Below are 142,682 nucleotides of genomic sequence, written 5' to 3' on the forward strand. Positions count from 1 at the left end.
TTCAAGACGGTTGCTCAGTAATTTCATTCGCACGTTCTCTCTCTCTTAGCCTTTTGATTTTACGATAACGCCTAACTGAAATACAAAATTACAAAGAACCCAACCTAAAAACACGTAAGGTACTTTTTTTTTTCCCTCTATGGGTGAAATTATCTTTTTGAATATGCTTTAGCATTTTCATTCAGAAACAGAAAGCATGTGGCCGCAAATTATTTTGTAAACTTAGCTGGTCATTTGTATTTTTCCAAAATATGAAGTAGTTTTCTGAAAATAAATCAAAGTTAAGCAGCTTTTTGTAAACTTCTCGGAAAATAAAATTAGTTTATAATATATGTAAGATTGAGTAGGGGAGGAACGAGAATGAAGAGATAACTATGGATGATTTCATTTATCATGGCGCAAATAATAAACTTCTCGGACACACCATCACATGTCCACAGTAGTATATATCCTTGATTCCGTTAGGCTGAAGTATTTGAGTCCATCATCAACGAGATCACCTTTTGCTTCCAAGATCTCAGTATTGCAAAGAATTCGATATTATTTGCTGACCGACCCCATGGCCAGCACTCTGTTGGCAGTTTCCACAGCTTTTCTTGAATATCCACATAGGCCAAGCAGGCCTAAAATCAAAGCCTTTCATGACATAATGTCGTCCTGAACCATCTTCACAATTGAAGAATTGTTTTCATTCTGATATGCATCCATGGAGTATTTACATACTGATTAAGGAATTGCCAACAAAGACATTGCTACCCACACAAACGATTCTTAATATCTGTCTGTGAACTTTCATCTCCTCTGTTAGTGGTGCTAAAAGAGACAACAGTCATAACAATATGATCAGTTTCGCTTCAAATATGGTCATGACTGTAACAGACATAAAAGGACAGGAAAGTTCAGTTCCTGGCAAGCTTGAGATCATTATATTTCAGGAATTCACATTCTTCCCCTTCATCTTGGCAAAGACAACAACATTTATGTGCAGGTTCTTCTTCAACCTGTCCAAAACTGAAAACTGTCATGGAAGACCAACATGGTTTTATTAAGGAGGAAGCCTTCCGGCACAGTCTGAAGACCAAGAAGAAGAAATGAAGCAAACACACAAGAACGCAAGAAGTAATACAGAAAGACTAATAGTCTTCCAACACCACGGCCACACCATTATTTAAAGAAGACAAGAGATGCTGACCCTTTTAACATGGAGAATATGACAACATATACCCATCGCTCACAATTTTTTGTATAATAGATGAAGCTTATGAAAATTGGGAACACGCTCCACAGTTTAACAAGTTTGCAGGTTGCAAAAGGAAAGTGCTACGTGAACAAATATTTTGAAAATAAGACGGTGATTCATAATCTATTACATAACAATCTTTCCAAAATAAAATTGTAATTGAATCACATATCTTGGAACTGATGAAGATATATTGACCATTATCCCAGTCTTCTCTTTGTCTCTAAATCTATTTGGATTCCCAACTGAATTTTTGTCCTCATGATGTTGATTTGCCATGTTGCAGGCGAAATGCCACCTGATGTTGCATCATCTCTAGTTGATATTCTATTTAAGACATTATTCGTTTATGATGATCGGACATCGAGAGAGGCTGTAGATTATATTGTTATTAAAGCACTTGGGGAAGAAGCGTTTACGAAAAGCCTTGCTGCATTCTTGTTCAGTTTGTGGAAAAGCAGTTGAAGGCTCGAACCCCTTTTTGTTGTTACAGGCTGCTCAAGTGGTCATTCATGCTTCTGCGATGGAGCCGGTTCACCATTGTCTCAAACAATGGATTTTCAAAAATTGCTACTTTACAAATTACAATCATCTCTGCCTTGTACACTTTATCAGGGCCCTTTCCGTGTGTATAGAGCTAGTAGGAAAGCATTTGTTCAGTTTATAGCTGAGGTACTCCAGCCTGACGACCGTGTTTCTGGTCTCCATGAATTGAACTTTCGCATGGTTTACTGTCAAAATCAATTATCTTGGCCCTAACTTTTTCTGATACCGTTGAATCTTATTTTTTTCGCCTACGGGAAATTTCCAGGCATTCAACCAGGCCATTAAAATGAGGAGGAAGTAGAAACCTAATGAGCAAAATGAATTTTAAAATGAGCATAAAACTGAACGTCGGGTACCTGTCAGCTCTGTTTCTCCCAATGTGGCTGGTGAATGCCAGAACTGCTTAGCCCTACTGTGCTAAGCGTGGCGTCTGAACCCCATTTTTCTCTATCTCCTTCCTTCTTCCTCTCCGGTCTCGCTCTAGATCTCTCTCTCTCTCTCTCTCTCTCTCTCTCCCAACCCCCCCTTAAACGACTCTCTTGATTCTTTGATAACAAGTTCGGACATATACATACATATTGCATTCAGGTGCTAGTCTACATCCTTTCCTTATAACATTTTTCACTTTTATTTCCAATAGTCTACTTCATGGGTGTGATTTTTATGTTCAAAATATTGCATTTATTGAGAAAGTTACATTTATAGGCCCGGCCTTGCCACCAGTGTCCTCCAGCAACAGGCTGACTATCTGTCGTTTATGTTAGTCATTTTTTTTCTCCCTGCGTTTTACAGATAACTTTTTAAAGTGCAGCAGCAATTTATTTTTGTTTAGCTAACGATTTGTCGTTTACGTTAGCCATTCTTTTTCTCCCTATGTTTCAGGGATAACTTTTTAAACTGTAGCAGCAATTTATTTGTGTTTAATTATTACTAACAAAATAATTGAGGAAATTTACCCATTGCATGCAAATTGTCCTTTTCTGCCGAAACTTGTAGCTGAAAGGATTAGATGGGGTGTGTACTAAAAATGGTGGCGCAAGTATGAATCCCTCCTCCGGCCGGCCTCCGAGCAAAACGCCCTTCCATCCTCAGGAATGGTCCGAGGATTCAACCCTACATTTGTTCGCCCATGACTTGTTGGGTGAATAGTCAGGTGAGCGGATTATCTAACGAACCACTTGGAGCACTTGCTGCTCCCTCTTCCCCAGGCCATTTTAAGACTAGAGCAGGGTGAAGGGGATATTTTGTTGCAGACTAGCAGCATAAGTGCGTTGCCTATATTTTCCAATGTTCCTATGCTTGTTAATGTTCCTGAATCTAGTACAGTAAATGGATTCAATTCCTGAAATTTGTAAGCCGACTTACTTACCTGAGCAGCCACAGCTTAATTTCTCGCATAGAAGAGGGTCTCGAAGAACACCGAACGTTGCCTGAAAAGTGTTTACTGTAAGCACTTTTTCTGCTAGAAAGAGGAGGCCGGGTGGTCAGGCTTTTCCATGAAACGAGCTCCGTTGAACCGAAGATTACCCCTTCTCGATCGGCGTCCGTTTGGAGGCATAAAAGCAGGAAGCTTAATTGAAACGAAGACGTTAGTAAAAGAAGTCGGAGTGGGGTCATAAAAGCACTAAGCTTAATTGAAACGAAAACGCTGTAAAAGAAGTCGGAGTCAGGGCTAAGGCAACACGGGGTCGACCTGAACAGGCTCGCCAGAGTGACAGTGTCATCGATCGGAACGCCTCCATAATCTCTGCCTGCGGAAGGACGGGAAGGAGTGAGCTCAAAAGAGTTGGGATCATATGCGCGGAAGCTCGGCCATAATATTCTAATCGTATAGGAAATTAGGAATCACGTTCAAATGCAACTCGTTTAACTCCGGACTGAAATCCAACAGGCATTCAATTTAAACATACAATAACTTGGTCCTGATTTCCTCACTATACCTCCTGACCCATATTTAACTCGACCTGTCCGGTCTTGTTTGAACCCAAGCTAGAGGCCTGCACCTGGTCTGCTGGAGGCCCTGCGAAGGCTAGCCAGGTATTTCTGAAGCTTCCGATGCATAATCAGGGAATTCTGAAGGTTATTTTGGACATTTGAAGCTGTTTACGGAAATTGGGCAGACGCCTCCCTTCAGTAACTGACCACCCTTCCTGACCGCGTCCATTTTCCCGCGCAAATCCGTGGACCCCTATATCCCTTAACTTTGCTAGAAAGGTCAGAAGCAGGAGGACTCCTTAGGATCGTGTCCTTGGAACAATGACCCTGGACGTTGGCCAAGGACATCTTCGTAACAAAAGCAAGGAAAACCACGATGGCGCCAATTTAACGACTTTTGTGTTGAAATTCATTCCAAGAAAGCGCGGTAGAATATTTTTCCATGTCCATCGCAAAAAAAAAAAAAAAAAAATCAACGATTAGCTAGCTAGCAAAAGTTCTTTCGGACAGACGAAAATCAAGAATTAAATCCCAAAACATCAAATATATGTGAACAGATTATCTTGAAACTTTCTCGGTACTTCCGAGAACGATATGGTCCCAAGAATAACTCCATGTATGAGGCACGACAGCCAGATGAGCTTTCAGAATTTCCATGGTTCATAATTGTCCTTCTCATCTTGCAATTCCAAGTTTCTTCTGAAAATTTTCAGAGAACTCTTCTTTTTCCAGACATTTTCGAGTTTCCATTGATCGTTCCCAGAGGATAAACCTCCTTCGAGTTACATTCGCTCACTACCGGAATCAAGACAGTTCGCACTGTGGACGGAAAAAAAAAAACAGAGTGCTCTCTCTCTCTCTCTCTCTCGCTCACCATGGTGACGACTAACGAAGGAACGACATAACTTAGGCTGATGGATCCTGCAGAAGCCGTGCATAGCTACTATCTGAAAAGGAGAAAACAAAGGAGAAAAGCTTCAAAAGTCTACCTATAATGCATCACAATATATGAAAAAATGTCAAGAAAAGAGAAGATAAAACAGAGGAGGTGATCATTACAATCGACTTGATCGTAAGGCGAAGAGAAAAAGTATAACCAAACGTGGATGAACATGCCGAAAACACAAACGTCGCCGAGCTCTTGCCGGGAAAAAAATTGAGGTTTTTGCACGCTAGTTTGGTTTCCCCCTGATCAGCGACGATCAACACTCTAACTTTGCACTAATTTGATCTGATCGACATCTCTCCCATGTTATTAGGGTGCTTTCACGTCTATGCTATAAACGAAGACGCTCATTGATCCAGACAGTCGAAATTTCCTTCAACATCGACGATCGGTTTGTCCTGACGATGAAAATTCTTGGCGACGATAAGCATATGAACGAGAGAGAATAAGAGAGGACCTGATTGAGCAGATCAGCGGTGAGGTTGTGGCCGTCGTCGGGCTTCGCTTGGAATGAACCGTACTCCTCCAACGCGATCTCCTTCGCCGTCCTCCTCTTTCCCATCTCATATGGAAAGTGGCAACGATGAAAGGTTCATAATGCAAAGACCGATCATTGGTACGAAGAAAAAGCATCTCATCAACTACCAAGTGCCAACAACTTGGATGTGGAAATTGGACGAAATACAGATCGACCCTTGCTACTCACAACATGTTTCTCAAATATCAACAAGAAAATGATGATACATCTGAATTTTATGTAAGCTCTTAATCATCACAATGATCAAAAACTAAGAGTTAACTACTCTTTCAAAAAAAAATTGTGGTGATTGAAATTGATGTGAAACTTATTAACAACAATTCTAGTTGTAGTCCTACTTGATTAAGATCACTATATAGATATTTATATGATTAAATATAAGATAATGTTCTTAATTACATTTTTTTGGGTATGGCGTGTCAAATCTACAATTGTCTAATGGACGACATATTATCTCAAAATTAACCAACAACAAGGTACCTTAGAATAGGAACTGATTTTGGAAGACGAAAAACTACATGCAAATTGTGTGATGACCGGAAAAAATGCGGATGTTCCGTGATTGTGAGTTTAATTCCTCTTCCCGTACTGACATTTTTGCGTTCATCTCTGCTATGGATTCAATAATCGGCAACTTTTATTCCACTTTACGAGAAATTTCGAGATATAATATCAAATAAGATCTGCAAGGTTGAACAACTTTGAAAATTTTGCTTTCGCTTTGTCAATTTTGCTGCCAAAAGTAGCATTATCATGTTCACTGGCTGCAAAATTCACCGGGGCTTAGAAGCTGTGAAGCTTTTTGGAAATTGCATTCTGGGGTTCTTCCACATTTGAGGATGCTGCGAACAACGAACAAGATCGTGAACATGTTCACGAACTTGAATGTTTTTTTTTTTAGTCGATCGGACAACCAACAACTCGTAATGAGCATGTTGATGAACTTGGTAGTTTACAGGAATATCACAAAACCAGGTGTTTCTAAGGTGATCGAGAAAGAAATTATTTTTTCCACCATGGGAATTGTGAAATTCACCTTCCAAGAAGATCCTCCTCTAAACACTATCAACTTTCAAAAAGCCTGAGCCTTCCACCGTCTTTTTGAACGCACGCAAACTGTAGTTAGACATTCTACCTTTTAGTGGCCGAGCTAGAAGTATTTGGCTAACAGACATTATAAGGCGAATTTTATATGTGAATATATAAAAATTTGGAGTCAAGCAATAAGTAAATAAGATTTTTTTTTTTGGGGAAATGGGCCGGATCTAGTTTAAGGGTTTTGTGATTTTACATTAAGCCGGACCAAATATATTTAGCTGAGAAACATTCACCATATATTTGAAGAGCATTTTATATTTAAATATATAAAAATTTAGAGTCAACCAATGAGCAAATAAGAAAAATTTCATAGGGCACAGTGAGCAATTGTCCACATGTGTCTCCGCCCCTACAGGTTTCAAATGAGCTGGACCTAGTTTGAGTGTTTTGTGATTTTATATTATGCCGAAACTGCATCAATTTTTCCTTTTTAACTCCTTCAACTTGAAGGTCTTTAGGCGCCTAAACAAAAAGGAATGCAAACTAAGGAAAATATATAGCCACGTCTAACGATACTTTGTATAGCCAATAGGGGCAAAACCTGCAAACACATCCCACCCATTTTCCTCCCTCCTTAGTGGCCACTACAGTACTTGAAAAGCTGGAAGAAGTGTTGATATGAATAAGAGAAAGAGAGAGAAAAAGCCGATATAATGAAAATGCATAACAAAATTTGAGAAGAAGATGTTCTTTAGATACAAGAACAGACTTCAAAAATAAAAGAAAAGAATGAAATATACATTACAACAATACAATAAAACAGAATAAGAGGGGATAGACGGGGCAACATTACAACAATACAATAAAACAGAATAAGAGGGGTAGGAAAAGAGTAGATAGACGGGGCAATAGAGTCACACATTAACAAGAGAGAGAGAAAAAGAGCAAATTGTCTTGGATGAATATGACAATTATAATTAGGTGAAGTTTAAAAATTTTACAATTTAAGAATGAGTTGGAGAATCCAAAGTTGGCACACGGTTAGGGCAAAGGTTGATATGTGGTTAATTTTCATTTGAATATCATGATCATTATGATCCCAATCTTATGTGCTTCAAACAAGAGCAAAGGTAGCATCACAAGAATAAGCATGAACTGAGCTTGAGCATTAAATTTAAAAATATATTTTTAATATAAAACAATACATAAATATAATTAATGATAATAAAATATTATATATATATATATATAAATAAAAAAATTAAAAAAATAAATTACTAGGTCCAAATCGCTAACCCTTTTTCCTCTTTTTTTCTACGAGTACCCGACACCGGACCCAGTTACATATGTCTACATAAGACATAAAAGAAGGTTCGCTTAGACCTTCTTTCATGAGAAAACCGAATCCGGGTTTGGTCTAGATACACACGCCCAACACGGGTCCGGGCACGCCCCAAGATGGGTTCGAGCACGGATCTGATTAAAATTCGACGCTGGCTACACGAGAGGCAGAGGCAGAGGCAGAGGCACGCGTTTTTACTTGTAAGCCTCGGATCGAGCACACAATTAATTTAAACCCGGGAAGGAGCCTGAGCTGATGACCCGAAAGAACCGGAAAGAGGCCTTCTATAAAAGGGTTCCCCCCGCTCTTTTTCTGCAAATTTTTGCCGGGAGCCTCCATGGATCCTTCTCATCAAGCCTCTCCTCCCGCCTTCACCTTCCTCCACCCAAACCGTAACCTTGTCCCTAATTTCGCCTTCACCCATCCAAACCCTAACTCCAATTTGTCCTTCGTCCCTCAAAACCCTAACCCTAGCTTCATCTTTGCCCCTCCCCCTCCCCCTCCCGCCTCTATCCCTCGACAGGCGCCCCCAGACCTCCGGGCAACAGCTTCTCTGCTGAAATCACTGATCGATCATGCGGAGCGTACGGTCAAAGAGGTCTCCGATCTCCTCCATCTGCAGAAACCCCTTGCTCAGGTCCAGTTCTCATCTTGTCCGTACGATTCCCGGCACAGAATGCCGCCGGAGGACCTATTCCTTCACTATCTTCGCTGTCCTTCTGCGCCTGGGAACGTCGACCCGAAGGAGTTGCCCCCGCCGAGCTATCGGAGTTCGCTTAAATCGGAGCCGGACTTACCGTCGGAGAACCACTTCTTCGGTCGCCTGGAAGAGTCAGGGGAAGATCTCTGCTTTTCCCTCGATGAGGAAGCGGGATACAACGCTAATTTCTTTTACAGGGACTGTCCTGGTGTGGTTGGGCCCCCGATTGATGCGGATACGAAGCGCATTTTCACTCTTCCTCCCGTTCTTTCTGCTGAATGCGTTAATTTTGGTAGCAAAGAATTGGACATCAAGAATCATCGGCCGAGATTCCTTCCTTCAGAGTTCTGGGAATTGAAGCGTGAGGTGATGGGATGGATTGATTATCCGGCTAGGTGTTCTTTCACCGTGCATAGGGCCGTTTTGTGTTTGGGTAACCTGAAGAAGGTCGACGTGAAGAGATGGATAGTTTCAAATTCCCCGTTGCATGGGATCGTAATAGACGCTGATATGCGAGATCATTTATTCCTTCTACTGAAACTCTGTTTGAGAGCAGTGTCAAGAAATGCAGACTGTTGTATGGAAGATATCTCCGGGAATTGTTATTCTGACTGTCCGGTTCTTTTCGAGAGCTTGTCATGGTTGGGCTCTCAGTTGACAATTTTATATGGACAGGTAAACGGGAAGCTCTTCGCAATGAACATGGTCAAGCACAGTTTGCTTGGTGCTGCTCGTTCTTCGTTGTTATTCCAAATAGCCGATGAGCTTGAAGTTGAGTGCCATGTCGAAGATGGTCCAGTTGACAGGCCTTCTAGAATTGGAAATTATGGTGATCAAAGATGTCCAGATGGTGGACAAGTACTCGGCGGAGAAGAGGTTTACGTATCACGAGTAGCTGCTGCTGTAGCTGCATTGTTTGAGCGTGCTTCGTTGGAGGAAAGGATAAAGGGTTTGCGTCTGTCTGGAGCACCCTCCAAATTTCAACGGTAAGATCTATATACATAACGTCTGTTGCTTGTTTGAGGTTGGTTCTGTTGTTAAAGCCTATTATCCGTTTGGAAATGTTCTATTTTGTTATTTTGCATCGACTTTTATATACCGTGGTTGTGAATCTTATCCTTGTTCTTGCACTGTTTGGAATCCCAGTAGCTCTTGATAACAAGCATTTTATGTAGTTTCTTTGCATAAATTCTTTGCTAAAGTTGGATTCAGATCATAATTCAGATAAATATTTTCTTGAGTACTGGTGTAAGGCTGTGTAAGACACCAATACTCCTATTTTTCCATCAATTTGTCAGAATCCCTGAAAGTTAGGAAGACTGAGCGTATAAAGTGATCCTTCATGTTACTAAGTATGGGTTTAATGGATAGTGTTTTGAAAAATGGGAATATACACCATTCTGTTGATGTTTGGTTTTTCCTGAACCTCATGCTGTGTCTTGTATTTTTTTTTTTTAAGGAGAACTTAATGGACGTTTAAGAAATCCTTTTGGCTCTAAGGCCAAAAAACTATTAAACGTGTTCCCAGTATCTGGTAGGCACTATGTCCAGCCACTTTGATGACCATCTTGTTAACATTGTGTTTTCCTGCATAATTTCAGGAACATACTTATGCAAATTTAAATGTTCTCACAAATTTCATTATCCAAATTATGTGGACCATTTTGAAGATTTAGAGTTTGTTATGACTCTTTTTTAAATCATGGGACATGTTTCATAGAATGTTGTTATTATGCTAAATTTGTTTCCAGTTTGCAATAATTTTTCTACCTATATTGAGCAATGTTTTCAAACCCACTGACTTGGAACTTGACTCATCCATTCTCAACTCGTGACTTGGCGGGCCAACTCAGTGACTCAGGCTGGGTTTTGTTAACTATTTTTTTAAAGAAAAGACAATCTATACATTGTTTTTAAACATAAAGTAAAAGTGTAATGACCTAATTAGTTATGTGACGAAAAAAGTAAGTCAAGCTAACAGCAATTAAAGTCCTAATTAAGTTATTTGACATGGATGAGGATCACATTGTACATGATGCCACCTAACACCAACTAACAGATACAATCTAAAAGATGGATCATGGATGACACCAGTGGTAGCACCACAGGACACTGATCTTAGAAACCAAACATATTCCATCTCAAATTTTCTTCTCTTCTCTTAATAATTAATATGCATATTCAATGAGGGTAACAGAAAAGAGTGATGTGCATTATAAATTATAGAACTTGAAACCTTAGAAGCCACAAAAGAAACCATATGCATTCAGTCAAATAATACTTATTACAGATTTTGAAACCTCAAACGCTACACAAGAAATTGTATGTATGATTGCATTCAGTCAAAGAATAAAATACTTGTGATTAAGAAAAAAATCAACACTCAACAACACCTGCATGCCACATAGTATATAAATCCTGATTTCAAACTTCAAAGGCCCAAAAGTGTGGATGCTGGAACAGTAAAATTGGTAAAGGAAAGACAAAAGCATCTGTTGGAAAAGGAGAAATCGAGAGGTTCTAGAAAGTGTAAAAGAGAGGGTGGTCTTGGAAAAAGAGAGAGAGGAAGAGATGGCATTAAGAGAGAGAGAGAGAGAGAGAGAGATTGATATGCTGAAAAAAGGGTGAGAGATAAACGATTGGAAATAATGACAGAGAGGGGGATAAAAGGGAGAAGCAACAAAATCAATAGGAAAAAAAGGGTACATTAGATGTTGTCGGCTTCACTATTCCTATTAGTGCACTCGCCAGATATACTGTTCCTGCCAGTGCCAGTGCCCGAAACCAGTCGATAAATCCTGAAGGGTTACAAAATGAAAAGTAAAAACTGCCCCCTAATGTCAGATTTCTTGTTGAGGTTTGATGCTGGTAAAGTTGTTGGAACAACCACCTCCCCCTCCTGCCAGTGTGGTTGCCGGATTGAGGTGGATGGATAAAACAAATGGGACATTTTCATAGGATTAGGATTTTCTTGTTTCATCATCCCTCATCGGTGTCACGCAAAGGTAAAACAGAAACAAAAGCCCATCTGTTGGGTTTCTTATATTTGATGAAAAAAATACCGTAAGGCCTTTAGCTCATCAAGAAAAAATAACTAAAACTCGCCCAAGTCTTGTTTGACTCGTGACTCAGCCAAGTCAAATGAGTTACTACTGAATCACACTGAGTCTTTAATGGAAACGAGACTGCATACTGGGTTGACCCAGTAGGGGGCCGAGCCAAGCCAACGGCAAAATCAACAAGCTGACTCAGCGAGTTTTTTTAACATTGATATTAAGGACCCAGGGGCAAACTGTGGCAGATTCTTTGGCCTAGACATTCATGTTAGCATGATACACCACGATGTTAAGGGTGATCACTAGTATATGTAGCTGAGGCCGAACTAAAGCAAACATGGATAAAATGATTCAGTGTGGTGAAAATCATGGATTCAAACCACTGGTATTTTTAAATCCCATATTTTATGTGAAATCCAATGAGACTCTGGAAGCAGGTCTTGGAGACTACTGATTGACAATGAAATGCTGAAACATGCTACCTGAAAACTGGCTGAGATTAGTATGCTGCCAAAGATCTTCTGTCAGTGTTATCCCCTTTTAAGTGTCGTCGAAGGAAGTTCCTTTGTGGTCTTAGATCCTGGAAAGAATCAAGTTTTATCATTTGAAGCTATAGTTTGCAGAAAAATTATCTAAAGTCGCATGGTTGGCATCCATCAGTTTCTCTTGTTTTTTTCTTCCTTTATATATCTAATTTAGTGTCTGGTGTCCATGATGTTGAATGATGCTCGTTTTTTGCCTGCAAGTCAATTTTCAATGTAGTTAATAATAGCATTCTTTTTATAGGTTAACAGAGCATGCACAGGTTTCTACTAGGGCTGATGAAGTGCGCAGAGGGCGCCTTGAGTATAGACCTATAATTGAACATGACGGACTTCTGTGGCAACGATCTCAAGACCAGGTTCTTTTTTCTGCTTTAGAGTCATTTCTTTATGCATGGAAGAACACTTATTTCACATTTGCTTTCCATATAAGGGCGTAGGTTATACATGGTTATTTTGAGTTTTCTGACAGAGATGCAGTACAGGTGTGGGAGTAGCAGAGCCATGTGCGAGCCAAGGTTGAGTACATGGCCACCCTGACCTGAAAAGTTCAGCACAGAGGTTTGGTCCAGGATGAGCATCTCACCCTAAAACCCTCCCCTAGTAGGCTTGTGCTCCCCATCCTTTTTCCAACCCTTTTCTCTTTTTGAGGAAAAACCTTATCCTACCGGTATCTGAACACCTCTTTCGGTGTTCTCTATGGAGTGTTGTCTCTGGTGCCCTTTACAGTACATATTTCTGCTCCAGCCACTGCATGAGAAGTGTGTAAAAAATTGCATTATGTTTTGAGGAATGTATAAAGAATGAAGTTTGTTTTGTTTTGTTTTTTTCATTTTCCTGATACCTTTTACTCTAAATTGCCACTTGATATATGCTCATTTTCTCTGGTGCTGCCTTTTTCTGGCTCATGTTTTGAATTTTTTGATATTGTTTGAAGGATGATGGAAGAAAGCTCAAGACAAAGGAGGAGCTCTTGGCTGAAGAAAGAGATTATAAACGTCGGCGAATGTCATATCGTGGCAAGAAGGTTAAACGGACACCAGTACAGGTTGTTATCTTATTGTTGGTCAAAGAAATTCCTGAACTGTGAAACTGCATTGGTGACTTGTTCAGTTGCTAATTTATAGTTTTATATTCTCTTCTGTATTTGATAACTAAACTTGGCTCTGTTTTCATTGGGCCAGGTTGTTTGATTACAAATAGTGGGTAATCTATTTAATATAGAAAGCACCAAGAAGTCTGTTTTGTGTCTAAACTTCAATGGTTATGAGTGGCTGGTACCCACTTCGCAACCACAAAACTCAGAAGTGAATTGGAAGATTTAGGGTTTGCTTCTAACATGTTCATTTTCTCTCTCTCCCCTCGTCAACACCCCCTCCCCCCACCAAAAAAATAAACCTAATTTTTATTTGTTTAATAACAAAAATATAATTTTTAGTACTGTCATGTGTGTGTGTGTATATATATATATATATAGGTAGCTATTGTGTGTTGGATGTTGTTAAATGGTTAAAAATAAAAAATCTATCACTAAAACGTTGTTGCATGAGCATTAGCAACAGTTTATGGTGCAGCAATGTTTGATGGTACTTGTACATATATATATATATATATAGGTAGCTATTGTGTGTTGGATGTTGTTAGATGGTTAAAAATAAAAAATCTATCACTAAAAACCGTTGTTGCATGAGCATTAGCAACAGTTTATGGTGCAGCAACGTTTCATGGTACTTATATATATATATATATATATATATATAGGTAGCTATTGTGTGTTGGATGTTGTTAGATGGTTAGAAATAAAAAATCTATCACTAAAAAGTAAAAACCGTTGTTGCTATGTTGTTGCATGAGCATTAGCAACAGTTTATGGTGCAGTAACGTTTCATGGTACTTTTAGCAATGATTCATGCTTTCATGGTACTGTTAACGACAAATTTTTAATTTTTAGCTATCCAGCAACATCGTACATACGACATCATGAAATTCTCCTATATGTATCAACAAAGACAAAAACACATATACAACTAGCTTATTCGATATGTGTCAATGTTGTAAAAGGAATATCGTACATGTATCGGTCGGGCCTACCTATACACTATATGGTAACGTAGTGTAATGTATCGTAAATTAATTTTTAATTCATAACAGTTTTTCAAAAAATTAAAAAACAGAGAAAAATTAGAAAAAATCGGTAGAATCAGGAAAAACAAAAAGAAATCAGAAAAAATGTGTTCTATTCTATGTAAAAAACTCCATCACTTCATTCATATGCCATAATATATTAACAACACATTTAGAAATGACAAATAAGAAATTCATAATAACATAAGAAACATCCATCACAACTTTAAAGTTTAAATTTAAAGCATTTTAGATTACATTACAAGTTTGCAACAAATAATGTATTATGATTATCATCAATCAAGGTCTCCCCACAGGGCCATGAGTAAACCTTCTTATGCACCAGCGACTTTTCCTCTAAATCAACAATTTATCACATAAATGGATGATTTTTGTAGAAAAACTAGTAAAACTTCCCCCTCTCACAACTTTTAGACCTGTTTAGAAAGAGGGAGAGGGAGGTTCTTTTGTCAAAGCTACAAAAAATCATTTTATCCTCGTATCGTATGACACAGAGGTGTATCGGCTGTATTGTATGATATGGCCGATGATACACAAGCTTATCTTTTACGCAAGCGTATCGTGGGATACAAATAACACTGACATATGTATTTCAAAAATATATGAATTTAGATACACATATGCATAGCCTGGGTGATATATACATTGCATACACTATAAATTCATTTTTTATTCAAATATGTTATGTTATCTAATATTGTAATAAATTTATGTTAGCAAAACATACAAAAGCACTTTTATATGCAACTGGTCATTCAGCTTCTTACCTTCTAGCTGGCATCTTAGAAATTGATAAGTGGAGAAGGGTAATAATGTAGCTTAATGGCTGATAATATTGAAAAAAAGGTTGCACCTAAAAATTTATGTTCCTTAGGTTAAATAAAGTTTCCTTTTGATCCTTGTTTGACAGGTTTTGTGAAAAATGTGGCCCTTATTAGGAAAATGCAAAGGATGGGACTTTTTCTGGAATAACAGGAAAATGGTAGGCACAGAAACGGAAAATTCCCTTAACATTATTAGGTATTGTTAGAGAGGTTAAGAGCTTATTACATTATAATCAACATAAAATTTGCTTATAGTAAGGGTATTGTGGTAATTTTATTCATGAACAAAGTTAGTCATAACCTAAGGTTTGCTTCATATAAGATTATTCTTAATTAATGGTCAAAACAGGTGTGAATTGATTAGGGTTGAATATTATTCAACAGTCCAAGCCAAAAATTTGAATTGGATTCAGTGGAATCTGTCCTTGTGAAAAGGATTGCACAACATAAAAGTCAGATTTCTCTTGTTTTGTGAAGTCTTGAAGAAGGGTAAAAAAAAAACTGGGGAGCATAAGGCACCATGAGGATGTTCATTCTGATTTCCTGACCATAAGTTTTAAATCTGTTATGAGAAAGCTGCAAAATTAGAAATAGATGTTAACTGAATTTGCATTTAATGTAGAACGAACCACAAAAGGTTGGCCCTTAACAGGCAGAAATCTGGGCATAGATGCTGCCTGATCTGATTCTGAGTTGATTTAAGTTCAGAAATCTGGGCCGAATCATGTATATTTTTTTCTCACACTCCTAATCTTTATTAATTCTCAACTGGTGGTCAAAAAAATAAAATTATTTGACTTGCTTCTGTCTTGCCGTGTGGTTTTTTTTTTTTCACTTTTGAAAAGCAATTTTATTTTCCTTTTTTGAAGGTGTTAAGGGATATAATTGAAGACCACATGGATGAAATTACACGTGCTGGTGGCATTGGATGCTTTGCAAAAGGTGCAGAAAAAGGAGTTTTGTCTCTTGAAGCTATTTCTGGCAACACTGCGACCGCAGATATTCATGAATCTCAGGGTGTCTCCTATTGTGCATCAGATGACAGACTGTTTGTAAAGAATGATAGAAATGTTTCTTATGTAACAGAAGAGGTCCATTTGCGTGGGGTCCAGACAAGCAAAAGCTATAATTCACAAAGTGTTTCAAACAAGGGAAATTGGGGCGAGTCAATACATTATAATCACCAAAACAGCAGTCAAAAGGCCCTGAGTAAGGATAAACATGATAGAAGTTACAGATCAAGAAGCCCACCTGGTGTGAGAAGTGCCAGGGAATACCTGGATAAGTATGAGCATGGGGAAAGGAAAGATCGTATGGACGTTCGGACGAAAAGTATGCACTCTTCTAGAACAGGGAACCACAGTGAAAGATCACATTCTTCATCAAGACAAAGGGTATCAAATGAAAAAGGTTACACAGGATGGACAATAAAGGAAGATAGATGGAGCAGCGGGATGTATGGAGGAACTTCTTCAGAATCTAATACACTACATATGTTGGAAGATAGATATGATCCTTCTCTGTCATATAATTCAGAAACCTATGGCTGTGATTATTATGGAAGCTAGTGATGGATTGAAGATCAGCATGCATATAGTGGAGATGTGTCCAAGAAATTTCTTCACTGAAGGATCCAAAGAAAAAGTGATGAATGAGTGGCCTTTGTCAGGGGAGAGGAGTAAGTTTCAAATTCTTGATTTTTTGACAATATGTGCCTCCTTTTAAAATTAACAAGGTTCAGTCATATGTTTGTGCAGTAAGAAGTTATTCAGGGTTCGAGAATTTTTTTTCTGCTCCTGTATCCTTCTTTGTATCCTTAACTTATAATTTTGGCATGATCAAGGCATTGAGTGTTCTCAATCTATCACTTAGGTTTTTATTGCTTCATTCCTTCTCCTCCTTGTGAATTGATTCATCCTGCATGTTATATTTGACTATATCCTGTTATAATATCGTTTTGCTACATGCTGGTATGATTTCCTAGATCATCATATTACATCTATTTTCGTCTTAGGCATTTGGCACATACTGGTAATGACTTGTGAAATGCCTTTTATGCAGTATGTTCTTGTTTATTTATGGTGATCCGAACCCTTTGGGATCAATAGATATGGTTGGCTTAAGTAACACTTTGTTGATTTTGTTGAATATTAACCTATGCAGCTATAATTTATTTATCATTTTAGCTTATCCTTGTGATTCACTGGTGTCAAGAATTTATCTTGCCTTTTCTTTTTGTTGTTTCCATTTTATTGGAAAGATAACAATTTCTATTGGAGTTGACAAAGCAATAGGCCTTATAAAGTCATCGAAACTAGCATTAGTCTTGTGTTCTTTTGTGTTGTTTCTGTTTTATTGGAAAGATAACGATTTTAATTGGAGCTAAAATATAGTAGTTGGTCTTATCAGGTCATTGAATATATCATTCCCTAATGTGGTTGGCAACAGACTAGCATAGATCATCCAAAATTTCTCATAGGCTGTTCACAAGCTGTTTCGAATCGAGCTGAGCCAGCTCAAACTCGGCTCGAGCTTGAGTTGAGTTCAATTTCATTAGCTTGAGCTCGACTCCTCTCAAGCTCTTACAACTCGAACTCAGCTCAATTAAGCTCGAGCCTAAGATTGACTTGACTCTAAGCCTGGGCATAGGGTTGGGTACCGGGTACCCAGCCCAAAAAAAAGCACCCGCGGGTAGCCCCGACTAAGCGTGATTCGGCCTGATAATTTTTTAATATTAATTTTATTGATTTTTATATATAAATTATAATATTTTATTACTATTAATTATATATATATATATATATATATATATATATATTATATATATATATATATATATATATATATATTAATTTGAATCGGGCTGGGCCCGGGCTCGGGTTTCAAGTGTTGGGCCAGCCCGATGCGCATGCCTACTTGACTCTTGAGCCAAGCCAAGCATTCATTAAAAAATTATTTTTTTTAAAGCGGCAGCATGTGGAATCTCCCACGTGCTAGTCGCGTATATACCCATTTGAGCAGCCTACCTTTTTTGATAATTTTATGAGACGTATTTTATATATATTTTTTTCGAGCTTAATTAAGTTTAACCGAGCCGAGCCCACTCAACTCGAACTCGACAACTCATTTATGTTGTCGAGTTCATTTCTTAACTCGAACTCGACCCGTTTAATATACGAGTCAAGTTTATCGAGCAAGTTCGGGTTGAGCTTGAGTTAGCTCAACTCGTTGAACAGCCCTATTTGCAGCCTCATCATTTTGTGCATAATTTGTGGAATTCTTCAGAGGAACTTTTTATTGGATAACTTCCATGTTTTGTCATGAAAATTCTGGTATAGGTTTTTGGATTGATGGATGGTAGTTCTGGTATTATGTTCTGGTTGTTTTTATGTTATGTCTATTTTCACTTATGTGTTTCTTCAATTTGGTTACTGGAATTGGAATCAAATTATTAATGTGGATTCAGGTCTTAGTTCTAGGATGGACTGTTTAAACAAGTGCACTATGTTTAGTATTTCATTAGCCTTTAGTTACCATGTATGGACTGTTTAAACAAGTGCACTATGTTTAGTATTTCATTAGCCTTTAGTTACCATGTCTGTCTGAAAGTGGTTGCTGGATCTGGAGAGGAGTATGTTAGTTTGTTTTGCACTCATTTGTAAGGAGATGCCGAACAAGGTGTTCACAATATTCTGAATGCAACCATGGTTTTATATGAAATTGTCTTTTCTAGAAGTTAGGTGAAAGATAAGAGGATTTCTACTATTTGAAAAGTAATTGGAATGATAAGGGCTCCAGCCATGTGCTTAGTGGTTTCATATTGGTGCATCACACAGCATTTGTCTCTGATAGTTATGATTTAGTTTGTGTATTGTTAATTGTGACGACTTAGGATAGAAATTAGTGGTATTCATGTCAATGAAATTGGAGGGACAGTGACAGAACTAGGAGAATGATCAAGTTCGCGATACTGGATGGACAGTCTTGCTTTGTCTGCCATACTAAATGGATGTGAGGATTTGTATAAAGACCAATTATGAAGAATTTTTATCATGAATATGCTTGAGTATGCGTCTCCTTTTATGTGTCTTGCAAATAAACTTGGGTGGTGATGGCTTGGGTATGGTTTTTCTGAGAAACAACATATCCTCATGGTTCTTCATTTAAAGATGGAGTGTTTGTCAGGGGGTTGGCAGCAATGCATAATTAGTGGAACACAGCCCGTATTTGTAATTCAAGCTGATGAAAGGGCAACATGTGTATAAGGTTCTTCTGATTCACTTTGTTTTTGTTTTAAGGAAAACACATCAATGACCACCTCTTAAAGGGACCATGTTGGTCTGTTTGCTATTTTCATCAGTCACTTGCAATTTTAAGCTAATTTAAAATTTTATTTTCCTTGTAGTGGGGGGATTTACGGGAATGAATATCAGTGAAAATTATATACCTTGTAAGCCTACATAACCATATGGTGTAAGCCTACATAACCCTATAATGAGGTTGCATGACATTTTCTTTAATGTGTAAGATCTCTTTTTACATTCTTATGCTTGTTTCCCTCTGTTGTCCTTTCTGGATGTATTTTGGCTCAATGTCTGTAGAGCTTTGGCCTATATGACACCCTATCCCAAAGAAGAACCTTAACAAGAGCTGCTGAAATGTTGCTTTATTTCAAATCTGACCGACTTAAGCCAAACCTATTCGTATAATCTTACTCTTTCAGCCATATGTAGCCCAAAAGGAAACCTGGATCTTCAGGTTGTCTGCCTAAAGGAGAAACACAGGGTATGGGGCAAATTGTGTGGGCAAAAACCTAGGACTAGCATTTTCCTTAGATCTGGTCTAGGCTCTTTAAGTCTAGACTTAGGCCGTTCCATCCGGAAAGAAATGGCTCTTCCACATAAACCAACAAATTCACAATTAATATTGGTTTATGATGACCACTACAATGCATGAAAGTCAAAGAGGACAACACAGTGGACAGAAGAGGCCCCGTGCATACCATGTTCCTTTTTGGTAGTTTTATTAGAAAGGAACAGGAAGTATCACGGCGTAGGTTAGTCCTTTAACAATATATCAGTGCAAAGTTTCTTGAAGATACGAGCCTCTTTGAAGTTTTAGTCTTGGTTGTGTCAGTAAAGCAGGTTGTCAATTGCGGTAGAAAATATTAATGTCTAATTCTTTTGAATGTACGGACTCCTCTTGAATGCTTGATCGAGACCATACAATGGTAACTTCAAATTTCACCGGTAGTATATGATGCAGGTGGATATATCGCATCATATCTACACAAGCCAAAACAGTTGAACATTGTACTTAGTAATTGATGGCCTTCATTGTAGCGCATGATTGTGCTCCATCAAGATCCACAGCTAAACGGAACAATTCACACAGTAGTGTGACATTCACTGCTTGACTTTAATGAGGATTCGAGTGGTGCTATTCGCAAGTCTACTGCTGCTTGTATGCGGTCCAACTTCTGCAAGGAAATATGTTCTTGGGACCAAGGCAAAAAAAAAAAAGGTGCAGGCATGTAAAGTTTATGTGTAATTTATGCCACAGCATGGTGTCAGGATTTTTGTGAGCCATGTGATGTGATGGGGCAATATTTCTGGTACATTAGCATTGCAGACCATGGAGCCCTACCACATTGACTACTATTTCTACAATTTTGTCCCAGCGTCAAGGACTGTGGTAGTTTAATACTCAAGTGGCCCATGCACGTCTATCTTATTGCTTAACAAGTTATTCCACTTTTGCTTCGTTGTAGTTTGGCGTTACCCGACATGCAAGGACCCTTCTGGCAGCGATTTGGAGCTGAAAATGGCTGCCTTTGTTTCGGTGGTGTTGCTGAAGATTTCATTAGAAGTACATGTTTCCTGATGATTATTAATGTTTTGTATTACAGGTATGCCAGCATATGTGCTTTTTAATCCTCATATATTTGATGTTCTTTTTGTCAATCAATTCTTTCATATATGATCTGCTTGTGCTTCTTAATAGAAACGGTCTTGGTCATCTGATTTATAGCCATCTAGGATTGCAGGATCTTGATAAAAAGAAAGTAATTTCTGTACGATGTATAAAGAATCCGTCATTTAAAAAAAAACACATTTTTGCTTCTAAAATCAAAATGTAAACGTGATCCTAATCCATTAGTTACATCGCAACGCATAATGTCTCCGATTCATAAGATGCACACAGTGCTATTCAAGACTCGTGTACTGGATTAGTATGAAGGTGTCAGGTTTTTATAATTTGCGATGAGTGTGAATATGAAAACCTTGCAGAATAATACTTCTATTCTAATATAAAACGAACAGGGCTCAATCGTAAGGGCTTATTCGCGTCATGGTGTAAGTTACAAACTGGGGAAGAATCTTAGTGCCTGGCTGGATTGCAGCAGAACCCAAACTCTCTCTCTCTCTCTCTCTCTTCCCTCCAAAGAAATCTAGTATCTTGCTTTGCCTCAATGGTCTCCTCACCAACGGAATCTACTCTCATACAACGTCACTAAACTGCTTCCTTCAACTTGTCCGCTTTTTATTTCCTTCCTCTTTCATTCTGAAGTGAAGGCGACAGCTTGGATATTCTGCTATTTGAATTCCATTCTGATGATATTATGTATTTCACAAATTGTGCAAAACATGGTTTTCGTATGTATGGAGTTGCAGATGTCACAGGCTGTGAGGAAAACTTCTTTTTATACTTTCAGGTAGCTTTGGTTATTCCAAAAGTGGAACTCTGATTTCCACATTCTATTAGTAGGAAGCACTGAAACAACAAAAAATTGGACTGCCAACCAATTCTTGTGCGAAAGAAAATGACTACCTATTGACGTTGGTTTTGAATTTGCAGCGTCCGATTTGTCTGTAACAAGATGTTTTTGCAGCACTGGTGTTTTTTCAAGACTTCGAGGCGTCGTTGAGACCATTGGTCAGTTTTCATTGCGTGTGCATTATCATGATAGCCTTTGCATGCAATCACGCCCCAAAATCACACACTCCTCTCTCTCTCTCTCTACCATTGGCAACCGCTCTCATTTTCTTCGCGATGATACATCATACGACCGTAACATCCCCTTACCTTCTTCCTTTCCCACCCTGTGTCTGACGCTTCACAGAGTACGGTTCTTCAACCTCTCAACTTTTTTTCCTGGTCCCGTTTCTTTCTAAAAGTTATATGCACTGACGGTAGGGTTTTATGAATAATCTTGTTAAAGCTACGCAGGGTGGTCCCTTGTCTTGAGCTTGGCTAGTCTGTACGACCTAACCTTTGTATGTAGGGATGTCGGTGTTTTTTAGCTTTGGCTAGTCTTTATGCGACTTAACTTTGAAACAGGTACATCGGAGATGTTGGATTAACCCAACTATGAAACAGGGGTGACAGAGATATTCGATTCCCGACCCTAATCCAGATTCGTTTACCAGACCCTGGTGATCAGACGGGCTCAATATGCAAGGTAAAACCTGATTTTAGGGAAAGGTTTGAGATCCACAATGATTGGGCCTGATTGTATGCAAATCTCATTTCTGTTTAGGTCGAGATTCAGTTTTATAGATTCAAGCTCAGATTCTAGATTCATTGATTAATAGGGGTGGGGAGCCATATCTCCCTGCAGTTTGCCGCGGAAGTTCTAGATTCTAGTTCGATCTGATGCATCTGAACTATTTTTTTGAATTTTAATTTTAATTGTTTTAGTGTTTACTGTTTTTGGCATGAAACCCCTAAGGTCCAAGACAAGTATGTTTTAAGAGATGTTTAGTTTAAACAAACTGAATATCTCAATAGCATGGATTTTAAATTCATGCTACATGATTGAACATCAGATGAGGGAGGTATGACCTTTCATGAATATAAGATCCTAGGATTTCAGATCACCGCAAACACAAGCTTAAGGTTGTATTCTTATGCTGCTATGAGATTTACGTAAACCCATAATACACCTTTTAATTTATGCTGCTATGAGATTTACGTAAACCTATAATACACATTTTAATTTGAGTATCAAGCTTGTGTTCATCTACATTTCATCTACAATTTAGAGGTACAACACATTAGAATATGACAGCTACATTTCATAAATGAACAACACATTAGAATATGACAGCGACCACAAGACTGAAATTTCGTCTCAAACCTAAAAGTATGACAAAAACCACGAGATTCTAGGCACCTTGCCACTTGGTAGAGCTACACCCCTTTACTTTAGATTTTACAAAGTTTAAACAGTGCTTGTTTCAAGCGGGCAGACGGGACTACGGTTGAGGTAAAAGATTGACCGTCTGATGGGGGCACTTGCTCCAGATTTTTTCGACTTTGCCTTTTGGGTGTAGGGGTAATGACCATATGCGTTTGGCCCCACCGCGACAGCTGACCGCATTTGAGTTAAGATTAGGCCTGTGTACCTAAAAATGATAAAATCCGACCCATTTGCTTCTCTGGACCACACTAAGGATCGACGCTTTTGTGAAACCTTTGTGCTTATCCTTGGTGGCATTTAATTGCTTATACGGCGTTTGATTCCTTATATGCAGAACGTTTCCGAGGCACTTCTCATTCCACGTATTCAGAAATAAGGAGCTAAAAAGGTCTTCCACCATTTTCTCAATGTGTCTCATCTTTTTTCTGTTATCTGGATAATTGAGTGCAACAAACACCCAGGAATCCAAATTTTACAAAATCTGGGCACTTTATTCAGTCAGCGATTCTTTTTTTCCCCATCTTTTCAGTTGCACTTTCCCTGTCATCTTTACCGAACTTGTGCTTCTTTTCTTTCAGCTGAACTTTTGGCCGCCCAGATCCTCGTAATTTACAAAGGTGCCGTGGAAACCGTACGGCACCCGAGACGGCAACACCACTGCCGCTTCCTTCTCTAGGGTCGCCGAATTGATGATCAGCAACTCGGACCGCCCCTTCACCTCATCATGCACGTACGTCACGAGGTGGCCGTCGTCCTCCCGAGCCGACTCTCCCGAGTCGTGAACGAAGCAAGGTTCGCCCCCGAACCGGCAGTTGCCGTACAGGAACTTCTCTGCACGGCCCGTCTCCATATCGACCTTCGCGATGCCGGAGCACCTTGGCCACGGCTCGACGATCGCAAGGTAGGCGTACCTTGCCTTCCTCCCGAGACGCTTCCGGTTCACCTGACCTGCCTCCAGGTTCATGCCCGGTACGAGACACCTCCGCCTCGACTCGCCGGTATTGATGTCGAGCCGAATCTCCGTTAACTCCGTCCGCAGTGGCTGACTGCAATCGGAGAACATCGCGTCGGCCGGCGACATGCAGGAGCCGATGACGACCACCTCGCCGGAGCCCGGTTCCTCCCATGCGTTCCATATGTGGAAACAGAAGCAGCCTGGTACGTCAATCCACCTCAGTCGTTTTGCGTCGGTATCGTACCTCGGCATGAGCCCAAACCTGGCCACCTTGCGCTTGTCGAGCACGACCGGTGATCCTCCTTGGAGCATCTCTCCTAGTCGGAATACCACCTGGTGGTCCGGTACGACGACGAGCCTCTCCGTCACGGCGAAGTCGTGGATCATCGTCGGTTCTTCGAGAGCTATCGGAACGTCGGAGACCTTTCGGCCCGTAGAGTCGAAGGCGAAGTACCGGAGGTACGGTCGCCGAACGACATCATAACCAAGTCCGAAAAGCTCGCCGGTGGCGGGGTCGACCTTCGGGTGGGCGATCATTGCAGAAGAGAGCTGGCCGGAGAAGTCGAACCGGCCTGCGGTCTCCAGTTCACCGTCTCTACCGATGCGGACGTGGTATGGAACATCATCTTCCGAGAGCGCAAGCAGCCGGCCATCAAAGAAGACGAGCCCCGCGTTCGCGACTCCGGCGCCGCGCCCGGCATCGACGATTCCTGAGGCCGCCCGGGCATAAAAGAGCAACAATCGGGCAACGCCGGAACGGCCGTGAAGCTCGCCGACGGCCTTCGGGAAGAGCGGCCGCCCCGCCTCCCTCTCCCGCTCGAACCTGTTCGTCCTGGTGAACCGGCAGCAGTAGCTCGCCCCACCGTCGGGCCGTATGGTCACAGCGTGGATCATCCCGTCCCCGTCGAAGAGGTGATGGCGGCCTGATGGCGCGAACGCCGGATTGGCGCCGTTCCGCATATAAACTCCCGCCAGACCCTCCGGGATCCGTCCTTCCACCGTCAGCCCGTCTTGCACCGGGCACTCGGCCACGGGTGCGAAGTTTCCAGCGAGCTGCACCGCCGGGTCCGCGCTCTTCGGGATGGCGCTCAACCTCTCCATCGGCTCGATGATCCCGTGCTCGAGAGCATCCAACGCGTACGCTGCCAGACGCTGCAACGGGTTCAATCTCCACGACGAAGAACACGATGGCGTGGTGGCAGTCGACGGCATGGTGCGTCCAGCACTCAATGGAACAGAATATGATGCAGAGATGGAGCGATCCACCGAATTCCCGCATCTCGAAGTACAAACCGCTTCTCTTTTTCCAGTAAAATTCGTCTCCGATCGCCATGAATTGAAGAGAGTTGGAGGGCGGTGGTCATGGTGCTGAATTGTGGGAAAAGCTGCATATGGCGCACTGGCACCCATGAAGAAAAAAATGCCGTCAAACTGCAATTGGGAAATACCCCTCCCACCCTTCCACCCATACGTTACTTCAGCCGGCCTTTCTCCACACCTATATATATATATATACGTCTGAAAAAAATCGGCTTAGTCTCTATGTACATGACCGATGGAGTGGGCACGTGGTAGAGGTGAGGGCTGAGGGTGACGGGGAAGCTTTCGGCACGTGGGAAGGCTGGGAGGGAGCAGGGACGTGGATGGCTCGCATGGTTCGGACGCGTTCGCAGGTGAGCGGGTAAAAATAGGTCGGTGGTTTTTGACCTTTCATCGGCCACCCGGCCGTCCTGGACACGAGTCCCGTCCGTCGCCGGATTAAGGACTCATCGTCACCTGTGGCTCCTGCTGATCTCAGCCAGTCGTCGTGTTTGTTTTTCTCTCTCCATCAACGCATCGCACAACCCGTCCGTCTAATCCCGATCCCTACATCAACCCCTAAAAGCGTCGCAAAAAGTTTTTCCCCCTCTAACCATGACAAAATCGAAAAGTCCAGTCGCGACGCTGCTGCGATACGGAGAAAAGAGTCGCAGTCGCGCTCGTCAGAGATGACATGGGCTTTTCACTGCCCCTGAACTTTAATTTCGTCCCGACTTTCAACATGTGTACGTGCCCCGTACTGGAACTGTTTCTGGCCCTGGGAATGGCACGCCCCTAATTCTATCCAGGCTTTGTGGGGGCCGAACGTTTCTCTCCCCTACAAAAAGGAAGCTCCACTTGCGGAGAAGTCTTTCTTGAGATGCGCTTTAGCGTCGGTTTTACGAGGCGTACAACTACAAGTTGGGTCCGTCCCGCCCACGGAGTGAAAAAATAACTTGGGACTGCTGATACCTAAGATAAATCTGTCAGTAGCGACAGGTATGGGACGAGAACAGATCTTGTAATTGGGAAAACTGAAAAGGTCTTCGAAACGAAGAAAACGATAGATCAGACAAGCTTTACTTTATGAACATACATTCGGGTCTTGCTTTAATTCTCTTTGATCTTTTGAAGGACGTGTTTGGATGACATGCTTAACCGTGACATCCAAACGCAATGCAAGAGATCCCACTAGGATAGAATTAATTCTTAAAAAGGGTTTGCCTTATTACTGGCGGGGTGACCGGAGGTAAACTCACCGACAGCCTGAGGGTTACGGAGTCTATAAAAGATTTCACGGAGGGAGCATCGTTGTCAACTTTCACATGTCCCCTTGCTTTTGCCTTTTCGGAAGGGGCAGCGAGAGGGCTAGGAAAGGACCTGCGGCCTTTGAGTTGAGACCACAACCCCTTTTTTAAGATTCGGAAACATGACATTACGACACCTTATTAATGGTCGAATCTTGAAGACATGGAAGTTGAAAGATAGGAAGATTTTGGTGTCCGGACCTGAAAGATGTAGAGTTAAGCAGCTGGATCTTTCGCCTTCCAAAGCGTTTGCTATCAGTTACGTGGTTGCCAGTTGTTGTAAAAATAGATTCCTGCCAGTTGGTGAGTCGGTCTGGTTCACAAAAACTATTTTTTGAAGGAAAAAAGATATGAAATTCAGTTCATAATACAACAAATTTATTAGACATGTTAGTCTGCTGCTACTGTGCATAGACTTTTCTAACTTCTTGAGAAACAAATGTGCGTTTCAATATTTTCTCTAGATTAACTTATTGTGGTTCAATCTTTTCTCAAAAACAAAGCTCTCTGTGATTTTGATGAAGCCTAGAACAGCTCCTGCAGATGGAACTGAAACACAAGAAAACACTGCGCACACACTTTTCTTCGCCCGCATGACATTACATTAAGAAAAAGAAATGTGGTTCCCAGCATCATCGATGACGCGGTAGGGCATGATGTTAACGCTATTTTGGTGGATTGGAGTCAAAATTACACGAAGTTAAGCACCATTCCAAAAGTTAATAGTATATATTCTTAAGCTACTTTGGAAAAATGTAACCATATTGATGTGGTTTTTGTGGTCCAAAGCTACCAGAAAAGAACATGGGTGCCTTGTTTGAATGGGTATCTTCGTATATATATATATATATATATGTGTGTGTGTGTGTGTGTAAAAGCACAGACACACGCACACACACGCACGCAGGCACACACATCTCAGTTTTTGAAGTCTTTTGGACCATCGAAGTTATAACATTGATCGGTAGAACCATGTGCGCCATTTCTTTGTCTTTTAGACAATCGACGTTACCTTGATCGATCGGCAGAATCAGATTTTGCATGAACTTATATCAATGGATGGTGTCATGAGTTCTGCATGTCTCTCTCATGCCTGCCTGGTGAAGGAAGACTGCTTTCAACCAAAAGCCTCTTTTGCGCAAACGATCCCCATCGTTTCACTATTTCGCAAAAGCGGCCATCGGTTCTTTATAGCAACATCAGTTTAACCTGGCTAGCAGTCATTATGAATCTCGTGTTGTGGTGATTGATGAGTTAAATAACTACAAGTAGTCTCGGCATAGGCTCCCTGACGTACTTTTGTTGTCTTTTTATCAACTTCTTCATATATTTCCAGTGCACCGTTTCAAAGGAATCTCGTGAATATTTGACTTCCTAAAGGAGTTAGGTGTGTCTTTCTACATACAATTAATTGTTTAGGTTAGTTCTTTTTCTTCTGGAATGTTTTTCTAAATAATGTCAAAAAGTTTATGCTTTCTTTCGTCAGTTGTCAGCAGGATATTGTGTACTTTTAACTTTAGCCGCAATCTTGGTGGAAGAAAGCTCGCGGGCGTTATTATATTAACAATGAATAATGGTTAGGTATGTAAGTAACAATATGAAATATATAAGTTGCATAATTTTACATCACGATTTCTCTAATATTCCTCTGATGAAGAGATAAAATCGGTCATGCAGAAGATTGCATTGGTAAAGTATGTTGCTTTGGTGTGATGAGCAATTCGCATGAGCTCATACATGAGCTTATGTTCCTCCATATCTGCTGTTATTGGGAGCATGGAGTTTAATTACACATGGGAGTTATGAACTTGGTTATGCTTTAAGCTTTTTAGTGTGACTAATGTTGCCAATAATTCGTTTTAAAGTTTTGGTTGAATATCAATAATAATTTTGTCTAACTAGTTGTTTACATGTTGAATTAAGTGGATTAATAAAACTATAAAAGATTTCCCTGCAACAAGTGTGAGTACACGAAATTTTTCATTCTTAACGTTTTGAAGGTGGTTTTGCCAACTTTGATAGCGGCAGATTAATTTCAGATCATGCGTGGTCGCTTAGATAAGTGTTGGCCTTGTGAAGATTATATTTCGGTGCAAGTCATGTATGTTTTTTTTTTTTTGTTAATGATTGAAATTTAACAATTTTATGAACATCGAGTCTTGAATTGCTGTGAAATCCAACATATATATTTGGTGATTTAAAGGTTATCTAATTAACCATATAGATTACATCCATGACATGTTAGCAACCATTTCCTATGAGATCAAAATAATTGTATCTTGAATCAACCATAATTACAATGTGAGTCCAGCTTCTCTATTCTTATTGGTGAGAGTTGTATTTCCAGAATGGTGAACCCTAGGTAGGCAACTATGCATGGTTATGAAACTGCTAGATGTTCCTGCACCTTAGTTATTCTCTCTCTCTCTCTCTCTCTCTCTCTGTGTAGGGTTCTTCAGGCCAAGGAAAAATCCTTCTATCACAGAATGCATATTGGATTAGATACCAATATTTTGGTAAAGACCACGAAGCCCTCTATTCCTACCTAGTTATCATTTATTCTAACTACAACTTGGCAACTTTGACCACCCACCTTCTTGTGGGCGCGAGCAAAACATTGCAAAAGTGGCAAATTAATAATCAGAAAAATTGAAGAAAGTAGGCCGGATGCATAGTAGCAACTAGTAGACAGAAGAACAACCATTTAAAGTTGACCAAACTTTTCTTACAAAATCTTTATATATATATAAAGAGAGAAAGAGAGAGAGATTGCATATTCCTTGTGTAGCCAGGAAGGTGCCGAGACATTGCTCATTTGATTCACATACCCCAAATACCTGGAAATTAACAACAATAAAACTGTCTCTCCCGTTCGTGTGTGCCTATGAATCCTCTAGAATCCACAGGGCGTTTCATGCTTGTTTCCCGGAAAGCAAAAGATTGCAATTAAGTTTTGCTGGAAAGCGCCTGGCTTTCATAACTTCCCAACCACCTCCTTTTGATCAATGAATCTCTTAGCGATCGTGGGGATCTCAGTTTCTCACCCAATACTTCGACAAAATAGGACTGTATCACTTGTTGTCCATCAACTGCGTTGCTACGCTTTGCTTCTTGAGGCCATTCTCTATGGCTTTGAACCTAGTTTCTTTATTAATAAAATTCACGTCGTTGGTAGGGTTTTTCTCTTTAAAAAAAATCATTCACTTTTTTCTTCATATAATTGGATATGCCATTAAGAAGATCGGCTTCATCAACCTTGTTAGAAAGTTGGCCTTACCATCTTCAAGGCAAAGGAAATCAACAGTTTGGTACGTCGGATGCTCCTCCTTGGAGCTGGATCAGTAATCTGCTTCAGCCCAGATCAAGTACACAATGAAAAATTGAATGCCATGAACTCTCTGGGGAAAAAGTGTTCGGTAAAATTTATCTGGAATAACTTCCTCAGGACAACTGATAAGCTGTCCCCTCAAAAAGCTGAGCCATGCTTCTAAAGAAACTTTTATACAAGAGAGTACATGTTTCTGAGGAAAAAAACATCCGTATTTGATTCAAGAGTACTCTTCTCAGACATCTGGTCCACCTAACAAGTAACCCCGAAAGAGAGAATGATGAAAGGAAGATGCATGCCTTAATTTTTGGACGCATGAGATCAAAAGATACTAACTTGAAGGGCATTCACAATGCAGCATTGTGGCATCTGCCGCTTCCTGCCTGCCAATCCATCTCAAGGTAATGCTGACGCTGATGAAATGAAACGGCCGCCGAAATGGCGGAGAGCCGTCCAAACCGATGGTCAAGATTTATGGTCCATTTGCTGCTGCGTTTAATTTCTGACATCTTCGTCTTCATTTTGGAACCAGCGTTCACTTGAATCACCGCATTCCCTTGGTCAATGACGCGTCATCAGGATGACAGATGATGTGAGCCAGCACTGATTGAGAGGTGGTGATGAGTGTGTAAGTTGGCCTGCAGTCAAGCGAAGACGGTGCTTTCACGGTAAATGGATTGAGAGCCAAAAGCATTCTTTTCGGTGAAAGTCATTCTCTTCTCTTGCTTTCACTGTTTAGTGATTTTTGGATTTTGTAATTCGTGTGTCGTGCATGCTACAATCTTTTTTTTAAACTTCTCATCTTCTTTGTCCCTGCAGTCTATAACTGCGTTAATGCCTTGGATGAATCCCTCAATACAAGTGATCTGCTAGTATATATAGTAGTCCCATTCATTTATAAAAGGAATTACTGCTCACTTGAAGCATTAATTCAAAATCTAATATTGAAAATCCATTTGCAAAATGAAATTAGGTTTTGTAGAAAGAACTTTCTTTCAAAAGCATTCCGTACTCATTGATAAAAGGACGCATGAAATCAAAAGATACTAACTTGAAGCATTAACTTCCTCTCATGTCCCTTACCTGGGTGATTTTACGTCCATGCTTTTACAAAACCTAATTTCATTTTGCAAATGGATTTTCAATATTAGATCTACCAATTTTAAGGTGGAAAAATGATTGTAAAAAAAATGAGTAAAAAAAAAACAGGCATTGCATAGCATAGCTGATTGGACAAGCATGGACGTAGAAGGCGTGTCGCTTGTTCGATCTCCTTAGTTGTTAGTTTTTTAAATTACAAAAGATGGAATCACGACACTTACGTTGAAAAGTATACCATACCCCACCCAAGTCTAAACATAACATAAAATCAGGGAGATAAGGGACATGAGAGGAAGCCTTTGAGTTTTCTTAGAGCGATGGATTGTTAACCCCTGCTCACCCAAGAGAAAAAGAGAAAAGACTTAAAAAAAGAAAAAGTTGGAAAACCAAATTTCAATTTGCGTTGTAAGGGAGACATCGTAATGTACGTGCTTTTGCAGCGCTCACCATCTGTGAGGGCAAGGATTCGCAACGTCACCCAAAATTAGTGCAAGGAAAGGTCCACTGAGAATCGAATAAGCCAACAGAAAACGACCAGACACCTATATCAAGATCCGATCTCTTTTGACTGTTGTTGGTTTATGAGCACGGCACAGCATGTTAAATACGGATCCGAAAGTCGACGAAGAGAGGAAAAGCCACTAGCTGGTGCGGTGTTCGGTTCACACGATCGATACAGGTCATTCTCAGCTTCTTGATTTTTGTTTTCCACTTGAATCCATGCAGCTCTTCTCTTTTGTATTTTTCAAACCTTCTTGATTCCACATCAGATTTGAGTTTTTTAATTCTTTGTTTATTGTTTAAAGGGATGGACTATCTCTTGAATCGTGTTTGATTCTGGACCAATTGACTTGGGTCCCCCTAAAGTCAGCTGCGTGAGATGATGTTTTTCTATTTGTCTGAAATTCCAATCTTCTGGTGTAATGAAAGGGACACAATTTAAATGTCATAATAGATAGACCACATTAAGTACGTCCATTGGTCAGGTCAAACTTCTGATGCTTAAATGCAGAGAGACAAGTTCCTGCGGTCCATTGAGTGATGTGGGCCATGAAAGGGTTTTTTTCATCATCTTAAAGAGACAAAATGTTATATTTTTCATTCATATATGTCTATTCTCCTGTCGACTTTATAATGAACATTTAATAAGGAGAAAGATCTCACTGTTTCAGTTGCTTTAACAATGAGTTGTCAGTGAAGCGACAAAAACTTCTAATGCATGTATTGAAATCCTATTTCTTTCTGTAAGTAGCATTTCTTTTTAATGATGCATGTACTTGTATATGTCCTCAACTCAAGGAATTTTTTTTTTTTTTTTTTTTTTGAAAAAAACAAAGGCCAATGCCCAGAAAATGAAGTAGGGAAAACTTCTTATGACCCTTTTTTGCCATGTCAAAGGACTGCAACCAAGAACTTTGCAAGTTCTTATGCGCCAGTCAGATTTCGAAAACTCTGATTTTGATTAAAATCTTTTGCTCAATCTGATTTCAGTGGAATTCCTCATCTACATGATCTAGTCAATGTTATGCATGATTCTGATAACTATGAGGAAGGACCTCACTTTCAAATGAATCTTTTCCATGCCAAGTCTATTAAGAATTACATTAGAAAACCAAAATGTCCAATGCCATGACTAAGAGAGAGAAACTATACCCTCTCCTTTCATGCATAAATAATTTAACGCCATGTAAAGTATTAATTCGGGGGTAAGGATGAGCCTCCACTAAGTCAACTGCCTCCATCCATAATAAACCGATCCTCTAAGTCCCAATATTTCTTCCCACTTGGCAACTGGGGTGCCCCAAATTCAGCCCGACCATTAAAGCCGTGCCCTAAGCTAAGGAAAAGGAGATAGATTACTAACTTGCTTTTGTCTGCTTCCACTACTTGGAAGTATCTAATGCTACCAAAGCCATAAAAGAACATTTTACTAAGGGAAAGTTTGTAAGGAAAAGCGCATATTCCAACATAGATTTCAAAGGTCTATCCGAGGGGTGGAGCCAGGTTTTCGTGCCAAGTGGGGATTTTTGAAAATTCTTTAGAGCGGTCAATATGTAACTTTCAAATTTTCTACAGGGATCAAATTCACACTTTTGAAAATTTTAGCATGTAAATTTTAATTTTTTTTTTTAAATGTGGGGGGAGCCAATGACCTGGACAACAGATATTAGAAATATATGACATATTATTAAAGATATGCACCTTTTTTAGCTGTCCTGATCAACTTGATTACTTTGGGTGTTATCAAGATTGGCAGATTGATATGAGGTGGATATGGAACATTGGTTCTTGATGGACTGTTCACCCACATGGAGCTTTAAACTCACGAAGTAGACAGAAAAAGAACAAAGATTGGCAAAACATCAACATGATTAAGGGTGGTTTATCTGTTTGCAGGAGCTGCACTCCTCTGATGGGAGCGACTTGCTTGTTAAACTCATTGGTCAGTAAAGTAATCCTAAAGCTAAAAAATGATGGGTTGGGCTCTTGTTGCAAGTCCAAAGCTGAGAGAGCACATTTGAAGTGTCCAATGAATGCGACTAATTTTTTTCGGGTTAGATGCATGCATGGGACAGTAACATGATGCTACAGCCCCTAACATACAGGGGTGTGTAAGCCACTTTTGTGGTTTCTTGGTGTTTGGCAATAAGAGTATTGGAACACAGTGTTTTATGAATCTGTCTCAAATATCATACTACATTCATAGAACAGTGTGTTCTAGTGTTTCTGTTACCAAATACCCATTAAATTTATCCCAGTAGTGGAGTCAACAATTTGTGGCTGAGGAGACATTAACATAAGTATACATACATATAAATATATATATATATATTAGATTTAAGGGGCACCAATTTGTAACAAACTTAATTATATCGAGTAATCAACATGTAAATAAAATAAATCATGTGGGTCCATGAGGAAAACTACTCACACAAGCCCATACCTGGCTCCGCCACTGCTCTGTCCTATTATTCAACTTGGCTTATTGATTGTTTGTAATGTAGGCGTGGAGAAGCCTGGTTCATTGGTTACAATACACACTTGTTTTGTCACTTTAATGCGACAACCACATGAATGTTTTTGCAGAACTATAAAATGATGCATTTCTTCATCACATTTATGTCATGAAAGCGCGTTTTGTCCTTCGCTTCCCCTTCTCTGTGATGGAGACCCTTGTTCGGATAAACATTGCAATGAAACCAAATTTCAGTACCAACGCACCTACGTAGAATTCACTGCCAATGAAGATTACTTCCATATTTTCATATTGACCTACCATGCTGAACCTGCCTGAGGGACGAACTCTTTTCTTTCTTTCTTTTTTTCACCAGGGGAGGTTAGTGGTGGTAGATTTCCTATCTCCTGCCCAAAAAATCCGGCATAGTATCATGCATGTGAAAGACAGATCACGGAACTATATGGAATTTGGAAACGAAGGAAACAAGTGAAGATTCACACTGGTGGGTGTTGAATGCTCCGGCTGAAATATCGACGAGTATCATGCATGTGAAAGACTGAGATCACGGAACTATATGGAATTTGGAAACGAAGGAAACAAGTGAAGATTCACACTGGTGGGTGTCGAATGCTCCGGCTGAAATATCGACGACTGAAAAAAAGGCACTAAGCAGATTATAGAGGGGGCATCACTACTGGAATAAGTAAATGATTAGAGAGAGTCGAAATGTAAACAAAAGAATTTTGTGGGACGATGTGGGCAGTTGGCTCCAGCACTGGATTGAAGCAGGGACAAAGACAGAATCTTTTTTTCTTTTTGTCGCAGTCGTCAAACTATAGTTTCAAAATTTTAACAAGGACTGAAATAAAAATTTTCAAATTTTTTATTTATATTAAACTAAAATTTTTTAGGTTTACACGTAAATGTATAAAGTTTTTAAAATCTGAGGGAAGGACCAAGGCCTTTCCTCCGCCTCTGGATCGAAGAACCCCGTTTATGCCACTCCAGATGACTATGAGAGAGTGGGAGCAAAACAAAGTGAGGTTTTGATGCAAAGGGCTATCAAGTGGTCGACTTTACAGTTTTTGAAGAAATAAAGGTTGTAAAGCGACCCCATATGAACTGAAACTGGATGATACTTTGAAAAGATATGAGCTTTCCTGGCAATGTTTCAAGTGACGCAGATGGCTCTGATACATGAAACTTGTCCATTCCCAGCGAGTCAACTCCCGCTTCGACACATCTAGTGCAGTGCATCAAGAATTTCAACGCCACAGTCAGGTCATTCCAAATCACATGAAAAATAGGCAGTCAAGATTTGGCCATAAGGTATCGAAAATGGTTGGCATACAGTCTTCAGGAAGAGTTGACAAACCTCTATAACTAATAGCTTAAAAACTGTGGAAATTTCTTAAGAAATCACAGCACTGGAAGCCAGGACTGACTGAATCTAAAATTGGATTTCATAAAACAGGGCGTAAACCTACCAACTGCTGAATATATTTTCGAGATAGGAAGAGGTTGCAGACAGATTAGCCATAGAAATACAGTGGAATTACAAACCAAATCGAAACCAATTGTAAGTCAGTTTTGTAGACCAAAGCATGGCTGCACATACCCACACCAACCTTGATCAGAAGTCCATACCTAACACGGTTGAGTATACGCATTGACTCGATCCCAGTAAACAGGTCACTCCATTTTCCAACCCAGCACGGTTGAGTCGATACAGCCAGCAGGCATTAGATACGACCATGTTCTTCATAGGCCTAAACCTTTTTCAACTCTACGCCTTTCATCGATTCAACCAAGTTCAGCTTTTAAACTCTACATACCAAGCAAACCTCTTCATTTCACAGGCTTCCAGAATAATTCACTATAGTGCATCCAAGAAAGAAGTTGAGCAAGAGTAGAGAGACAAGGTAGCCAGTGAAGGATGAACGCCATAAAGTTGAAGAACATTTCATCGAATAGGTGTAAAAATTTAGTCCTAAATAAATTCAATCCAAGTCAAATATGAAAATGATGCGCTTTCTTTATCTTTTTACCCGCTAAGGAAGTAAATTGACGAGGTTAAGAACAGGGGAAAAGGAAAAACATACAGGAAGAAACACTATAATTTACAACTCTGAAGGACCATCAGGAGTAAGGATTCAACTTATTATATATATATATATATATATATATATATGTGTGTGCATTTTGTTCGACAAACCTAGTTATGAATAGCAACAACCAAGTATCTACTAAATATATTGCATTTTGATATTAATTCATTTGAATACATTAATAAAGCCATACAATATATGGCAGAACAGCAACACACAAGAGAGGAGGAGAAAAACTGATCTGCGTGTCTCCGGAAAACCAAAAGCTGGAACTTTTCCAGTAGGGAAAAGAAGAGAAAATTCAAAGAAGACACCAAACATATTGGCAGACAATATGAACATTAAATATATGGCAAAAAGCTGCAGCTCTACACTTCTTTATACGACGACGTTTTCTTTAAATGCCACTGCGTCCAAATCTAGAAGTGAACCACCCACAGAAAAGCATTTTCATTTGTTAGACCTGGCCTCGAATCTTGCACCTGAAACAAAAAGAACAGACAATCTATTTACTCCACCGCTACCTAGTATTTTTTCATACGTTACAAAGAAATGAAGATCCTCTAATATTTAGAACAATAGGTGGCTAAGAATACCCAACAACTCAGGCGGGCAGACGGGCAGAGATAGGTACAAGTCTCAATGAACGGTTTTTATAATTCTTGGTTTTTAAAGCAGATATTGGTGAATGATAAGTACTTACCAAGGCCATTGACTTCGCATGTTCTCATGATTCTAAGCCTCCTTACAGTGCTCAAGAACATGCTGTACAAAAGAAAGGAAACAGAACTGGGATTAAAGAAAGCGAAGATTGCGATTTAAACAGGGCAATTTAGTGAATATGGGGTTATGATTTACTCACTCCCATGGTACATCTCCAACTAGCATCCAGTCTCCCTCCTTATCTTCATAGGTAAGGACAAACTCTGAGTTGCCGTCTAGGAGTTTTGAAGATTTGCCTTCACCAATCACTCCATGCTCATTCTCCAGAGCGAAAACTGGAACTAACAGAAAAAATACAAGACCCATCAAGAGGTTAGCAAAATATCACAGAGACAGGGATAACACAACGGAGTGTTTCCATCATCCATACAGGAAGATGAACACCAAAAGTCAATGCCAAAAGACTCAAAACTGATGGATTTTTTTCTCATATGCAGCAGTAAGGCATGAAGGGGAATGAAGAAGCACAGAGAAAAAAGTAGATCCACAATACAGAACACAATTAATTTAATTCAGTTGCTACAAGCAGGCAAATGGTTGGAAAAGTATGTTGATTATCAAAAGCAAAAGAGGCCAGACAAGGAAACATCAAAATCATGGAGTGTCCCTTTAGCGTGCAAAAGCAAAGAAAATAAATACAAGATATGACACATAACGGAGGCAGTCACAAAGCTGCGAGCATCATTCAAAGACACATTTAAAGAATATGACCTAAAGCTTCACAGTCAGTCTCGGAAAATTGTCTAATCCATGGTTGTGAAATTTTATTTGTAAAAGCCTTAACGAGTACTACCCCTTCTGAAGTTGATTGTTGATTCAGGTGATGAGACAGAGCAGGCTTAAAAATTCAAGTTGCCAGACCAACAATGGAAATGTTAAAACCAGAGAATCAGAACACAGACAAGTTATCAGGCAAGAGGTAGGTAATACTTAAAACAAGGACACATGCAAGCCTTGAAGAACCTTAACAAAGTGAGATCTATATACAGACGCAGTATTGGCAAGAGCAGGCTCAAAATTGAAGAGGTAACACTAACACTGGAAATGTTAAAACCAGAGAACACAAACAAGTTATCGGGCAAGAGGGTAACATTTCAGAAAAAACACAAATGCAGGCCTCAAAAAGTTGCAGATCAGCTTTCTGAATTTCAGACAAAGTTATTAACAAGCATACTGAATAGCCAAAGAAACAGCTAGAAACTCACGAATGCCATTGGTGGTACGCCTTTTGAACATCTCCTCTAATGCATTAGCCAAGGATTCATAGCAGGAATGTGTGTTCAGATCTACCTTCCTGCCAATGGGAACTCCATCCATGTTAACTTTAACAAACATTGATTTTCCATGCCCTGGTACCACTTTCTCTTGCCTGCCCTTAGTTTTACCCATCCCACCAAAGTTGTTCCGAGACATGTTGCTGTTAGCATCATCTGCAGTTGGAACTCTGCTTTGGTTCACCAGACTGTTCATTCTGTAAGCTCTGATAGGAGGCCAGCCTACCACTTGGTTGTTGCTAAATTTACAGTGAAAATGAGCAAGTGAGTAACGAGAATATATATTTCTTGAAAGAAACATATAAAACCAAAATTGAAAAGGAAAAAACAAGAGAAGTACACAATTTCCAAGACCGAGACACACAAAAAAAGAATACTCAAGAAAAAGTACTGGAAAAACAAAAAGGGAACAGAGGCGGCTATTTGAAGGCTAAGCAGTAAAATGACGAACATTTTGCTAACAAAATCTTAAAAACAAGATATTTAAAAAATCAAGAATAAATCACAAAAGAAAAAGAAAAAATCAAGTGTTGCCCAACGACGAAGAGCATGTAGAAAGAATAATTCTATTGCCACAAGGACACAATCAAAAATCATGAACACGAGGAAAAACCCCAAAACAGGTAACAAAGAAAAAAACAGAGTAGCATGTGAACGACGCATAAGATTGTCTCGCTACTGGTACCGAGTGAAGAAACTATCGTAAAATCAAATATTTACTGAAGAAACTAAATGCGGACGAAAAAACATTGTCAAAACACCATCATCATGAAATCTTGAACAATCATTATCACTAAAATGTAATGAACAAGCCATCCTTAGAGATGACAGAGTATGGCTATTCAATCTTTTGTAAATATAAAAAATACTAGAAAACAAAGGTTAACCCAATGCCCGTGAACATGCAATGACAGCATGACACTAAGAACAATAAAAGAACCGGCAAATAAAAAATGGCACCGTATATTATTATGAGAGGAAAACCAAAAACCACCATGACATCAAATGATGAAACATGCAGCAACGAAGTAGACGCCCGAGAACGAAAACAATTGGTACCATCAAAATAACGAGTGGCCATAAAACTAACAGAAAAAATCAAGATCTAAAGAGAAATACAGTTACGCAGAGAAAAGGCCATACAATAGGGACAAGCCCTAGACAAAGAATAAAACGAAAAGGAAGAAACCACTGGAGGTCATTCCTCCCAAAACATAACAGAAGAGCACGAAATAAATCGTAAAAACCGAGACAACGTAAAAAATCGTTATGGATAAGCAGTATAGTTACTTAAACAGGCTAGAAGAGAAAACAACTAATTGCAAACAACGTAACTAAAAGCACAGAAAAAAACGAAAATGGAAAAAAGCCTGTAAGTGCAGGACCGTAAGTGCAGAAACAAACATGGACTAAAAGGTTTACTTAAACTAGCATACAATGACACATAATAGTGATATACCATTATCGTCTTTCTTCTTCCTCCGTGCATCAAAACCAGAAAAAGCAGAACGAGAATAAAAAAGAAAAAAAACATGACGTCTAAAACCAGCTGCAGTGCAACCCAATACAGTTTCATTCGTCTAAGAAAAGAAAGCGCTAACAACCCAGGCATAACAGGGAAATTTTTTCCGTCCGCTTTTCTTGCATGGAACATATTTCGCAAACGAACAGAAGGAACAAACACATTCATAAAACCAGACCACCATCTTATTTTCACCTTGGAACGGAAAGAGCTAAAACCACAAGTAACGGAAGAAGAAAGAAGAGAGACATTTCCTTCTCGCTAAGGAGCTAAAGCCACGGACAACAAAAGAAAAAAGCAAGAAATTTACTTTTCTTCGGTTTGCCTGCTTTTGTTGTTTCTTTACCTTGGAACAGATGTAACTTCCTGAACTGAATCAGCATCAGCAGATTCCCCATGCATCCTCCTCCCTCTGAAACCCAAGGAAGGAACCATGTTAGGAAGGTCCCTGGCAGTCAATATCCTCCCAGTCCTCTTGCTGCGGCCATTCCTCCTAGACGAGCAATCCTCACCCGCAGGACTCTCGCTCAGGGTGTTCAAACTCAGGCCAAGGTTGAGTTCCGTGTCCCTCAACCCCATGGCGTCCTCTTCCCTCTGGACCATCAAAGCACCACTGGAATAAGAAGAGATCTCAGATATTCCAATGTAGTCTTGCTCTGTTAGACAGCCAACACCATTATTGTCCGCATTTGACGCCGTTGACATTGAGACGTTGGTAGAGCTTCCTATGCACGACCCACCTCCCCTTCCCCTTATAAGGGCATGCTGCATTCTCTCTATCTGGTTTTTGCTTTTTCCTGCTGCTCCACAAATACCCACAAAGGAGAAAAGAAAGAAAGCAAGAGAAAAGTTGGATTCCCGAGACACAGAGAGAGGGGATCAGGGAAAACGGTAATGAGAAGGAGGATTATATATGCTCCCTGGTCTCGCTTTGTCTTTCCAAGCACGAGTAATGAGTGTACAGCGACTGTGACAATGACCAAGACGTCCCCGGCGAGCGTAGCTTGTCAATGACAGAACTGCCATTGTTACAGGATAGAAATGACACCGTTTCCTTTCGCTCACTTTGCAAAGAGTCTTGCGGCTTACACTTTCGAGGAAAACATCTTCAGAAGCTTCAAAATATATATTTGTTTCTATAATTTGTTGGTCGATACGGCCGCTACGATCCGATCCGTTGCTTGGTCAGAACAACCAGCTTGTGGAAAGCTTTTTCGTATCTAGTTTCTTTAACAGCATTTTTTCTGCTAGCTAATTAAATAGACCATGGAAAAAATACGCACATTGAATGTTTAAAAGCATAAGCAATGGGTTTCAGAAAGGAGGTACCATGCATCCCCACTCTCTCAGGGTAGTTTGTTAACCTATATTATTCACATTTATGTTATTTATACACATCGGAGACTTTATACGTACTATATCATGGCATGCATTATATGTGTGCTACATATTGTTTGGACTTTACATGATAGAATGCAATATATCATATAATATATATAATGCATGCTTACACAGTTCATATATCACGCAAGTAATATACATGTATATGAAGATTCCCAAATTGATTGCTATGAATATATTATAACGCATTTATATAGATTATTTATTTACTTGTTGATAATCGAGTCGATGCAATGCGCCTATATTTAAATTTTGAAGCTTCGTTCTTTGATCGAAGGCGTACAATGAGAAAAGGTTCGTTTTCGGGGGACAAGCCATCTGGAGGTCCTGGGCCCCACTTACCTTGGTAAATCGGCCAACGATGAAGCCAAACCGTTATCATCAGGACCCAGCGACCTCATCCATCAACGTCGCTGCAGCTTCACCGTCCGATCGAATCGGCTGATCGACATAAGAATCGGGCACAGGAAACCGAAATAGGCACCGGAAAAGCAGGAGAACATCGGCCCGGCGATTCTGATCGTGTCGGGTTGGAGTTACGTATTTAGATTATCGGAGCCCAAATCATGTACATCCTTTAGCAGTTTTAAGCTCAGGCAATAAACAAGCAAGGTTTAAATAAGAAACCGATCCGAGTTTTAGGGGGGGAGGGATTTTTGTTTTCCGAGACGGAGTGGGAGTCGGTATACACGAACCGGAAGCCGAGTGGAACGGACATTCAAATCCGGCTTTGAGAGAGAGGGGGCGCTGCCCTGGAATCCGATTCCGCCTTGGGCTCCCGTCGCTCTCTCTCAGCCGTACGATCCTGTCTGGATCCACGGAGACAAGGAGGCCGCCGCGTGGTCCCCACCGGATTCGGCCAGTGGAAAAAGACGGAAGATTTCCCTCCTCCCCATCATAATTACTGGATTTTAGATCCTTCAGTAATTATGATTATCCGCGCATGGACTCTAGGCAAATTACGATAACACCCCTAAAATAAAATGCCCTGAGCAGCCCCTTCTTTGGCGTGGCGGGAACTTACACGCGACAATTTTGAGAATTAGGGACAAACTCAGGGCTGATAACGACATTTCACAAATTTCCATTTAACATGATTTTAAAATTCGAAATGCGTAATCCCGTTGCTAGTCACGAGACGGCAAAAGGAAAACTTGTCGTCCTTCTTCTCAGCAACAAAGATCAACGTGTCGCAGCAGACATTTATTGATTTTTTTTTTTTTATTTAGATCCCGGCGATATTTTATCTATTATTCACTCCAGTGGCAGAAAAATAACGTTAATTTAGTTGCTGGCATCCTGGAAATCCGACGGCCAGGAAGCATTCTATCTCTTCCCCCCCACCCGATTTGGCTTCACAATAATTTCTACGGGATAATTACTGGCCCAAAAAAAAAAACAAAAAGAAGGATTCTACATTTATTTTAAAACGAACAGCTCGGCCCCTAACCGAGCTGAGCGCACTTGGAACGAGCCGGGTTCCTTTGTCCAAGTCATAAGTACTGTGAACGAGTCCAGCCCGTGACCCCAACCATGAATTGGTCCAGACAATCACCGTACGACTGCCACCTTGATTCCTGATTCCATGGGAACTTTCCTGTTTGTATGGACATGGATTCCTGTCCGTCCCCTCAGGGCTGCACACACGGTCCGGACTAGGCCGCCCTCTGGGACTCACTCAGTTGAGTTCCTTTCCACGGGCCCAAACAGAAGTTGCCCGCTCCATCCATGTCTATGGTTGGGACTTGGGAGCTAAAGACCATGAAACTTAGTTTCATAAAGTTGCTAAATAAGAGGGAAAGGTGCCAACATGTCCTTTTAAAAAGCATAGTGGATGCCAACATTCCTAACTTTTTCTATGAAGGGCAAAAAAAAAAAAAAGATAGATATTTTTTGAACGTTGGATATCTGAAAGCGAGTCAACTGGACAGCCATTCGAATGCATTGCTTAGGATCTTGTCGAAACTGTATCGGTTTTGCTCATCGATACGTCTCGGCTGGCGTTGCAACCTTTTTTGTTCATTTTATGAAATTTAAAATTAATTTTAAATATTTATAAATTTTAAACATGGAAAATCAAAAACAAAGTAAAGCTGTTCGAATTAAAGACTGGCCCGCCTACCATCCACCTGGGTGAAACCGATACGCAGCCAACTTATGTTTTTTTACTTACTTAAAGGTCTCAAGTCCAACCCCTTGAAACCAACTTATTATGAAAACTTTCTCTTGCCCCGCGCTTTGCTATCAAGGTAAATTTTGAACGAATCTGTTTCAGTAACTAATTCTTCTGATTGAGAAACTGTAAAATATCAAAGCAGCTGTCAAGTATTCATGTCCTGTCCATTCTCCAAACGAAACCAAAGAGGAAAATGAAGCAGTTCTCTCTACAGTCCACATCAACCAGTGCCTTGGGATCAATATCAGTAAACAACACCACACATGCAAGGCATTTCAGCTTTTGGATCTCCTTTTCTGGACCGTTGGATTACTAAACTTTTAAGAGCTCATAAAGAAAAGAAAAGAAAAGAAACAAAAGAAATAAAAAGCCTGGCACGTGTGGGCATAACATTACACTATGGTAAAAAGTGAAGCATAGGGCAAAATTTAAAGCCTTTTTTTTTTTTTCTTGGGTGGAAAGTAAGATTTGGTGGGTTGGTGGGTGGATCGAAGCCCAACAGGATCATGCTTGGAGTTGCAAAAGGATCCCTTAAAAAATGTGCATGTCCCTCCTGTGGGGCAGTTACTTGGGAAGTAGAAAAAGTCAGGGAAAAGCCTTGACCCTAGAGAGGGAACATATGAAACAAGCAAAGCAAGACCATCTTAACAGAACAGCACAGCACAGCCTGCCTTAAAGGCTGCCCCTGTAGGGTTACTGGGAGCATATGTAATAAAACAAAGGCATTGCCTTTGAGTCAAAGCTGTGCTCCCCTTTACTTTTATCCATTGCTGCCTTCAACAAAGAAAAAACAGTAATAAATTATTTAAAGATGGGTTGAACTAGTATACACATCATGGAAATAGTCATAACATTTTTAATATTTTGGATTAGTTTGCTTTCCATATTCCCACTATGGTCTTCCCTTCAGCTTCTTCTTAACGTCTTATTGCGCGTACAACAGTACAAGTTGAAAGCTTTTATTTCATTTCTTTATATTTAACCAGAAACATAATAACCTAAACTAGCTGGTACTTTTTTTTTCCTGTCTTTCTCGATTTTCAGCTACCATTGTTTCTCTTTATGTTATATTAAAGAGAGGAGAGAGGAACATGCTTATAGCGCACCTGTATATGCTCCACATCAAGTGAAAAATGGCTGCCTTTCTTGCAAATATGAAGTGCTTACAATTGTAAATGTGTGCATGTGAGTTAACAGCAACCAGCTTTGGGAAATGGATTCTGTCTTTTTTATAGACAACCATGTTGGCTGCAGTTTATTTAAAACAAGAAGAAGAAGAAGAAAAAAAGACAGCCTTATCACTGTGGCTGATGGATCCAACTTTTAGGTTAACTTTTAGGCATAGATTGGCCAGACGAAGAGAATGTATAATATACATAGGCAAAACTGCTCCATGACTGTATCATACCATATTGTAGTTGTTGTAATTATTAGCATCAGGTTGCATCATTAAGGGCGTAAAACCCTAGTATTCATGATGTTCAATTAAGAACTACCAAATGCATCTAACATAATACTAGTTGCAGGGACTTTGCATACTTAGCTTGTTGGAATGAGTTAAAAGTATTTCGGGTTAAGAGACGTCGATGGTTCAAAACACAAGGCCCGCGTTTTGCGTCCAGAGACGAAGCCACTAAAAGTCATGGTAGAGAATTCAGGAGATTAATCAGCAACCCATCTTGATCGTATTCGATGTGGAGCTTGGTTTCGGAAAGAAAATAGAAAGGAACGGATCATTGACGTAAACAGATCCGATTTAGATCAGCGAATTGGATAAGAGATCAGTTTTTTCACTGCCCAAAAACATTCAAGTGGGCCTTTAGGAGCCCCAGTCCACACATAAGAAGTAAAGAGGTGGGGAGACAAGCTTTTTTATCTTGAAGGCTAAAGGGCTTACACTGATAGGGATCTCCACTAGACTAGAGACCATTTTCCATCCAAAAAGGTTGTTTTGTATAGCACAACTTGAGCAAGAGGTTGAGAAACAAAGTGGAATTGTTTGCTTTCTTGTTTCTTCTCTCTCTAAAATAAGAATTGCCACCACTATCTTGAGCCACTCACCTAGGTGCCCAGAAAAGATCAATCCTAGGGGCTGCCTTTTAACTAAAGAAATATAAAAAATTTTGGAAGGAAAGAAGTTTGGAAATGTCTATATGGGTATTTTCTAACTTGAATGGAAAAACTGAATCTGCCCACACCAAAAATTAGGAAGCAATCTCAGAATAAGAAAAAGAGGCGCTCAAGTACTTTTCTTGGTGACCAAATTTGTAAATGCCTCTGCATTTATCCTTCAATGCATCGTATCGACGACCAACTTTTTGTTGCCAAATAGTTCTCCACGATTTGAACATCAACCAAATCCTTGACTGGTAGGAAGCTCAATAAATTGGTGCAGCCATGGCTTCCGCCAGTCGTTGGGGGAAAATATCGTCAAGTTTTCAGAGGGTCAAGATGCATCACATTGAATTTCTCGTTAACGCAATAAGAATGTAAGGCTCAGCTCATGGATTTATCAATGAGAGACTCTTGGTGACATATGCATCGATAGTTATAAAGTTCATTAATCAACATATATAGTTATATATTTATATATAATAAGGTCGTGATAGGGTACTGGCCCAGGAACCAATTGATTCTTACCCTGTGAGGCGAATCAATGCAGGACTCACAAGCCATACAAGATTTGCCACCTTTTATGAAGTACTTGCAGCAAACAGAATCGACTAGCCACAAGCATCCAACACTGCTTTAGGATCCATGAAATCCTGTGAAAAGATTCAATCTTTTTTGAAACTTTCTTGTTGGTTGAGGAATAAGAAAGGAGGAAGATAGAGACAAAGGAGCATGGAGGATGAAATCATGGCGAAACAGGACTCTGTTACTTGCTTGGAGCCCCAGGTAGCCTTTAAAGAATCTCAACCCGGAGGGGCTTTTACGGATTCTCAGGGTGGTACGCTCTGGTGATCATTATAGAACAAGGGAAAAGAAAGAAGCGTCCTTCCTTCGTTGTGTTTGATGCATCGCAAGGAGGGTAGTACATCAGCTTTATTCAGGGGATGAAAATGGCGTTCTACCAACGGTTACTGTGGCGAACATTAATTTTCTTAGAGAAGCTGCTGGGGTGGAAGATAAAGTGGGGCATAATGCCCCATGATTTCTTCCACCGTCCGTAGAGGCAGGAGATACCGTGCCCGTCACCTGATGCCGTCACATCGTTCGGCCAAAATCTCATGAAACCATCACCCCAACACCCTACCCTCCCTCCCTCCCTCTCTCTCTCTCTCTCTCTCTCTCTCTCTCTCTCTCTCTCTCTCTCTCTCTCTATATATATATATATATATATATATATATATATAGAAGTTGGTGGATATTTAATAAACTTTCTAATGTGTTTATAAATATTAATTTAATATATATCATGCTTTAGTTCAAGTTACTTTTGTAGAAAAATTTGCGGTTCAAGATAAAGAGAGATTGATAGGTATATGACAATGTGGTGCTATCCATAAGTTATGAACTTGGTTCTTAATCTTTACAAGATAAAAGACTCGTACAAAATCAATGAGAGAAAAAAGAGAAGTTTTTTGAGTCATCTGACATTAATTATCAACTTTTCTTCCCTTTTTTTTAACCTTTCATGTTGAAAAGATCAATGACTAAAATGTTTTTTTTTATGAAACTTACACCCAAAGGGTTACACGCACACATATATATATATATATATATATACACCATCACTTTTTTCTTTTGAAAAACTCGAGGAAATAGAAACCTGGCTAATTGGCAGCTGGTGATTGGTTCAAGTTTCATTTTCATCTCTTTTTTTTTTTTTGCAAACCTCAAGGAAATAGAACCCTGGGTAAATTGGCAGTTGGTGATTGGTTCAACTTTCACCTTCATCTTCTGCAGAAAGCCACGTCCTGCTTGCCTTAAAGCAACTTCAGCGAAGAATTTTATACTGTTGGGTGATAAACTTAGGCACCGCCAGTTAAATCGATGCACCAGCCCTCCAACATCCGATGTGGTTTCATTGTTAGCCGGTGTTTGCGAAGCAGTTGAAACACATCCTTGTTGAAAAATCTCTGAGCAGCCAAACTGTTCAAAAAAGTTGGATGTAAGAAAATAGTTGACATTTGACTGAGAAATTGGATGATAATTCGGAGTTAAGACATGACATCAAATCAGGTTTCCATTCATAAGTTTTATAAAAAAAATCAAACAAATTCATATACCGATTCCTTTTTAAATGAATATCTCATATTTAATATTTGTACATTTTGAGAATACGTTCTTAACATATTATCATGCGGTTTCAGTTTTCAGTTGTGTATATATCGGATATAAACTCAAAAGTTAAACCCAAATCTGATTTGGGTTGGAAATTAAAAAGTTAGATTTAAATATAATAAAGACAATCTTTCGTTCGTATTCAAATTTGAATGTGAACATATGATAAATCGGATACGATAAAATACACGTCCATCCAAACCATTGACCTCCCTAACCATGTACAATAAATTTAAAGAGGGAAAAAAAAGAAGCAAAAACTTGAACAAATGATTATCACCATCGGCTCCATCCACGGGGCCAGGCTATTGAAGAATGGGGAAAGAAAAAAAAAAGGCGGCTGCGTCCTGTAACATGTTTTACGCTTCGAATTGCCTTCAATGATCAAAGCTAATTCAATTTCCCAAACAGACCGGTATGGTAAAGCAAACAGACTCCAATCAGTGACCGCATCTGGACTTTGTTTTAAGTTCTTAACAGTGGATATATCAACCAGTAGGAATAGGTAAAATAAGAGCTGAACCAGTACGAGTAGGTGAAATGTCGTTAAAAAGAACAGCCAAAAACAGTAGGATTCTTGGCATTGCATTGCATTGATCATAAACAAAAGAAAAACAGGAAGTTCCATTTATGGCAGTGATCATACCATGTCACTAGCAGAGACAAAAAATTTCTTGTTCCCTCAACCGACTGCTACATTATTCCTCACTCAAACCGATATTAGAAATAGGGCTCCTAGAATCCATCACAACCTACAGAACATCTTTAGAAAGCAAGTTATTGGCTTGCATCTTCCTGGCATTGCAGAGCTGATCAACGCAGTCTCCTCTCTCAAAAACAGCTGCAGCTCCCATGCCGGTCCCTGTTTTAACATTTTCCCATACACCATTCTTGAACTAAACATTAACTGCAATAAATCAATCTATTAACTAAAAGAATTCAATGGCCGACACACTCACCTATGCACATGGATACAACTCCAAACCTGCAGTCTTTGCCTCGACGGTTCATCTCGTGCAACAATGTAGCCACACATCGAGCACCTAAGAAAGCAAAAATAGTCAAGGCCAAGCACATTGTGCAGAATTTTGGCAACGTTGCATATCGAAGTACACATCAAGTACATCCAGAACCACACAAATGGTACTTGACAATATGTCCAAAAGCAGATCAAGAACTCTGATGCATGGAATGAGTTTGTATTTTTCTGAATGTGTGCATCCATGCATGCAGTGCGCACATGAACAGAACTTGAAGATCAAGAAGGGGGCTGCAAATCATTAGCATTAAAACAAGTCCATGTTTAACTTCATGGTCATTTAAGCCGTTGAATGCATGTGTATATACACCCATATTGTCCACATTGATATACGTATTTGAGCTATCAACGTCCCCAATAGTTGTACTCCAAAAAAACCAGCAGTAGCCCAACGAGGCAAAACCACAATCTGTCAAGGCAGGTGTGGCGGTGGCCACCAAATGGGGACCAAGAGTAATTTTAAAGTATTAAACTGAAAATTGCTAATCATCTTAAAGAATTGAAAGTGGTACAATAAATACATGCTTTTGTGTTCTAAAATTAAAAAACAAAGAAAAGAAAAGGACTATATTGGCCACTATCTAACAGTAACCTTGGCTGCAAGGCAGTCCTAGGCACTAGGCTTGGCCCAGATAGCCTAGCGAGTGCCCAACCTAGATAAATAATAAGAGAACTCCAAATGGACCAAACCTGGACTAATGATTAACGTAATTAATAGAAACCACATTGTTACAGGTTTACAGCATGATTGGAGAGCTAAAATCCAAATAAAGATTGCCAATAATATTCGTACAACAAAACTGAAACAAGTTTCATAAGCTTAATTGAAACAAATCAAAAAACACTTCAATTTGTGCTTAGATTGTCTCAACATTCATGACTGAACAAACTGATGTTGATAGGTCAGTATGCCAAACTACTCTTTAGGTTGCATATTCTAGCTGATTAATTGGGCCAAAGTCATAAGCTTACCACATATAGGTGCCTTTTTTAGCAATGGTGTTCTGTAGGATCAAATGTTTGTTGCCATACATAAATATCCTCAAACTGAAATCAGAACATAGTGGTTGGGAAATGAAGTAGTTCAAATCTACAAACTTCACAGTCATTATGGAATTGAAAAAAAGACCTTATGCTAAGACACTATGAACTCCTAGGTCTCAGTACGCAGGTATATGGACAAACTTAGCCCACTATGATGACCAAGTTTATCCAATGAAACAAGCAAGTCTAATAAACGAACCCTGAAACAGATGAGGCAAGACTCGGCTAATGACATCCATAATGATGGAAGTTCTAGTTGACATAAAACAGCTAATGCCTACAATTACAAACTGTCATCACAACTACCAGTACCACCAAAACGACTATACAGATACCACACACATAAATATACAAATGTGAAATCACGTTCCAAATAGACACAATCAAATGCAGAAACAACTATGACAAACTTGAGTTTTTAGAGTACCTGTGGCACCCAGAGGATGCCCGAATGCAATAGCACCTCCATTAACATTCACTTTCTCTGGATCTAACTCCAATTTTTTACAGCAGTACACATATTGAGATGCAAATGCCTACAAATGAACAACAGTCAATTATCTTAAAGAAATTTCGTGAACACTATAAGCACAAGATGACAAATACCACCTCATTTATCTCAAAAAGATCAATATCATTAGCTTCAAGACCAGCCGCTTTGACTGCGGCAGGGATTGCAACTGCAGGTCCGATACCCATGACAGCAGGATCAACTCCAGTAGCTACAAAACTCCTATACAGCATTCAGCAATGAAATGTCAAGAATATACCCAAACTGCCGGATAGGTACTCTGTCAATCAACAAAATCACAACATTTACACATGATCATTTTCCTAAAGATCTTAAAAGTATGATCATTTCCCTAAAGATATTAAAAATATCACTTCATATTGATCAAAGAAATGCCATTAACTACACAGGACTCCAAATCCTCAGACACATACACATACATGATACAACTCAGAGAGCACTATTAATAAAGAATATGCCCTGATGGTTCTCTGACAAATGTACAGTTTCTGTGCATTCACTAATCATGGTGATAATTAATATAAGCACCAAATCAAACTAAATGAAAATGATCGGAAGTGCAATGGTTCAGAAAAAGGTAGCAGAGGAAGAAGATAAAGAAGTAAATTTCACAAGCAGCTACCTGAATACACCAAGGATAGGAAGCCGTTTTTGCAGTGCCAAAGATCTTTTCATAAGCAAGACTCCTCCAGCACCATCGCTCACTTGGCTTGAATTTCCTGTCATTGTGAAAATCAATGGCTTAGGTTACAGTAGTCACTAACCAAGCAGAAATTAAATAAATAATTGTATGACAAGAAGGTGTAGCTTATGGACAAATACCAGCTGTTGTGGTCCCATCCTTCTTAAAAGCAGGTTTCAGCTTAGCTAGGATTGAAAGTGATGTATCTGGCCGGATGCCATCATCCACAGAAATGATCACGCTCTTTTCTTCACCAGTTTTTGGATCGATAATCTTTAAGGACAAGGTATTCAACAATTATGATGCTAAAACCTTTAGCTTATAGGAAAATGTTTATCAAACTTGTCAAACACCTTGGTGTGCACAGGAATGATTTCGTCTTTGAATTTACCCAAAGCTGTTGCTTCAGCTGCTCGTCTATGAGATTCAACCTATGAACAATCACAAATGAAGATAATAGCCTTAATCTAAGTGAATAGCAAGACCAAGACACCTGATAGCCATAGAAGGTAACTCACAGAAGCTTGATCCTGTTCCTGACGTGTAATACCATATCGATGAGCAACATTTTCTGATGTAATGCCCATTGGCAGGAGGCAATCTGCAGCTTGTGTATGACTATTTGCCTAGCCAATTAGATATAAAAGAATCCTGATAAGTTGTAATTGCTAAAGGTAAAAATATGGTACATTCAAACTAAAGTTTTAGTACTAAAAAAAAGTGTGTTAATGAAAAGAAAGACGGAAAGAAAATAAACAAACACATGATGGAACTTTGAAAAACATACTTTAGGATTGATGGGGTCTGTCCAAGCCATGGTGTTTGTTGTCATAGACTCTAAACCGCATCCAATGCCTAATAGATAATGTTAAAACATCCCTCATGAGATAACCGATTTTAATATTCGTATCATAAAAGAAACACATAGTTACCTATGTCATAGAAGCCAGCTTTTATGGCAGCAGCAACATCAGCAACAGCTTGTAAGCCAGAAGAGCACTGCCTATTGACAGTTCTTATTGGGACGGTCTCTGTATGACCAAGTAAAGCATTGAAAGGCCAGGTAGAAACATGAAAAAGCTAATAACTTCTTCTGATGTTGACTCACCAGGAAAACCAGCATAAAAAGCCGCCATCCTGCATTCACTCGCCCTCTGGGTACCTGGAGCCAGAACAGTACCAACAACAATATCACCAACTTCATTTGGATTTATACGAGTTCTGTCCAGTAATTCCTGCATTGAATAACCAAATCTTTAAGTAAAAGAACTGACCACCAGGACACAAAAAAAAGTACCAGGAAATAATTCTTTATATCTGTTTTATCTATCATAAAGTCTAGCTACTCAAAGGTTAAATTACGTAGAAAATAATAAAAAGGATAGTGGGGTAGCATGTTGAGCAGTTTTGCTAACCTTAAGTACAGATGCAAGCAAGTCCTCAGGATGTGTGTCCTTGAAGCCTCCACGTTTGGCCTTGCAAATTGCAGTTCGGTAAGCACTACAAGAAAAGAAAGCAATAACATCAGTAACCAAGAACCAGAGTGCCAATGCAGGCAGCCTGGCCTGAATCGATTGGGGGCTTGACCAGGTCAGGTTTGATGACCCAGGGGACCTAACCGCAAGAGGGGAAGGACATGTGTCATTCAGAATAGGTGAACCATTTAGTACTTACGCAACAACCACAATATCATCCCCAAAGGCAGCAGTTCTATGATATGGAGCGCTATCCCCGGCCAGACAAACTGAAGCCTGCATCAGAGACAAATTAGAGCAACATAACATGGATGAAAAGAAGGGAAAAAAGCTTAACAAAGATAAACGCCTATTTTTCTTCATTTGTTCTACGATAGGCAAACACTGCCTAAATTATGTTGTTGACAAAAAGCAGTAGCTAGTTTCTACTTTCTAGACAAAATTTAACCAAAATATATGAAAATTAATTTGAAAATTGGACTAATCACAGTGTTGAGATCAATGCAAACAAAGCTCTCAACTATTTCAAGAAAACACAGTACTCAGGACTTTGGAGAGGCAAGTGTCTTACTCTCCTTGGTATGCCAGGAGACAAAACAAAGCACCAGAATAATAAAGAGAGGATAATTGAGAAATTGTCCACTATTAAGAAGCACCAGAAAAGATGAATGGGTTCACATCAGAAAACGGCTGAACCAGATCTAATGAAACCATAGCTTAGATCACAGAAATGCCTCAACAATATAGGACATAAAAACAGCCATTTGGAAGAACTTGACATGCAAGGATATCTGTCAAGTCCTACATGGCACACCCACGGGAGCAAATTTTACTAACAGCTAGTTCAACAATTCAATCGTGTATAGCAAAGCACGCTGAGTCTAGTGGAGGTATGGACAAAAGCATGATCTACCTGAAAGCAGCAGACATGCAAATTCTCATTACCTCCACGAATTCAAATAACTCGGAGAAAAATCAGAGTATATCAGTAGAGTATCAAGTCTAATACACTACCAAGAGGCAGAATCTAATGCCACATACACGATCGAGATCAAAAATCGAAAGACTGAACAGATCCTTTTAAGTCACGAAGCAGCGAAAATAACTAAATGTCAAACTAGCAACCACAAAATTCCCTCTGACCATAAAACATGAATTCACAAATCGACGTAAATTGCAAGTTCACCTCAAAGTTCAACCTCCCAAAAATGAGTAAATAAATGAGCAAAAAATTTTCTAAAAGGCAACCAAACCAACTCCATTCGAGAACCCATTATTCCTTAGAAGATAAAAAAAAAATACAAAACTTTACAAAAAAATATAATAAGATCAAGGTCGTGAAGCATATAAAGAAAAAACGACAGAGATAAAATTACTTGAAGAGTTGAATCGTGGAGGCAGGAAGGAAGGGGCCTCAGATGACCCAACAGAACCCTCTGCCTGCTCGCTGCCTTCTCCATTCCTCGTCCCACCGACAGAGATAGGCAGATCGAGAGAGAGAGAGCGCGCGTGAAGGGGAAGCTCCGAAGCGAAGGAGAGTCTACTAAAGAACGTGGTCGGTATCCTTGCGTTATGCGTGTATTTGCCGGTACAAATCGTATCGGCGCTAGAGCGCAACGATTTCTTTGGTGCCGATGATCGATATGTTTATCTTTACTGCCCTCGAATGAAGCCTTAAGGCTTCCATTCCTTGTGCTTCTTCGATTTAGATTTAGAGTTGCGTCGGTCTATGAAAATAGAAAGAGAGACATGCTGTTCCATTAGCGATACTATGTTTCATTGACGGAATTAAAAAATTTTAGCTAAGAAACACTGTTGTAGAAATTTTTATATCTAATACAATATATATATATAAGCAAATAATTGTAAGACAGTTATACAAAATTAAGAAAAATATTTCTGGCCTAGGCAACCGCTTACACCAGTGGTTTTTTTATTGATATATCTTTCTCTTTTCTTCCAAATTTTCCTTTTCCTTCGGCGTCTACAAATTTCTTAATCAAAATTCTCATGTTTGAAGGAATGGGAAATTTTGTTTCCCGAATCAGGGGTTCAGCTGATACGTATCGGTCTGCTGTATCGCCCAGAAAATTCGAGGAAAATGACAGAGAGAGGTTGGCCTTGGCCGCCTCCACTGAGACTGAGACCGAGACCCGTCGCCCGTCGTTTTGGTCAAACACTTAAAAGCCTTAGGACCCGTTTGATGATCTGAAATAAGTTTTCCATCGTTCATTTGATAGCCTGGATTAGTAATTCCCGAAAACATTTTTATTGTTTGACGGAGCAAGACAATATTTCCGGGTTCAAAAACATTACCGTTGGGTTGCTGAAGTAACAGGATTTTAAATACGACGACAAGAACCGGAGGAGGAGAGGCGGTTATCCATGCAGCTACGTGAATCAAATCAGCGTCGGAATAAGATTCACTAAAAAAAGTGTGCCTTGTTTTAAATAGTCAAATAAAACACAGACAGAAAAACAAAAAAATAATGTAAAAAGCACAAACACCTAATAGAAAAAACAAAATGAAACCAACAAACTATGACATGACAGTCGCGATTAACCCATTCATTTCAAATATTCAAACTTAATTCATATTTGGATTTGCATTGTGAAACAAGCCATAGAGAATGACATACAAAGTACAGTCCTGCGGAACAGATGGAAATCACATCATTTTCCTAACAAACAGCATGTTTTACAAATTGGAAAAGGAAGTTCGTTTCCTATGCCTTACTTATTCTAAGGAAAAGGTTTCCAGGCTCCCGAACTGGCCTAAGAAAATTTGGGTATTCGATTTTAGTAAAACTTAAGACAACCCAACTAAAGCCAAACCAGCCTTGTCCGAACCCATTCCCTAGGCCGTATTCGATTTTAGTAAAACTTTTCTAATATAAGTTTCATACGGGAAAACATATTTCTACTCTTCGCATATTAAGCCACGGGAAATCCTTTTTAATTTATTTTCCTATTGGATTAAGATCTACTAAGATGGTGGTTTTCTACCTTCATCAGCAACCTGTTCTTGAATCAAATCACTTGTTTAACCCCACTAACAATTGATATTCAAGTGTGGCACATGTATGTATACATATATATATATACACGAACGGCTTTTCTCAATGTGTTATTTATTGTATTGCACGTACTTTTAACATATTCACATCTTCCCCCCAACAAAGAATAATAATTTAAAGAAAATGATCTGATTTGGTTGAAAAGTTAACTTTCAAATGCATTGTTTTTTTAAACATAAAATTTTAAAAATAATATGTCGGGAAGCACGTGGAGCTTGTTTTGAATGCAATAATTGTTGAATAATTCGCAACAAATATAAAAATAAAATTACTGTATATCTAGCTAAGAGAGTTAGTTAAGACCCTTTTCACGGCAGAGAGGCTCAATTCAACCAAGGTTGTTGGGAGGTAGGGTCTCCACCATTTGTTAAAAAGGAATCATATATACACGACAAAAAAGATGTACAAGAGTAACAGGGATACATGCATCTATCTAAAAAAAACAGCTAACACAACAACCCCTCACAATTAATAAAAAAACCAAGCTAAGCCAAGAAAAGGCATGATAATTGAGCATATAAAAGGATCAACTTGTGGAGTATTTGTCAAAAGAGTCTGAGCATTCTCTTACCAGAGAGCCGATGTTGAAAGGAATTGTATCATTTTTGAGCATCCAGTGGTGGCTGTGGTCAACTAAAAAGCTTCATTTCTCAAGCCAGTTTTTTCTACCATCAACAATAGACTTGAGGCGTCTAATCCATTCTTTGTTGTTGGAATGGATGGCAAGGGGGATGGGGCTGGTGGAGCGCACAATTTCCTCCCAGTTGAGAATGTTAAATTCTGCATCATCGACACCATAGCACGCTTCTAAGGACAAAGCTCAGTCATGAGTTAAATATTTAATGTCTGATTTTCCACCTAACTTGCGACCTGTTTTTCCACCACTTGCAAGGGTATCGGCATTACATCATCCCTGGGATCATTTGGCGATTTGTTTTTATTTTTAATTTTTAACAGAGAAAGTTGAAGTGCAGCGGGGATGGCATCTCGAATCACCAAAACAAGCCTTGTACTTTATGAGATGAAGGGTTGAATGGAGACTTCAACCTCATCGGACGATGGGTCTCTGCTCCTGAATATTGACATATGTTGGGAAAAAGTCCCTGAAAGATATGGAGAAATGAGCTGTATTGAGTGATGGAGGTGGACGGGCTTCTTGGCCTGTTTTTATAAACTGACATTTGAATACCATTTATGAATCAATAATATCATTCCACAATAGCAATAACTTGTATTGCTTTCCCAACAACCTAACTATTATGTGAGGGTATAGCATAGCTAATCAATTCGATGTTACTATCCTTGATTACAAATGGTGGCAGACAATAATGATAGAGAGAAAGAGAGGATCGTGGGGGTCGTAGGTAGTTGTTAGTGGTGAAGACAATGACGGTGGAAGTGATGTGAGATTACAAATGACATCAACATCCTTATTGTGAGTGGTGGAGGTAGGATTTTTTTTTAGGGCGGACCAAACTGTCCGTGGTTGGGCTAAGAAAAGCAACGGGTCGGGCCAAACTAAAAAAGTTTGATTTTTTCAATATATATTTTTTTCCTGTGGTCACCCACTCACCTCATACCACATATATGGCAAAAATTCATAATTTATCATTAAATATGAATCAAATCCTTATTTTACCTTTTTGCATTGAGAAAATATATGATTTAAGACCAAACGAATAAGGGTATGATCCTAAGAATCTTTAGGGTTTTGCATCAAGGACAAAAAAATTCCTTTTATTAGGTTGTGTTTGATCATATCTAAGATTTTGCATAAAAATGTGTGTTTTGAAAGATTCTCAATTTAAATAAATTGAGGATTTTAATAACATGGATTTTAAATTCATACTATATATTAAAAACCACGACTTTAAGATCAAATGGGAGAAAAAGGTCCGACCTTAAATCCATGGAGATTTCATATCGCTACCATCCCTGTGAAACAACACAACCTTAAAAGAATTGATTTGCTTGTTAAAAAAAATAATTTCACATAACGGAGCTCAAAATAATTAAATTGGGTTGGAATGTGAAAGGGGACCCTTTCTTGTAAAGGCAAAGAAAAAATTATTTTTGTTGGAAAATGATGAAAGTATTCATTTTTTGTACGAAAGGGTACCAAAAAAAAATGGCGCTGCTCTCAAAATTCGCTTGTCTTATGTGCCATTTTGTAGTCAAAATTTTCAAAAAGATGCATAATTTTGTAAAAATAACAAAAAACGTGTTTAAATAATTAAATTTGAAGAGCTTTCATTTGATAGCCTCTTCTTCGGATTCCCGTCGTCTCCCGTTGCACATTACTTTATTATCCTAAGGGCTTGAGTTGTGAAACATCATCTTCCCTGTACACGTAACCTTCTCCTGTTAGGGGATTGATTCGGGGAAGAAGCTGTTCAATCGTCTTCATAACTTGATATCATTTGGGTTACATATTCAAAAGAACTGGTCTTATGAAAACTAGTTTTTTAATTAATTTTTAAAAACTTATTTGTGTGTTTAGATAAAGAGGCCAAAACATTTTTTTTTTTTAAACAATGTGGGAGGTGCCAGATTATTCATTCCTTCTTGAAAAATAAGGTTTTCTCAAAATAAGTTTTGACAAACTCATTTTTTGGTATCATGCGAATCTGAGGCAAAATGTTTGAATCTAAGGCAAAATGTTTTTCTTCAAAATTTATGCGCCATTTTTGCAAGATAGTTAACATCAATGGCATTATTCAACTAAATACATTGAGACTAGTAAAATATTAAGATGAAGTACACAAAAAAAAAAAAAAGAAAGGGAAAATCCCTTCCGTTTCCAACCTGTCTACTGAAATTCCATTTATGATAAATTAATTTTATAAGAATGAAGAGAACTGCATTTTCGGTCCAGTAAGATCCAGGCCTGGAATCTGGATATTGTGTTTATGGCTCAATGGATCAAAGTCGGACCGGGTCAAATCCACCTGGGTCCCGCGCAAGGGGGACCCATAGTCAGGCCTGTTTTCAGTAGGACGAGGCATCATCCCTTGCCTCGTTGAACTGATCACAACTGAAGCGGATCTGACAGATCCAGAGCCATCGGGAGCCCTGATTCCGAACCAAATCGGACCCATCTACCCGTACTTTCGAGGTCCATTTTACGGCCGACAGATCTGACCCAACTTTATGCGCATCCAAGATCCAAATCCAACATCCAGGATCCATTTACCAGTTTCGTAATTTGGTTTTAGACGAGCTGCACGGATTCAAGTTCGATCCTTCTTGGCTTGAGCCCGCAGGCCTTGCCCAAGTATAAATGGGAATAACCCACCCGACCCGAAATATCAAACTAAATCCAAAATTGATCCGATCCAACTTGTGGCACTTTTTTTTTGGCACTTTCACTAAAGCGTCTTCGTTCTGTCTTCTCCTCTTTCTCTCTGGCGACGTCGTCCTCTTCGTACTGAACTAGGTACGGATCTTCGTCTTCCCCTCCTTTGAGCGCCATCTTTGATCTCGAAGCCGAGCAGGAACTGCTTGCTTATCATATCGCAATTCTTTGGGGTTTCTAGATTTATTTGTCTGCTTTCTTGCGAGAGAATTCCGGTTTCAGGTCGCTGCACATCATGGCGGGAAAGTTAGGGTTGAAATGGCGGGTGCCTTGGGTTGTCGTTTTCTTGGGTCAGGGTCTTAGTTGCTTCTTGTGGTGTTGATGGCGGCGCATGGATTTTGTTTTTGCAGGCAATGTCGGTCGTCTCGGTTCATCAGTTGGCGTCGTGCATCACTTGCCATGCTTGGAGCCCCGATCACTCAAGTAATGCGATCTTTATCGGAAGTGGCTTGGATTATTTCATGCGTAGTTCGTCTTCTTCGTTTATCCGTTTTTGATCCGTGGATTTGTTTCGAGAAATTAAATCTCGCAATTAGGAGGAAGAACATTGATTTTTCTTGTTTTTTTTTTCTTATATTATCCCCTCGGTTTTTCATTTTTTAGGGAATATTTTGGATGATGGTGAATTTTGTCGTGCGTCGTTCTAGTGAAATGGGATTTTCTTATCTTTTTCCAACATAAATTGCCTTTGTGCGAATTTTATACTGAAAAGTGGGATGGAGTTTCGGGATTACTTGAATGTGTTTTGAGATTCCCGGGAAAATATTATGTAAGTTTATAAGTTCTTCAACCGAAAACCATGTGACACCACATAGAGGAGAAAATAGATGGTATGGAAGATGATGCATGGTAGGAAACTTTGTTGACCGTTCTCTTTTCGTAATTTTGTGATTGTATTCCTAGGCGGAGCTTTAAGATTGGAGGTATTTATTGTCGAAGGCATGAGAAAAGATTGTTATGCTGTCAATACTAAATGAATTCTCAACTATTGAATTTGGACCGGGCCATACACCTCATATGCTCTCTCTCTCTCCCCCCTCCTGAGATTTCCCTCACCATTCAATGCCTTCAATTTATTTGGTTGTGTACTACTGTTTGTTCGTTTTCTCCATGTTCTCTTTTTTCGTTTGTTTATGCAAATAACCGCTTTCTCTGTTTTACAGTGATTGCCTTTTGCCCGAACAATGATGAAGTTCATATATATGTTGTTTCGTCTGACAAGTGGGAGAAATTGCATGTTCTACGGAAGGTATGCCATTTTTTTGTTCAACAAATAAATTAGGAAATCTTTATTACATGAAAGGTCATATAGCACAATAAATTGTTCCTGGAGAATCAGATATGTAATTTTGATATACATGTTCATGGCCATGGATATGTTTACTATTACATTAGATCTTTATACTTTGCTATCTAAGTCGGCACTGACATAAGTCCAATAAGCCAACGAATGAATCTGACCACTCTCAAATGAAGGGTGAACATTGCAAGGGCGAGATGACATATCCAATTCTCTCATACACATTTTATTTTACCATTCTTACAAGCCATCCAGATATTTGACCCAATAAGCAGTGAAACAAGGGCATATTAGTGACTACGGCAGTCTAGTATCAAAAGATGGCCAAAGTATTTAAAACAGAAATAAAAATTCACATTTCCATTGCCTCATTTTTTTTCCCTTCAGTATCCTTTTATGCTTCCCTAGTGCAAATGACAAATAAGATTGCAAAGAAGATATCCGTAAGCAAAGCTGTGTATCCAGGAAAGGGGATGTATTCTGGAGAGAGACCGGTGGATGGATGATGCAGTTACTTTCAGATACCATCCCATTTAGACTGAAGGCTACAAAATTTGTTATAGTGAAAGGTAGATAGGGATCTGGAGATGGGGATATCAGACATGCATCTAGTTCTCATTGGAAAGCAAGAAGCTGAATGTTCCTTCCATTTCTTGCTTGAAGCTGGTACCTGATTGGCTCTAATAGTTAGGCCTCTAGCCCAGCTTGTTTCACCTATAGGTCAATTTATTTCCTTCTCATTGCAACTTGTCCCTTTCTGTAGAATGTCTGGATATTGGGTTCCCTGGTATGAGTGATTTCAGATCCTCATCTATCTAATTTTTTGGTTCTTTGACCACCTCTGGTAGATTATTTCAAACTAACTATCAACAGGATGCTTGCAAAGCAATGAAGAAACCACTTTTTTTCTTTGAGACTTAGTCACCCATCATGTATGATTTATTGTATTGAGTAGTCTTTTAATGCTTTGTTTCCATCTCGCCTCTGATGCCCTAGGCTCCTGTTTTGCTATGAGGGTTGCAATTGTTTTTGCTTCTCATTCCTGGTTTTTTTTTTTTTTTTTTTTTTTGTCTTGTCTTGCTTTGTCAATTCGTTCTTCTTACAGATGGAACCACAACTTTGAATTTCATGAGGTGCATGAGCTGCATCAATTTTGCAGAAATGTGATTTATGTATCTAGTCATTGTTAACGTTTTTAAATGACAACGTTTATTTCCAAAATGACTCTAAATGACAATGTCTGGTTGTGATATTTTCAAAATATTTACAGGAAATAATTTTGCAGCATTAACGTGCTAATATCCAATATTTCTGGTTTCTAGAAAATCTTTATTTATATATTTTATGTGTATATATTTTTATTTTACAATTTTAAATTTTAGGATAGGTCATATGTTTTCATCAATATTTTGTTAGAAAAGTGAAAGACTCATATTTTTTTTTAAATTTTCTTGTTATCTCTAAAAACTCTTGACTTTTCTAGATCTACTCAAGTAAAACAAAACCTAAAGCAAACTATTAAGAAGAGAAATTGCTAAGAACAATATTGGTGACAATGATTTAATCTCAACTTTATTGTAGTCTTTCATTTGCTCCAATACACCTCACAAGGGCATTAGGCGTGAGATGCATATGTTTGTTTTGCATAACACTTGTTCTACCTGTATGGATTCAAAACATTTATGGAACTTAAAATATGAGGTTGATATAAGGAAAGGGTGACAGACTTCAAAGTGGAGGAATGCATGTGACATCAAATTCACTTTGCGCGTAGCTATATAACCATCAGATTATATTGGTTAGTCAAAATGCTATACCGTGTCATGAGCTTGTGATGTTTCTTGACCATGGTATTCTTTTCTCTTTTAATGAGTGGTTCTTTAATGGCTATGTACAACATTTGTTCTATGTCTATGCATTCACAGTAGTTGTGGAATTTAAAATGTGAATTTGATATATAAGGTGAGACAATGATGGGTGTCAAAGTGGGGAATCCATATAATACCAAATTCACATTACGTGCAGCTATGTAGCTATCAAATTATACTGGTTAGTCAAAAAGCTGTTTTCACTTTTCCACTATTAGGTATTGCAACATGTGCCTATGATGTTTCTTGAACCATGGTAGTTTTTCCTTTTCTAATTAGTAGTACTATAATTAAGTGATGTATTTCTTTTTTTTTTACTGCTGAGCATCTCTTCTTAATTGGCTCACAGCACGATCAAATTATTTCTGGCATTGATTGGGGTGTGCTTTCAAATAAAATCGTTACAGTTTCACATGATCGAAATTCGTAAGTTTCCATACAGATTATGGTTGTTGATACTTGTAGCTATTTGTAAATTGCTTGAATGACAAAAATTAACCCAAGAATTGATTGTCTATTTTATTTTTTCTGCAGCTATGTCTGGAGCCAAGATGGGCCTGAATGGGTGCCTACGCTTGTTATTCTTAGACTTAATCGCGCTGCTCTTTGTGTACAGTGGAGTCCCAAAGGTATTTTCTTACCCAATAGCATTTTATTTTTTAATTTTGCTTTGTAAATTATCTGTTTATTGGTGTTTATATTCGTATCACCTTTATTGGTGAATACTTGAAACTATATAAAAATTGTTTTTGAAAGAACTCTAAAGATATGACATGGTTGCAATAATTTGAAAAATCTGCCCGGTCGTTTTATAGTACTTTTGTGGTTCTTTCTCATATTTGGAGGAATCTAAGTCTGGTTTCTATAAGTGGATAGGTAGTTGGCTAGCTAGCTTCTATAAAAGTATAATTAGAAGGGAAACTTCTCAAGCATCCCTCGCAAATAAAAATGATAGGGTGTCTATAAGTTCCTTTCATGCGAAGGGAGATGATGGGGTTTTGCCAGACACTTTTTTGGAAAGAACAAAAAGCATTTAGTGTGCAAATTGTTTCAGTGACAGAGTAGACATGTTTTAGGTTAGGTTGTTTTGGGAAACAAACTCTATAGTTTAGGCCAAAAGAAAAGACAGTTATCCATCTTGGTGGTGAATGTTAGTAGACATTTTTGTCTGTGAAAGGAAAACACACACTACACATTCCATTCCCTTTGTAATATCCCTTTTGATAACTGCAATTCTTGTATCCAAGCCGATTAATCTGTCATTTGAAATGTAACGGTGGTCTTTTCCTTACATGTGTCTTCCAAATCAATGTAGCCTTGACTTTTCAGAATTAATTTTGCATAAAATATAACTCTATTAAAATTTTTCTTCTGACAGTTGTTTGTCACATTGTCTAGAGAACAAATTTGCGGTTGGAAGTGGGGATAAATTTGTTTCTGTGTGCTACTACGAGCAAGAGCACAACTGGTAATTGCTTCTTTCTTTTGTGAAAATTTGGTTTATTTAGCTGTTATGACAGGAGCGTCATTCAAGCTTTGGTTGTATGACCCTATTGGCCCTCCGGTAGTGAAATATTCCATTTTTGTCTCATTGTTAATCATATTTCTTTTTATTGGCCTGTGAACAGTCTTTGCATAGTGTTCTGATTGTTTTGGTCAGGTGCTTGCATTGATTTTTTGCTAGTTCAATCATACATTTTCTAGTTTCTCATACTTTTGCTTTTCCAAGTGTGTGTGTGTGCGTTTTCTTTTTTTAGATTTAAGAGTTGTTGCCTGAAAATTTCTCTTTTTCTTAGAATTTCATTTTTTACCCCTTCCATTTATTGGTGAAGCCATTAAAATATTGCTTCTCAATCTTGATCCTGATGATTGAGATGATTATATAATCTCTTTTATGGGGCTGATTGTGTTAATTTTCAAGTTGGAATCTGACTTAGAAATATGCTGCAGGTGGGTCAGTAAAATTATACGGAAAAAGCACAATTCATCAGTTACTGGTGTAGCATGGCATCCCAACAATGTGAGTTGTTTCTTGCTTTGATCGTATTGTTGTTAATACCTGTGATCCATGCAACAGATGGTTGTCATTTTGACCTTGTTAGTTTTATCCTTTTTTTTAAAAAAATATATTTCACAGACGATTCCTGTAGGCATTCGTAACAACAATGTTTGAGAACTCATAAGAACCATATTCGTGCTAATAGATTTTGAGTACTCATGATAACCATATCATCTGAATTCAATTGATTAGGCAGGTTCACATGTTGCCACTACAACAGTAACCAAGAGGTGGGTGACCAGTTGACAGCTAGTAGTTAACATTATGAAGTTCTTTTATTGTTTATTGTAAATGTTGCAGTTTTGAAGGTTATCCAATAGTTTGATCTGATAGATAATGATGGTTCTCATAGGTTATTTTATTTCATTTCTCTCATGTATGTGTGTGGGTGTGTGCATGTGGATGGATGGATCTACTTGAAATCCTTAAGGCTGTCTGAAGAGCTAGGGCTATTTTTATGGGGCTTCAATTATCCATGTGATTCTCTGTTTCTTAATACTTGTTTTAGGATTTTCTTGCAACAACATCATCTGATGGGAAATGTCGAATTTTCTCTACTTTCATCAAAGGTGTTGACTCAAGGTATGTTAAACTTGTACTGAAATAGTTACAGGTTGTTCTATTGTCATCACTATCTATGTTTCTGTAACTCTACTAAGTCAAAATTCTGCTATGGAACTTCATTTAGGGGTTCGGAAGCAGCATCATCCTCAGAAACAAAGTTTGGAGAGGTATTGCATGAACCAATTTTTTACTTTGCATGGCATAGTAATTTCTTTGTCTTTCCTTTCACGCCTTTGCCCTTTAAATGTAGGATAGAATTGTCACAAGTGATGTTGTGCACATGAGGATATGTGATAAAGATGTGGATGTATGAAGAACCTGGCATTATCTATTGTTGAAGGCATCACAGTTATCTGTCAATTAGTATGTGTTTGCAGATAAACCGGGCTGTCATGGACATGGATGTCGTACTAATTTTTTGTCCATGTTCTTAATAACCTTTGTTGTCAACCTATGGACTGGTCGGTCCAACTAGTCACCTAGTCGTCTTAGGCACTGGTCGACCACCAGTCCTCAGGTATTAGTTGGTTCGGCTGGTGATGGGAACTGTTGATTTGATTGACCAGTCAATGACTATTCACTGATCGATTATTCTCCAAAGTGGGCTTTTAAAAAAAATCTATATCTTTAACCATCAAATGTGTAATTTTACATTCCCTTTCTTTGTAATAGTTTTACTACAATCCCTTCTCTCTCTGTGTAATCCTGCAACTCCTGCATATTTTCTGTACTCCTCATTTCCTTCTCTCTCTCTGTGTACTCCTACAGTCCTACTACTAAAACAACCTTTGCTCAGATGAAAACTTTGGCCTATAACAGAATTTTATGAAATATGGCGGTCATCACTACACTTTTGGTGTTTTGTCTAACATTATGTTTGTTTTTTGAGAGATTTTTCGCGTGTATTACTTAGTACTACCTTATTCTTAAAATATGCTTTCCTGATGGATTTCCTCATTTTTCCCCTGATTGTCTGTTGAATATTTTTTGGATGGCTGATTTATTTTTTCCTTCATATTTAAATTTTATTTTCATTAGTGGATGGTTGTTTGACTATTATTAATTGTGTCTTCTTGTCATATTTTTAACTGGCAAAATTCTTTTCATGTTCAGAAAATTTTGCAGTTGGATCTTTCTTTTAGCTGGGCATTTGGTGTCAAGTGGTCTCCTAGCGGCAATACACTTGGTTATGTAGGTCAGTTATTGATCTCCTTTCCCTATCAGCATGTGGGATATGTTCCTGGTTATTCTAACACGTTCTTGCTAAAATATAAATAGCAGATTTAATGGCACCTATTATTGAGAGAGAATCAAAATAATGCATTCTGATACGTTTATTTGTTCAAATTCATTTTGTTGCGCTAAACTTAAGAACTTTTTCTGTTTACTTATGGGAAGATTTCTGGTCTTCCTCTGTTATTTTACTTGAGAAAGTTCTATCTTTGAAGATGTGAATATGTTTATCTGAAATAGAAATTGTTAGCTGCAACTTAATTCAGGGCGTGAAAACGTGGAATGTGACTTTCACTATTTCCTGTCAATGGTACATTTAAAGTTGATAGAATTTAGTAATGAACAGTATACTGTGTATGTTTTATTGCTCTTGCTGAAATTTCCATCCTTAATCAGCTCAATTGTTCTATGATATGGAAAATATATTACAATGGACAATAACGGTAAAATATCAGTCCTAAGAATAAAATATCAGTCCAAATATCTAAATCGATGCAACTATACCATTTTTTCTTCTGTTTGTTTTTTTGTTTATGCAACTAATGCTTTGTTACAAATTTGGTTTTCGATGATGATCGTATGCAGTTCTGTGTCATTGCAGGTCACAATTCAATGATTTTCTTTATTGAAGATATTGGTCCGGCAGCATCAGCTCAAACTGTCTCTTTCCGTGATTTGCCTCTTCGTGATGTGGGTCAGCATCCTTCCTTTTCTTATGCTGCATATATAACTCCAAAAAACTCTTAACTAAAAGTTCATTCACCTGAGAGTTTGTGCTGTTTGGTCGACATTCCAGGTGCTTTTTATTTCTGAGAGGATTGTTGTTGGTGTGGGATTTGACTGTAACCCGATGATTTTCACAGCAGATAAAAGAGGCATATGGTATGTTACGACGGTGTTTATCAACTTATCCTCAATACCTCTGTATGGTGTATCTAACAAGTATTGTTCTATTGAAATGCAGTTGTTTTCCCCTTTTTTTTTTTCACTGTTGATTTTTTCATGCTACTGTTTAGGAGCTTTATTAGATTCATGGATGAGATAAAGGTTCCAGCATCAAGCTCAAGATATGGTTCACAGGTTTGTGTGGGAAATAATTTGGTAGCTGTTTGATTCTGAAATGAGATTGCTATTTCTGATATTATTCGATATTTCCTGCTTGGTTCTGCTGTATTTTGGTATTTCAGGTGCATGCGTTTCCTTTTTCCTTGATGTGGTTTCTCTATTTCAATTCTTTCATAACGGCATGCAGCTCTTTAACTATCTTATCCACTTTGTTGCATGTCTGGATGTTAATATTCTGGTGGTCAGTTGGCACAAGAAAATTTCTAAGTTGATTGTGAAGTCATGAACCTGTCTTCCAACCTTAGTGGTCAAAAGCTGTAGACAGGGACACGGGGTGTACGGTATAACTTCAGAAATGCCTAGGATGGTGCTAGGTGGCCAAAAACAGCAAATAAAAGAAGAAAACAAGAGGAAGAAGAAAAAGGAGAAGGTAAAGAAAAAAAAAAAGAAAAACAGGAAGAAGAAAAATAAGGAAAACAAAAAAGGGAAAAAGGAATTTCAGAACATTTTTTTTTTTCACTTGGATGCGTAGGTTCCTAGACTAGCAAAAGGCCACTGCTTAGGGCCTAGGTGCTCCTAGGCATTGCACGTAGGCACACTTCTGACTATTAAGCTTCCAACCAGAAAATTTAATGTTTTATATGCATTACATTCTGATTCTCATAGGTGACCTAAGTAATGCCTGCACTGATCCGATGATATTTTACTTGAATATCAACGAATACAAGGTCAGAATGAACTTCCTTGTGCAGAAACAAAAATGGCTAACATTGGAACCATGATGCAAGGTATAAAACACAATGTGGCGGTTCTTTTCTTGATATTTAAGAGGTGAAAATATGGACATGTATTTCAAGGTTGGATGTAATGCAACCTAGCAGATCCTACATTCTTGGATGATTGGATGTAGTGCAATCTAGGAAGTCCCCTAGCGGGTCCTACGTTCTTCAACTTGGACTGTGGCTATTGCAGAAATGAAATATTTGTTGACCTGTGTAATGTTGCTGAGCAAGTTTCAATTTAAACCCTTTGAGGACTCGTAGTTACTGTTATTATATTATTGGCATGACATTTGATAATCTCTCTTGTTGGTTAAAAAATTTGAGTGTCTAGTTAGCAGCAACATCTAAGCCAGGGTCTTAGTAACCTTGATTTCCTGCTTGCTTCTTGTATTGAACAAATTTGCAGATTGTACAGTTTTCCATGTAATTCACTGCGGCACTGTTTGGATGTCATGTTTTCCAGTTTTCTGAAGCTTTTGGGAAGTTGTATGGTCAATCAAAACATGGTGCAAGCAGCGACACAGTTGAACCATCTAGGCCTCGCGGTGGTGCTCATGAAAACTGCATTAAGTACGTGTTTGAATTGTTTTTTCTGCTCCAAATGTGCTTTCTGTTTTTAATTTGTCTGGAAAGACAGATTTTTTTGTTACTAGTACAATAAGTTTATGGGTTTTCTGCTTTTTAGCTGTATTGTGCCACTATGGAAAGATGGAGAGAGCGCTGTCAAACGTTTCAGCACTTCAGGTATTGCACTCATTTGTCATACAACAGAGGCATCTGTTCAAAAATTTGGAACGAACCTGGATAACGTAGAATTTCAGGGTGGACTCCGATAACGCACGATGTTATCCAACAGAAGTGACCCAAAGAGGATCACATGAGCCTCTCTACCGTGGCCACTTTATGTTCTGGTTGAACTCTGAATTCATGCAAGAAACAACTCTCTCTGAATTCGTAATGAATATAACCATGAACAGCAGCTCAAAAAGTCGATTTCCTATATATGTTGTCTCATTTAACTGCTTGCTGTGCTGATGCTTTACAGGTTTGGATGGGAAGATTGTAATATGGCAGTTGAATGAAGAAACCTTTGCTTGACTGGCAGTGATGACAACTACTGGACAGCCATTTCATTGAACCGCGAAAGAATCACAACTGCCACCGAGTAGCATCCGACAGCGTTTCTGCAAGTTAAGAAAATCACACCTTCGGGCTGGCAAGCGTCCAACTCATTCCCCTGGATATCATTAAAAAATAATAGTTGGGCAGTTTTTGGGGGACACGGATGATTTTCATATTATCTGTTGTAATTTTAGTTTCTGGTACCGTTGTGTTGTATGTGTGTCTTAGCGAGCTTTTTGTAGCCAATCCAATGTAGTAGCTTCTTGGCTTGGCTTTGCATAGGAAGGAGAACGAAAGATAACATATTTATACATACATTCATCTGTTTTTATTTATTTTCCCAAATTTAATTTTTTGTTTTTTTCTTTTGTTTTTTGGAAGAGAGAGTTGAGAGAGAAAAAGGGTGGTTCCTACGCTGTCCCAGTTTTCGTCTCTTTCTATGGACTCCCTAGTCAAACCAGATGCCGTCGGTTCAATCACTAGGAACTGTAGCCTATTCCCCCACCCCCACAGCAAAAAAGAAAAAGATGGAGAGGCATCGATTCATTTGAACTATATAGCCGATCGACCGCCAAAAAGAGAGAGAGACAGTGTAACACAAGATACTAATGGTATGTGTCCAGGTAAGATATTCTTGCCAACCCTAGCTCGGTTTGTTCTGGTATGGTAGATGGTTTGGTAAAAAGAGGAGAAAAGGACTTAACCGGGTTGTATTTTAGTTCGGTTTAGCGTACACCGGAAAGTGTTAATCGAGTTTGGCGAATAAGCTGAGGGATTTACTTTTAAGGCCGGCTCGCGTCTTAAACACTAAACTTTAACCAAGGTGCTCCCACAACGATGGGTGCTGACCAGCGCTCCGCCCCTCCGTTGATGCGATATGCATCACAGTTTACTTGCAATCAGAGCATAGCAACACTCACGCTTGACTGAAGTCATCAAGCTGCCTGCATATTTGTTGTCAAGGCAATTCCCAGACGGAGCTGGTAAGCCCACAAGGATCTAAGAGGAAACCAATACTGCTTCTGCAGAAACAAATTCTTGGCAGGTCTATCAATTATAACCAAAGATAAGGATTCAAAAATTCAAGAGAAACAATTTTTTCCATTTTCCCCCCTTTTTTATTGGTCCAAGATTCCTGGCAACCTGAAGCCTGAAGATAAGGGGTGCACTCTCATGCCCCGAGATATAAGGCCTGAAGCACCTCGCCGGATTCGAGTGGTTATAAACTAATAATGACAATGCGATGCCATGGCAACGGTAACGGAGCCACGGTTTGAGCTAAACGTTGTTAACCCAGAAACCGTTCTTCCAGGTTACGCGTGTAATAAATCAGAGAGAAAACTACACTAGCAGTAAACCAACGAACAATAATAAATATATACCCATTCTTTATAGTCCGCAAGTGATGATTGCCACCAGAAATTGATCATTAAAGTTCTGACAAGTTGGGAAGACAACCAATACAAGGCTTAAAAAAATCAAGCAATATATACATTTTTTTAAATATCCCCAGCTCGAATGATTCATCCATCTGCACTGTAAGAATACAATGCCAGATAGTAGGATCTTAGTCTTCTCGCCCAAATTTTGACGCGAGTGTATAGACCTAATTCACCAACCTTTTGTCTTGACGAAACAGGGAGGATGAGGATAAACAATAAGATCTTGTATATGAACAATAAAGTATGAGAATTTTCCTGTTGAAAGTGTGCAATAGTTACTTCAATAAGTGTAAAAATGTCAGTAGATTTGCAGACAAGGCTGTCAGGACGACCTTCAAAACCATCCAAACAGATACAATAGTACATATATCTTGTTTATAGCAATCTATTTTCTTTCGAGGGGTGGGGTGGGTAGAGAGTATGCCATAAAAAGATCATAAAAGCTGGCAATACAAGCAGCATTGGAGGAAGGAATAACAGAACAGTATAGTTCAGCAGAAGACGAATTAACAACGGGTCTAATAGGACAAAAATATCACCAGAGTTGTATCAATTGTCCATCAATGATCGTAGAGTAGCATGTTTCACATAAATGGGTATAATTTTCAAAAGTTTATGATTTTCCTTTTCTAATTTATGGCTTTTATCAGCAGTTACGAGGATATTCACCAGCAAATTCACCACCTTCGATTGTCAGACATTGAGAAGAAATATTTGAGGCCTCTCGAAGACCCCTACCACAACCATTTAGCCCTTTATGCCAGAGACAAATGGATAGACACCACAAACAAATCCACATCAACCCCTTCCCCCTCCACACCACCCCACCCCGCAACCCCCCAACCAAAGTTTTCATGTGCACATGCCTGTGTTACTGTTACTAATTTGTGCCAATGCTGCTCAGTGATCAATCTCAATACTAGTGAGCTACAAAGCGTGTGGAAGAAAATATAAGAGGGCTAATTATGATGCATAATCATTGTTGACAAAAAATAAGAAGCATAGAACTAGTAGTGCCTTTATAGAAGCATTAGTGACAGGGCTTCAATTTTGATACAAACTCCAAGCATGCACCAGAGCTTACACGGCCACATTCTCAAAGATCAGGCATACCCCTTCCGGTTCCAGCATCGTATGTCTTCTCCATGACAAGTTCCAAAGGTGTATCCTTGGGCCCAACTGTACATTTCAAAAAAGAGAAAAGGAGGTTCAATACAAGAAATTGGATAAAGAATGCCATTAATCAGTGTCCCATCAAGGTCATACATCAGAATCTGCTATTTTTTCAAAAATTTGGAAATATGTAGACTGACAAGGCTATTCAACCCATGCAACTGGAATTTCTAATTTCGTGTGGCAAAAAGAGCGTGGTTGAATTGTAGAACAACAAGAAAATACTGATCATATGTAGAGATAGAAGTAAACAAAAATTCTGTCATCTGTGAACTAAAAATATTTAACATTCTGGTCGGAAAAGGAAACCATCACACATCATCACAGTGAAAAAGACAATGCAGAAGTACCAGATGATATTAAGAGTATGTTTGGAAAGAAAAATAATAATTTTCCCTTAAAATTTCAAATGAAGAAAAATTGTTTATCATTATCCAAAATATCATGCACAGAGAATTCCTCTCTAAATGAGTACCTTTAGCAGTCAAAGTCTAAGGAAGCAACAAGACATCTTTTGTATATGAAGGAGAGGCACATGTAAAGTGTAAGCATGCCAGCATCCAGACACATCAAGAATCAACAATTTATCAACAAATGAAGCTCTAAAATCTAACATCTAACACAAACACAACAATTCATAGTGATGGATACACTACCTATATTCGGTCTTGGTGTAGTCCGAACCTTTAAGATTTCAGGACGAGGTATTATCGAACCTGATGTGCCAATACCTCTAGAAATCCTTACTTTGGATCCGTCTTCTAGATATCTGATTCCAATCTTACATGGTTTACTGTACAAAAGAAATACCAAGAAGATCTATGTCACATGGTTATTCAAGTTGAAAAATCCAAGCACAAGAATGCGGCAGAGAATACTTTGTAACTGGGTCCAATATTTGAACGTTTGATACATGAAGTGGGGCTTCTACTGTAAAAATTCCACCTTCATGCCCCTGTCCTTGCTTGACGTGCTTCTTGACCTGTAACATTAAAAAAAAAATTATGCTTTCATTATTCAGACAAAATCAATCATAAATTCCATTTTGGAGAGAATGAATGAGAGTCAGAAGAAGAAAAGCCACTTTTCTGAGTAGCAAAATCTAGATCAAAGATAGATATTGTTGTTGATGCCGAAAGAAAGTTTCATAAAAGACAAAACCATTTTGATGTCGTTTGTTCAGTAGGAATGGTGTCAATATAAATTTTTGTTAACAAATGATCGCCACGTTTTGCCCTTCATCAGAAGGATGTTGATTTGACTGGGTTCAAGTGACATCTGCCACTAACAGTCTCAAATGTTTGTCCAGCAGGGTCCTTGCCATGAGATTTTCTTAAGTGATTTTTCTGAGAAGAATCTTGACATTGTAAAAAGAAAGGAAACAATTCAAGGAGAACAAGGAATAAGCTGTTTTACTTGCCTCTGCATCATAATAAACAAAGAAAAGTTGGGGAGAAAAGTTACAATTGACAAAAGAATCTAAACGGACACAACCAAGCTCCACTTTTCCCATATCCCAATAGAAAAATCACCATGGTGCATGTCCTCATTTCTATATATGGAAAGAATAAATCCATAACGACACTGCCATTATACCCACATGCAAGCAGACCCACGGCCACATACCAAAGCATATAAAAGATTAATAGTGATATGTGAATAAGATTAACAACATTTTTGTCATCAAACTCATATATCCACATATGCATGACAACAACTAAAAAGTAATATTATGAAATGGCAAATGAAGACCAATCTCCATGACAGTGTTACAATCCCTCAAAGTCACTTTATTTGTCTTGCATTGAATAGGGTCTTTTGTTCACTGAGTCATTTTTTTTTTAATTACCAACTATGTGAAGTGTAAACCAGCAAATGATTATTGACAGCCTTTCAGCTTTCGCTGCATATGTGCCATCGGAACTGGCCTTACATCATACTCAGTACCCAATTGGCATCTATGGTGGTAATTATATTTATCTAAGGATAAACTGCATCCACCCTATAAGCGTCATGATCCGACTGTATTTTGTCATTTCACCAATTCCTTTTCAAAGTCCTAAAAGTTTTCCAACCTCCTCTTCGATATTGTTTCAGCAACTAGTACATAGCAAATGGATAATGCTTATAGATAGAAACACTTCTGAGAGCATGTGAATACAGAAAATAATGCGCGCCTGAAAAATCAAACGATAAAATGAAGAATATCACACAAAAAGCACCGAAAGAGTTCCCACACTCTATTCGTGCAATATTTTTCATTGCTTGTCGAATTCTATCCCGATCATGGCAGTCAAAGGGCATGTTCCAACATCGGTTTTAGATTCCTCTAACTTTAAGCATGACGCGAAGTGCCTTAGTACTAACAAACAGATTCATGTTAGTGCTCAGATACACCAACTTGTCTAGAAAGGGTGGGGGTGGGGGTTGCTTTGTTTTGAAACTGTAACCAACCATCCGACCGTGAATAATTTTTTCCGATTTCCTTGACGAGTAGGGTACGTAGTAAACATCAAAACACCAGCCAACAAAAGGATAATCATCAGTATTCACCCAGGATCGTTGCAGAATTATAATGGATAGAAGAACAAACAATCTGAATGAGGTCAACAAATGTCAAAAGAAAGGGAAAGCAGTAAACACCATCTTCTTAGAGCTCAATAACAAAATGAGAAAGGATTGATTATGTCACAATTTCCCACTACGGGAGGATGGTAGGGAAAACTCACCAGATTCAGGCCTTCCACTATCACCCTATTCTGTGACCGAACCACCCGCTTGATGACTCCTGTCCTGCCTTTATCTTTGCCTCGGATTACCATCACCTACACATGGATCAATTTCGACCTCGATATCAAAGTAATAGAGAGAGTGAGAGAGAGAGAGAGAGTTGTTGCTCACATTATCTCCCCTGAGGATTTTCCAGTTCTGTATAAGCTTTTGGGCTGCCTTCCAACCCATCCTGTCTCTTTCTCCCTCTTTCCGCTGCTGCCGCTCCCTGCTCCTTCACCCTCGCTCTCGTTCGGTCACAACGCCCCTGCCGCCCCCGCTGTCTTCAGTTTCTTAAATGGGTCGGTTCTCTGATGCACCTGGATCAGATCTTTCGTGGATCTATCTCATCATGGTCCCCATTTTCCACTGGATCCGGATTAACGTGATCTTCCTTTCGTTATTTGGATCCCAAGCTAAGACCCGATTTTGAAATGGAACCCAAACCGAAACTGGTCATCTACCGCATGTTAATGGTACATAGATCTTTGTTTTGGATACAATCAAAAACCACTTTTTAGGTGAGCACTTAACATATACACCAAACTCAGAAAAGATTTGGCTCAAAGAAAATATTCTTCAACCTAATGGCTTTGGCAATTATACTACAAATGAGCAACAACTTATTACATGGAATTCCCATATAAATTGGTTCATAGACGGAGAACGACATTTCACGGTGTAGGCACCGCCAGGCAATTAGCGAACATACGCCCACAAAACCACGATTTTTTGGCCAAACCAATGGCAATATCAATCTCCTATAAACTACCAGACAACACCACACATAGCTCTAACGACAATTAAGTCAAAAGAAAAACGAAACAACCCTGCCCATTGTCTGAAAATGAAAGTGAAATTACAAAATACAAACTTGAATCTGGTGGACATAAAATAATGATTCACCACCAATATTAGTGAATTCATTTGATCCAATATCAAGTATCAAGTGTTCACAAAATAATTCCCGACAGGGAGAGCATACAAAAGAAAGATGAATTGGTGCGAAAGCAAGAAGTTGGTATCGTTATTTAATAATGGATTGTACATCGAATATTCAATTTGAGAAATCTTGTAGAACCTGGGTAGTATCTTATGGAAGTGTCAAGGAGTTGTTCCGAAGCGAGCCGGGCAAGGCTTAAAGTGAAGGCGTTGCAAGTTCAGGAATCCGTCAGGGACGGATTGCCTGAGCGGCAGATTCTGCAATAACGACAAAACCTCCATTAACATTTCCGCGTTAACTCAACTGCCCATTGCCTCAACCTGACCTTACCGTGTGGATCAAAGTGACGCATATATCCCTCTGCGTAGATATGGCAGAAAATGGGGCTATCGAAAACAAGTTCTCCAGAACGTACAGGATTTCTTGAACCAGCTGAAAGGGGAAAATTTTAGCACGCTGACGAGAGCAGTGACAAAAATTTACTGGTATTTTTAAACCTATCGGTCCATACGGAGAGCGATGCCTATAATCGAACCTTGATTACAACAACTGAGTCATGGTGGATCCTCACTACGCCGAATCCGTTAAGTACGAAGGCAAGTGAGTTTTTCAGATGCTTCATGAAAACCAAAACTGTTATTGCCCATCCGCTAGTCGCAGTCCCCTCACTCAGAGCGAGAGAGAGAGACTCACATCGGTGGAGTTCGGTGGATGCAGACGGGTGCAGGACCGGAGGCCAGTCGGCTACGGCGAGGGAGATTGTGAGGGACTGAAGGCAAGCTCCCTCTCTCTTTCTCTCCGGTGGGGTACTGGCGTGGCTTAGACTTGTGCCGAATTTTGGTGGTCAGTATGGGCAGCTTGCCCAAGCAAGCCCGAAGTTTGGAAGGAACCCAATTTTCTCTTCTACCTTCCGATGTCTTGTAAAGTAGTCCACCAACACGTGGAAACAAAAGTGGCGCAACATCCACCAACACGTGGAAACAAAAGTGGCGCAACATCTACTCTCGGAATGTCCGTGTGGTCTGTGCTTTCGATAATGTTCATGTGAGACCAGGACACAGCCACATCTACTCTGAGAAACTTTTTTTATTTTCGAGCTGTCAACAAATCTCTCACCATGTGAATGTTCAATACAGATTCATAGGCGACGCCTGACCTATACATATGTACACCACCAGCCAATCAAAGACCATCAGGCCTCACCTCCTCAAAAATGTTTAAAAAATTGACTCATTACATGTGCTTTTACACAATTAACAGTTACGTAAGCTATACATAAATTAAAAAACAGCGACCGAAGGTAAGAATGGGAGAAAGCAGGGTAAACTATCTGCTACGCCCATCTCGGTTAAGACCCTCCCAGCTTATCTCCATGGCACATTCCATGCAGACGGTGCTACACCCTGCTTGGATTCCCTTGCCCCTGAGAGTTAGGAGATGGGCAAGATTGGTACATCTGCGTAGGGAAGATCGGACTCTCGAGCCACTCTTGACAGGAGGAATGGCATTTATTGGAGCAGAATTACTGGGTTTATGATCTGGTGCTGGTGCATTTGCTTCATCCAGCGAGATGCGATGCACTTCCTCCCACTCCACAGTCTTGCGGAATGCCTCCCAAGCAAGATCCTGCTCTTCCTTCGACAGCTTCTCTTCTTCGTTCTCTTGCAAAAGTGTCTCATGTTCGTGATAACTTACAATCCATCTGAATACATCACCGTTGAACATAATTTTAGTCTTCCAAGGAGTAACACAAAGACAGCCATGTATTCACCATATATAGAACTCATTAGAGATGCTTGACAGTTCTTTAGAAATTAGCACTAGATTGAAATAATTTATTCTCAGATAGGATATATGCAAAATGAAAATTATTTAGAAACTCGGAGAAAATTACCTTGGATGATGTCGGTTAAGCAAGTTTTCCATCACCTTGTCAGGCAAACAAGTACCACTAGGAAGAGGCAAAGGGTTCAACTTCAGGCCAACTTCAATTTTTTCCTTCTTTCGATCAGTGTCTTCCATTTCACTCTTTTTTTGATCAGACACACTTGAGCCTTCTTTGGCTAGTTCTGGCATCATTTCAAGGATTTCCTCATCCCCAAACTCAAAGAGATGGAGGACTTCTTCTTTTGACATTGTTCGGTGTATCTGTTGCCTATCTACTACCCTGGCAGCAAGACCTTCCTTTGTAACCTGCTCATGGCATCAGATCATCAGTTGGTAACCAACCACACTAAAACAAGAAAATTCTGGCTGTACCTGTCGCTTGTATATTTTGTCCTCCATGGTCCCATGTGCCACCAATCTGTATGCATAAACAGGCTTCGTCTGCCCATATCTGCAAGGTAGAATACCAGTCATTTTGAGAACAATAAAAGAAACGGCAATTACAAGTTTACAACAGTGAACACTAAAAAATTTTAGGTACCTCCAAACCCTGTAGATTGCTTGAAGGTCATGAGTGGGATTCCACGAGCCATCAACAACAATCACTCGGTTAGCAGCGTGAAGGTTAATTCCTAGAGACCCAGCCCTTGTAGATATTAATGCACATTTTACTCTATCATTTGCAGGGCTGTTGAACTTCTCAACAAGCCTTTGTCTTTCTGAACCTTCTGTGCTTCCATCTAACCTAATCATCAAAAGAAATATCCATTTTTACAAGGTATCAGTTCTGAATCAAGCCTAAGCTTCAAGCGCAACACGTTTTACATTTATCAACTAATTCATCCTACTTCAACATGCTACCTCTGGGGATTTTTTTAGCAAGGGATGCTCCAGGGTTTTACAAAAAAGAGCACTAAGAGACAAAATTTCCTTCCCACCCGCTGACTACGACTACCGAGTTAAAAACATTCATGGCAACTTACCAAGAGGAATAGTCGTTCTTTATTGTACAAGAAGGGAAGTCCACAAGTTGACCCTTGTATTAGTCGGCTATAAAACATAACTAATTTTCACGGGCACAACCAATATATCAGATGCTTGCTGTACAAATAGCTAATTTTCATGGGTGCACCCAATATATCAGATTATCGCTGTACAAATAAAATGTTAAATTGCATTTGCGGTGGACAACATTATGACATCCCAGCACACACAATAGAATAGAAGGTCGTGTAGAAATAATATGTTAACTTGCATTTGGTGGTATACAACATTATGAAAACTTGCCCATAAAAGCACACATGTATGGAAACCTATACATGGAATGTGAAAGCACCTACCAATACAGTGACTAACCATACAACGATGGGCAAGAGGAAGGAAATACAATCCTACATACTGATTTCTCTATAATTTTTTCATTTTGGTATTAACACACTAAGCCAAACATTGGTTTCACAGAGATGAAAAGGGTAAAAAGAGGAACAAGGGCTTTTTTCTGATATTCAATCAGTATTTAATGTTTGAGTGAGTTTCTAACAGGAAGAAAAGAAAGGAACAGCATCAAGGATAGGATCCCAACCTAGAGAGAGAAAGAGAGAGAGAGAGATTTGTAGACACAATGAATGGAGCCTTGGTCTGGAATCCGTTGACAATTTCTAAATTCAGAGAACCTCTGAAATTTAAAGAAAAAAGGGCCATCTACAGAAAGCAAGGTATTCTTTCCTAGAAAGTAAGAGTTAAAAAGGACATTGCAGATGAGCAAATCATTTCTAAATGCGGTTGTGAGAAACTTCAAATGCATGTATGTCCAATTAAGGAATCACATGCAAAATTGTCTCTCTCACAAAAAGCTAGGATACTCCGAAACTTGGAGTAGAACTCTTAATCAAGTCCAAGGTTGGAGCAGAATCTCTATCAAGTCCAAGGTTATTTTCTGTTATGTGATAATCTGGAGATATGTGAGATGAGGTAATGACGCATAAATGGAGCTTACCAATCCATTTCTTGGGCACACTCGTATAGAATTTAAGCAGCCATTACCTATTACTATTCTTGGATCTTTACAGCAATCCTGAAATTGATCTTCACATTGTCCAACTATGACTGTAAGTATATGATTAGCAACCATCTTTCTTCATCGCTATTTGTTTTTGAAGCCTATTGTTTTGAAAGAGTATTCAACGCACTGTATCAGGAAGAACTTTGAACTTTGAACACATGGCACTATACAGCATCGGAATTCAAGGCAAACAACAATAACAAAAGGCACTCTTAATAATGTGTATACCAAAGTGTGAGTGAGTGTGTGTGTGTGTGTGTGTGTATGCTTTGCATAGAAATAAACAAGAAAATGGAAAACATGCACAACATAATAAATTTACCAGCCCTTAACAGCAGTTCAAATAAAAAACAATATGCAGTTGCAACCTAAATCACACAGGTGCGCCAAAAAATGGTTGTGCACTTGAGTTGACTTGGGTGTGGATGCAGCCTACCAAGGCATCCGACTCGGTCAAACCAAGTCGGGAGCTGCTAACTACAACTGTGCTTTTTCTCTCGTTTTTTTTTTGCATTTTGTTCTTCACCTATCCTTTCCCTCTTTTCTCTCTCTCTCCTCCCCCTATTTTATTAAATAAAACTTTCAATTTTGTAGTTAAAAAAATTGAAAACATAGACAAAATAAAATTACTTCTGTAACAGATTATATATATATATATATATATATATATATATATATATATATATATATATATATATATATATATATATATATATATATATATATATATATATATCACCGCACCCACACCCTGCACCCAGCACCCAAATAACATAGGAACTTGCAACATATGCCCATAATCTACTTAAAAAATGTTCAAATAAAAATATTAAATATTTGAAGGTGATAATACCTGTACCAATCTTTTCCTTGCTTCCAAAATTTACCCTGTCTTTCACGCCGTGGTAACTTTGCAAGGAATAACTCCACAAGATCTAGAGTTAACAAACTCTGACTAAAGACAAGGGTCTTATCACCAGCCTCAGAACTCATTGATAGAAGATCTATAAGCAAGACCATTTTACCACTATAATCTGCCTCTCTGCAAATTTTGTCTTCAAGAACATCTAACCACCAATCGCTATCCTGTGAAATGCCATGGCATGATGGGGTTAAACGATAAAATATAACTAACTTTTTCAAGAATTTTGAGGGAGAAGATAACACGATATATTGTAGAGAGAAATACTGTTCCAAAATAGAAATAGAAGCCTACTGCACAAGTGAAAAAAAAACATCAATCACTTGAAAGAAAGACCTCATGCATGTGAGACATGAGTCCCAACAAAACAACTGATTTCATTGTACTAATTGAACTAGAAAGAGATATATATAAAGCTGATGGGAGGGCCAGGAATTGACACTATACCTCGTCAAAGAATCCAGTATCAGTCTTCCTGTTTGGAAACTCAGACTTCAGCTTTGGCTTTTCTGAAAATAACATGTACAAGATTATACGTCACAAATGACACCATGAAGATCAGGCAAGAAAGATAATAGACATGTAAATAATGGTTTTAAAGAGAATCCAAGAAAGATAAACCATTTCCATCCTTTTCATTTCTCAGGTGGGGAATCATTTATCTTACCAATCAGACTAAGAAGCCAGAGGAAAGTTAAGTGCTTTAACTCAATTTTATCTTCTTTTTTTGCGAGTCACATCATACTAAGTAATAGCTGTGAATGTTTTTAAAACCAGATCCACACATTTGCACATAACTGAGCTTGCCAAGCCCTGTTCAGATACTAAGCTTGCATACATATGAAAGAATCTGTTCTCACCAAATTTATTAAGTAATCATTCACCAATCACGTCAACAATTTCTCTGTCATGATAAGATCATAAGATAGCAAAGCATTCTAATTATGCCAACACCAATCATGCCAAAGGCTCGCTGTGGCTGAAGCACCTAGCCTAGCATGGTCAAGGCCATGCAGCTATAGTTAACTCAATGTCATGTTTGGAACTGTAAGGAATTGAACCTGGTCAAACTTGACTTAGATCGACTTTGCCCGAAACCTTTACGCTCCAGATCTTGACTCGCAGATTTGATATAATTCATTTTTGTTGCCTTCTACTAAGTGGCAAATAGCCAACTACTAACTAATTAATGTGTACAAATGATCCCCATTTCATAATGACTGAAATCACATATTAGCCACTTACAAATCCTCTAAAATTGCCTTGCTACACTTTGCTCCAATATCTACATGACATGGAAACATGTCAGGCATCTAACGGCCTAGGCTTCACATTCAGTTATAAAGAAAATAACCTAAATTAAAAGTCATTGCTGCATTCTTGAAAAGACTCTAGGTATAAGAAATGGTCGGTTTGTTCACACCCAAGAGCTAAACATGTGCTTTTAAATGTTCCACGTTTGGATAGACGATATTCTACTCAAATGCTCTAGTCTCAGGAAAACACACAGTTTACAGTAAATATTTATAAGAAACCTCCTAACAGATTCCAGTCTTGCAAGCTTGAAGTCAACTGTATTTCCTGTCGAACACTTCTTTCTTTTGAAGATATATAATTTTTATCCTAAAAGGCTGAAATTAATCTCCTATTCCCTAAGCAATCACTTGAATTTTCCAATCTCCATAAATTCGGGGATACATGTTAAGCAGTTATTTTTCTTGAATGACCTGGTGCGCAAGTCCAAAAAGAAATATTAAAATGATATCCCAAACTATTGTCCATTTTGAGTTTTGAAGTTCTAGCTGCTAACACGAGTGAAAAATTCTACAGAAAGGAAAGAGTGATTACCTGCACTTTCATTTTTTATAGCTTTTTACTGGATTCATGCTTTGCATTTTAAAACCATCAAAAGAACATTACTGCAAGAACCAAAAAACGTAAAACCACATCACAATGTTACTTCACCACCAAATGCCTGTGGTTATGTGGTATTGTCGGTGAAGCATTAAGCCTCTGAAAGCATTAAGCCTCTGAAAAGCAAGGGGTTCTGATATTGAATGAAATTTCTTCAGAAGAATAGAAGAAATTTGCAATATTAAAAAATAACATGTAGATACTGCAGGGACAAATTACGCCATGAAATTTAGGGATATGAAGAGTGGATATTTCCTCTGACCTCATTTATTGACTTTATCAACTATTTTTGCTTCCATAAAACTTCCGAAGTTTAACAGACATTTCCAAGTTTTTAACTTTGTTTCCTGTCAGATTCACTTGAGGAAATTTATGTCATTGCCTTTGATGCAAACATGCTAGTATGACCCCCCAAAAAATCCAATGACGAGAGTTAACATCATCATCAACAAGTTTCGATATGAGCATTGCACTGGATTCTCATCACGTGCAGATAAGAATTAGAATGGTCACAGTGAAACTACAAAATGTATAAATATCAGATCATTGCAACAACACAATATATCTTATGAACAAAAATAGTTTAAAGAATGAATCCAGAATCAACATTAGGAAAATAAAGCATCTTCTGAGTCCTAAAAAGTTTAAAGCATGAATCCAGAATCAACCTTATGAAAACAAAGCATCTTCTGAGTCCTAAAAAGGTTGCATCAGATGAATAAAGAACACATTTAAAAGATTTCAATCCATGATACCTCCTGCAATATCACGGTCTAAGTTGTCATCACTAGAACTGCCATCCACCAGAAAATTCTCAACTGCTTCTTCACGTCTTTGGTTTTCTTTGTACTCCTTGGTCATTTGCAGTAGTCCCGGATGATTCCATATCTGTCAAAAGGCTAATCTCATAACAAGTGCGGCTAATCTCATAACAAGTACCATAGGATTTTAAGGAAAATTATTTGGGGAATTATTTTGAGAAAGTAACGACAAATACAGAAATGAAATAAATTAAATTACTGAAAATAAATATAAATAGACAAAAGAAGAAAGTTAATTAATATTGTAGCAGAATCCTGCAACCCAGTATAAAAGCACACACCTGAGCTAAGGCCTGATATCCAGCAAAGAAGCAGCTCCTTCTATTTGCTTTTTCATTAGAAGCTCTGCCATTCGTGAAACCATGGACATCCAAAAATTTTTTATACAGCTTTCTCTGCAATGGAGAAAGCTTGACAGATATTACATAGACGGTTTTAGGAGGCAATTCCTTCTTCACCACTGATGAATCCATTCTGTGGACAAATCCTTTTAATTGTTCATAGAGGATGTGTGACCTTTGATTCATGATCTTTACATCTTCTAGTGTAGAATTTGTATGTTGTCCATTCTCTATAGGGTTCTGAAACCTGCAAAAGATGCACAAAGTCAATAACCAACTTGTTCCCAAAGAAAAAAACAAAACCTTCAACAAAACTTGAAGACCATGAAAATTTCAAATTCCTACCTGTTTCTAAACTCATGGCTGCTTCCAAGGAATCCTTCCCTCACAAAGTCAACCATCTATTTCATGTTAAAGTGTCATAACCAAGCAGGCCGTCAACAAAAAAATAAATAAAGAAATAAATAAAAAATAAGAGTGTTTGAAGCACATTAATGCAGAAGCCTTACACAATAATACTCCATCAAATTGTTTTGCAATGGTGAACCAGTTAAAGCAATTCTTCTCTGGCATTTCACCTGCCTTAAGGCGTGAGTGATGTCAGCCCTTGTATTTTTAATCATGTGAGCCTCATCGCAGACCAGGACATCAGGCCCATTCTGATGAATGCATTTACATCCAAAAAAGTGCCCATTAACACAATATTCTACAAACTACATTCAAATAAAGTAGTTGTAAAAAAAAAATAATTTACCATAAACGCATCAACCATGTTGTCACACTAAAAGCATAAGCAGACATTGCGGAATTGTGAAATCTAAAACAATAGACCATACGTCCAACTGACTGCAGCATACAAAATGTAAATATGAATAAATAAATAAATAATGCTAATCTTGGGAATTTCTTGGGGAAGGTTTTCTAGTAAGCTTTTAGAAAATTTGCTTTTTTTTGGCCACCTCAAGAACATGTCATAACTTTAAAAAAGTATAAAAAAATATGGACCATGATAGAAAAATACAAATATATGAGTTGTCTACCATTTTTCTTAGCAAGACATTGACAAACATCCATTAAAGTTTGTTTAAGTGTTAAAAGAAACAAAAAAAGAAAAAGAAGAAAATATCATGATATTATCACATCAACTACAAGATTTTCATTTTCTGGTGATATATATACTACATATTTTAAAGGACAAAATAACATGATATTACCACAACAGCACGATGTTTATTTTCTGGTGATATATAGATATATATACATATACATATATATGTATGTGTATATATATATCTATATATATATCACCAGAAAAGGAATATAGTGCCGTTGTTGTGATAAGATCATGATATTTCCTTGTTTCAAGAAAAAGATATATCATTTATATATTACCAAAAAAAAAACATTGTATTGCTGTTGTGATAAGATCATGATATTTTCTCCTTAGAAAAAAGACATATAAATGCATTTTTTTTTTGGTCTTTTGTTTCAATATCTGAATAACCAAATGATATATATGCAACAAGTTTGACCACAACATGAGCACATGGAGGGCTCTTCAATATCTAAAAGAAGTATATCTTTAAGGGAGGTAGTTGTGTGCATGTGTGTGAAGTATGCAAGGCAATCTGCATAAGCTAGCGTCACTCAATTTCAAAGAAATCCTTCATTTCTTAAACTGATCCTTTGTTAACCGTGTGCACGGACTAACCTAACTCCCAATACTTAATGAAAAATATAAACCTTCTGAAAGTCAAAATGTCAAAGACATACTGGTGCAAGTTCATGATATCTGCATAACCCAAGATACACAAAATCTGAAGCATTTTTAGAATGCAAAAGCAGACTTTTGTTAGACTTTCAAAGTAATCAATCATCAGTAAAGAAAATGTAAAAGAAATATTGAAAAATAACAAAATAAAAACAAAAACAGAAAATTAGATATTCAGTTGCAAATATTCAGACCCTGGAATATAGGACCTTGCTTTTCTCTTTCCCTAGCCAGCAGAATCAACTAAAATTCATAGGACTTGAGATGTTTCCCTTACTAAAGGAAAGATAGAGAGAGAGAGAGAGAGAGAAGAAAATAACTTTAGACAGCTAAAACTGAGAAAATAAAGAATTAATTTTTAAACCCATGAAACTCACCTGTAAGGCTTCACAGATCTCTCCAGCAATATTTTTGTCTTTGACAAATTTCCCAAGTGATAAGTTTCGAAAAGCTGCATAGCCAATTAGCAGAACACCACCTTTACGTCTCCACTTTGCAAGCAACTTTGCTCGCTGCCAATTTTCCCTATAGAAATGCATGTTAACAGTAAGTTTAAATGTCTTATTTGCCGTGAATAACAGACACATAACAGAGAGGCATTTGAGCTCTAAAAAACAACACATATGTAAATACCAGGAAAACAAAAACACACTAGTAGTCATTTGGGAGCTAAATAGTCTAAGAAACACACATCAAATGAGAAGATTAGGATATAACAATAAATGAATATCAAAAATATAGGAAAATAGTAGGAAAAGTACAGACATCTAGAAATGGTGTACAGAAAAATGTCAAAGCAGTTGTTTGCTTCTCCAAGTATCAAACCTGGGAACGCGATGAGTTACATGTTTGTGCACCCACCAAGATTTCCAGGAAGGCAACACAGCAGATTCCAGCAATCTTTGTGTGTGTGTATGTGTGCGTGAGCATGTGTCATATCAAAGAGATTCTAAGATACTTTTAAGGGTCTTACGCAGATTATTGTTTTCCCTGATGTTGCCAAATAACCGATTATGCAATGACACATCAACAGAACACCCATTGAAAACTCTCCAGTGTTTGTGCTCACCTTGGTTAAGGTTATTGGGGTTCACAGGCTTTCACCTCAGAGTTATAAATGGTTGGAGAGAACCATAAGTACATCAGGTTAAAACAGTACAGCCAGGTGTGCCACCGCAAGAACGGTTTCTTTGCTACCAACGAAAACGGAAAAAGTATTCAGCATAGAAATAGGGAATGGATGACCTCTGCTATAAGAATCATGCGAAATGCAATTCTCCAATGGCCATTCAGTGTGAGACAGCTGGTCCATTCAAGATTGTAGACCTCGTTGGATCTGCAGTTAGAATATGGTATCTAAATACCATGACTATTAGTGTTATTATAGCAAACCCTTTAATAAATGTGCTTTTTCATTTGGCACCTAGGCGGCCCAGAATCTGTGCTATAGCCTAGTCAAAAGAAATACTCAGGTTCTAGGTACACCTAGATCCCGATGTAGGCATGCTTCTGTCCACCAGGAAAGGAAGAAGTATGCAAGGAAAAACATGGGAGCACAAGAGGAAACTAATGAGAAACAAAAGAGAAGCAAACATAATACAGCATTGAAATGAGTAGGAAGTGACATGGAAGTGAACACAAGCACCCAGACGCCTGTCCCAGCATCCCTCTGTCAGCCAAGCAAAAGGATAAGCATACCAGGAACCATACGAGAGCAGAATTGGATTCTAATGTGAAATGAAAGAGAAGCAAACCAAATAAAGTATCAAAATGAGTAGGAAATCACATGGAAGTGAACATAGGCACCTACATGCCTGTCCAGGCACACTTGCGTCTTTCATCAGCAAAGAATGAGCATGCAATAAACCATATGGAAGCAGAGGTGAATCTAATGAGCAACAAGAGAGAAACAAAACCAATGCAGCATTGAAATGAGTAACAACCAACAAGTGACGTGAAAGTGAATATAGGCACAGAAGCAATGCCAGGTAAATAGAAAACGAGGTGTATGGTGACTACGGTCAGATAATAAGCAGCAAAAGAAGAGTGCACAGGCACACTTGCGTCTTTCATCAGCAAAGAATGAGCATGCAATAAACCATATGGAAGCAGAGGTGAATCTAATGAGCAACAAGAGAGAAACAAAACCAATGCAGCATTGAAATGAGTAACAACCAACAAGTGACGTGAAAGTGAATATAGGCACAGAAGCAATGGCAGGTAAATAGAAAACGAGGTGTATGGTGACTACGGTCAGATAATAAGCAGCAAAAGAAGAGTGCACATTTCAGAATCGCCAAGCTCTTCAGATATCAATAACCCCAAATAACAGCCACCAAAATCCTCTTCAAGCCAGTAATCAACTGATTTGAAAAATGTAAATAATTATGGTATGCAGATCTTCCAAGGCTAGGAAGTCAGCACTCTTAAAAGCCGTCTTTTTTGGGACAAGTAGTATAAATCATCGAAAAAACACTTGGTACCTGGAGACGTCTTCCAGCATGAATACCCGAAGGGATTTCAGCTCAGAAGGTTTCCACTTTACAAACTCCTGCCTCCAGTTGTGTAGAACATTAACTGGTGTAACCACAAGTGCCGTTCTAAGTCCCAGATCCACGGTTCTCATAGCAGTATAGAGAAATGCTATGACCTGTATATAAATAGGCCAAGAAAGATATTAAGGATAGTAGCCACTGCAAAGTGCAATGTAATCTTAATATGAAGAATCGACGAGTTTAAAATGTACACATGCAGCAAACAAGAAGTGGAACATGAGTTGTTCAGCGGTACTGATCCAAACCTAAGCTTTGGACAAACTGCCGCAGGCTCTAAACGGTTATTCATTTATGCATGTCTTCTTTTCTACTATTTTTTATGCAAAATCAGATGTTTATGGAAAGTATCAATTTTATGCAGTGGATAAGGAAACTAACACAGAAATATCAAGTACTCAACACATGCAGTTGACTTAGAGCAAAGGCATTAGTAGGGGTGAAGGAAGCATGTAAGCATTAAAACCTGTAAAGTCTTTCCAAGGCCCATGGTGTGAGCTAAAATGCAACCAAGCCCTTTATCTCCAGATTTCACCTTTCGAACAGATTGAATGCAATTTTCCCACATAAAACGTATTCCTGCAATCTGGACATTTCGAAAACTATTAATTATGTATATTCTACACAAATAGCATGACCCTGCTGTCCTTAGACTGCAGTGAATCAAACATGACGTAAAGTCCCATATTGAAATTGAAATGTCAAACTGACATCAACAGTCAAAAGAACTACAACATATTGCCCTTTCTTCTTCAATAAGATAAACCACAATCTAGATGTAGCAACGAACCATGAAAGTATGATACCCTGAGTACTGAGTAAGCAAGTCAACAAATATTCATAAATGAGGAGCAAAATTAAAAACTCCAATTATTAGCTGATAAGAAAAAAACCTGATGTGGCTTCAAGAAGGTTGAAATGCTTGAAGGCACCCTTATAGGCTCCTCATTCTCTTCCCGGGCTACATTCACTATGTAACCGTTTGCAGCATCCCCTGTCAGTTCCTCAGCACTAATTTTAGCATCGGACCCACTCTGATCAGATATGAATGCACTCCAGGATTTTCCCGCAATGTGCAATGACCTTATATGTTCTTGACGCTCCTAACAAAGATTCAAGCCATGGATTGCTCAAGTAAGCAGCCAACAGACCAGATAATCAAACAAAGAAAACGGCTTTCATGGACACAATGAGAGACCTTTTCAATTGCAATTTTCTTCTTGGTTTCTTCCCCAAGTTCAGCATCATCCATAATTCTCCTAATCCTCTTCTTATGGCGTTTCTTGTTGCTGAATAAGAAAATAAACAAAAAACTTAACTTTCTAGTACTTGAAACTCAAAATTCTCTCAGACAAGTGCAACCAACAAACTAAGAATTGATGATAAATGAAATAAAGAAAAAAAAAACCATCAATATTATCATATCTGAAAGCTCACTATAGGAAACACAATGCATTTTCATTCATGAAATTTAACCGTACATAACAGGAATGGAAAACCTGAAAGTATGAAACTACCCAACTCAGTTCTAATATTACCTCATAGAAACATCAATATCTCCATTGGACAATTCAGAGCCACTTTCAGAGCATGAAACAACCAAGCTATCTGTTGTGAGGGCTTCTTTACAATCCGAGATAAGCTGTTCCAACATGCTACGGCAGCAGCAGCAGCAAACCCAACCATTAGGTTTGAGACAATCTTCACCCAAATTCCTTCTGATACAAATGGTACAGAACAACATTTTGCATGTTTTACAATTTATCAGATCATTGCTCCTTCCACACCATCCACAGGAACACTCAGAGCAGTCAGGATCCTGTAATGAAAGTTTGGAAGGTTAGCCATGTAAACATGAAAAGAATGCAACAGAAATAATAGTAACAGTTAAACCTTTTGAGATAACTTCACTTCAAAAGACTTTTTGCAGCTCTCACATATGATTACTTCCAAAACTGGATGCCTACGCACATCAGAAGCTTCCAGAACTTCAAAACACACAGTACAACGAAAAATTCTTGTGTGCACCGTCATGTGGACAACAGTACCCTTCCTATAATCAAGATGTGAATCGTCATCAACAATTTCCACCAGTTCTTTGCCTTGCAGACCAGGTTCAGTTAACATCTTGGACTGACTGGTAGCATGACCAGACACATTTTCCATTTTAAAATCTATATCATCGTCACTGTCAATTATTACCATTGGGTCCTCTTTATGCTCCTCATTCTCACGTGAATGTTTCAATAAACCATTCCCAAATATAATTGGTGACGAAGAGTCCCCCAAGTCAGCAGATGTGCTGCAGCTCTTCATGCCCTCACCACTGAGCTCACCCGTAGCACCCAAATCACCAGTTCCCCGAGAGTTGAAACTATAAGCAGAATCAGCTTCAAGCTCCAGCTTGTTAAGTTCAACACTTTGCTGCATGGTATCAGTCCAAGAAGGTTCAGTGCAAGGTTTGCAACTTTTCATAGTATTTTCAAGAAAATTACATCTGAGACACCTTCGTAGATAATATCTTAATGCAACACACTGAAGAATACATCAAGCAAGTTCAGAGACATAAAAACAGCATATACAGTCGATAAAGAGAAAAGAAAGATAGTATGCAGGTAAAGAAGAATAGACTATTTAAGCCACATAATTTGTAGGAGTCGAAAGCAAAAAAGGCCACCCAAAATATTTATCTTACAATGTTCGACAAAACAATATGCAGCACCATTTATACATACAGACATATATACAAATAAGGACATAGGCATGTAATGTGAACATGCATGCATACATGCAGACCTACAGCAAATTGCTATTACCAACCTGCCTTTTCCGAAGATTTCTGTGCCTTCTTTGCTTCAAATGAATTTGCAGTTTCCGAGAAATATTCAAATCATCCTCTTCAACAATCTATCACCATCACCAAAACGAAGTCTCAGTATAGTACGTTAAAATATCAAAAAGGAAGACAGAGAGCCAAGATTTTAGTTCCAGAATCACATATTATGCCTCACTAAAGCTCTTCTTTTCCCTTTTTACGTAGATATTTTATCAATAAAGGTAGGGGTTCTACCACCATCAGTCCCGCTAAAAAGTAAGACCTCATGAAAAAATAAAAACAGAACGTGGTACATAATCCAATATTGTCTTTGAAATTTTAACCCAGAAATAGTCAAAAGATTATTACAATTGAAAATCACAACTATACTTCAGGAACCAAACTACTACAAGTCCAACAACCAAGGTTCCAACTTTAGGGGAATCACAGAAACTGGAAACTTTAAACCAAGTGTTTAACTATATGTTACCATGCCGATCATATCCCTAGCTATCAGCATACAAAAAGGATTCAGAAACCGTGTTAAGGAGGAGAAAAAAGCAAGTTCTTCATCAAAATTAGGACAAACCTGAAAACTTGAAAATGAACAACTATTATTTTCCCCACATGCATACACACATCAAGAAAAAAAATTGAGAAAAAAATTGATATAGCAGGTGGTAAATACCCATGTGTGCTTTGCACTTGCTAAGTTACTTATAGATCTTGCTTGTAACATTGAATCTCTGGAACAACTTGGCAGTAGTCCTTCATTTGTCCTCGGAGTGCAAGTCAATTTTGGGACAGATGATTACTGAAAGTTTTCTTTTATTTGACTACATCCTACTGCATATCTAGGATGAATGTCATTTTACATGACAATGGTACGACGAGGAAGGTAGAAGAATCAAGGAAAAGTTTCAATGATTCAAAAAGGAAACAAAGATAAAATGATCCAATAATAGAAATATTAACAAACCTTCCGGAAATTTATTTTCTGCTCATCAGTAAAACCTGTTTCTTTCTCTCCTGCAACAGCAGCATCATAAAATGGGTTTCCAGAACAACCATCAATATCATCTATTTCTTCCACCTGATGAAATGATGCAATATAAAAGGAAACAAGATAAAAATGTGAATCTACTACCCTCAGCAGATAGAAAACCTAATCAGGAAAAGAAAAGATCATCAAGATTTAGGTTTATGCTAGACGAGAACTTCCATAGAAATTGGGAACACAAACATCACAAATATGTGACAAATATCCCACATACTTAAATGCACCCATAACACAGAAGCAGGAAACATAAAATTATTAGAAAGGAACTTTTCTGTCTCTACATTAATCATAGCTGTGCATGTTTCCATTTTTCCAACATTCATTAAGATTGGCTTGAAAAGGGGGTCAATTTCCAATTATACATTTTCACAATGCACCCAATGTATGGAGCAACAAGACATATGTTATTTTCTTTTGCTTGATCTCCTTCACTTTACATTGTACCTATTCAATGTCCATTCCACCTGCTAACAAACAAGAAATTTTTTAATTTTTTTGCCATCCTTCTTACCACTGGAAATGCTTCCCATGGTGCAGACGGATTCCAAAGTCCAAATGGAAAACATGACATGATATTACATATAAAATAAGTCAAGTTTCCTTTAAACCCTAACACAAATATCCTCACCACTTATTGCCTTACTGTTCTTTAATCTCTCGTCTTCTCAACACATGTTGTAATCCTCTGCTTTCTTTCATCCTTGGTTCTCGTCCTATGTAGAGATCCATTTGATCCTTCAAGAAGCCACACCAGTGAATAGTCTTCTTCTTGAGCAAGTAGCTTTGATATTTTATATACAAAAAAGAATTATCACCCAAAGCTTCACCACATCATCCATCACCAAACTCAGAATATAGATGCCAGCATGTCATGTCAGCCACCAACTCCTCTTCTTGGTCAACAAAAGGTGAAGAGAAAACACACTGGTTTGAGGAAAAAAATAAGGTTGAACTTGGACCCAGTCTCCAACAGAAAAACAAAAGAGAGATTCCCCTTCCCCATACGAAAGAACGACAAATTAAAAATCCGACCATGCGTCCATGTCCGCATATTCATACAATTGCATACACATTTTTATTAAGGTTGGAAAGCTGCAAATCCTCTTTGTGGCTGGTTGAAACTATATCTCTTCCCAACTCACATAGACCAACTATCACCTACCATCATAGTGGGTCTATTTGAAGCAATTGGACTGCAAACCGACAAGAAAGATAGAGACTAGCAATTACCAAACATGAGGCCAAATGATGCTTTTCGCAGTATCCACATCAAATGAATCCATGCCAAGCAGGTGCAGATGAAATTTGAAGACAAATGTAAGTTTTTGGAGTAAAAGGCACAACCAGTGAAGTTGACAGCATCTGAATGTAAGTTTTAAAGGAAAAGAATACATTTGCTTCTTTCAGAAGACACAGTTATGTACTTTCTAGAGCATCAAGTCTCAAAATGAAAATTTCAGCTATGAGATATCCACCATCAGCCACTTAATATGTCTATTACAACAGTCTAATATTGTCCTCAGCTTTTTCTTTTTTGGGAAGTTTTCTCAAATTCCAATGTAGAATGTGGATTTTCTTGAGAAAGTATCAGCGAAGATGTTGGAAGTTCTACAACTTAAACACTATAAAGAAGAAAAAAATGAGATAATAGGTCTTATAATACTTTTTTTGCATTAATTATATAGAAACAACTAGATGTTTTCTGGAAACATAAAAAAACTAGATTAAAGATGTCACATGCTTAAAATATGAAGAAAGGACTTCTATGAAAGACTTGGGAAATAACAGGAATACCTTGGGATAATATTTTGATACTGATATATTCATTTTTTGTGATACATTGATAGATTCGTTCCATAATATTTGCTGTCTTTAAAATGGCAATAATATATCGAGATATTTGTAACTATGCCTATTATGCACCATCACAAGAAAGTTATCTAAGCACCAGCGAGCAATAATCCATAAGAGATGCCCACAGAATGAATAGAGAGAAAACACCAAAGTGCGCGCACACACACACGTGTGTGTGTGTGTGTGTGTGAGAGAGAGAGAGAGAGAGATCACCATACTACCATTGGAAAAAAAAAATAGCAATATTGAGACTATGCACCTCATTGACACCAGGCAGTTTGAGCCCCATATTTGCAGCTTCTTGTGGTGTACTAGCTAAGTATACAGAAGCCCAGTGTGCAGAGCCAAACAAATCACCCTCAGTGGATCCCCGAGGCTGGAGAAGTTCATTTACACAATCCCAATCCTTTCCTAAATTGTCCTTTGTTCCTTCTTCGCCATCATCAATTTTAAGCTTCTTCGCAAGAAACCCACTAGCTCCTTCTTCCAATACTTTACCATGCCGCCTAAAGCCCAGAAAAGAATAATGGTGAAGAAATAGCAGAATAGGGAAATACTTTCCACAAAGGAAGACAATAAGAAAAGCATTACCTTTTTACAGGGCGACACTCTTGCAGATAATTTTCTGCACCTGAAATTGCCTCTCTGACTTCATTAGTCATTTGGGAACCAGCCCAATGTATCCGTTTTCTCCAAGCTTCTGTGCTGCAGCCTTCTGGTGCCTGTTGCTCAATCCACTTAAAGAGACCAGGAAGGTCCACCCCAGCCCCATCAAGCTGCTCCTGGAATATCAAGAAGCATTTGCACAAAATCTTATTAGACAACTCTATAATACAAAAAACCCATCATAGTGGTGAAGCAGAAATTTTGTTAGTAATCCATATCCCAATGTACACACTGGTTTATTTCAAATTAAAAATTATCTTTTTCAAGGAAAGAAAAAATTTCTAACAAGAATGGCCATGACTTTAACTTTCATAAGCCATGCATGCAACACCAACTTTTCCTATAGTAAATGAAAGGATTAGGTACCAGCACATTAATGATCACTGTGCAACAGGCTGGAACTGTCATCTTTGAGAAGCATATTAGCAGCAGGCAAGAGGGACATAAGCAACAAACTTTTTGTTTCTCATGTAAATATAGTGCCCGTTTTGACATAATATTGTTACCCTGTAAGGGTTTTTTGTCCATTTTATCATCTGAATGCTAATGCCTTAGCAGCACAAAACTCCTAATGCCGTAGAAGATCCATAACATGCAACTCTGCTTCCATGTTATATTTTGAGGTCCAAACTTTCAAAATGGATTCACAACGATCATTTAAATTGGGATGTGTGTGTGTGTGTGTATGAAAGAGAGAGGAGAAGAGACAGAAAGAAAAAAGGAAGACTCACCAATAAGAGTGCACTCTCAGCTTCCAAATCATCGAGCACTTCTTCCCACTGCTCTACAAATGTTTTCATTTCTTCTTCCACTGCCATATCCAGCTGCAATATTTTTCAGGTGAAATCAATTGTACAAAATAAGATCTTTGCAAACAACAAAAAACAGCATAAGCAAAATGTACACTGGAAGGAAATTACATCATCTCCTTGAAGATTTCCTGCCAACTCTAACCTAACTTCATTCTCCACATGAGCAAGTGACTCCTTTTCAAGAGTTTCTTGAGCCTCTGCTGCCTGAAAATTTGAAATCACACAAAACAGATCAAGAAAAGAAATTTCTGATCATAACAGGCAGGCACATGAAACAAGGAAAGCTAAAAATATGTGTGCACACCTTACTCTCAGTTTCTAGAAGTTCTGCTATTAGTTCATCAACTTCATGGTCAGTTAATGGTACCTGAATGAAGAAATTTTAATTACTGAATCCGCCTAGTTCAAACAAAATAGACAACCAAAAAGACTGCATGTCGTTATTTCAACAAAATTCAAGCCATAACAAACTTCTTGAGGAACAAAGTGATTACAACTACTCAAAATTTCGAGCAGACATATTGTGTAGGCTTGAGACATCTGCATCACATGATCAACCCTCTAGATGAATAACAGAAGAATGTTCCAATTATGTTCATGCGACAAGCTCCCTAAATGTGAATTTAGTAACAGGGCTTTCTACAGCCTCCAGAAATAAAAAATAGATATCTTGAACGTTCAACCTTCAATCCCAAAAATGGACTTACATAAAGTCATGTGCATTTTGTCTCTATTCTCTACAACAAAATATATTCATCATCTTGTCATCCTACTGAACTAGTGTGGCCCACAGTGCAATATGAAGTTAACTTGCTAATATCACGAGAACATAGAATAGCATGACAATATAAAAGATAAAAACAAAAAAAGCGCTTTCACAGTTCCGCTTAGGAATAAAAGCATTTTATAGGGAAAAATAAAAGGAAAAAGATGAAGACAAACGAAGCATACCTCATAATTTAATCGGTCACCACCTTCAGATGTTGTTGTTTCTTTGTCAGAATAATCAGTATATGAATCACTGGACTCACCTTCACCATCTTCAGAGATTGTCTGTTCGTCCTCTATTTCAGCAACAGATGAATCCAGCTCCATCTGCTCACATTGAACCTTATTTGTCTTGGAGTTCAAAGCCTCTATGCCACACTCCCTTCCTTCAGTTTCCTTCCTAGTTGGTTCTAGGTCCTGTTTAGCATCATTCTTCAGTGACAAACTCAATACTTTCTCCCCCATCTTAATTTCTCCAGCAGTCCTCTCCAACTCATTCTTATGTTCCAACTTGTTCACAGTTGACTTTGATAAAACCTGATCAACCTGGACTTCCACCACAATACATCCCAATTCTGCCTCTTGACGTTCCATCCTAGCCATAGTTGGCACCACTGCCTTCTGGCCAGTGGCAGTTGATTTAAGTTCCTTGTCTTCAATATCCATCTCATTAGTGGTTCAGGTGTATTAGAAAAGTAATTGTGCACAATAATCAGCAACACCAATGAATCACGGAAGTAAATCTGTTATAGAATAGTAAAACAATCAACAAACTTCACCTCTTCATGAAAAGCAAAAAAAAAAACAACAGAAAACCAGAACTGCAGAACCAGGATGTTAGATTCTTTAGTATCAAGAACAAACAGAATAATCAGTAGGAAAGAAAAAGAATTTGAATTTTAGTTTTCCAAAATACTGAATTAGAAAGGAATGTAAACGTATGGCAGCAAAGATAAGTTTGTGGACAAAGAACCTATAACTAATTCTGCATGACCATTACAAGGAATTTCTTGGGGTTACCACTCTTAAAAATGTTCTTGTAAGCTGAATTTATACAAAAAATATGTTGTTGGTACCAATTTACTTGCTAATTACTTTCTCCAGGGAATCTAAGATGTTCACAACCTTTGGTAGATTTTGATAGTGAGAGAGAGAGAAAGAAAATGTCAGACTTCTTTTAGAAATGCATGGGCAATATTTTATGATTTACAAATAAACACTTGGTGAACAAAGATTTTCAAACAGCCTCCTATTCATAGATAGGATTCTAAGATTCATCCATGAATGAAACAGGAGGAAAGTAGTACCATCCTCAAGCGTGTGTGTATATATATACCCATTAGCTTTCAAATAGAAGTTTTATGCCATTTTCCATTTGGATGCTCCAGTTTCATGTTCAATGAAAAATTGTTTTATAGCAAAAGCAAAAGTTTCGAGAGTTAAAATCTTTTGTATATCAATACCAAATATTCAACGTCTTCCCCAAAATTAAATCCATGCCTGGTTCTTCTCCCAGCTCAATTATGTACATGTGAAGCTTCATATACCACAACATTTAAACAACGATAATATAGACCCAAAAAGCAAAATATTCATTGCTAGAAGCTGAAGATAATTTGGTAATCAATAAAAAAGCCAGCATTCCTCCCAAAAGCCTTTTCTTGGTTGGTGAATTAACAAAATATTATTCTTCAAAAATGGTAGAATTTAACATTGAATGATTTGCTACTCAAGAAACAAAAATCATTGAGGAAATTTTCAGAAGTAATTGTTGATGATGATTTAACTCACTTAAATACAGGTCATGTCCTCATGCAATGTGAATCATTAGGATCTAAACGAGCATGCAACAACACCAATGGAACTGGATAATCCTAATATTCTCTTATTAAGGACTTCAGTTCTAATTAATAGAAAGTACTAGTCACAGAAAACACGTTTTTTTCGAAAAAACGCAATAAATTAAATGGCCGTTTAAAACTTTAAAAAAACACATTTTTTTTAAAAAAACATTGAAAACTTTATAGTATCGTTTCTTCACGTTCTTTTTACTTTTTTCAGTTTTTTTAATGCCAAACAGTTTTTTTTTTTCATTTTCTATTTTTTGTTTGTTGCAAATCTACTTATCTTTAATGTTTGTGTTATTAGTTTCTCACTTAATTTATTTTTCCTTCATTTTTAGTCTTTAAAAAATTTTAAAAATTTACCGTATTTTTTCTATTTTTCCCTTTTTTTAAGCTCACCACTGCCGTATTATACCCGAGAAAAACCTCACCATTTAAAACTCTGAGACGTTATTTGTGAGTATGAAACAACATAACTGCTTCTCTCTTCTGACCTCCAAAACACACATACTGGAGGAAAAGCACCAGAAAATTTGATGATAATGTGAATATTGCATTAAAACTATAGATTTTGAATCCAATTCAATGTCTTCATGCAACAAGAGGATAATCGGGGAACAGAACGAACATGGAACAACAGCAAAGAAACTGGATGGTCATATAAAAATCTTATAGAAGGGGGAAAAAAAGGGAACACTGCTTCGCTTGCTGCTGAGCTTGCCAATGCTCACAATAACTTCCAAAAAAGTAATGAACAGGGCAAACTTGTAAGATTAAAGTAATCCTATAAAAACTAAGAAAATTTCCATACATACGAACACGTATTTTCATATTAAATAATCTCATTTTGAGGCTCTTTATTGAAAGGATACATTGTTGAAAACATAAACAACATTGTATTGAAAGGTTACCACTGGTCCACTACAACGTATCAAAATAATAAATAATCTACTGACGTTAATGGACTATGGAATTTGATTGAGATTGTCTACAAATAGGGAGCAAAGCGCCTCTCTCTCTCTCTCTCTCATCTACTTGTTTACTTATTTCATAGTTATTACGTAGAACTATATGCCCTTCAATCCTCAGCTGTTTTGATATCAACAGCTACACCACACACAACATTATGATTCAACATCCAGCTTTGTCACCTCGGCCAATGGCGCTTCACTTGTTTACAGCATCAACCGTCACTCTCTCTGTGCATCGCATAAATATTCGAAACGACATATTCATGCCATTTCTCAGCCGGCAAGGGGCATGAAGATCATTACAACTTTGCGCTCCACCTTGAATTTAAAGCTGGGAAGGACATCAGCCAGCGATCCCTAGGTTGCTCTGCGCACTCGCAAAGGAAGCGCCTAAACCCTAAAAATCAATACCGAAAGAATCCTGCCGAATTCCCCCATAATTCCACCAAACAAGCACAATCAAAATGGAGAAGCTCGCGCGACGATTCAACGGCAATTGCGGAGCAACAGTGTTAGGATCGACATAACATTATTGTAGGAATAGCGCGTACCTGAGACTCGAGAATTAGGGCACCGAAAGAGACCGGCAACGGCAGGGAGGAAGAGAGAAAAGAATCGGCTGGCTCCCGCGACTTCAGAGAGAAACCGAGGGAGAGGGAAGGGTGATGACGGCAGCGGCGTCTGGTCTTATGGGACCAAGAAACTGGCAGTAACGCGCAGGGGAAAATTCGATATTTCACAAATAAAAAAAGGCGGATGGGTCCTTTTCTTGGCGCCAGCACGGTCACGCCATCCTTTTTCTCCAATTCCAACCGTTCATCAAAAAGATGGACGGTCATTTTCTTTTACACGCGTTTTGACGCCGCTTCCTTTTCTGCTTCGAGTCATTCGTCATTATGATGGACGGCTTACAGTGAATGTCGTCATCTATTGGTGCGCACACCTGTCAACGCGACCTCCTGTTGCCGTTTGCGTCCGGTTCTCGTTATCCCCTGCCTGAACCCTATCTGCTGCTTGAGTTGAGTGCACCAAATACGGGCTTGGTCCAAGTGCAGACGAACCGGGTCTGACCGCACAAGACGCGGACCCGGACCAGATCTCACGTTGACGCCAGGTTTGGTTTTACCATATCATATGTCAACTAGGGCATACCAACGGGTCGGATCAAGATTCAAGAACAGCTAAACACAATACTGGCCTGGATAAAATCCGATCCGGTGTGATAATGGCTGCTTTGATAATAATAGCATTCTGTTCTTGTAAGATGAGCTTTTACAATCTGTAGTCCAAAAACACGGTGTTTTAATTTTAATAAACCTATTGTCATTATGAATATTGTCTGACTCTAAACATTCCAACAACCAAATGTTAGATATAATACATCATATATTTCCTAAAAGATTAACAGTCTTATAGTCGTATTAATTTTAAAAATAAGGGATTTAAGAAAATAATGATTTTCTTACCAAACACATTAAAATAGTCATGTATAGGTTTCAAAATCATTCAATATAAACCAACAACACCCCCCTGCAACCTCATTTTTTAAAATTTCTCTGTGAGAGCAAATATATCTCCGTTTATAGTTATAAAATATTTGAATCTCCCGTTGCCCAGATTTTCTATAATATGTAGTGGAGCATTCCTTTTCTTAAGCTATCTCAATTACTTCATTAAATAGACTATAAAATCGCGAGAGAATGTTACTGTCATTTATTCCAACGTCACTCATGTTTTAAGTAGCATTTAAATCACCAGCGAGGATACCTTTAGCTGCTTTGGGACTCAACAATGTTGTAGAGGAATTAGAAGCGATCACCTTTTAAAAAAAGTCAAAAAATCTGCTCGAGGGCTTCATTAAGGAACCGTTTGGCAAAGAGAATAATAACAAATTGTTAGATGAATTTGCCTCTCAAAATCTCTAATATTTGAAGTTAATTCATAAAACCTGTTTGGGATAGATTCATTGTTGCTATTTTCATTACCAAACGATCTTTAAATTTCGCCTTCGACTTAGACAAATTTTTTCCTAGGCATTTTTATCTGCCTTTTCTGCTTTGGCCCATTTTCCGGCCACCCGTCGGTTGGGAATTAATGGGCATGAAATTTCTTAGCTCGCTATTTATTTTTCTCAGGTGAGGGTGGTGGTGGCCGTTAGAAATGGTTTGTGGTTTCAGTGTTCTCAATTGTTTTCTTGGGGCCTGTTGGGCTTTCGGACCCTGGCCCAGGTCAGATCTGGACTTGGGTTTCACTGAGCCAAGTTTGATAAAAAAAAAAAAAAGATTAATTTAAAAAATGTTTATATATATATATATATATACTTTTTATATAATGCATACTTTTCTTAATATACAGGGACATTTTTGTCATTCAAGTCCGTGAGCCCAAACGCCTACTCTTGGTCGTTAAAAATGGGGCCGGCCCCATTTAAATCAGTAAATACGTCTTTAATTTAATTCGTTATGTTAATTTTTGTTCAAAACAAGGTAAAGAAGGACGTTTGAAACGAATGTTATCACATTAGAAACTAATCCCCAAGAATATTTACTCAAATTTCCAAACCAGGTAAAGTTAATGCCCATGCAGCGTACGTCTAATTACGTGTTACCAATTAAATGAACCTACCGAACCCAAATAAATCAAGTCATAAATTCTCCATCTGTGTACTCGACAGAAGCATGTGAGATTGAGCGGCAGCGGCCGAGAAATTTTCGGCTGAGCAGCATTAACTAATACATAGAAGGAAGAACGCCAACTAACTTGTTTTGTCCTGAACTCCAAAGCACAACAAATACTAGTCGATCAAAAATTTTCACCAGAAACAAACCAAACCAAAACAACTGTTCCTTGAAGTATCTTCGGGGGGTTTGAGTAGTAGAAGCATCGTATATATTTGTTATAGTCCTAATAAATTAAACACTACACTAACAAAGCCAACATAGACCATTTTCTTCTATTGGTTCAGACGTGTTAAGTTTCTGTACGTCTTGAACTGGGCGAACACTAACATGAATGAACATACTAACTAAAACCAGGGGCGGAGGTGGGCAAACATTAACGCGAATGAACGTCACTAAACAAAACAGGGGTGAAGTTAGGTTAGGTGGATTCTCACTTCTCGGTGAGCTATATGCCCCACGAAACCTACCTAGTTTCGTAAATTTACATGTTAGACTTGAGTGGACCTGAGTCTAGTTATATGGGGGCAGATCCACGCGACCCGAGTCACTGCTTAAGTCCAATTAAAAATTTGTTAACTGCATATTTAGTGTCCCATTAAAAAAAAATGTGGCTCTGCCCCTAACTAAAACAATATTAATACTTAAGCTTCGGTTTGTTTGTGAAGACATACTATTTCTAAAAACTTAGGATGGACATGCTTAGGGATAGTAAGGTAGGTCAAAACAGACATTTTTCTAAAACATTCAATGCAAACGATTATTCCCCACATATTTCAGATCCGCAACAACATCCACCCCCGCCATGGATCTCCAAGTCTATAGTATAGTGGAAAAAAACATGAATTTGAGATCCCAATAGAAAGAGAGGGGGGGGGGCATGTTTAATGTGCAGACTCTCTGTAATAGTTGGTTGTGGAGATTTATCATTTAGAGCACCGAGCAATGGACCAACAAGGGTAATCTCAAATAAGGGATAATAAAAGGTACACCCGATATTGGACAAAGCGAGCCCGCAAAAGCGACTGCCAACGGCTAACATTAACAAGCGTAGGGGCTAAGTAACAACGAATTGCAACGGGGCAATGGGCTGGATGGATTATGTCGAGGGCATGAAGCGCTGACTCGGTCTGGTGGGACATCCCATACGTCCGAGCCCAAAGTCCAGCCTCATCGGACCCACAAAGGCTTCGTCATTGGCTAATTATAAATGTCACCCGGAAGATCCAATGTTCTTGGTCTAACCACCGATGCCGGGGCATTCGGGGAAATTAATTTTGACAAAGGCTATTTATGCCGCACCAGTACACAGAGAAGGAAGCTCAGCAGAAATGGGGACTGCAGACTCCAGTGGCTTCTCCGCCTCAAATGGCGTCTACTACAGCCAATGGAAGACCCCAGACTTCCCCCAAAATCCCCTACTCAGTTTCCCTTCCTTCCTTCTTTCTCTTCACCAAAACTCAGCCAAACCAGCCTTCATTGATGCCAGAACCGGCGACAAGATCACGTACTCCGAGCTCCAACCCATCAAAGACAGAATTGCTAAAGCCCTCCATTCGCTAGGCGTCAGGCAGGGCGACGTAGTCCTCATCGTCTCCCCCAACTTCCTCTACTATCCCCTTCTCATGTTGGCCATCATGTCACTGGGAGCGGTAGTTTGCCCCATCAATCCCTTATGCCTCAGAGATGAAGTCGAATCTCAGACCAAGGACTCCAACCCCAAACTCATCTTCACAACCCTGGAGCTGAAACCAAAATTTCATGGCCTCCTGGCAAAGCCTCTCGTTCTACTGGAACCATTCATGGACGACCTGCTCCGGAGATCACCGGACGTGATCGGCAAGCCGCCGAGCGCCGCCATCAACCAGGGCGACACGGCGATGCTCGCGTACTCCTCGGGGACGACGGGGAAGAGCAAGGGGGTGATGTGCTCTCACGGCAACCTCATCGCCATGGCCTGCATGCTCAGGAGCGTGTGGAGCACCAAGCACGAGGGCGATGAGGTCTACCTGTGCATGCTGCCTCTGTTTCACATGTATGGGATGTCCGTCTTCGTGATCGGAGCTCTGTCCGCCGGAGTCTGCACGGTGATAGCCCCAAGGTACGTGCTGGTAGACATGCTGGACTGGGTAGAGAAATACAGGGTCACAAGGCTGCCGGTGGTTCCCCTTATGGTGGTTCAGCTGTTGAGGTCCCCGTCGGCCACAACTTACAGGCTGAGTTCCCTCAGGGAGGTAGCCTCATCCGGTGCTTCACTAGCAAGAGAATTCATGGTGAGGTTCACTAAGTTGTACCCCCATGTGATCGTCACCCAGGTAACCCTCTCTCTCTCTCTCCCCCATACAGACTGAATTATGGCCATGGATAGCAGTCTCCGACCAATTCCCGGCTGCCCATTAGAAAGAGAGATTCATCAGGAAATTATTGCGAGGCATTTGCATTTCTGACTTTTCTCAGGATATCGTGGGAGATAAAGTGAGTATGTGATACTGACCAACAGTGATGACTGTGCTCGGATGTGATGTTTTAGTGCTATGGACTGACGGAGACAGGTGGACTGGTGTCACTGTGCGACGGGGTTGGAGGTAGATTTCACCTATCAATAGGGAGGTTGGGGCCATCAGTGGAAGCCAGGATCGTTGATGTAATGACCGGAGAATGGCTGCCGCCGGGAAGAAGCGGTGAACTCCGGCTGAAGGGACCGATGACCACGCAAGGTAACATCACCAAACTCAGATTCGTGCAGCAGTATGTTTTAATTAGTACTCCAAGTGTTCGCCCTTTTTGAGCTGTATCCAACCCACAATCAGTTTCGACTACCAACCAACTGTATACCAACACAGCGTAGTGCTATTCTTGCCACTCTGCCAGCAGTCAGTTTCCCTTCTTCCTCCCTTCATAAAACCACTGGTTAGCCTTTAAAAGAGCATCCAAGGCATTCATGATCCCGTTCAACCACCCATGGCCATGCAGATCTGATTTAAAGAGGTTGGTCTAATTTGAAGGAGAATAACATTTACCGCTACCGTCGAACACAATACACAAGGAGATTCTGTAACTAGCTAGTAAATATTGTAAAAGCACGCGTACAATCGAGAATGCAAAGATTTATCACATCAATTAGCTAGTCTACATATATGTTCAAATTCGGTTCAGGTATCTTTCAATACCGAGGTTCAAGAATCATTTGTTATGGTTAGAGTACTCTAGTCTAAGGTCAGACAATGGGGAGAGAGAAAGAGCACTCGACTGAAGAGATCACCCTGCATCTCAGATCCATCATGAAACAAATGCACTAGAAAAATTTTATCTACAACTTATGTAAAGCAGGTTGAGAGAGAGGAGATATATCATGCTTCTATAGTTTGCAGCATAGAATAGTAACGTTCATAAGAATCAAATTGATGACTTGATTTTTAATGGCTTACCAGTCCAACCAAATGAAACACTAGGATTAGATAGAACGGTCAAAGTGGCCAATTAATGACCCCATCGGAAAAACTGGTAGAAGAAGTCTGCAGAGGAGCATAAATAAGAAATGTGCCTTTTCTGGAATTTTAGAATAAAGCGATGTGTCGGAACTCGTGTCTTGCAGAAAAAAAACAGGTTAATTAGTAAGTGGGAGCAGCGTCCCATTCCCATTAATTGACGTCATAGATGGGGGTGGGACCAAGCCAGGCTCTCTCTACATGAACTGCACCCCAAACCAAACATGTTGCATGTTGTTTATGTATTTATGTCTGCCGATAATAGTGAAAATTCGGTCTGGTTACAAACCAGTGACATTAAAATCGGTGGAAATTGGCCAGAATATCCAAATCAAATCGGCCCTTTCCGATACGATTGGAAGGCCGATTCCGATTGGATTCACTTAAACATTTAGCTTTTTTGATTGGATTCAAAAACTGATTTGATAGCGTTGGTTGAAATCAAAACGGATCAACATCCAGATCTAAAATTCTACCACTAGCAGTTAAGTCCAGATCCAACTAGATTTGATAAAAGATGGCATACGAGAGCGACGCGTAATGATTCGGTAAAATTTCTGGACGACTTGGATGGCTGTAGGATATTTCAAGAACCAAGAGGCTACGGCCAACGCAAGGGACGAGGAAGGGTGGCTGCGGACTGGAGACGTATGCATCATCGACAAGCGTGGCCTCGTCTATATTGTAGGAAGGATAAAGGAGCTTATCAAATACAAAGCTTATCAGGTGAAGAATGCATTAATGTCTGGTTACCTGCATCGCTTGCATGCTTGTGGCGACAACGTAAATTGGTTGATCTCCCATTGACGAGCTCTAACAATGGCGGCTATACAGGTTGCTCCTGTTGAGCTTGAGGAAATCCTAAGCAACCACGAAGCTGTTGAGGATTGTGCAGTAATGCCGTGAGTATGCTGTACATTAAACTAACTCTCTGGATGCACATGGACACTGTTAGTTTACAACGCAATCTCATCCATCATCTGTTTCATTCCAAAGGAACAGATCATGTTTTCGTTATATTTCAGGTCATGCACATTATTATGCAGAATCGTATAGAGAGCAATTGCCTGATTTAGTTTAAATACCATAATTTTCAGCTACCCTGATGAAGAAGCAGGAGAGATCCCCACAGCTTGCGTAGTTAGAAAAGCTCTAACGAATCTCCGGGAGGAAGATATCATACTTTACATGGCAAACAAGGTATCTGATTAACATTTTAAGATGCAGTTGGTTATGTGGAACATAATATGGTAAGGTGCCACTGGTTTGCAGCATTGTCAAAGAAAACACATTTTGCGATACTATATTAAGGTTTGCCATGATTTTTCTAAGGAAAACAACTTTGCGATATTATATTAAACCTGAAAAAACCTCACCGTTTTATACTCCAAAACTATATTTGCGACAATAGTTTGCAGTTGGCCAACAGAAACGTTCTATTCTTTCACAAAGCTTCTGAGCCCGTTTGTAACATAGCATGGGGTTAGTGAATCTAAGTACTGAACCTTTTCAGGTTTCCCCTTATAAGAAGATAAGGAAGGTGGTGTTTGTAGACCACATCCCAAGGTCGCCGTCCGGGAAGATTCTCAGGAGGCGGGTGATGGCCTTGGCATTTCCTCAGCCAACAGAAATGACATCAAGACTATGATTTAAACGGAAAAAGCGGAAGTTCCATCAAGCCTTTGGCTGATAAATATACCGTGCTTATACGTCCAGTTGCAATCCTTTCTGTGGAGCCAATGTAGAACTCATGATCTATCTTTTATAGCATTGTTGTTCTTTACTGTGAACTCATAAAGGCCACAGCAGATGGACTCGAGCGTGAGAAGGAAGCGAGAGTGATGTTAACGGAGAATATGTTATAAAGTTTATGTGATTGTCTTGTCTTAGAATGCCATCGAATTGTTGAATTTTGCTCCACAAACCAAAAAGAAGTATTAAAAAGAGTAATAGGACTTAAATAAAAACAGAGGCAGACACCAACGGCTTCTGCAACCAGCAACAGAAGTGCCGAACTCGACATAAGTGTCAGCCATTAATTACATAAGAGAGTCAGCCATTAACGGACATAAAAGAGTAATAGGGACACAAGAGAGCCGAAAGAACTCGAAGACTTAACGTGGTTCAGCATTAAGCTTACATGAAAATGACATCGGGATCCATGATAAGAAGCATACTCCATACAACACCGTTTAAAGAATGGCAAAGCGTTGAAGGGGAGGATTCATGAAAGGTGATTCATAAGAAAGGATAATCAACATATCTGGCCCGTTCGCATGGAGGCGAATTCATGGAACTGGGAGCGGGATGCGATTTCAGTAGCCTTATTTTGTTATGTAATTAAAAGCATAATGTTTTTGCTTTTTAAGTGGAAAATTATCTACTTCCAAATGGCACAAAATAATCAACAAGCTACTCTCTCTCTCTCTCTTTTTCCAACTTTGCAACTTCGTCAAATTTGTCCCCATTTTCGCTCATAGCATTTTCAATTTTGTCCCCCCTTCCTTTTTTTGTTGGCATCGATAAACTATTACATACTAATTTTAATCTCTCTGTTCTTCTTCTTCTCTCTCTCTCTTAATCTCTCTCGCTCATGCACACACACACATGCACATGAGCCGACTAGGAGACTTAGAAAATAGTCCTACCATGAAAGGATCAGAAGGCGAACACTGGGGTGGTTAATGGCAAGCTTCCAATCTTTAAAGAAGCTCTTGTTTATGTACCAAATCAACGATTTCCAAATTCCGAATACATTAGGCCGATCATGGGTTTAACAAGCTCATTTTTTTACAAGAGTTTGGACGTAAGAAATCATTTCTTATAGTTGCATTTAATTTTTTATGAGAGGATGAGGGGAAGCACCATGGCCTTCTTGTTCGCTATATTAGTTGGTACTATCAATCATAGTCACAAATAAACTGCGAGGTTTTTTTCGAATATAATGCGGCGAGCTTGAAAACAATAGAAAAAAATTAGTAAATTTTTAAAATTTTTTAAAATTAAAAATAAAAAGAAAATAAAATAAGTGAGAAACTAGTAACACATACTCAAAAGATAAGTAGATTTGCAATAAATAAAAACTAGAAAATAAAAAGACTGTTTGGCTTTTAAAAAAATAAAAAAATACGTTAAAAACGCATTTTTTGTTTTTAATATTAAAAAAACACTTTTTTAAGTTTTAAACAGCTATTTAATTTATCACATTAATTTCCACAGAAATGATAGGGGAGAATTTACAAGTCATATGCTTCGAGAAATGGCACCACAATGCCATTTGTTCGAAGATGCACAGAAAAAAAATGAGGGTTCTACGGGAACATCGGAGCATAGTAGCCAGAGTTTGGTTTAGCCAGGTTTCATGTTGATCCTCCAACCAGTACGACTGGGCTGAAGCTTTTAACAATGCCATATGGATTCTTAGTAAATGGCAACAACATAGTTTAGCTTGTGGGACTGCCAATGAAAGTTTAATTGCCAGTTTGATTTTTATGGGCGCTATTCTTTTGATGATTACGTGACACTCTTTCATAAGTTAAAATAAGAGTGGCTTGAGCCTCCTGAGGTCGAATCTGATTATATGAGTGCACAATTTTTTTTGTTGCACCAATATGTTTAATGACTAAAATGTTCTTTATTAATAGAAATATTTTTGTAGGGATAAAAAAAAGTTAAAAAACTAAAAAAAAATTTAAAAATAATTTTTAAAATACCCAATTCCCAAATATGTCTTGCGTGCACCGACTTACTCTCTCTTGAGGTATCCCTTAGGTAGTGTTTGTTGCGCAAGAAATTTCCTGTAGCATAGGAAACATTTTTAAAATTTTTAAAATTTTTTTTGTTTGTCAAACATGATTTTTTTTTTTACTGTTAGTGCTGGAAACAGAAATATATTTTCAGAAAAATTTTTTCAGCCAGAAAGGTGGAAAAATTTTTCCAGATTTTTTTTTTTACCGTTGAGAGGAAGAGGAGATGCGAAGGAAGAAGGGGAATGAGGGAGGAAGAAGGGAAGGAGGGAGGAGGAAGAAGGAAGGGAGGAGGGAAGGAGGAAGAGGGAGAAGGAAGGGAGGAGGGAGGAAGAAGGGAGGGAAGAGGAAGAAGGGAGGGAGGAAGAAGGGAAGGAGGGAGGAAGAAGGAATGACAGAAGGGAACAGAAGGGAGGGAGGAGGAAGAGGAAGAAAGAAGGACAGAAGAGGAAGAAAGGAAGGAGAGAGGAGGAAGAGAGGAAAGAGAGAGGAGGAATATATTATATTTTTATATTCCTCCTTTCTCATTCCCTTTTTCCTTTTTTCATCTTCCATTCAATCTGAAAATATATTTCTTTTTTATCAAACTAAGAAATAAATTTCAGTCATCACACACACATCAAAATTAAAAATAAGAAAATTTCCTTCATTTCATTTTTCTAAAAAATATATTTTCCAAAAAATATTTTTATTTTCAGATTTCCAGTCATCAAACACTACTTTAAGATTTGATACAACACACACACACATATATATATATATATATATATCCTCTACAAATTAAATATATTTTTTCAGCAGGCACGGGAAAATGACACATCTAATTAGTCTAAGTCTGGTCGTTGAACGAAATCAAAACCAGAATAGTTTGCAGCAATAATCTTAATCAGAAACTGAATTTTCAAGAGAAAAAAAAAAGAGATAGGAAGAGTAGGAAAAAGAAAAAAAAAACTAACAACCAAAAGTATATCATATGTGGACATTCAAACGTGGAAAAGAATTGAGGTTGAACTGATTGGGCCTTGTCAACAAATCAAGTCAAGTCTCCGTAAAATTCAGAACGAAACTGCTGGAGCTTCTAATTGGGTGAATGAGTCCAACCGAATCAACTCAAGTGAATCAGCCGTATTCACTAAAAAACAAATGAAAATTTATTTTGCAAAAGCTGTAAAAAAAATAACAAAATAATATTTCAGAAAATAGGTGAACGGCGACATGTGACTCTGAATCTGCCATTACTTCTGGTCGATGAGCTCAATCCCTTGGCAGGTTTGCACCCTCAGTTACGAGGGTGCACCAGAAAAGAAAACGCACCGGCGTCCACGTTATGAGGGCATGGATGCGACTCAGATTCACACCCAAACCGCACCACGTTCATTTTAGTTCATTTTTGCAGTTTTTTTAACAAATTTGATATTATTAATATATTATAATAATAATAATTAATAATCATAATAAATATTTTCACCGTACCATCGTACTTAAATTTTTTGAAATGTAGGGCACCGGCACCAACACCCGCATAGATACGCCGCATCTTGATGTGACAGTTTAGATCGAAACAATGGAATGGCTGAAGCCCACGGGCCACGGCGGAGATAAAAATTTATTAGTTGGAGGCGTAGAAATAGAATTAATTTACATATTATATTTAATATTTGTAAGAGCATAAGTGTCTCCATAACTAATTAGTTGGAGCTGACGTTAGGTAGGAAAAGGCAATGCCAGTTAGGTGGGTAAAAGTAAAAAACTGACGACTCCATTTCCTACGCCTTAGGTCAGGGGAGGTATGAAACTTCTTCTCTTTCTTTTCTTTTTAAAATAAAAGTAAAAAACCAGTTGACTTCACACTAGATGGTGAAACCTGTCAACTCAAATTGATCCCCAGATTTTACTTAAATTTTTAATGGGAGACAAGGAGAAAAGAGATTAACGAATATCTAATCGTTTGATTAATAGGAAAGAAAAATCAAACACATGTAATCCGTATTTTAATGATAAAAGCAATGTTTTGGGCCAAATCCATGTTGGGCCGATTGAAATCGAATTGGCGGCAAAGCGGTGCCATTCGGTGGTTGATTCAATCCCATGTCAGTTTTTTCAAAACAATTTTTTCGAATATCTAATAAACAAACTCTAGGCAACATCATATCATGTGAGAGTGGATGAGGTGCTAAAGAAGTGTGCAGATGTAAAAATCCAGTGAAATATAATAATAATAGTTACTTGTTAATTCTATATGCATTATATGTTAGTAATGTCCATGACATTAAAAATAAACCAACTTTAGAATATATGCCCTTTCATGAAAATTGATAAAGTCAATGCTTTGCATAGTATAAATTTTAAACATCGATAAATTGTTAATGCATTGTCGTCACAATGTTGATAATTGAAACAAATTGGGCAATAAAAGACGCGATCGATGAGACGATGGTTCACCGACGTCGGATTTTTAAGACGCGATCGATGAGATCAGCCAGCGGCGATGGTGGTCTTGAATGGAAGGTGAAAAAGAAAGGTTCCCGTTTCGTTTCCCACCTGGACTTCCCCCAGTTTTTAAATTCAATGCTGGGCGTGGCCCATCGGTAGCCGCAAATCCCATTTTCCATTTTTTCTTTTGTTTGGGATGACATGCACGAAGCTTCGGAAATCATGAAAGGAGAAGGAGTTAACAGAGTAGCACGCAACCATTTTTGAGATGATATTGAAAATTCTGCTCCATTGTCATTGCAATAAAGAAGGAATCAATCGCAAAAGGTTCCCTTGAAGAAACAGCGAAAGCTCAAGAGAAAATGGGTGCAACACCAGAATTCGACAACGCAAGCCAACTGGCATGGCTAAATTGGCTGATCTCACCCTCATTCGGGTGACGACCAACCTTCCTTCCAATCCATTGTTCAAAATAGAAGCTTGAAGGCTCTGCCATTCTTTTCTACTCAACTTGACCCTTAACTCAGCTCGAGTTAGCTGGGATTTGAGTTGAGCTCCAAAGAACATGCTGGAACTCGACTTGCCCATATAGTGTCAAGCTCGAGCTCAACTAGTTTAACTCGCTTATGTTAACTTATCTTTTTTTTTTTTTTTTTTTTACTTGTTTAACTTTCAACTTGTTTAACTTGTTTAATTAATTCAATTATGATAAACCAGTTTTACATAGTCCAGCTGAATCGAGTTTAATTCTTACAACTTGAACTCTACTCATTTAACATTTTCTACTCATTTAACATTTTTAGTATAAATTTAAACTCTATCTCAAACTTTTTTATAAATAAGTTGAGTTGGGGGTTGGGGGCTAGCTCTTGGATTCCTAAAATAGGTTGACACTTAAACAAAGCAAGATACACCCATCAACTATCACATTCATGACAGAAAGTTGTGTACGCAGATTCACACGTTGACCATAATCAAACCGACACTACACACCTTTTAGGCCCCGCCCAACTAGGGATGTCAACGGATCGGATACATCTTCAATCATATCTGTTTTTTCGGATATTTATATATTCGGATTCGGATTCGAATTCAGACAAAGCAAAGTCATATCCGAATCCGAATCCGAAATCCGATTTTACAATCCGAATCCGATTTTTATACTTATATCCGAATCCGAATCCGAATTTTGAACCGAATTTTGCCATTTTCAAGTATTAGATAGAGGATATTTGTCTAAAACTGAATTCGATCCGAATCCGATCCGATATTCATGTATATCCGAATCCGAATCCGATCGGATGTCATTTATTAAATCCGAAACCGATCCGATTTCTTAATCGGATATTAAATTTTTATCCGTTTATTTCGAATTGGATCGGTCGGCCTTCAAATAGGATATATTGACATCCCTACGCCCAACCATCATTCAACGTCAGCGTGGACCGGAACAGTGAGAGGATATTGAAAATGAATGCGGTTATTTAGCAGATTAGTGAAATTACGTCATCCGAGACGGGACAGCCATTATATTAATGGTTCACCGGTGCTCTCCCAAGCATCTGCTCTCAGAAGCATCAGAAGCAATGGAGTCTCTACACTCCAGTGGTTTCTCGAGCTCAGCGGGCGTCTACTACAGCCTCTGGCAAACCCCCGACTTCCCCCACACTCCCCTCCTCGACTACCCTTCCTTCCTTCTTCTTTCCCTTCAAAGTAACTCATCCATACCGGCCTTCATAGACGCCAAAACCGGCACCAAGATCATGTACTCTGACCTCCCTTCCCTCACCAACAGGATCGCTTCAGCCCTCCATTCGCTAGGCATCAGGAAGGGCGATGTAGTTCTCATCATCTCTCCCAACTTCCTCTACTATCCCCTTCTCATGCTGGCCATCATGTCCTTGGGAGCAATAGTCAGCCCCATCAACCCCTTGTGCCTGAGAGACGAAGTCGAATCTCAAACCAAGGACTCCAACCCCAAGCTCATCTTCACCACAGTGGAACTGAAACCAAAATTTCACGGCCTCCTGGCAAAGCCTCTCATTCTACTGGAGCCATTCATGGAAGAACTGCTCAAGAGGCCGGCCGACATGATCTACGAGCTGCCACCCGGCGTGAAGATCAAGCAGTCCGACACGGCGATGCTTGCTTACTCGTCGGGGACGACGGGGAAGAGCAAGGGGGTGCTCTGCTCCCATGGCAACTTCATCTCCATGGCCTGCATCCTCAGGAGCGTGTGGAGCAGCAAGCATGAAGGGAGGGAAGTGTATCTGTGCGTGCTGCCTCTGTTCCACATGTATGGCATGGCGGTGTTCATCACTGGGTTACTGTCGACGGGAGCCTGTGCGGTGATCGCCCGTAAATACGTTCTAGAGGACGTACTAGCCTGCGTGGATCGGTTCGCGGTAACGAGGCTTCCGCTTGTTCCGCCCATGATAGTTCAACTGTTGAGCTCCCAACGGGCCAAAAACTGCAGCCTAAGTTCCCTCAAGGAGGTTTGCTCGTCTGGTGCTTCACTAGAGAGAGAGTTCATGATAAAATTCACCAACGCCTTCCCCAAGGTTGTTCTCACCCAGGTAATTCTCTTCATCTCTCCACAGCAAACACTCGCCTTCTCGGTCCATTAAATACGACAGCTCCGATTACCTTTCATCTTTCTACTGGTTAATGCATGCTAAAGAAAAACGTATTCAATGGAGAGGGATTGCTGTAGCTGTGTGACCAGATAATGAGTAAAGCTCGTTTGAATGGTCTCCATTAATTCCTACCGTTCATTGATCTTAATGAAATTGGAATTTGTCTAAATTTTTGTTTATGTTTCCCTCCATGTCTCCAATCTGAAGTGGGCTTCGTTTTCCAAGTTGTATTTGACAAAAAACCAAACCAACCCAAGTGAGCCAAACTATAGTTGGCAGCTAGCCTTTCAGCCATATTCTGTGTTTCGAGATTAGTTCGTCATAACAATAGACATAAGATTGCATTGAAAGCATGAAGAGATAAAAGAAGAAATCAGTTACCAAATTGATTGGATTGCATTCGACGTATGGAGAGATAGATGAAGACACCAGGTATATATATGGGTACATCAATGTAGACTATTGCAATCCAAACGACCCCATTTCTCTCACTATTCAATAGTCGATACTGACCCTCATTTTTTACCATTGAATGACAAGAGATCTAAAGGAGCAAATGAAGTTCTGTGGGTATTCTAATAAAGAATGTAACTGACTGTAGATAAAAATTCTTAAAGAACTAGGATCAACGCTTTATAGTTTTGAAAACAGAGAGGGTAATAAGATCATATCTACACATCTAATTGCAATGCTTTTTGTAGATAAAATTTCTTAAAGGACTGGAACCAACGGTTCATAATTTTGAAAACAGAGAAGGCACTGACATCACATCAAATTCCAATGTTTTTTTAACTTGTAAATATAAACATACCGTCCTCATTTTATGGCCCCATTTCCAAGTCACTGTCAAATCAAAGGTGAATGTAGAACGGCGGCCCAATAAGGATAGGCCAACGTGTGTATATATATATATATAAACACATGTCAAACTATTTCGTGTACCAGTATAGTTAATGACAACTGCTTTTTGTTAAAAAAAAAAACTTTTTGAAAAATAAAAAAATTGAAATAACTATATAAGACATGATTTTTTAAAAATCTTACTAAAATATTTCCCTTCCCTTCTTATACTTATACTGCACTGCCTACCTAAGTTGCGCACACAACTCATACTGGTCAAAACTTGCGCTATATAATGCATATATGCTGATGGATGCATGATGAATGCATGTGTAACTATACTTGTGCATTGTCCATGATGCTTAGATTTATGATAAGCCAACGTATTATGTCTATGCACAAGCATATAACTTATATCGTCAAAATTTGGGGGTATATATGTATATATATATATATTTATATTTATATTTATGCTGATGGTGCATGTGTAACTTTGTGGATGCCCATAATGTTAGATGTACGGGCTTACAGAGACGAGTGGGCCGATGACGCTGTGCGATGGGGTGGACGGTAGGTTTCATATATCGATAGGAAGACTGTCGCCGTCGGTGGAGGCGAGGATCGTGGATATTGAGACCGGCCGGTGGCTGCCGCCCGGGGGAACTGGTGAACTCTGGCTTAAAGGACCTACGATCATGCACGGTATGATCTCTAATGGACATCTGGTTTCTTCATTCGGGTTTAAAACAGCGTGAGTTTTAGAAGATCTTATTCTGATTGAAGCAAATGACTATTTCCTTCGGAAACATTGTTACAGGCACTCTTTGATTTTTGTCAGCGTCATTTAAAAACACCACTTTGGCATTCTCATGCACGAAGGGCGTTTTGGGATCATTTTAGCTATTTTTGGAAAATAAATAGACATTTTTCAAGTTTTTTTTTTTTTTTTTTTACGCAGGGTTTTCCTTCGAAGATTAAAGGCCATTCCTTACTTCAAGGGAATGGTGGCGCATACGACGAGCTTTGCCTTTCCTTACTTGAGTTAAAAACAAGAAACGAGAGTGAGTGGGGGTGCACCAGAGTATTTCAAGCAACAAATATGTATCTATAAAACCAAAAAAAAGAAAGTTGGGGTTATGATGGGGATTTAAAAATAAAAATTTAAAGAACTAGAAGCTTCAGGTGCATGCCTACAGTAGTTGAGTTCGTTTTCTTTTGTCTTTTTGGCCATTGCTCTGCATCGCGATTAATGTTGGTAAATTTCCTTACATTCCAGGATACTTCCAGAACGAGCAGGCGACGTCCGAGGCCATGGACAGGGACGGGTGGCTGCGCACCGGCGATATATGCGTCATCGACGACCATGGCCTCGTCTACATTGTAGGAAGGATAAAGGAGCTCATTAAGTACAAAGCTTACCAGGTGAAGCTAGCTAGTAGCTACGAGCTACGTTAGCAATGCTTGGAAATGTCAGGGTTGATGAGTAAATTAAAGGCATTGCTTGCAATATTATATGTTTAACACAATGACTCAGTTATATAATAATGGCGGATCTGCAGGTTGCTCCAGTCGAGCTCGAGGAAATCCTAGGCAAGCATGAGGCAGTCGAAGATTGTGCAGTGATTCCGTGAGTGCCCTATAAGTGAACTCGTAAGATCCAGTATAAACAAAGCTCATGCATTAAGAACCTTTAAAATATCAACGTTTTGGGTTTTGCTTAATTTCACCATGTAGTAGGTGAATTTCCCAGATCTCGGAAATCAAGTTTAGGCCATAAGAAAGGTCAAAAGCGTGGTGATTTGAAAAACATATTTTTATACTGAAAAAATTCAATTCAGAGATCAACACCGTAGACAAGACGTGAAGTTATAACACAGCTTATCAAAAAGCATATCAGTAGTCAGTTTTCGTGTAAGGGATGATAAAGCATGTAATTAACGTACGGTCTAGAAATGACTATACAAAAATACTATGAATTTCAGGTATCCAGATAAGGAGGCAGGAGAGATCCCCACCGCCTGCATAGTGAGAAAGCCTCTCAACAACTTGAAGGAGCAAGATATTACGATTTACATGGCAAACAAGGTATACGCTTATTCAAATTACTTAAATTTCTCCTACAGTTATATTTCACACATAAGAAAAATTTTAACAGGTGTGTGTGTCTGTGTGCATGCGCATGTCTCCAATCGAGTGAAAAATCTAGTAGTATTTATACCTTCTGGTTATTTTTTTCAACAATGCTATATACATGAATGTCACATCATCTTTGCCAACCGAAAAGTCAACTAAAAAAACGATGTGATTTCTGTTTATAAGCACTGATGAAACATAAATTTTAGTTGCTGACCGAGCTTTCAGGCAAGAAAACGAAAAAACAGGAGTTCGGATGTAAAATGCAGCACCGGTTTATGGAATCAAATCCATCTTTTCTAATTTCCACCTTATACAAGGGGATCAACATCTTCCGAGGAGAAAAATGTGAAAACTGAAAATTTCAGGGACCAGCCATAGAAATCCTTTTAGTTAACCATAATATAAATGAGGTCTGCATAAGAATTACAGAATTTTTTCGAGCATGAATCTCAAAAAACTTGTGGGATGATTTTTTACTTGGACCGATGCTTTTCCGAACACAACATACAAGGCTACTACATCTCCCCGATGTAATATGTCAAATATGCAATGAGAAGAATCTCCTTAGCTAGCATTTGCATCATATCTAAAATATTCTCATCCCTTTTTTAACACTGCCTCGATCTAGTGATGAATTGTAAGTAAGAATTGAAATGTGGAAACAGGTCGCTCCTTACAAGAGGATAAGGAAGGTAATATTTGTGGACCACATCCCAAGATCACCATCAGGGAAGATCCTGAGGAAGGCCCTAATCACATCGGTATTGTCAACCCAACAACCATTGGAACTACCATCAAGGCTATGATGATTTGCACGACAAACGCCATGCATCAAGGTTACGATGTCATGTATTCCCCTATTATGTTTTTTCATGGTTCCATGATGTTTAGGTTCTCTTCTTATGTTTCTTCTATACATGAGAGCACCGTTAGCTGCTCCAATTAAGTTTGTAAGACGAAACTCAAGAAATTCTCGAATCAAATCAGTGGCTTTCGACAGTGGTGGAAATGGGGATGTTCAAGCTACGTCGGACTCGACTCAAGTTCGACTAGTTTGTTAAATGAGCTGGTTAAACGAGTTGAGCTCCAGCTTATATATATATATATATATATATATATATATATGTGTGCGCGCGCGCGCGACTACTCACATGTAAAACCCCCAACTCAAAAGGAACCCTTATTCCCCCCTTCGATAAGACCAAACAATGAAACGTCAGTGTTCTCTACCCCAGTACCAAGCCGGGTACTGCTGAGAGGTTGGACATCAGGTTGAACAAGTTTGGGCTCCAAAATTTTCAAATACTCTGGGAAGGCCATGACATAGTGGAGATCAAAGTCGTTGATTCATAAAAATCTTATTACAAAACAGTGAAGAAAATTGCAAATTTTGATATGAGAACTACACATTCTGAAATGCTCAATCGCTTTAGTCTGCAGAAAATTTCTGTTTTGGTGGGATTGTGGGAAGATGCCCCCAAATCAATAATTTGGGCTCCCTATCACTATGGGAACATTTTGTTAATCTGTAAATCTTGACAAGAAGAAGTTCGAGTCATCCCTACTACCCGAAAGCCCTCCATTTAGTGTTGTGTCGACCTCCGTAGTAGTACACCCATTAACCCATTAATGTTGTACCCCACCACCTTTCTAGAACATAATGTCCCATATGTTCATGGGAATCTAATTATAGACCTGCTATTAACAAGTTCTTAGTTCGACCATTTACGCTATGCCCCTTTTACTTGAGGTTAAACACTTTTTACTTGAGGTTAAACACTTTAAAAACACAATACCAATACCAAGTTTATAAGGACAAATAATCTATTTTGTCACTCTAAAGGAAAAAGAAATGAAAGTATACCTGAGAGCTGAATCGAAGGCTCTTCGGACCATCATCTATCGACCGAGTCCTCACCTCCTCCTCTAAATCAAGAAATCTTACCTATCAAAACTGAACAAGAATATATGGTTGATGTTGAAAAACATAAAACAATAACAGAAAAGAGCTTAGGGATTAACGTGGAGCATATCTTCTTTACCCACGGAAGGCCATCGGCCTTAAAATTGTTAAAGTATGTCAATCTCTTATATAGGCATTACAGCTGAGACAACTCCTTGTTTTAAGGAGCTGTTACAAGATATTCATTATTTAGAAAACGGTTCCTTGATTTTTGCCTTTCTGAGTTTTCATCATCAACGTCTTCCTCTTCCTCAACGGTTCCTTGATTTTTGTCTTTCCATTGAGTGCATTCTCATCCTCAATGTCTTCAACGATTTCCTTGATTTTCAGCACATTCTTATTTTGGATATCCCTAAATTCTCATCTTGCTGATCTACTCTTTATCATGCCCCCTCAAACTGGGTGGTGGGTAAACGACACCCAGTTTGCCTCTTGAGATTTTCGGTGGCGGATCTGGATAGGCTTTTGCACAAATATCGGCAACTTTGTAAGGCAGATCATGCTCTGGCAGCAATTCAGAAATCTCAAGTTTGATTTCTGAAGATTTTGTTCACAGGATCGAGTCCTAGCTTTGGTGAAGAAGGCACCGATCTCTTTGGTCGTCTGCAGGCCATCTATGGGCTTCATTCTTCTTCGTCCAAACATCCTGCTTTGGTACCATGTTGAAAAACATAAAACAATAACAGAAAAGAGCTTAGGGATTAACGTGGAGCATATCTTCTTTAGTTGAAGAGGTTGAAGAGATCATCCACAAAAGGTTAACAGTAGGTTCCACAGCGGAGCGAGAGTACTCTACAAAATATGCTTGTGGTTGCTGAAATCTCGTCAATATATCAAAACAAAGCGGAAAAGAACCAGTCAATCTCACCATCACCCCACGAAGCCTGCTCTCATAAATGAATCCATGGTGATTGGCTGAGGAGAAGTCTACATCTGGAATCTGATTTTCAGTGCAGGAGAATTCAAAACGCGGCCATCTTTGATGAAATTATGTTGAAATTATAAGATATGGTGGAACCCTAAAAAAAATTCAGTGTGAAATGTGATTTTCCCATAAAAAACAGAGTGGAAAATGTGATCTTGCACAAACGACAAACAAGTGGAGAATGGAATTATACCACCCAACTTTGGTACATCAATACATATTAATTAGAAGCATAAAGGATGTTTGGTAAAAGCTCAGTGAGAACATTGGCAAATATCGTGTGAATATACATGTTACATACGTACAACTTAAATAGTAAAAACCACATAGGAAATTAAGTAAACCATGTGATTTCCTAAATGTAGTTTTTCCATCGAAAAACAACATGACTTTCATAAATTGAAAAGTAAACATGATATCTTACATTATTCCCTAGACTTCAAAATGTTGATATTATTGTAGAACTTGCCCTTCTAATGGGACTGAGGAAAGCCGAGAATGAGTGCTGCACCTTCAGTCTTGCCTGGTAAGGTCCTCGAGATCTTCTTTTTTCACCTTCATGAGAAGCAAACGCTTTGGATTTCAGGCTAGCAGTTCTGTCCACAAAGCCCAAAGAGGATCTGGAAATAAAGTAGCAACACTGTGAATCACAATAAAAGCGAACAAAAATGATTTGTTGATTCTCAATACCACGATAATGTTGATCTCTACAATCTGACTATCCACCGAGGTAGTGTCTGCTGCTCGTTTTTTCTTTTTGCAACCAACAAAAGGAAAGACCAACATAACAAAACATTGAGCGTATATACTTGAAAATTTGAAAGAAAATTTACCATCATAATTAGGCGATTTCATCCTCAGAAGTCAGAAGCACCATGAGAGATTCTTACAATTGAAATGTGTCATTCATTGGGCTTGATTTGATGGATTTGGATTTTGCGACGTCTCTGTTCACATGTGCCATTGTAGTTTGCATGCCTAGGAACACCTTATTACAGTTCCAACATAGAACAGTGAATTAAACATGCTCCAATTAGTCAAGTGGATGCAATAAACAACATTAGAATTTCCAATGCACCTGAAAGAATTTGCTAAATGAAGCAGCTGTCGTGGAAGTCTTTCAGTACACAATCAGCAGTGCAACCAAACTGTAGATGTCGATATAAAACCACAAAAAACAACTAGTTCTTGCTCAAAAAAGTAACCCAAAAACAATGTGCCAAAGCACTGCTAGTAAAGGTTGCTCCTACAAGGCTTCTTAGAATACATTAGACAACTCCATAAAATATTTCATTACAAAATGAAATTTATTCATCTCTGGATTAAGTCCAGGCACAATCACACCAAGATCTACTATAAAGAGATCCACACTTAAGAAATTACTAAAATGGTCGTAATCACCCAACAACACCAAAAGTACAAAAAGCAAGTAATACCAAAAATTCTACAGTAGCAAAGGGTTAGCACTGACCGATGCAACAATATTATATGGCCTTCATCTTCATTTTTGTTCTCACTCACCTTTCTGTCTATTCGTTAACCTCTCCAAACATTGTATTAGTAGCAACACTTCATTTAAACAGTAAATAGAATAACGTTGTAGACATTGTAATGCTGCCATAAAACCACAAACATACCTAATGTTTTTTGTTGTTTGCCAATTGAACAACAGGAGTTTGAAAAAGTTATTTTTCATCTGTATAATGAGTACCACCATTTGCAATACAGCAAACATTTCCTGGAATGGAAGATAAACAATGATTCAGTGGCAATAAACAACACACAATCCTCGGTGCAGCAACGTGACATGCCCACATTAAACAAGTAAACAGAGGTTGTATATAATAGCAGCTCAAGCAAAGATAGATATATATCATCTCACTTGCAGTTTCCAATCCCCAATTATGGTATTTTCTAGTTCAAATATTTCATCTTGTCCATAAAATTTATGTCTCATAGTACATATATTTCTTCGCATATAATGGTAGAGAATAAAAGAACATGTAATAATCTGACAACTATTTAATTAAAATAAGATTGAACTTCCATGTTTCCTCTCTACAGAATTTAGAATCTGATCCATGAGTTCTGGAGTGCTCAGACGTTTTATGATTTTTTACAACAAACAGACAACAGTTTCTTATGTATAGTTCTACAAACATTTAAAAATGCCCCAACAAAAAATCAATCAATGTTTCTGAATAGGGATAAAAGCAATCCATGACAGACTCAACCCTATGTCTGGGATATGTCTTTGAAAAGACTCACAGTTAGGACTGAATTATTGCTTTAATTTAATTCTTCAAGATTGGGTGGTTTCTCCTACACCAAGAAAACAAAAAAACATAACAAGAGATGTCAAGCTTTTACTTTAAAATAACAAATAAATAATCAATTTAACTCATAAACCTGAGTACTCGTGTTGTGCAAATATTAAACCCTTCAATTACCTACAATACCATACAAGTATTAAGATTCATTTCACATCAATGTTGTTGAATCTCTAGAAGGGTTCTCTCTCAATTTTCAAAATATAAACATAAAGGAATCGTCCTCAACATCTTAGGAAATCAAAAAGAGGACTAGAAGTTAACTCTAGAATCGCACATCAAAAAGATGACTAGAAGTTGGCTTTTTGGCTTTTGATTTTATTTTTCAGAACGACCTTCACCTTTGAGGGAATACCTCACCACCTCAAAGACTACTACGAGACTCCACCGCTTTGGTGGTTATGTGTAGATCTGTCACGTGTCCAACCCGCTTCAGCTTATGGGCTTTAGACGATCTAAAAGTTCATAAGTCGTTATCTTTGCAAGATAGACATAAATCATCTATATGCCTACCCCGGTACTCTTGGTTACCGACTCGTATGAATAACTACACAAGTCCCGAGCCCATCTCTCAACTCTCATTTGTAATCTGTCAAGATTTTACAAGGCATTGTGACTTCTCTCTTAGAGTATTTTCTTCCTAAATCCTTGTAGATGCTTAATCACACAATAAAAAATTTTTCTAGTCTTGACTTTCTCAGCTTCATAGAATGTTTCCTCATTATTCATACTAAAATACTTTCAAGTTTTCCTCTTCCATTGATTGACAACAAAAAATTGAAATTTTCTCTTTTTACTCGAGAAGGCGTTACGAATCAAACGAAGACATATCATTTTGCGAAGAAAGGCACTTTTCAAAAATTTTGAGCAAAACTGAGATTTTTTTTTTTTTAAGAACTTGACATGAATTGAAACATCTCTTGGAGGTAGAAACTATTTTCTCTCAAAAGGGAGGGGAGTCTTTGCAAATCTGGATGGGTTGGCTGAATAGAAGAACAAGTTCATCAGTTCTCCAACACAAGCTGGTTTTTGGCACAAAGGGTTGGTTTAAGGATGATGACTTTTCATAAACACTAAGTCCACAACGGAATGGGCACTTGGACAACACATCCTAACTTTAACCGGTGACAAGAGAAGGTTATTAACTTGGGCACTTGGACAACTAGTTATTTTCTATATCCTTTCAGTGCCCACCCCCTAATGGGTCTGATGTGTTTCAGAACCTGAGCTTAACAAGAAGATGGCAGTCGTATTTCTAGAAACCAAAGGCCTTTGTTCTGATGGAGAATTTTGGAAATACATAAGAAGTAACCGCATCAAATTTTGCATCAACACATATGGTTAGAATTTTTAAGAAAGCAGGAAACATTGGATAAATGTGACCATTACCTTTTTCTTGTCTCTTCTTATAGAACTTTTGTCAACAAAAGGGTTAAAAAACAGGTGGCATGTGAAACAAAAAAAAAAGCATGTAATTGATTGGGTTTAGATACCAATGAAGTCGGCACTTGTGTGAGTTTGTCGAAAGGAAGAGACACGATAGTGTCTATCTTCTAAGTAATTGTATGCATTTGACAACGAAAGAGTTTAGACACAGTCACACAAGTGGCATATAAACCCATAACTAGAAACACACTAGATTAGATGACATCAAGGCAGCGTACCTCAAAAATAGACACAACAAATGAAACATATACTGCAAAACCACAACTATGAGGCAGAAAGCATAGCCAATAAAAGACAAATGATTGTCAAATTAAGTTCCTATACCAAAACAAAATTATAAGGTACATACAAAGATATATCTTCTTTTCACCTACTCTGATTCTTCATATTTTGTAAGCTAACATTTTTAATAGAAGTTATTGAACTTTGTACCAGTAACCTCAAATATACTTGAGGAAGAGTTTGAGCATAAAATTAGAATTTTGGCAACCTGAATATGCTTCATTGAAAAAATATAGAAAAAAAAATATTTTTTTTTGTATTTTCTACATAACAATCTCCACATTATCTGGGCCTGCCACATTCAACTAGAAGAAAATTAATCTGAAAAGTGAACAGAAAGAGATTAAATAGCTTTGCCTCATACATAGGCTTGTCCCTCTAGACATCCTTCTGGTTGGCACACTCTTCGCTTGTCTTCCTAGCTTCATCCAACTGTTCAACTGCATCACCAGCACTATGATTAAGCAAAATACTATTCTTGACCAGAGTTATGTGAAAAGAGACAATCAAAGAACATTTGTCGAGAATTATCTTCAAACTCTGAGTGTTAAAATGTAAAATATCAAGGTTCCCTCTATAACACCAAATTTAGCAAGGTCTTCTTGCAGATTTTTAACTATATTGATGCATACATGTCTAAAAATCATGAATTTGCCGATGAGACTGTTCAATAGTTTAAAAATAAAAAAAGGTCATACTTTTGGGCATACAAAGTCGTATATAAACTGAACACAGAATTAGAAGGAAAATTAGTCGAGAAAGTTAAATCATAGGGGAGCACGTGTGATGCAATTTTACAAAACAAAAAAAAAAGTGGAGTTGCCAAGAAAATTATAAGTCTTTATGGTGGACTCCACAGAGAATGGGGCTTCTAATGTTTGCTTTACTCTGTCAGTACATTCATAAGTGTATATATGTGGCATTAAATTCTACATCTCACAGTTAACCATCAAATAAGAAGAATCGTGGTCATATATAAAAATAGAATAGCACTTTTTATTCTCCACTAACTTATTATAAACATAATTTACTCAAAATAAATTAAAAAAACGTATTAACAATTTTGAAGCATTCTTTTCTCTTCCTATTTTTCTCCTAGATCACGGAATCTCCTCTTGCTCTTTTCTCTTACGAACAGTAAGAAAAACAAGACAGAGGAAATTGGAGGAAGAATGAGAAGAAGAAGAAGAAGAAGAAGAAGATCAAGAAAAGAAGTAGTTTTTGTAGGCGAGTTTAGTGACGAGATTATATACTGCGTGCGCCTCCACCTACATAATGTTTTAAGATCCGAACCCTGGTTTTAGCCCCTTAACATGGATCTGAAATCCATATTTCTTAACACCACGGAGATCCAGAACAGTGGGTCTAGCATCTTCGATTTATATTACATATTGATTTTTTTATTAGATTCCAAGAATATTTTGGCTCGCATTAATAATTAATCAATCTTCTGGACTCGTCTTGTTTACTTTCAAGTTGACGACTTATTTTCTTTTTGTCTTTAATTTGAAGGGAGTGCACAACAGAAAAGAACCGATGAACATTTGACATTAAAATCATTTGACAAATTTGATGGGTAGAAAAAATCACTGAAACATAAAAAGCCTTTAGGGCATCCATAGTATGTGCACTACTCAAAAGGAAAACTGGAAATTTGTCGGCCATCCATTAATAATAATGAAGTTATTATCTACCTAGACAGTTACCTTCAATGCTAACTTCAACATCCTCAGCATGATATCAGTTTTGATTGCTTTAATGAAAAGAAAAGACAATACAGTTAAAAGGATAGAAATATCAAAATCTTGTCAACTGTGTAGATGTTTTTCCATATACCCAAAAAAGGGTAATGCAGTTGAAAGGATATTGCTTCCAGAAGAGTATTGGACAAACGAAACATGCAAAGCAATGCATTCTAAGATCCTTCATCAAGACAATCAATTGCAATTGGGTAACAGGACCTACAGTCTGAAAGGTGAAACACCATTGAGTCTACTCAGATAATAGACATTTTTTACCATATTCTGTCATCACAGTGTAACAAAGTTAAACAGTTTGGCAGAAGATTTATTTAGTCCCCAATATAGAATATAATATAATGAAGAACCGACAAAATTAAAGTATGGTTCAAAAAACCAAGACCAAATCTCCCCATTCATGTACATGATCCTCCCATGAACCAATGGCTTCTGACCTGCTAGAAAGGTAATGCTCCCTTGAGAAACATGAGGCTTAATGTACATTATCCAATGTACTCCCAATTCACACAAGACTTGTTATTTTCGTTACCTAGAAATTATTAGCAGACCTATAGACACGCAATGAAACAATAAAAGAGCTAAACAGGTTCTGTCTCCAGCTGACCCTTATAAACAGGACCAAAACCACACTCGGTTTCAAAAACAGAGTTAGAGAGACGTCTCAATTTAAAAAACTGAGTTTGAGAGACATCTCGGTTTCAAACACATGAACAACTTTTTGAAGGGGACAAGTGCGTGCAGCTCTTTGCCTTAGCGATCAGGTTCTCTTGCAGTAGAGAAGGAGATCTCATGGTAAATGATTGGCATATTGATAGGGGAGAGAGAGAGAGAGCTGAGAAAGATGCGACGTTGGTTCAGCTAGGAGTTGAATGTTTTAGAACTTTTTAAACCACAAAATGTTGAAGTTTTTAAATCCTAACTAAATTCTCTTTGTTTTTTCCATATGAATGCTACATTTCCTCACCCAGAGGCTCATTAATAACATGCTTTAAGCCTTTGAGTTTTGAATATAATGAATCAGAACAGTACCATGCATCCCACTGTCTTCTTCAACAAAGGGCAAAACTCTTTCGCCAACCAGAGCTGACTTGAAAGCCTGACGAAGAGTTCGATAGTAAGTTTGGCTGCTCCACTTATAAGCATAATGTGTAAAGGCCATTAATTAAAGATTTGAAAAGAAAAAGACACTTATTACGTTTCCTGAAACTTGGGTAATCTGAATCTCTCCTTTATTTTTCTTTCCTTGATCTTTTTGTTCAAAAAATTTCATTTACCAACTTGTTCTTTTTTTTTTATTCTGAACGTGTTTTTGGTTCCCCACTTTTCTTTTCTTTTTTCTCTTTAGTACTGTACGTGGTTTGATCGTTCTATTAAAGCCACCTGACAGAATTGATGCATGCTTGCTCTCAGCTCTTTTGGGCATTTCTTTCTGAAACGAACTAAATGTTTGTGGATTTCTTATACTCTTGCTGAAAATCAGAAGCTACAGGAACGGGTTTGTGTGACATGATCTGTGTGAAAACGATATAATCTACCCCACAAATGGGAACACGAGTATATTCAGAAACGCTCCGAACTATTTGTTGGAAGGGTCTCTGTTCCCTCCTCCGGGTTCTAATTCTCTGTTCCTTTTCAGTTCATCATTTGGTCTCTTCTTTCCTGATCCATTTGTCAATCCAAATGTTAGTTGTGTTGAAATTACCTTCAAACTCGGATCAGCATTCAACCTCACCCTGTTTTCATAGACTGCTAACGTCAACTTTGGCAACACCCGCCACCCGTGGTTGTAACGAAGCAACACGTGAAGGAGCGTCTTCCCCTTCCACTGACGATGGAAAACTTCCCAAGGCGCCGGATTCGTCGTCGCCAGCCACCGCCAACGCTTCGACGCAGACCAGCGCCATGTCCCAGAATCTTTGCAACGGGAGAGTCTTCACGGAGTAACCGAACAAGGAATCTAAACCAGTAATCACTTGTTCCATATACGCGTTCCGAGATGCCCGAGTCGAGAGCTGGATGATTGTCGATTCCGCAGTTCCTGCACAAACCTGGTTCTGTTAGGATTTCCCCCTTTCCTCATGATCGGAGAACGAACCGTCCAACTCGATCGCTTAGGTCATTTCACAGAGTGCGAAAGTTTCCGCCAGGCGCGCACTTGGGCAACCGATGTGAGTCGAAAAACGTCTCAAACGGGAGTACAAGTCCAGTTACGGGACTTGGTGAGCTCTTCCCTTTCATCGGGTCCAGATCCATGGATAAATAGGGAACTTAAATGGTTTAGTTGCGTCGGATCTGGATTCAGATCCATATTTATACTTCAGCAGCAGCGAAGTACTCATCTAAAACTTGTATCCAACGCTAGCTAATTAAATATAAGGGATTGGTCATGTTCTAGCCTCTTTTAGCGGAACCTTTGATGGGAAACAGCCTACAAATTTTTATAATGTTTCTGTGGTCAGTCGATATCATTCAGCGTGGTGCTTCTCTCTGCATCAGGTAGTTCTGCTCATGATTATGTTGCTCCAAAGAACAATTAGTTCCCAACTTTATTTCTTGAAGCCATGTTGCTCGTCATGTTTCCTAATTAAAAATGACCGCTTTTACAGGTGGAGTTATCAGACATGTTCTGTCTTTTGATTATTTTCAGCCTGTACAAAGCTGGCTTTTCTTTGTATCTGAGAAACTTCAATAACCAATCTGCTCTTTGCCTCTCTCCATTTCGATGGCAGATCAAACTGCAAGCATGGGGCAGTTGAGCATGAACAGCCATTTTACAGAGAAGTCCATGCCTCAGGACTTGATGAAGCCCGTGGAGGAGGTTGATCTTCTTCCTCAAATTGGTCATAAAAGTGAAGACACTAGTCTGTCTTCATGCTTTCCTGCAATAGCAAAGAAAATGATCAGGAGGTGCAACTGGGTAGTTTGCTTCCGAAAATTGGCTGGCCTTCGAAATGTAGCCCGAGGTGATCCGCGGCCACAGACTAAGTGTTTGGTATGCCTTCAGGTTCACAGCATAAGAAACCTCCCACAGTGCATGAATGGTTTTAATCTAAGGTTGAACTGGAGAAGAGCAGATGGGAAGGGTGAAGAGACTGGAGCAGTGAAAGTGGTTGATGGAAGTGCAGACTTTGATGAGGTATTTCTTCAATACTATGATATCCCATGCAATTTGAAGAATTTCACGTTGTGGGTTTCTTCTAATGAGGCAAATGAGAGTGAGATGGGATGCTTTGAAGTGGAACTAAATGGAATGGTGGTGAACTCAAGTTCAAATTTTGGAGGCAAAACAAAGCACTTCAATCTACTTGGAAAAGCAGCAGGAGGGGTACTGACAATCAGCTTCTACTACAGAGTTTTCCATGCCGAGGTTCGTGACCTTAATGCAGATGCCTGCTCCTCAGGTAAAGCTTGTTCGCACTGAAGCAAAAACAATAATTATGACCACCTTTTTGAAGAACCCAATAAGAAGGGGCCAAAAAATTTCTTGTTTTTTTTTTTTTTGGGTTGAAAACACCACCTTCAAAATCTACAAGCACTAGTTTAAAATCTTGATCAATTTTTTTTTGCCCATAAAACGGATTACAAAGTTTCAACAGCCGTGTTCAATGTTTTAAACGTCTGATCAATCTGGCAACGATGGTCAGTGTTTCGGAATCATTAAACATCTGTTATAACTTTGAATAACTTGAAGGATTCAAAGGGAGGAGGAGCAGCTGTTTCTCCTGCCTGCCAGGCTTCATGAAGGGCACAAGTCATCAGCTGACCAGAGTTTCTTCTCTGGAATCAAATTTCGGCTTCATCACAATCGAGCACTCGAAAGAAGTTCAGCAGGCAATTGAGGATGAATCCGATTTCATAACAATCGAGAAGGGTCTTCATTCACTGATCACCTGCGCTGGTAAGCTTGAGAATGATGACAAGAAAGAGAACAAAGAATTAGATCATGAAGAAGAGGTGCTGAAAATAGGGAACTTGTCGTGCCTAACAGTGGGAAGAGAAGAAGAGTATGAAGTTGAGCTTGTGGAAGACGAGTTTCTGAAGATGTTAGAGATGGAAGAGGACTTGGACTTCGAGTCTGTGATGAGGGAGGCAGAAGTGGAGATTATGAAGGCGACCCAAATTTGGGGCCATAGGAAGGAGGCCACTGATATAGAAAAAGATGAGTTTGAAGACCTAATCAAGAAGTGGGGGCTGGATGAACATTCATTCCAAATGACTTCTCCGCTAGAGGATTTTATCGCGTTTGGTAGTCCAATCTAAAAACCTCTTGGTCTGTCTTTGGGAGTAGTTCAAGAGTGGATGTGGCACTTCATGTTAATCCATTTGTCATGGTGTTATCAATCTCTTCATTCATCTGTTACTTAGACATGTAGTAATTAAGGTGTGAATTGTATCTACCATATGAACAAAAAAGAAAAACATAATAAGTGTACTGTTATATTTTTCAGAAATATTAGTACGGCCCTTTTAAAAATTTCAACAATGTAATACGGCCTTAGTAAGAATTTCGAAAAAAATATTTTAGTCCACTGGTTAAAAAATTCCCAGCTCTCGCCCTGAGTGGATGGAGCCATATGCGGGCAGCTGCCGACAGTTTCCCACGCCTGCCCCACAAAAGTTCTTTTCATTTATTCAATTTCTTAGCTAACATTAATTTAATTCCCCTAAGAAATGTTCTTTTTCTGGGCCGCCTGCACGTCAATGAAGAGTCGCGAAGCTATTAATCAGATTGCATTTTTCTAGCATAATGTGCATTTTCCAACTTAATTTCCATTAAATACCATCAGGCTAGAAACTTGGTCGCATTCTTGGCATCATCAAATATCAACATCTCAATATCATTTTACCGCAAAATTCTAGAGTGCCGACTTAAACGGTTCAAACTGGTGAAAAAAAAAAAACATTAATGAAACAGTTGGAAATCTTTATGAAACCCAAAGATCATAAATGCAAATAAATCAATAAAACCTTATGTACTGACTTAACATGCGAAAATTCGACACATCTCAATGCAATTAATAAATTAAGCTGCTGGTTAATGAACCACGCACGTTAGCCCAAGACCCAGCAGATATTTTGAAGCAGTCAATAGTAGCTAGCTAGCATCATCCCAAAAACTATTGAATACATTGGTATCTAAACCCGGTTCAAAAATTAACCCGATGTCAGGTATGAAGAACCGGTATAGGAACTAGTGAGTTGGGTTTTAAAACGGGCAAGAAACTGGACCAAAATATATGAAACGGTTTGCTGTCCCTTGTATAGACTGACTTTAGTGATACTGATTGTGGAATATTCACAGCTGATCAATCCAGACTTTGACTATCCAAATAACCCATTAGCTATTTTCCTTAAGATCCAGATTCTAGACCCGCGGGTGAACAGGTCCTTGAGGACATCTGTTGAAGAATGAAGAATGAAAAATGAAGATTATTCCCCATCTTAGCTCTCTTCTTCGTCGTTGTAAGAGGGCTCTCTCTTTGAAGCTGACTAATTGCCATTTTCTTTTTTGTCATCCAAACCAAAACTTGCTTTTAAAAAGTGAAAACCTGATTGTTGTCATCTCATTCAATTTTCGTAAACCAGGTTTTTCAAAACTCATTAAAAAAAGAGGGGTTTTTGCAAAGCCAAGTTTTCATAAAAACCATGTCATCCAAACACAAGTTTAATATTTTTGGTTGAGTGTATTGCCGAAGGTGTCATCCAAACACAAACCTTAATATTTTTGGTTAAGTGTATTGCCTTGTGGAGCATCTTCTTGTAAAAGTTACTCTGGTTTTCATTTGATTTGTTTCGTTTATGTGGTATTGTATCACTATCAGAATGGACGCATTAATTGGGAGAGTTCGTGGTTGGTATACAAGGCCACATCAAATTCCAAAAATCACTCGGTTGAACAAATTTTTGTTAAACAACAGGGTATCGAATTCCAGGATCATTTTTGTTTTGTTGAATGAAAGAAATTGACTCTGGTTGCATTATGTTATATCTTAATTGTAGATCAAAACTTGGTTATGTTGATGGTGAGATTGCTAAACCTGAAATCAACGACCCTAAATATTAAGTAGTGGAAATCAAGTCATGACATGGTCATGTCTTGGCTTTTAATTTCTATGGAGCCGAAAGTAGTTGATAACTTTACGACCCTTACTACCGCACATGACATATGAACAGCCAATGAAATGTACTGTCTATCCAAAGGATTTCCTTCCCGAATTTTTTTTCTCATAGTAGTATTGTTCATTTTTCTCATAATCTGTGACGGGCTTGCAGAAACCTCGAGCAACAGCTTTGACCTTCCATCTTACTTCTGGCAGTGGGGGCCGGAGTTGCTCGAAGCACGGGCAAACGAAGCAAGCCAAGAAGCACACTCTGTTTGGTTCAATTCCATGGTCAGAAAAATATAATCTCCAAACAAACCAACGATCGTAGCCGACTCAAGCAACTCGCAACTTGAATGGGCGAGTTTGCTAACTGTGGTTTCTATAACCGTTGGTGAAGTTCGAGTATGTGTGAAGCTGATGTTCGGCTGTTCAGACTCGCTCTGAGTCTGAAGACCGTGTTGGGTAGTGGTAGTGGCCATGAGTCCTATCCTAAAATCTCTCACACTTACGTAACCGCTGTTAGGGTTGGGAAAAACCCAAGGGACTGGCTGGACTATATATTCCTAGCATATCTAGAGTTTGATGATGTCGACTCCTATAAATCCATCATACTGTACAAACTCATATGCAATGACTACCTACAATGGCAGTCTTCAGACATTTAATATGCAATGTCTTTACCTACAATCGCCAGCCTTCTTTTTCCTTTACGTCCTTCTTTTTGGGAACTGGTGATGAGGGGAATTCTTGCAAAGGTTGAACGAAGAATTGGCCACGACGCGCACTCTTTTCTCCTCCAATCTTTTATTTGACTTCGCCCTCTCTGTCCAGTTAAGGATCACCGTAACTGAAGAATCAAAGATTCCGATACCTGTAATGGACAATCGTAGGCTTAAAAAAGCATTTAGTTTCACAAGGGTTACTGAAAAGTGATACTCATGTAATCTACCCAACATTGATGTAATTTTTGAAGAGCTCTCCCTTCAAACTAAATGAGACTTTCAGGTTAAAAGATAATGGCATCCCCATTTATTATTATTAATATTTAACATCTCCCAGACTTTCAGACTCAGATGGGAACTAGTTACTGAAGTTCCCATCACCAGATGCTGGCGTTTTTCATATAAAGTATCAAGTTCATAAATCTAAAGTTGATGACAAGGGGACGAAAAAGAAGTTTGATCTGGTTGCATCAGGTCCCCATATTCATTTCTTTGCATTTTTCAATTAGGTCCAACTTGGTGGGGTGCCATATAATTTCTTTTGTTTGATATTTGATCATAGGTCTCTGACCGAACCGTTCAAAAAAAAAAAAAAAGGATATTAAAAAGATCTAATATCCAATTAAAAGTTTGGATCAAATTCAGAATTAAGAAATAACATCTGATTGGATTTGGATTCAGATATACATAAAGATCGGATCAGATTCAGATCAAAATTTTTTTTAAAACAAATGTCATATATCTAATGCTTTTACATTTTGAAAATCGACTAAATTTGGTTCAAAATTCCAATTTGAATTCATATTCGAATATAATAGTAAAAATCGGGTATGGATCGGATTAGGATTAAGAAACCAGATATCATAATATGTAAATATGTGAAAAAGTGTCTCCAGTTAAAAATATATCTGATTCGAATTCAATTCATTGACATCCCTACAAAAGCCTTTATTGGGTTCATCCTTTATTCCTCTTACGGCTTTTTCATAGCTAGTTTTGAGTTGAGCTTTTCTGTTAAGTGGACTATTAGTGTGAGGAGTACTTCGGGGCAGCCATTAATACTAGTTACAGAAGTCCCCATTACAAGATGATGGCGTTTTTATTTAAAATTATCAAGGTCATTAATCTAAAAGTTGATCGAAAGGGGACGAATGTTTAAGAAAATTTGACCACTTTGCTAGTTTCGTTGCATCAGGTCGGCATATCCATTCTTGGCATTTTTCAATTAGGTCCAACTCGGTGGGGCGCCATTTTCTTTCGTTTGATACTTATATCATGCGCCTTCTTCAAGAAAAGCAAAAGCTTAGCCTTTATTGGGTTCATGCTTCGTTCTAAGGCTGCACACGAGCCCCAGCTCGAGCCCGACTCGGCTGAACAAACTCGAGCTCGAACTTGGCTCGAACTCGACTTGAGCTGCTTACAGCAAACCCAAGCTCGACTAGACTTCACAAATTCAAGCTTGAACTCGACTCGTTTAACCCATTTTCGTTTAACATGAACGAATGTTAAACATTACCTGGTTTAACTCATGCAAGTATTAACTCGTGTAAGTGCAACTTGTGAAACTGGTTTTGATAATATTATATAGAGTACCGGTTAGTGAGTTGAGTGGAGTATAAATGAGTCGAGTTCCTAAAACTCGAACTCGATTTGTTTATCGTTTCGATTATCTTTGTAAGCTCGAACTTTGCTCGTTTATGAATGAGTCGAGCACGAGTCGATTTTTTTCGAGCGAGTTCAAGTCAAGCCCAAGTTGGATAGGCTAGTTGTGCAGCCCTACTTCGTTCCACTTAGGGTTTTTCTCATAACTTTGACTTGAGCTTTGATCTTGAGTGGACTATCATTGTGTGGAGTACCACTGGCAGGCCATTATATATGAGCGTCAAGAAGAACACCTGAGGGCTATGACGCAAAGTGAAAATGAAAGGAGCCTAATCCAATTAGTTATAATCAAAGTCAGAAATATCATATTCTTGAGAAAATTTCGGCAACGCTTTTATCATGTATTATTAAACGAAGTTGTTTTTCTTGAGAAAATTTCAGGCAAAATCTTGTAGATTTTAAACAAAAAACAAAAATCCTAAAATTAGAAAGAAATAAAATAAATGAGAAACTAACAACTGCAAAAAAAAAAAAAACGAAAAAAAAATCACCAAAAAATTTGCGAGAAAATCACGAGATATTCATTATTGCTGAAAATTTTAAAATCTAGCGAAAATTTCCAGATATTTTCATTTGATTTATTTTGCTCAGAAATACAAATCTGGCGATACCTATGATATTAGTGGCTAATACTTGAAACTTCACTCTGAATCAAAATGAGCGCAGAAAGCCCCTTGGTGAGGTCACCCATGTGGTCAGGAAAAGAACTCGCCTTTTCTCGGAGGCTCGCAACGTTATGGGACGGCACACACCGATTTGAAATACAAAACACATTAATGAAACTTACACCACTGGTAAAGGGTGGACTGACGGAGCCAATTTTAGGCTCGTCGTGGCATCTGCCCACACGGACCTAAACACAATTTGTTAGTTTCTATATTGGTGCCTTTCAGCCGCTTACGTATTTATCATAAATACTCCTATGCCGTTTCACTATGCATTTGAAAAGATTTCGAAGTTTTCAAGAAGGGCGTAAGATTTAGTTATTATGCATGAGTCCTGAGTACCTCTCAACCAAATTGATTGAAACAACTGAAATTAGTACTCAGTCAGCTGTATTGTCTTAAGAAACATGCACTAAATGATGGTGACAAATACTCTCAACAAAAGAAATACATGCACGTCAATGTGGTGAAGTCGGATATTAAAAACCAAGCACTTGATATTGGAAACTACATCGGTCTCCCTCGCCCAATGAGAGCAATAGGAAATGTGTTTATATACAATCTTTATGATACATCAATAATTGAGGCATGTACATGATGGGGTAGCATTTATAAAATGCAACAACAGATTACAACACAAGATTTTGAAAGCGCCACAACTCACCTTCTTATTATAAATAAGTGTCGTGTTGATAAATCTGGTGAAAAAATCTCGACAGCTCAGGTGAGCAAATTTGTTCTAGAAATATTGTAACCTCTCCTGAAAATGGAGGAAACGATCGAGTTGTAACTCTCTTATATAATAAGAAGCAACATGCTAGGGTTTGATATGGCCCTAGCATGACACTTATTTTTTTGTCTTGAGTTGCCTTGCCGTTTGGTTCTGCTAAACTTTGAGACATTTTTGGTTTTTGTTAACGATACAACTATACAAGTAGGAGATTGTCTTTGTTATTAGCGTCGTCGTTTTCTAGGACCTTGTTCAACTGAGTTTTTCTCGCGAAAAAGATCAAAAATATTTCAACTCTGAAGCGCATCTTCCAATGCGGCAGACCTTGGAGAAAACAAAAAGACTAGAACTTAAAATGAACCTCACATTTCTGCTTTACTAGAGAGAGAGATTTCTTCAACTTATTTTTTAATGATAGTTAAACCAATCTTCCATAAGTTGCCATAAATTTGAATAAAAATATTTAAAAATTAATTAAATTAATTGAAGAAATATATATATATATATCTCCTTGTCCGAAATATTTCATTAAAGTAAAGCAAAAATGTGAGGTTCATTTTAGGGCATAGCCTTTTTCTTTTCTCCCAATTTTATCATATTGGTAGATGTGCCTCTGAATTGAAAATTGTTTGGTCATTTTTGCGAAAAGAACCCAAGGTCTTGAAAAACGATGAGGCTAATAATAAAGTTAATCTCTTACTGACTGTCAACAAAAATGAAACCCTACCTAGAAAAAGATAAAGCCTGAAAACCTGTTATCAGATTATCAAAAGAATATATGGGGCTTAACTGAAATTCACCCTTTTTTCAGGAAGATGAGCATCGCCAGCCCCATTAAAAAGGTGTATTTTAATGAAAAAAGGGGAAGAAAAGCTGCATACGAAGAACAACAATAGCAAGAAAAACAATAAATTGGCAAAAAGAACCTCCAAGAAAAGAGAGAAAGGAGAAACTTTCTCACGTGCATCATCATAGTGTTGATAACGGAGAAGAACCCAAGAAAACGGTGATCCCTTGTCTGGAACCCCTGAACCAGCCGAATTAATCATGAGGAGAAGACGATCGAATGAGATTGCCGGCCTCCCAATTAAAAGAACAATGCCCTACCACCTTGCCGGAATAGGAAAGGATCATGGCAGCCGCTGCACCACAAACATAATAATGAACCACAACATATAAGTACCGGCAACCAGCCTAGGGCAGAAGAAAGCAAACCAAAGGATCTCCCATTGAGAAGAAAAACAGACAGCCCAAGTAAGTAAGATTGAAGCAGCAGAAGCACATGGAGTGGAAGAGGACTTGGGGGCGTTAGACGGTGCAATGCTTGCCTCTGGTGACTTGAAGGGTCCGGCTGCAGACATAAATCACTCTCTTCTTTCACCGTAGTTAAAAAAGGTAATCGCCGAGCTGCTTACCCTGCTTTATGATCAGATTCCACTGTCATCACGGCCGCCGCGCTACCTCCATCTCACCTTACCTTCCTTCCTTTTTCCTTTCGTTTGTTTTGTCCTTTTAACACCGAAAAGCCATAATGGTGCAACGCCATTTTCGGTTGTTTGGTCCTTTTTAACACCAAAAAGCCATAATGGTGCAACGCCATGTGAGGTGAAATGCATGATAAAACACTGTAGAGGAGGGAAAATGGTACAGATTTCCCTTCCTACATCAAACCCAAAAAAAATAAATTCCTCCCAGTTTTGGGGTTATACTGGTGGAATTCGATCGTAAAGCAGGGTAATCGGCTCCATTGTGACTTAGGTTAGCCCGCAGACCGTTCGGGTCACTAGGCAGCAGCCTAAGCCCCTGGAGATCTTTTCTTCTTCAGCTTTTGGCTTCTTCGCTTTTGGCTGCAATTTTACTGGGAATGTCAATCGAGGATCCTTGCCATTGGTTGGCTGCCGCTACTTATTTGTGGTGGTGGTTGATTTGTGCGTTCGTAGTGCATTGGTGGCGATCTTTTTGATTGGGAGAGAATGCTCGGTGCGACACTCGTTCCCCTTCGTCTTTCTTGGCTGCCAAGCAAGCTCCTGTGGGTTCTTTTTGTAGTTAGAGGGGAGAAGAGGAAGGGGTTTTTGAGTTCGTCTTATGATCGTTCTCCGACGTGCAGGTACCACTGCAATGCAGAACTCGGCAACCGTTGCAGCTCATAGTTGGAGGCTCCCGCGTGCTCCTCGTCGGAGAAGGATCATAAGACGAACTCAGAAACCCCTCTCCTCTTTTCCCCTCTAACTACAAAAAGAACCCACAGGAGCTTGCTTGGCAGCCAAGAAAGACGGAGGTGTTGCACCGAGCATCCTCTCCCTTTAACAAGAGAATGAACCCATATGAGTAAGGATTTCTATACGGTACTTTACCCTCCTGGTGAGTAAGGATTCTCCATAGAACCCTAGTTTTAGGCTGAACGGTGGCAAAGAGTCCTAAGCTTTTTTAACTCTTGAGACTCGACTCGCTCTGAGTCTGAAGAATGCACAAGCTCATGCAATGTTTTCGTCTATGCACAAATATGCGATGACGTCGTCACCTACAATAGGAGTCTTCAGACATTGCATATGAGTTTGTGCAGGAGAAAAAAAGGAGGAGTGCTTGAACTTTGAAGTCCGTGTATGGCCAAGGCTGGTATAAACAAGTGGAATGAATGCTAGGGCTATGGTGCCGAGCCCATTGCTATTGTTGCTTCTACTATGTTTGCCTCGGGAGAGGGAGAGAGAGGGGCTAAACTTGTTTCTGTCATGTTGTCATTGTTGTATATTTATTATTGTTATTATTATTAATTGAATTACAGAGTGAGAGTGGACTTTAAGGAAGTGGGTTTATTTTTAAACAATTGTCATATTTCTAATGCACTTCATTTTCAAAATGTACTAAAATTGGTTCAAAACTCGAACTTGAATTCAAATTCTGATATCATTATAAAAACTTGGGTACATCTGATTAGGATTAAAAAACCATATTTCAGATTCAAATTCGGATTATGAGTTTTTTCTTTGTATTTGAATATGTGAAAAGGTGGATGCAATTAAAGGTACATCTGATTCGAATGATTCGAATCCAATTCATTGACATCCCTACAAAGGCTTGTATTGGACTCGTACAAGTACATTAATAGATCATTATCTTTGATGAATCTCAAGGCATGCCTTCAACTCCCTACACAAGACGATCCACCCGTAGTCCCAAGTTTCCTTCTCGTGAGCAAAGAGCCGGACCAGCCCAGCCCAGCCCTAGTCTTAAGTTTGCTTGTCAGTAGCATCAAATCTCTACACAGGCCAATCCAGCCCAAGATCTTGTGCACAAAGGAAGGAAAGTAATGGGCCTTAGCTTTTCCTTCCTGAGTTTTCTTGCCGTCTGGTACTGCTAAACTTTGAGACATTTTTCGTTTTTGTTAACAAGTCAAGTAGGAGATTGTTTTTGTTATTACCCTCCTCATTTTCTAAGACCTTGTTGTAGTGAGTTTTTCTCGGGAAAAAGACAAAAAATATTTCAACTCTGAAGCACATCTTCCAATACGACAGACCTTGGAGAAAACAAAAAGACTAGAACTTAAAATGAACTTCACGTTTCTGCTTTACTAAAATCTTTATATATATTTTTTGAGGATAGTTAGACCAATCTTTCATAAGTTGCCAATGAATTTGAAGAAAATATCTCTCTCCCCTTGTCCGAAATATTTCAGTAAAGTAAAGCAAAAATGTGAGGTTCATTTTAGGGCCTAGACTTTTTCTTTTCTAAGAATTTTGTCGTATTGGAAGATGTGTTTCTGAATTGAAAATTGTTTGGTCATTTTCGCGAAGAGAACCCAATGTCTTAAAAAATGAAGAGGCTAATAATAAAGTTAATCCCTTACTGACTTTTAACAAAAATGAAACCCTACCTCGAAAAAGGCAAAGCATGAATACCTGGTATTAGATTATTAAAAGAAGATATGGGGCTTAACCTAAATTCTCCCTTTTTGTTTTTTTAGGAAGATGAGCATCGCCAGCCCCATTAAAAAGTGTATTTTCATGAAAAATGGGAAGAAAAAGTGCAAAAAAAGAACAACAATAGCGTAATCTAATGACATGAAGAAAAACAATAAATTGGCAAAAAGAAGCTCCAAGAAAAGGGAGAAAGGAGAAACTTTCTACCACTTTCTACAAACCTACCAATTTGAAGAAACATGTTACTTTGAGTTCCTGTACATCCACTCAACCGGTTGCGGGGCCAGTATCGCCTTAGTTTCTCCGGACAGCGAGGGCTCCCCCTTAGCCGAATCTCAGGCGGCAATGGCACCCACAGTCACAGATGGTTTAACTTAGTTAACTTGTTTATTTCAACCGGACTGTTTGAAGGTAGAAATTTTGAATGTATCTTTCCAAAGCTAGGGGTCTTAGTGGCTTTCGATCTATTTTCCTTTATAATGTAGCGTTTGATTTAGAGGAAAAAGTTCTCTTGGTATAGGGAGGAAGAGTAAAAGTTTCACCTTATCTTAAAATAAGGTGTGCTTGATGAATTAGAAAAGGTTCATCTAATGAAATTTGTTGATGTTTGATGGCTACGTGAGGTGAAGGGAGACAGACAGTTATAAATAACTAACCATTACATATCTTATAGTTTTTAATTTCTAGTTCAATAATCACTCGGATATGTTTTACTAACTTTTGAATTAAATAAATTTTACTATACTACACATGACCATATAAAGCATACTTCTTGAAGATTACAGGTAAACCACCAAGCAACCGGATTATCCCCAGAGTGCGGGCGTCCAATTCCATGTTCCTCAAGCATAGACCATAAAACATCTTGCAAACCAACGCCGGAAAGAAAGTAGATTAAGCAACCACAGCAAGATCCAACAACGTCTGGTCTCAAGCCACAAGCCATCATCTCCCTACTGTTCATGTTCCCGTTTCTCAATTCCATCATCATCATGTTGATAATGGAGAAGAACCCAAGACAACGGTGTATCCCTCAGTTTGGAACCCCTTTGTCAACCAGACGAATCAATCATGAGGAGAAGACGATCAATTGAGATTGCCGGCCTCCCAATTAGAAGATCAGGAAATGATCATGGGCAGCCGCTGCACCACGAACACATTAATCAACCACAACATATAAGTAGCGGCAACCAGCCAAGGGCAGAAGAAAGCAAACCAAAGGATCTCCCATTGAGAAGAAAAACGGACAGCCCAAGTAAGATTGAAGCAGCTGAAGTGGAAGGAATAGAAGAGGACTTGGGGGCCTTAGACGGCGCACTGCTTGCCTCTGGTGACTTGAACGGTCAGGCTGCAGACTAACGTAAATCACCCTCTTCTTTCACCCTAGGAAATAAAGATAACAGCCGAGCCGCTTGCCCTACTTTATGATCTGATTCCACTGTCATCGCCGCCGCCGCCGTTCCTCCTTCTCACCTTCCTTCTTTTTTCCTTTCAGTTGCTTTATCCTTTAACATCAGAAAGCCATATATGGTGCAACTCAATGTAAGGTGAAATGCATGATAAAACACTGTAGAGGAGGGGAAAAAATCGTAGTACGATTTTTTCCACCTCCATCAAACGCAAAAAAAATTCCTCCCAGTTTTTTGGGTCATACTGGTTGGAAGCTACGAAGGGGTCCCACTTTTTACTCAAGCAACCTTCACTTGGCGTGGCATTGCACCCTTATGGCTTTCTGCTGTTAAAGACTAAAAGCAATCAAAGGAAAAAGGAAATCAAAGGAAAAAGGAAGAAAGGTGAGAGGGAGGTAGGGCAGTGGCGACAACAGTGGAATCCGATCATAAAGCAGGGTAATCGGCTCCATTGTTTTTGGGGTGAAAGAAGATGGTGATTTAAGTTAGTCCGCAGACTGACCGTTTGGGTCACTGCCGTCTAAGCCCCCCGAGATCTTCTTCTTCTTCCACTTTTGGCTGCTTCAATTTTACTCGGGATGTCTATTTTTCTTCTCAATCGGAGATCCTTGCCGTTGGTTGGTTACCGCTGATCAAAAGATATATGAATAAGAATGAACAAGGAATTTTAACGAGGTTCGGTGCTGAAATCACCTACGTCCTCAAAGTCTCTCTACTCTCTTTTCAACATGCAACGATAGATAGAGGTTCTATTATTTAAAGAATAGAAATCACAATCTTTGACTCCTAAAATCATGGAGTTGATATACAACTTGTTTTCTTCAAAATATTGCTTCCTATTTTATCTCTTTCCATAGATAAAGAGATTTGAACATCAACCTCTTCTTCATCCATTCTTGAATTTTTGGCAATTGATTGCACTGCATCATCTTTTGATTTCCCCTACTTATGCGGATGATCATCTTTTGCCACATGAATTGGTTCTCTAACCGCCTCCGTCAAGATCAACGCTTGGTTTTTGATGTTGAGTTTCGTACAAATAAAAGCATGACGACCTTTGGCTAAGGGCTTAGTGAATATATCTGCAATATGATCTCGAGTAGAAATGTAGCTAATTGTGAGCTCCTTTTTTGCTAATTTATCTCGAACAAAATGTAAGTCTATTTCTATGTGTTCTATAGATACTTGGATCTTGAAAAGTTGTACCAGAGTGAAGATGCAGTGGTGGAGAGACAGCCATGGGAGAGTTAGCAATTTTGGCATCAAGTAATTTTGTTCTTCACAATAAATCTTCAATATACTTTCGTTGTGATAATAAAACTCCTTGCTCATGGTTTTCAACTTCAATGCCCAAAAAAAATGTAAGTCTCCAAGATCTTTTAAGGCAAATTCTTGTCCACGCATGCCTATAAGATCTTGCACCTTTCTTGGAGAATTTTCAGTGATAATGATATCATTTGCATATATAAGAATGAAAACGATATAATTTTCTTGTCTTAAAATGAAGAGAGAATTGTCGGTTTGCGCACGTTTGAATTCCATTTGTTGAAGAAAGAGGCTGAATCTTGAAAACCATGCTCTTGGCGCTTGCTTGAGTCTGTAAAGGGCTCATTGAATCTTACAAACATAGTTTGGAAAATTTGGGTCTTCGAATCCTTGTAGTTGATCCATATAAACATTCTTATTGATGTGCCCATGAAGGAAAACATTTTGTACATCAAGCTGCCTTAAGTACCAATTTTGTGTGATAGCAAGAGAAAATAATAGTTCTGATTGTGGTTGGTTTAACTACAGGACTAAAAGTCTCGAAATAATCTACTCCTTCTTGCTGACTATATCCTTTCGCAACCAACCTCGCTTTGTATCTTTCTAAACTTCCATCTACTCTGCACTTTATCTTATAAACCCATTTGCATTTCACAATATGTTGCTCATTTGTACAAGGAACAAGAGTCCAAGTATGATTTTTCTTCAAGGCAGTAATTTCATTTCTCATAGCAGTGATCCAATTTGGATCCTTGCTTGCTTCTTGAAACTGTATATTATCTTTATCTTGAGGGAGCTTGACTAAGAGCGTTTGTGGAAGAGAGTGTTTTGTTGAGTAGACCTTTGGTTTCACCATGCCATCTTGGAATCAAGTTGTCATATGATGAGTTCTTGTGAGAATTGGTGGAGGAGTCGTGCTTTGATTTGCATTATCACCTTGACAAGCCATGCTTTGATCTGGATTCTCATCTGGACCATTTGATTGATTAACACAAGTAGGAGTTCCGTGTGTCTTCTCAATATTGTCATCAATACCATTTTGAGAGAATTGATATTGTATAGTGGCAATCTGGTTGTCATAACTTTCCTTTCTGCAATTTTTCTTGTCAAATCTCTCTCTATTTTGATGGAAGGGGAACTAGCTTTCATAAAAAATAACATGACGTGATACTGAGATTGAGACAAAAATATCCATGATGCCTTGGTACATAGCCCATAAAAATACATTTTTCAGATTTATGCTCAAATTTATTTTTTCTGTACGGCAAGCATGGGAAACATGCACACCAAAAAAATTTTAAGAAATTGTAATCTGGTTTGGTTTTGAACATGACTTTAAACGGACTTAGTCCTTTAAGATTTTTGGTGGAAACTCTGTTAATAAGATATGTGGGTAAGATATGTGGCTGTATGAAAGGCATAAGACCAATACTTATTTGGTATGCAGGCATCAGCCATCATAGTG

The 142,682-nt window shown here is 38.6% G+C and overlaps 10 protein-coding genes across 15 annotated transcripts; 4 read left to right on the top strand and 6 right to left on the bottom strand.

Annotated features, from left to right (window-relative positions):
* Nucleotides 1–498: 498 nt before the first annotated feature.
* On the bottom strand, nt 499–5,241 carry LOC116253284 (uncharacterized). 2 transcript variants are annotated; one of them, XR_007573260.1, is made up of 5 exons: nt 5,125–5,241; nt 4,596–4,668; nt 3,480–3,537; nt 2,143–3,356; nt 499–1,001 (listed from the first exon to the last, which is right to left on the bottom strand). XR_007573260.1 is itself a non-coding variant. In XM_031628046.2 (5 exons), the coding sequence occupies exons 1-5, from the start codon at nt 5,227–5,229 to the stop codon at nt 932–934; spliced, it is 507 nt and encodes a 168-aa protein (XP_031483906.1). In that variant the 5' UTR covers nt 5,230–5,241; the 3' UTR covers nt 499–931. The 2 variants fall into 2 exon arrangements, 1 of the variants encoding a protein (XP_031483906.1); XM_031628046.2 differs by having other exon boundaries at nt 3,156–3,356.
* A 2,624-nt stretch (nt 5,242–7,865) lies between these two features.
* On the top strand, nt 7,866–23,771 carry LOC116253030 (U11/U12 small nuclear ribonucleoprotein 48 kDa protein). Of its 3 annotated transcripts, XR_004172373.2 has the most exons (8): nt 7,866–9,271; nt 12,128–12,242; nt 12,821–12,931; nt 15,722–16,530; nt 20,623–20,760; nt 22,194–22,314; nt 23,390–23,443; nt 23,634–23,771. XR_004172373.2 is itself a non-coding variant. In XM_031627743.2 (4 exons), exons 1-4 carry the CDS (start codon nt 7,923–7,925, stop codon nt 16,418–16,420), a joined length of 2,274 nt encoding a protein of 757 aa, XP_031483603.1. In that variant the 5' UTR covers nt 7,866–7,922; the 3' UTR covers nt 16,421–20,815. The 3 variants fall into 3 exon arrangements, 1 of the variants encoding a protein (XP_031483603.1); XR_004172372.2 differs by lacking the exons at nt 20,623–20,760; nt 22,194–22,314; nt 23,390–23,443; nt 23,634–23,771 and adding an exon at nt 16,610–16,716; XM_031627743.2 differs by lacking the exons at nt 22,194–22,314; nt 23,390–23,443; nt 23,634–23,771 and having other exon boundaries at nt 15,722–20,815.
* Nucleotides 22,944–26,760, bottom strand: LOC116253031 (9-cis-epoxycarotenoid dioxygenase NCED4, chloroplastic-like). Its single transcript, XM_031627744.2, has one exon. It carries the CDS (start codon nt 25,418–25,420, stop codon nt 23,630–23,632), a length of 1,791 nt encoding a protein of 596 aa, XP_031483604.1. The 5' UTR covers nt 25,421–26,760; the 3' UTR covers nt 22,944–23,629.
* A 9,486-nt stretch (nt 26,761–36,246) lies between these two features.
* LOC116252996 (auxin-responsive protein IAA13-like) lies at nt 36,247–40,518 on the bottom strand. The gene is made up of 5 exons (XM_031627680.2): nt 39,978–40,518; nt 38,041–38,348; nt 36,975–37,116; nt 36,816–36,877; nt 36,247–36,594 (listed from the first exon to the last, which is right to left on the bottom strand). The coding sequence occupies exons 1-5, from the start codon at nt 40,400–40,402 to the stop codon at nt 36,563–36,565; spliced, it is 969 nt and encodes a 322-aa protein (XP_031483540.1). The 5' UTR covers nt 40,403–40,518; the 3' UTR covers nt 36,247–36,562.
* Nucleotides 40,519–48,041: 7,523 nt separating this feature from the next.
* On the bottom strand, nt 48,042–53,894 carry LOC116253541 (3-ketoacyl-CoA thiolase 2, peroxisomal-like). Its single transcript, XM_031628395.2, has 14 exons — nt 53,644–53,894; nt 52,467–52,543; nt 52,208–52,292; nt 51,901–52,027; nt 51,725–51,823; nt 51,580–51,647; nt 51,311–51,418; nt 51,146–51,223; nt 50,933–51,065; nt 50,733–50,829; nt 50,188–50,311; nt 50,006–50,114; nt 48,455–48,538; nt 48,042–48,357 (listed from the first exon to the last, which is right to left on the bottom strand). Exons 1-14 carry the CDS (start codon nt 53,725–53,727, stop codon nt 48,248–48,250), a joined length of 1,383 nt encoding a protein of 460 aa, XP_031484255.1. The 5' UTR covers nt 53,728–53,894; the 3' UTR covers nt 48,042–48,247.
* A 4,778-nt stretch (nt 53,895–58,672) lies between these two features.
* On the top strand, nt 58,673–69,023 carry LOC116253493 (actin-related protein 2/3 complex subunit 1A-like). Its single transcript, XM_031628322.2, has 16 exons — nt 58,673–58,780; nt 59,050–59,122; nt 59,863–59,948; nt 62,217–62,293; nt 62,402–62,496; nt 63,266–63,335; nt 63,818–63,887; nt 64,435–64,508; nt 64,615–64,657; nt 65,604–65,685; nt 66,325–66,413; nt 66,520–66,605; nt 66,740–66,803; nt 68,034–68,140; nt 68,256–68,314; nt 68,616–69,023. The coding sequence occupies exons 2-16, from the start codon at nt 59,053–59,055 to the stop codon at nt 68,666–68,668; spliced, it is 1,125 nt and encodes a 374-aa protein (XP_031484182.1). The 5' UTR covers nt 58,673–58,780; nt 59,050–59,052; the 3' UTR covers nt 68,669–69,023.
* A 1,960-nt stretch (nt 69,024–70,983) lies between these two features.
* LOC116253307 (uncharacterized) lies at nt 70,984–74,362 on the bottom strand. Its single transcript, XM_031628071.2, has 5 exons — nt 74,209–74,362; nt 74,037–74,132; nt 72,186–72,289; nt 71,964–72,100; nt 70,984–71,313 (listed from the first exon to the last, which is right to left on the bottom strand). Exons 1-5 carry the CDS (start codon nt 74,266–74,268, stop codon nt 71,231–71,233), a joined length of 480 nt encoding a protein of 159 aa, XP_031483931.1. The 5' UTR covers nt 74,269–74,362; the 3' UTR covers nt 70,984–71,230.
* A 1,725-nt stretch (nt 74,363–76,087) lies between these two features.
* Nucleotides 76,088–98,793, bottom strand: LOC116252084 (protein CHROMATIN REMODELING 20). 3 transcript variants are annotated; one of them, XM_050077269.1, is made up of 27 exons: nt 98,631–98,793; nt 98,260–98,500; nt 95,448–96,007; nt 94,801–94,863; nt 94,605–94,700; nt 94,416–94,508; nt 93,610–93,800; nt 93,278–93,524; nt 91,084–91,197; nt 90,110–90,196; nt 89,183–89,713; nt 88,828–89,108; nt 88,488–88,578; nt 88,183–88,392; nt 87,756–87,875; nt 87,221–87,387; nt 85,115–85,262; nt 83,476–83,625; nt 83,312–83,367; nt 82,907–83,213; nt 82,560–82,692; nt 80,338–80,399; nt 79,822–80,054; nt 77,448–77,651; nt 77,279–77,357; nt 76,914–77,212; nt 76,088–76,721 (listed from the first exon to the last, which is right to left on the bottom strand). In XM_050077269.1, the coding sequence occupies exons 3-27, from the start codon at nt 95,928–95,930 to the stop codon at nt 76,346–76,348; spliced, it is 4,821 nt and encodes a 1,606-aa protein (XP_049933226.1). In that variant the 5' UTR covers nt 95,931–96,007; nt 98,260–98,500; nt 98,631–98,793; the 3' UTR covers nt 76,088–76,345. The 3 variants fall into 3 exon arrangements, with proteins under 3 accessions (XP_049933226.1, XP_031481996.1, XP_031481997.1); XM_031626136.2 differs by lacking the exon at nt 98,260–98,500; XM_031626137.2 differs by lacking the exons at nt 76,088–76,721; nt 76,914–77,212; nt 77,279–77,357; nt 98,260–98,500 and having other exon boundaries at nt 77,473–77,646.
* A 3,199-nt stretch (nt 98,794–101,992) lies between these two features.
* On the top strand, nt 101,993–106,147 carry LOC116253285 (probable CoA ligase CCL5). The gene is made up of 6 exons (XM_031628047.2): nt 101,993–103,072; nt 103,288–103,474; nt 104,826–104,971; nt 105,080–105,147; nt 105,343–105,445; nt 105,759–106,147. The coding sequence occupies exons 1-6, from the start codon at nt 102,008–102,010 to the stop codon at nt 105,891–105,893; spliced, it is 1,704 nt and encodes a 567-aa protein (XP_031483907.1). The 5' UTR covers nt 101,993–102,007; the 3' UTR covers nt 105,894–106,147.
* Nucleotides 106,148–111,959: 5,812 nt separating this feature from the next.
* Nucleotides 111,960–121,797, top strand: LOC116253286 (4-coumarate--CoA ligase-like 5). The gene is made up of 8 exons (XM_031628049.1): nt 111,960–113,000; nt 114,416–114,602; nt 115,177–115,322; nt 115,460–115,527; nt 115,883–115,985; nt 116,702–116,812; nt 121,610–121,657; nt 121,741–121,797. Exons 1-8 carry the CDS (start codon nt 111,960–111,962, stop codon nt 121,795–121,797), a joined length of 1,761 nt encoding a protein of 586 aa, XP_031483909.1.
* Nucleotides 121,798–142,682: the final 20,885 nt, after the last annotated feature.

This window comes from Nymphaea colorata, chromosome 4 (assembly GCF_008831285.2).
Source record: "Nymphaea colorata isolate Beijing-Zhang1983 chromosome 4, ASM883128v2, whole genome shotgun sequence".
Classification (NCBI taxonomy): Eukaryota; Viridiplantae; Streptophyta; class Magnoliopsida; order Nymphaeales; family Nymphaeaceae; genus Nymphaea; species Nymphaea colorata.

Excerpts from the sequence above, each read along its gene's own strand:
- LOC116253541 (XM_031628395.2), bottom strand. The coding sequence starts at position 53,727 with ATGGAGAAGGCAGCGAGCAGGCAGAGGGTTCTGTTGGGTCATCTGAGG. Across the intron at positions 52,028-52,207 it reads TGCTTGCATCTGTACTTAAG|GAATTACTGGACAGAACTCG; the intron begins GTTAGCAAAACT and ends TATTCAATGCAG. Across the intron at positions 50,312-50,732 it reads CCTATCCTTGGTGTATTCAG|GAGTTTTGTAGCTACTGGAG; the intron begins GTAGCTGCTTGT and ends AATGCTGTATAG.
- LOC116253284 (XM_031628046.2), bottom strand. The coding sequence starts at position 5,229 with ATGGGAAAGAGGAGGACGGCGAAGGAGATCGCGTTGGAGGAGTACGGT. Across the intron at positions 4,669-5,124 it reads CCGCTGATCTGCTCAATCAG|ATAGTAGCTATGCACGGCTT; the intron begins GTCCTCTCTTAT and ends TCTCCTTTTCAG. Across the intron at positions 3,357-3,479 it reads ACTCTGGCGAGCCTGTTCAG|CTTCCTGCTTTTATGCCTCC; the intron begins GTCGACCCCGTG and ends GTTTCAATTAAG.
- LOC116252996 (XM_031627680.2), bottom strand. The coding sequence starts at position 40,402 with ATGCAGCATGCCCTTATAAGGGGAAGGGGAGGTGGGTCGTGCATAGGA. Across the intron at positions 37,117-38,040 it reads GCGTACCACCAATGGCATTC|TTCCAGTTTTCGCTCTGGAG; the intron begins GTGAGTTTCTAG and ends TTTTTCTGTTAG. Across the intron at positions 36,878-36,974 it reads GTTGGAGATGTACCATGGGA|CATGTTCTTGAGCACTGTAA; the intron begins GTGAGTAAATCA and ends TCTTTTGTACAG.
- LOC116253031 (XM_031627744.2), bottom strand. The coding sequence starts at position 25,420 with ATGGGTGCCAGTGCGCCATATGCAGCTTTTCCCACAATTCAGCACCAT.
- LOC116253030 (XM_031627743.2), top strand. The coding sequence starts at position 7,923 with ATGGATCCTTCTCATCAAGCCTCTCCTCCCGCCTTCACCTTCCTCCAC. Across the intron at positions 9,272-12,127 it reads GCACCCTCCAAATTTCAACG|GTTAACAGAGCATGCACAGG; the intron begins GTAAGATCTATA and ends TTCTTTTTATAG. Across the intron at positions 12,243-12,820 it reads GGCAACGATCTCAAGACCAG|GATGATGGAAGAAAGCTCAA; the intron begins GTTCTTTTTTCT and ends TATTGTTTGAAG.
- LOC116253285 (XM_031628047.2), top strand. The coding sequence starts at position 102,008 with ATGCCGGGGCATTCGGGGAAATTAATTTTGACAAAGGCTATTTATGCC. Across the intron at positions 103,073-103,287 it reads CCCATGTGATCGTCACCCAG|TGCTATGGACTGACGGAGAC; the intron begins GTAACCCTCTCT and ends GTGATGTTTTAG. Across the intron at positions 103,475-104,825 it reads GGGACCGATGACCACGCAAG|GATATTTCAAGAACCAAGAG; the intron begins GTAACATCACCA and ends GGATGGCTGTAG.
- LOC116253286 (XM_031628049.1), top strand. The coding sequence starts at position 111,960 with ATGGTTCACCGGTGCTCTCCCAAGCATCTGCTCTCAGAAGCATCAGAA. Across the intron at positions 114,603-115,176 it reads AGGACCTACGATCATGCACG|GATACTTCCAGAACGAGCAG; the intron begins GTATGATCTCTA and ends CTTACATTCCAG. Across the intron at positions 115,323-115,459 it reads TTAAGTACAAAGCTTACCAG|GTTGCTCCAGTCGAGCTCGA; the intron begins GTGAAGCTAGCT and ends GCGGATCTGCAG.
- LOC116252084 (XM_031626136.2), bottom strand. The coding sequence starts at position 95,930 with ATGGATATTGAAGACAAGGAACTTAAATCAACTGCCACTGGCCAGAAG. Across the intron at positions 89,714-90,109 it reads GAAATCTTCGGAAAAGGCAG|CAAAGTGTTGAACTTAACAA; the intron begins GTTGGTAATAGC and ends GATACCATGCAG. Across the intron at positions 85,263-87,220 it reads ATGCTGGAAGACGTCTCCAG|GGAAAATTGGCAGCGAGCAA; the intron begins GTACCAAGTGTT and ends GCATTTCTATAG.
- LOC116253307 (XM_031628071.2), bottom strand. The coding sequence starts at position 74,268 with ATGGGTTGGAAGGCAGCCCAAAAGCTTATACAGAACTGGAAAATCCTC. Across the intron at positions 74,133-74,208 it reads AAATCCTCAGGGGAGATAAT|GTGATGGTAATCCGAGGCAA; the intron begins GTGAGCAACAAC and ends ATCCATGTGTAG. Across the intron at positions 71,314-71,963 it reads TACACCAAGACCGAATATAG|TTGGGCCCAAGGATACACCT; the intron begins GTAGTGTATCCA and ends TGAAATGTACAG.
- LOC116253493 (XM_031628322.2), top strand. The coding sequence starts at position 59,053 with ATGTCGGTCGTCTCGGTTCATCAGTTGGCGTCGTGCATCACTTGCCAT. Across the intron at positions 59,949-62,216 it reads AATTGCATGTTCTACGGAAG|CACGATCAAATTATTTCTGG; the intron begins GTATGCCATTTT and ends ATTGGCTCACAG. Across the intron at positions 63,336-63,817 it reads TACGAGCAAGAGCACAACTG|GTGGGTCAGTAAAATTATAC; the intron begins GTAATTGCTTCT and ends AATATGCTGCAG.